At 56.8% G+C, this 136,518-nt stretch overlaps 1 protein-coding gene across 4 annotated transcripts; it reads left to right on the forward strand.

The window, feature by feature from the left end:
- On the forward strand, nucleotides 30,891-112,788 carry KIAA1644 (KIAA1644 ortholog). Of its 4 annotated transcripts, none has more exons than XM_013997474.2 (5): nucleotides 30,891-31,184; nucleotides 61,775-61,870; nucleotides 65,111-65,324; nucleotides 75,975-76,292; nucleotides 106,936-112,788. In XM_013997474.2, coding segments are annotated over exons 2-5 (600 nt in total). In that variant the 5' UTR covers nucleotides 30,891-31,184; nucleotides 61,775-61,803; the 3' UTR covers nucleotides 106,937-112,788. The 4 variants fall into 4 exon arrangements, with proteins under 4 accessions (XP_013852928.1, XP_005663800.1, XP_020947059.1 ...); XM_005663743.3 differs by lacking the exon at nucleotides 30,891-31,184 and adding an exon at nucleotides 33,415-33,517; XM_021091400.1 differs by lacking the exon at nucleotides 30,891-31,184 and adding an exon at nucleotides 34,220-34,376.

Below are 136,518 nucleotides of genomic sequence, written 5' to 3' on the forward strand. Positions count from 1 at the left end.
GAGGTCAGGAGGCATCAATGAGGTCAGAGGTCGGAGTGAATGGGCTGGGGTCTCAGGTGCTGGGTTCTAGTGCTTTCCCGAAGCTCCAATGGCTTCTGGCTCCAGGCTTCTGGCTCCTTACCACTGTCCACTGCCTTCCCCAGACTCTGGCCACCTGAGACTCCTATTCGTGCCTCAAAACTGCAAGGCTGCTTCCTCCGGGGAGCCCTCCCGGAAAAGGGATCATTCTTTCTCTAGAAGGCGTCCCTGGTCTGATTTCATGCTGGGTGGGCTGTCCCCGCATGTGTCTCTCCAGCCACTGCCCGGTGTCGGCATCTTGAGGACAGTCTGCCACACCTACCACCGTCCTCCCTCCCCGGCTCCCAGACCCCTGCTTTTCTGGGGCTCAGCCATTCCCCTTAGCTGAGGGGTCACACCACTTTCTCAACAGGCCACGTCCAGGCCTCTGTCCTTGCCGTGTGAGGGCAGAGCTGGCAGGAGTGTGTGACGATCAACAGCTCGTTTTTACAGGCCATGGAGTAGTTGATAGGAAGTATATCTGGGGCTTCTCAGAATCAGAAATTGGAATCGGCCAGGGCGGCCTGGGGGCCGAGGACAGAGGCCGATCTGGCCACGGGGCAGCTCATCACTTCCCCCAAGGCCACACTGCAAGGCCTTGAGCAGGCTGCTGGCCTCACTCGGGCCATGGCAGCCAGCGCCCGGCCCCTGAGCAAAGGAAAATTGATTTCTAAGACTTGAGGCATCAGTAGGTCAGCATCGCAGCCCATGTCTGCAGCATCTGGTTTGGATGTTGCGAGAGAAATGCCCAAAGTGTTTTCATGACCGTGGGGCCTGGGCTGCCAGGACACCAGGGCCAGTGGCCAGAGAGAGTCCCCAGGTCCCAGCTGAGAACCCTCAGGCCTAATGACATCACCCCACATAAAACCTTCAAGGGCTCAGGTAGAGACCCAACATCTCGCAGGCCAGTAAGGCCTTGGGGCTTCTGGCCTGACCCTCGAACCCCCAGCATCCCTCCTCTTGGCTTGGGCCACCCCGAGTCCTTCATTGTTTCAAAGACATCCTGAGGTCCTGCCTCAGGGCCTTGCACAAGCTGTTTCCCAGCCTGAGGATGCTCCTCCCCTCCCTTCCCACGTGACCAGGTGATGCCTCCCCACCTTTGGATCTCAGCTTGAAGGCCTTTTGCTCAGGCCAGGCTCCCCACTCCCAAATTTGCTCCCCAGTTTGCAATGACACAGTTTTTGGTAGTGACCCGTGGGTGTCCCCTCGAGGGATTGCACCTCCACAAAGAGGTGGTTCATCCTTATACCCCTCTGACCAGCCCCGCAGCTGCCGCAGAATTGGTGCTCCACGAACGTTTGTTGAATGACTATGTGAGGGATTGCTGGCCTTGGCAGGCTTGGATCTGGGCTCCTGGTCTGGGCTCCTTATTTCTATGTGCTTTCAGACACATCGCTTTTTTGGAGCGCAGTTTCTCCTACTGGCAGAATGAGGTTATTTATTAATCCTGGCCCTCTGCCGGGCTGAAAAGTCGGTTCAGGGCTCGAAAGCATCTTATTTTATTCTTTCATTTACCCCAAAATTGCAGAGCATATGTGCAAAGTGCCAGGCACTCCTCCAGGCAGTGGGGACCCAGCTGTGGGACAAAATTGACAAAAGTCTCTGACCTTGTGAAGCTGACATCCTTGGGGCTGGGAGTGGAGATCGGGTAATGAAGAGCCAAACAACAGGTGACAGCAGAGCTGTGCGAAGCAATAACTGGAGTCCCTGTCGTGGCGCGGCAGAAACAAAACCTGACGCGCATCCACGAGGAAGCAGGTTTGATCCCTGGGTTAAGGATCCGGCGTTGCCATGAGCTGTGGCGTAGGTCCTGGACGTGGCTCGGATCCCGAGTTGCTGTGGCTGTGGGGTAGGCGGCAGCTGTAGCTCCGATTCGACCCCTAGCCTGGGAACATCCCTATGCTGTGGGTGCGGCCCTAAAAACAAACAAACAAACAAAAAAACCCTACTAACTGTATAGCAGGTGAGGTGGCCCTGGGATGGGGGCACGTGGGGGCAGAGTGGGCTTCCAGCCTATCTGGAAGGTGCCACACGGCTCGCACCTGCAGGGGGCGGTCTTTCCAGCTGCCTACGTCATTGCCTTTGGAAAGAAGATGGAAAAGCTAACTGCACAGCATCCAGGCAGAGGAGACAGGGAGGGCAAAGGCCTGGGGGCAAGTTCAGTGGGGGCAGCAGGCTGCGGGAGGCACTCTGTGCTGGGTGGGAACTGAGGCTGGCTGAGCCTGGAAGGGGCCTGAATGCCCTGCTGACCGCTGGTCCTGCCGAGCGGAGCCACCAAAATTTGCCCAGGTGTCACTTGCAAGCAGGTCAGGGCACAGCAGCCCAGGAAGTCTCCCATCTCGGCCGCCCAGCCTCTCAAGTTTCCTCCTGGGAGACAGTGATTCGCCCTGACCCCAGCATTCCCTGGGCTGCTGTGCACAGACACACATACACACGCATACACACACACACCCCTTCCAGATGCCTCCCCATCTTGCACGCCCGCCTGATGGAGAAGGACCCCAGCCTGGGCCTCCAGGTCCCTCCAAGACTCAGAGGAATTAATCAGTTTGGAAGCAGCTGCCAAATGTACCCACAGGCTAAACTGGCCCAGACCCAATGTGTGAGCCACCCCAACTCCCCAAAAGCCAAGCTGCTCCCACACAGGTTCATCCCGGGAGGCAGGCCAGCCTATGCCCAATCGTCCTGGGCAGGCAGCCCAAGGAACCGCTGGAGGCTGGGTTCTTATAGACAAGCGCCCCAGCCCAGAGGGGTTCCCTGCCCCCTAGTCCCCCGACCCCAGCTGCTGCTCACGCCCTGGGCCGGGGCTGTGGACCCAGGGTCCAGCAGAGTGGGGGGTCTGTCTCTCCGCCAGAGCAGGGAGGGGGTGAGATCAATGCTGCTACACGCGACACTGGGAAACACTCTTGGGTCATGGTCCACGGTGATGGCTGGTTGGAGTCCCAGCCCTGCCATGTACCAGCCGTCATGTGTCCACAGCCAGTCTCATCTTTCTTTTTTTTTTTTTTTTTTTCCCAGTCTCATCTTTCTGAGCCTCGGTTTTCTCACCTGTAAACTGGGCTCCACGGGCCTCACTGTGTGGTCCCGGAGAGTCAGATGAGAGCCAAGGACTTCATTTGGGGGAAGGGCTTCCTGCCTTCTCATTCTCTCAGGAAATCATGATGTGAGGGCATGTAGTGGGCGCCCAGGCCGTGTATCCGTCCGGATCGGCGTCTGAGTGTGCTTGTCAACTCAGGACTTCATGAAGACAATGAAAAATGTGTTGAAGATCCTTGCTCTGGCATAAGGATCATGCATCTGGCGTAGTAGACCAGGAACTGGTCTGTCTCTATAAACACATCCTGTGTCCTTCTGGAAGTCTCACACCACTCATAGGATAAGACAGAGGATAGATCGTGGGGCTCTGCATCCCCCCCAACATAGGGGTTGGGGAACCCCTTAACTAAGAGGATGACCATTGGGCCAAAGTTGAGGCCACACTGTTCTTTGTCCCGAGCTATTTCCTGCACCACTCTTGCCTCTTCCAACCGGCTCCCCACTTCTTGTTCCAAAAAAACTTCACGCGGTTGGTCAATTTTAGTTTAGTCTGTGAGGTCATCATTGGCCACATTTCTAAGACTTGTCTCCCTTAACCGAGTCTGCAAAGTGCCTGCCAACCAATCCAGGCCCTCAGGAATGACTGGGGCTCTGCATCTGGGCAACTTTGCAGATGGGTCAGCTGCTCTTGGAGGCCTGTGCCGGGCAGAAGGGGTTTCAGCAACTTAAGCTTTTGGTGTAACACGTAACTTCCAGGCCAGTCTGCCCTGACAGCCACGTCCCCAATGCATGGAAGTCTGGAATCCCCAGTACCCAATCTTTGAGTCAAATATTAATGCCTGTATCAGTCAGCTTCCGCTGTGTAACAAACAATCCCTGATCTTTGTGGCTTTCACAACTATTCGTTTAGCTTATGATTCCATAGGTTGCCTGAGAAGTTCTGGATCAGCTCATTTCTGCTGGGCCAGCTGTACCTTGTGTTTGTGGTCAGCTGGCGGGGGGTGGGGGGAGGGTGGTAGAAGATCCAGGATGGCCTCACTCACAGTGTGTGTTTGGTGATTGGCAGGCTGCTGGCTAGGGCGTATTCACTTGGTGCTCTCTACCTTCCAAGGGCATCACCAGAGCAAACCCCAAAGCCTACGAGGCTCCCAGCCCTTTGCTTGCATCATGCTAATGTCCCCTTGTCCAGGGCACGTCCAGAGTCATTGCAGGAGGGACAGAGACATTGCAATTTAAGAATGTCTTTTCTGGAGTTTCCGTTGTGGCGCAGTGGTTAACAAATCCAACTAGGAACCATGAGGTTGCGGGTTCTATCCCTGCCCTTGCTCAGTGGGTTAACAATCCGGCGTTGCCCTGAGCTGTGGTGTAGGTTGCAGACGCAGCTCGGATCCCGCGTTGCTGTGGCTCTGGTGTAGGCCGGTGGCTACAGCTCCGATTAGACCTCTAGCCTGGGAACCTCCATATGCCGCGGGAGTGGCCCAAGAAATAGCAACAACAACAACAACAACAACAACAACAACAACAAAAGACAAAAAAAAAAAAAAAAGAAATTAAAAAAAAAGAATGTCTTTTCTGTAATGAAGATGGACTCCACTACAGGGGGTTGGGGAGCTGGTGGCTGTGGGCACCATCTTGCCGGTGGACAGTGTTGGGGGCGAGGACACCTGTTGGCAGGCCCCCAGCTAAGGTGCCATTAAAAGCCAACCAGTGTTACTAAGTGAGAGAAGCCAGTCTGAAAGGGCTACCAATGGCATGGCTCCAAGTGAATGGCATTCTGGAAAAGGTGACACTATGGAGGCAGTAGAAGGTCAGGGGTTGCCAGGGGTTGGTGGGGGGAAGAATGGGGGGGGTGAGGGGGCGGAGAAGAGAGGATGTTAGGGCAGTGACACCATGTATGACAGGTGATGATGGATGTTATACCTTTGTCCAAATCCATGGTCTGTCCAACATCAAGAGTGAACCCTCAGGAGTTCCCGCCATGGCTCAGGGGTAATGAACGGGACTAGTATCCATGAGGACGCAGGTTCGGTCCCTGGCCTCGCTCTGTGAGTTAAGGATCCAGCGTTGCTGTGGCTGTGGTATAGGCCAGCAGGTGCAGCTCCGATTCGGCCCCCTAGCCTGGGAACCTCCATATGCCACGGGTATGGCCCTGAAAAGAAAAAAAAAGAGTGAACTCTAATGACAGTTATGGGCTCGGGCGACTATGATGTGTCAGTGTAGATTCATCAATCATAATCAATACGTCGCTTGGTGGGGGGTGGATAATGGGGGGGGGTGCATGGGGGAGGGGGTATACGGGAAATCCCGGTACACTCTGCTTAATATCACTGTGAACCTAAAATGCTCTAAAAAATTCAATCTATTTAAAAAAAAAAAAAAAAACGACCCACTCCACTTTGAGAGGGGATCCAGTGTAAGGTGAGGACGGCTCTGGGTGAAGCCGAAAATAGGAAGAAGACGGGGGCAGGCTCTCAGGGGCCTGAGAGCAGCGGGCCCTCTGCAGTGGGGAAACGGAGTCACAGATGCACCGGGCGGGAGCAGCCAAAGGGACGGGGGCAGGTGGGCTCTGCCACCTGTCTGGCGGCCTTCCACTCTCTGTGACCTCAGGCAGCGCCCTGACCTCTGGGGCTGAGTCTCCTGTCTGTAAGGGTCCGTCCACTGTCCTTCCATCCACGGCTGTGGGAAGGTTTTAATGAGATAATGTGCATAAAACACTTAAAACCATCCCTGGCTTGCAGAGCGTGTACCCAGCGCAGGCCAGCTGCTCTTATTATTAGCCCAGCCCAGGCCTCCAAGCCGAGCTTCTTCCCAGCGCGTGGGCATGTCGGGACTGAGACGAAATGTCATCCACGTGGGGGCCAACCTCAGCTCTGCTGTGTGACCTCCGGAAGTTCCTTAGCCTCTCTGTGCCTCTGTGCTCCCATCAGGAGAGTGGGCCTGATGATAGGCTCCCCTCAAAGGGCCCCAGTGGGATAAACAAGCAGCTCCTGAGCGCTCAGAGGACCCCCCACCCCCCACTCCCGCAAGGAGTGTGCTTTATTGCTGTTGCCATCACTGCCCTTCGAGAAGCATCCACGGCTTCATCCCTCATCCATCTGGTGTAAAGCCTTTGAGTGGCGGCTTCACAAGCAGATTCAGACCAGCACCTGCCCTGAAAGAGCCCCCAGCCACAGTGCCAGGGCCAAGACCCAGGGAGCCCGGGGCTGGGAGGGGAGCCGGGCGGGGGCCACCCCTTCCTCCTGGGGCTGAGGGAGCTTAGAAACCCAGAGCAGTTGCACGCGTGACCCTGGGCAGCTTCTCCTCCTGAGGCCTCAGCTCCCATCTGTGTCGCAGGAGAGAACAGGGCACCCTTTCCTCTGACCCTCCTGCATCTCATGCCAAGGACACGCCGAGGCCAGAATCGGAGAAAGGGCTGCTGGGAGCCCCGCGGGAGACAGTCACAAAGGCCGGGATCGGAGAACCTTGAGCTGGATCCAGATGCATGAGATGACGCCCCAAGGCCCCTTCCTGCAGGTCTAGGGCCCATGGGGGAGGCTGGATCTACACCTGCCCAGAGCGTGTGGATGCCTGTCCGCTGAGGCCTGGGGACGGCGCCCCCGGTGGCTGTCCGCATGAGCCAAGGCTCCAGGCAGGAGCACGTCTCGCCGGCTTTCCTTAATCTCCACCCAAACTGAGCTTTTTAGGAGCCACTTGGGCCAAACTGCTGAATTTCTTAGAAGGTGTGAAACAGTGAGGCGTGGCGAGTTCTCAGTGCGCCCCTCAAGCGACAGGGAACACGGCTGCCCCCGCCGCAGGAACAGGCTGTGACATGTGTGTCGCCCGCACGTGAGTACGTCTGTCTGTGCCTGTGTGCACACGTACGTGTGTGTTTCAGTCAGTAGCTGGTGTGTGTGGATCCACAGGCTAAAGAACAAAAGTGCAGATTGAAACCCAAAGCATGGAGTTCCCGCTGTGGCTGTGGGTTAAGTACCCACCATAGTGTCCGTGAGGATGTGGGTTCGATCCCTGGCCTCGCTCAGTGCGTTAAGGATCCGGTGTTGCCATGAGCTGTGGTGTAGGTTGCAGACACAGCTCGGATCTGGCATGGCTGTGGCTGTGGCGTAGACCAGCAGCTGCAGCTCCAATTTGACCCCTAGCCTGGGATCTTCCTTCGCTGCAGGTGCAGCCCTAAAAAGAAAAAAAGAAAAGAAACTCAAAGTCCGCCTTCTTTAAACATCAGGATGCCAGGCGAAGATGACTTTGTCTCAAAAGCTGTCTTCCAGATGCTTGCTGACTCAGCTCCAGAGGCCCAGGTTCAGGGCAACTTGGGGCCTTGAGAGGGGCCTAGGAAGGGGGTGCCCCTGGCCCAGATGGGAGCTGGGCAGATGCCGGGGGTCACTGACCTCCAGGCGGGGGTGTTTGCCATGAGTGCAGGGTTACAAACCTGGGGGGCCAGGGCCTTTGGTGACGGCAGCCTTTCGTCCAGGCTCAGCTCACCAGCCCCCGTGCCCAACGTGGGTCTTCTCCCCAAGCCCCCGCTGGTCACTCTTCACCTCTAGCTGGAGACATGCCCACCGTGGGCACAGTGCCTGTGGGAGGCCTCGGGGTGGGGCTGGCTTCCTTCCTTCTGGGCTCCCACCCGGCGCTCCTCCCACCCTTGCGTGAACAACAAGGGCATGGCCTGCGGTTTTTCCAGGCACTTCTGCATAACACAAAGTCCAGACAAATCTCACGTTAAAACTTGAGAGTCTCATGGAATCAGAGTGGTTTCGGGGGCGGGCACAGTCAGTTTCTCCTCTGTCCCCCTCCTCGTCCTTTGCTGGGTGTGGGCCTCACCCCCTGGGGCCTGGGCTCCCGGCAGGGCCACATGGAGACCCTCAACAGGGGCCCCTAAGCATCCAGGATCCAGGACCCATGCTTTCTTCCAGGTCTGATTTGGCCACAAGAATGAGGCCCTTTGTCCCCCAGCTTCTAGCACAGCCCTGCTTCTTGGCGCCACCTCAGAAGCCAGTTGTTCCCAGAAAGAGGTCCCAGGGGACACGGGTTGAGCTTTCAGGGAGGCTTGCCCGGTGCTCCGGCCCATCTTCCTCCAGCAGCTACTAGCACATACCTTTGTATAAAGGATAGACAGGCCCCTTCCTCCAGGCAGACCACCTGGCTTGACTGGCCTGGAGGCGAGGCTGGAGGCCAACCCCCTTCACACCCTGTCACTGTGGTAGCTGTCTTTGGGGACTGTGCCCGGGGGCGGGCTGGCTTGGCTGTGGACCCCCTCCAACAAACACCTCCTCCCCGAGCTTCCTGGTTGCTTTGTGCAGACCAGCTCAGCCCTTTGCCCCCGCCTCCCGGCCTGGAGACCTGCCCCCGCAGAGGGTCCTGAGGCGGACACGGCCTCCTGGACAGGGTCTGGTGCACAGCGGGCTCCAAACACATCAGCTGAATGAATGATTTGGTGAGGAGCCAGCGCTCCATGAAATGGGCCAGGAAGCCGTACCCCGGGGGCCAGGGGGCAGGGGCTGCGCCTCCAGGATTCGTTTCCCCACGAGAAGTCCCCCCACTCCTGCTGGCTGGGGAGGTGGACGTGGGTGGCCCCATCGCTGCCCTCATGGACAGGGACAGGACGTGGGCAGCAGCAGCTGGTGGGGTGGCCGGGGGGGGCAGGGCCCTGCAGAAGCATGGCCAACCCGACTGTTGTCAGGCAGCTGCCTCGGCTGGGCCTCAGTCTCCTCATCTGTGAAATGGAGCATGCAGCCAGCCCATATAACTAAGGAGGCTTCTGGGTCAGGGGACGCCCGGCGCCCGCACGCTGGGCCTCCAGCGACATGTGGTGGCTCTGTCTGTGGGCAGGTGGCTGGCGCCAGCGCTGTCTCAAACAGCATCAGGCGGAGAGGGGAGCCAAGCGGGATTCCGGAACGTGCTGGAAGAATGCTGGGTGGCATCCAGGCAGGGCCACAAACTCGCCCTGCAGGGAACCCTTGTCCCTGCTGGGCAGTGTCCCGGTCCCTGCTGGGCGGCGTCCAGATCCCACGGGCCAGGCCTTCCGGAGGCTGGACCGTCCTGGGCAGAGGTGCCTCACCTCTTGGAGGGGAGCTTGTGTCTGGTCCTTCTTGGAGCCTGGGGCTCACTGGCGTGCAGACTGGAAGCTCCCTAAGGGAACCGCATGCGCCAAGGCAGGATGGGGGGGCCACTCCTGGAGGCTCCCTGTCCCATGGTCACTCACAGAAGGATGCCCACTCGGGGCCAGGCTCAAGGCGGGCTCTGCCCCACACGCCCTCCCCGAAATCCACACAGCCAGAAACCCAGTGTCCAGTACCGACTAGTTCAGGCTGCTCCTCTCCCTGCTGCCTCCACGGCCGCCCAAGGGGCTCCGGGAGGAGAGGAGAGGAGCCCGGCCAGGCCCAGGGACTCTCCAGACCCCGCAGCCACTCGCTCCAGTCATCCCTCACCCGTGCGCGGAGAGGCAGGGTGGCCCGGTGATCACACACTCCGCCAGGGGGACCAAAGTGCCGGGATGGATCCTGGTGTCCCCACCTCTGGGCGTTTACCTTGAGCAAGTGGCTTAGTCTCCCTGGGCCTCTGTCTCTCGGTCTGTGAGATGGGCCTGATCGCAGCACTGGGTACTGGGCGTGAAGTGGGGGCACAGAGCAGGGCAGCGTGTTCCCTGTCACAGTCGCCTACTGTGCAGAGCCTGTGCTGGGAGCTGGGAGGGGAGAGGGAGGGACAGCATCTGTCTTCAAGACACTGGGACAGAAACCAGTGGGGACCCAGAGAAGGGGACGCGGACCAGGCCTCGGTGACCAGACAGACACACAGACCGTTCCTCCCTCTCTAAGCTGAACAGAAAGGAGCATTGAGGCAGCAGAAGAACTTTCATATCCCTCCATCTCTGCCCCCCCTGCCCCCCCAGTGCAGCAGGGACACCCTCTGGACGCCTCCCTCTCCAGCCACTGTCCCTGGCTCGTTCACTTCCTGGCTCCTTTTCAAACTCGTCTCCCATTCTCAGGGGCTTAACCCCCGCTCTGCTACTCACTGGCCATGTGGTCCTGGGCATATGCTTTTTTAGCCTCATAAAATGCAATGACAATACCCTTCTTACTTCGGATGCCAGGGAAAAATCAAGAAGGTGACCTATGAAGAGCGTTTCCCGGAGCCAGGTCTCCCGGAGCCATTCAAAACCCATCAATTCCCCCCTCCCGTCTCCTTCTGTAATTTGCAGAGAGATTGAGTTTAAGTGAATTTAAACTCTATCGAATGGACCCGCATGGCTCACTTAACTGCTTTTCAGAATGATTTGCTGCCGTGATAACTGCAGCAAACCTCGCTGTGCCCGGAGCCTCCTCACAAATGGTCTCCGAGGGGGGGCCGGGGCCTGGTTGTGACAAACTCCAGCTTTGCTCCAGCCTGGGGTGGTAGGAGGCATTTCCTGCGTTAAAGGCATTTGGGGAGTTGCCGTTGTGGCTCAGCGGTAACGAACCGGACTAGTATCCACGAGGTTGCGTGTTCGATCCCTGGCCCTGCTCAGTGGGTTAAGGATCTGGCATCTCTGTGAGCAGCGGTGCAGCTTGCAGATGCAGCTGGGATTTGGCATGGCTGTGGCTGTGGCGTAGGCTGGCAGCTGAAGATCTGACTTGACCCCCAGCCTAGGAACTTCCGTATGCCATGGGTGCGGCCCTAAATTGGAGGAATAAAAAAAGCATTTGGGATGCTCTGAGTGACAAATGTTTGGGACCAGCTCAGGTTGGCCCTGAGGAGCAGGGAGGGTTGCAGGTGGATTCAAGCCCCAGAGGGTCTGGTCATCATTTCACCCTGAGAGCATCAGCAGGGGTTGTCATTGTTTCTTGGGCCACCGCAGACCGGGTGGCCTGAACCACGGCATGTATTCCCCCGCAATCCCAGAGGCCTGAAGTTCAAGGTCAAAGTTACCAGCAGAGTTGGTTTCTTCCGCGCTTCTCTCTGTCCCTGCGCCTTCACGGGGTTGTCCCTCCGTGTGGATCTTTGTCCTCATCTTATAAGGATGCCAGTCCTGCTGCCCTAATGACCTCACCTTTGTCACCGCCTCAAAGGCCCTCTCTCCAAATACAGCGCGGGGGTGAGCACCTCAATATGTGGACTTGGGGCGTTCCCACTGCGGCTCAGGGTCTGCCTCCATATCGAGGCAGTAGAGAGGATAAAGCAAATATGGCAAAATGCTAATATTAAGCGGTTCAGGGTAAATACAAGAACTCTCTATACTATTTTAGCAGCTTCTCTCTCCGTCGGAAGTTACATAAATGTAAAAGGTTAAAAGAAAAAGGAGGAGTTCCCGTTGTGGCTCAGCGGGTTAAGAACTCGACATAATGTCCGTGGGGATGTGGGTTCGATCCCTGGCCTCGCTCAGTGGGTTAAGGATCCGGTGTTGCCACAAGCTGTGGTGTAGGTCACAGAGGCGGCTTGGATCCTGAGTGGCTGTGGCTGTGACATAGGCTGGTAGCTGTAGCTCCAATTCGACCCCCCTCGCTTGGAACTTCCATGTGCCGAGGGTGCGGCCCCCCAAAAAAGCAAAAAAAAAAATGTTTGGATCTGGGAGGGGACACAAGTCAGCCGATAACATTGGTGATTCATCATAATTCTAGAATTTATGAGCCTCTACACTGGTCACCCCTGTAAAGACGGCCCCCAACACCACTAAGGGTTCTGCCTCTGGCGGGGGAACCCCAAGGCTGAAGAGATGGGCTTATCCATGGTCACACAGCCATCCAGGGGCTGAGGCAGGACCTGGACCCAGGCCTGGCTCATTCTGGAGCCCGTCAGCTTTCCACGGGCAGCCACAACCCCCTAAGATGGTTGGGGAAACTTCCAGACTCCCCAGAAGCTGGCTTCACGGGCGGTGACAAGGTCCATTGCTTTATACCAGGTTCCCTGTGCCAGCTAGGGCCCCGGTCCCAAGAGGGGCTTGAGGGACTTGAGACCTGTGGATCTTGGCATCACCACACCCCACTCCTGCCAGCAGGCCGCTGCTGTGCAGAAACTGATGGACGACCCAGGCTCAGTGGCAGCCCTGGAGGAAGGCGCTCACCCTGCAAGAGGGAGGGGAGCCAGCCACATGTCCCAACACTGGGACACACAGCCAAGAGCTGGGGGCCACTTCTCCCTTTGGTCTGGGCCTCGCAACCTCCATGCAATGACCATGAGGGGCTGACCTTGGCAGGTTGCTCACCACGCCCATGCTCATTCCAAAGCCCCAGCTGTCGCCGAACCGAGTCATGATGGGGTTGGTGGGATTCCTGGGGGAGAATCTGGAGCCCGCATGTTTCTGCCCCACTGTCCTTGGTGCCAGAGGCTCAGCCCGCCACCACGTGCCCCAGAAATACCCAGAGGGGACACGTCCTCGTGGGCTGCAAAGCCCCGCTGGCCCCAGCTCTAAATTCCTCACCCCTTGTGGTCCCAGCCGGTTGCCAGCTGTAAACAGCCTGACACGACGGCCCCGCAGGGCTGGGAGCTGCAGTAGCAGAGAACATGTGTCTTTGGTCCCAGTTGGAATTTTTTCCCCAAATAATATCGGATGCGCTGCGGCTCCTGGGTGTTCCCGGTCAGCGCACAGGCCCACCTACCAGATGCAGGAAGAGTCAGCAGGTCAAACACGGCTCCAACCACTTTCCTTTTTCTTTTTACAGCCGCACCTGCGGCCTATGGAGGTTCCCAGGCTAGGGGTCGAATCCGAACTGCAGTTGCTGCCCTACACCGCAGCCACAGCAACGCCGGATCCAAGCCATGTCTGCCATCTACACTATAGCTCACGGTAATGCCAGATCCTTAACCCACTGAGAAAAGCCAGACATCACACCTGCATTCTTGGAGTTCCCTGTGGCTCAGCGGTAACACATCCAACTAGAATCCATGAGGATGCGGGTTCGATCCCTGGCCTTGCTCAGTGGGTTAAGGATCCAGTATTGCCATGTGCTGTGATGGGAATTTCTGTGAGGTAGGCCGGCAGCTGCAGCTCCAATGGGACCCCTAGTCTGGGAATTTCCATATGCCGAGGGTGTGGCCCTAAAAAGACAAACAAAAACCCGGGCAACTTCATGGATGCTGGGGGGTTCTTAACCCACTGAGCCACACCAGGAACTCCTCAAACTCCTTTCTTCCCAGCCCCAGACATTGACTCCCCATGGCCACATCCTGGGACATCTCTGAGCCCAGCCAAGGCCCCAGAGAGGCCTGGATAGTCACGCTACGGGGCTCAACCCCTCCTCCTGAGGGCCCTCCCCCAACCCCACGTGGACGAAACTTCCGTCAGGCTTTCTGAGCCCTCTTCTCCTTGACCTTGACCTGCCAGACCCAGGTGCAGCGAAGACTCCTCCTAAGCCAGTTCGCGAAGCATCCCCTCCACCGGAGCGTCGTTCCCCGACCCTTGGCCAGCGTCCTTTGGGGCCCATTTAGCAGGAATTCCCCTCTCCTTGATACCGAATCAACTTCCTCTTCTTAATTGTCCATCTGCTGACCCCTCACCCTGCTCTTTGGCTCCGAGTCCCTCACCGACCTTGCTGTGCTCGGAACCTGAGCTCCATCTCTCACCCCTATCGCGGTAGCCTTGAATAAACTCTTCTTTGCCATTTTTAGCAAGCTCCCCGTGCAGTTTTTCCCTTGATCACAAGCCTCTAAGCCCTGTCCAGCCCGGCCGTCCTTCGGAAGCTGCTCACCTGAAAATCTTTTTTTTTTTTTTTTTGCTTTTTAGGGCCGCACCCATGGCATATGGAGGTTCCCAGGCTAGGGATCGAATTGGAGCTACAGCTGCCGGCCTACACGAGAGCCACAGCCATGCCAGATCCAAGCCGCGTCTGCCTACACCACAGCTCATGGCAACGCCGGATCCTTATCCCACGGAGTGAGGTCAGGGATCAAACCCGCATCCTCATGGTTCTTAGTCGGATTTGTTACCGCTGTCCACGACGAGAACTCTTCACCCTGGAAATCTTACTCTGGGTCTTGGTGGACAGCAAGATGGGCAGTCAGAACCCTGACTTCACCCCCTGGCTCCCCCGCCCCCGGGCGGGCCTCTCGCCCGGAGCACCGCGGTTCACACCTGCAACAGAGGAGCCGGGGAGAGAAGAAGCCGCATGCGCCGGGCAGAAGGCAGCTCTCCGAGCAGAACAGGTGCTCGGCAAACGGGGAGTTTCTTTCTCCTTCTCTGGCTCCTGTTTACACGCGGCCTTAAGTCTGCCAGCAAAGAAAGACTCCACGTGGCCAGCAGGTTCTGTCTTCCAACCGGGAAAACAAAATGCCAGGTGGCGGACAAGGGGCAACTCTCAGACACGGCGACATCTGCCTAGCGCCGGCTTCCCCATTTAGCGCTCTATTTCGGTGCTCAAAAGGACAGGCAGGTGGCCAGGCACGGAGCTGAAGTTGAATAAAAGACCCGGGAATTCATCGGAGCGGCCAGGCGCGGCCCGGCGGGGGGCGGGGGGCGGGGTGGTCTTTCGTGAGATGGCTTTGGCTCTTTGTTTTCTCCTCGACTAGAACAGCGGGCCAGGGAGTCGGGAAACGTTTTAGAGGTTTGTCCGAAGGGTCTTTTCTTATCCTCAGGCATGCAGCGCTCAGAACTGGCTGAAATGTTGGCCATGAGCCTGCCCCACGCCCATGCCTTTCGGATCTGAGTCCTTACCTTGGCTGGCTTCGAGGCTGGGGGGCTGGGTATAGGGAGACCTCGCAGGAGCGACCACCCCAAGCTCCTCTGAGCACTTGATGGCCCGTGTTTTTCATGCAGGGAGACAGAGGCCCAGAGAAGGTGAGGGATCAGCCCAAGGTCACACAGCATGTGCGTGCAGGAGCTGGGAGCCTGGACACCCAGATTCCCTTCCTTTGATGCCCTTTTCAAAAGTCACCTCAGAGTTCCCACTGTGGCACAGTGGGTTAAGGTGACTGCTGAGGCGTGGGTTTAATCCCTGGCCTGGCGCAACAGGTTAAGGATCTGGCGTTGTTGCCACAGGGGTGTAGGTTGCAGATGAGACTCGGATACGCTCCCTGGCTGGGGACCTTCCAGGTGTTGTGGGCATAGCCAAAAAAAAGTCACCTCCTCTGTGAAGCCTTCCCTGCATCCACCACCCTCTCCAGGTTGGATCAGGTGCCCTCTGGGCCCCTGCAGTCCCTCAGGGTCCTATCATCAGAGTCCAGCTCATGCTGCATGGCAGTCACCACCGAGGCCCTGCCCTTCTTGGGGGCACAGAGGTGGCAACAGTCCCTGAATGAATGAGTGCACGCAGACCTGGGCCTCTCCTGCAAGCAGCCTCCTCTCCTGCACACGGCCGCGGGCAGAGGCCCCACCAGAGGCTCTCTGATCTCCACCACAGCCAGCTCCGACGCGGCAACTGACAGCTAATTACAATCCTACTATTAATAAAAACAATAAAAATAAGCACGGCACAACTGTCACCGCCAATTCCTGAGCCTTACTACGAACCAGGTGCTCTGCCAGCGACTTTAAACTGAAGGCTCGTGACAGCCGTGGGAGGTGGGTGTTATTATCCTAATTTTTGAAACGAGGAACCAGGGACTCGGAGCTGCCTCCGCGTTTGCGGAGCGAGGGCGTCACTCCCAGACAGGTGGTTGCCGGCGGGGTGCGGCTGGAAGCGGGGCCACGGGGCCGGGGCCGGGGCGGCCTGTTGGAGCTGGGCTGTGGCATGTGTGTCCCAGCCTGCTGTTAACAAAGCACCGTGCCCTGTGGGACTGAAAACCGCAGACCTCTACGTGGTCACACACGGTCTGGAGGTCAGGGTGTCGGCGGGGAAGGGTTCCCCCAGGGCAGGTTCCCCGGGGGGTTTGAACGGGCTCTGTTCCAAGCCGCTCCCCTGGCTTCTGGGGGTTTGCTGGCCATCCTTGCGGTAGACACCTCGCCCCTTCTCTGCCACCACCCTCACACGAACTCCTCCCCGCGCGTGTCTGTGTCTACAGGTCCCCCCCTTCCACTTTTTAGGGCCACACCTGCAGCCTGTAGGAGTTCCCAGACTAGGGTTGAATCAGAGCTGCAGCTGCCGGCCTACACCACAGCCACAGCAACGCTGGATCTGAGCCGCATCTGCAACGTACACCACAGCTTGTGGCAATGCCGGACCCTTAACCCGCTGAGTGAGGCCAGGAATCAAGCCGGCATCCTCGTGGATACGCTGTTGCGTTCCTAACCCTCTGGGCCGCAGCGGGAACTCCCACGTCCTGTTTTTATGAGGACATTGAGACCCACCCTCCTCCCGTGTGGCCTTATCTTGGCTTAAGTATGTCTGCGCCATCCTGATCCCTAGTGAGTATCCCATTCGGAGGTGCAGGGGTGGGATCTCGGCAGGTTGGGGGCGACGCAGTTCGAGCCATCACAGCTGCCCATGGGCACCCGAGAGGGAACGGCAGGTAATTGGGGAGGGAGGCTGAGTGTCAGGTGGGCGCTGGGGAAAGGCCACCTGCAGGAGGGGCCCCATGAGGGGGTGGCTCTGGGGGCACCAGTGTCCATGGGAGCCCAACAGCTGGGCAGGGAAGTGTCTTGGCTCCCCGCCATCCTTCTCCCTGTAACTCAAACCAGAAGTGGGGGGTGGTCTCTGCCCCTCCCTCGACTTCAGCCCCCAGGTATGACCCCACCCCCACCACCTAAGAACTCCGAGTCTCTTGCTTACAAATAAGGAGGTGCCTGTATAATAGAGCAGATGATGATGAATGCGGGGGGTGGGGGGCAAGAAGACGGGCTGGGGGAACTGCCAGGAGGTGAGGGGGCACTAAGAGAGACCCTCTGAGTAAATGACCTGACGTATCAGCCAAGGCAGGCAGGAAGAAGCCAGCCTCCGGGATGCCTGGGGCCAGCAGAACTCCCTGGGAACAGGGTGGGGGCAGCCGGTGCAAAGGCCCTGAGGCAGGAGCAGGTTTGCTGGTTGGGGCGGGGGGATGGGGCAGCGAAGGGGAGGAGGAGGCCTCAGAGGTGAGCCTCTGACCAGGCCTGGGCCTCCCCATCTGGGGGCAAGAGAAGCCTCAATATTCGAATTGCAATCGTGTCACCTCCCAGCTGCCAGGCCAGCCCTGTCTTCACAGCACACCTGGCTCCCAAAGCGGCGAGAACGAAGAGTGTGTGATTTTCATCACTGCAATCACTTTCTATAACAATATCATGAAACGCTGGGGAAGAGAGCAGTGCGGAAAACCCCCAGAAATAATGAAATAAAGTCCATGACGTTCTCGCTATGAATAGAAACCCCGTTTGCAAAAGTCGCACAAGGGATCACAATATTTCTAAATCTCCCCGTGGCTGCTGTCTAATTGCCACGGGGCACCGTTTTCCTCCTTAGGCTTTCATCAACCAATTTAGATGTATTACCGTGCTTGACGCTGCCTTGATTTCTGAGAAATGAAACAAAAATATTTAAAAAACACTTGCGGAGTTGAGAGCAGCAGGCCCAGCTCCCAGCCTGCGTTTTGTCCAAAGTCTCCACAGAAGCTGATTTGGTTCATTCGCTCTGTAAATTTTGCTGAGGGCCTACTATGTGCCAGGCCCCGGGGGGCAGAGCAGAAGGCAAGTGGATACGGAGCCCAGCGGTGGTGTGGTGGACCCTCCAGATCCGAGGGGTATTTGCAAGAGCGGAAGGAAGGATAAAGTGCCCAAGGGAGGCCTGACTGGGGCGGGGGGCGGGGAGGGACAGAAACCGAATCTAGAAGGGGAATGTTAACAGGAGCGGGGAGACCCCTGCGGCCTTGCTGAAGAGCTGATGTTTTAGAGAAGATTTGACGGAGGTGAGATGAGCCAAGGAGCCGGGCGGGTCCCGGGGTACATTTCGGGGAAGGGCGCTCTTAGGCGGGCTGGGCTCCGGGTGCCAGGGTGAGTTCTCAGAAGGATCAGATGGACCCCCACCCACAGAACACCTGCCACCTACCTGAGAGAGGCATAAGGAGCGGGGGTGGGGCCCACCTGGGCTCTCCGTAAACGGGGATTTAGCTTCTCGTAGCTCAACTCCTCCTCCCCCTGCCTCAGACACCGGGGGCCAGACTCTGGGCTGGAAAGAGACCCTGCCCAGGCCCTGCCCACAGTCTAGAAACCTCCATGGTCTGCTCATGCTTGTCCACGTTGACACAGGCACCTCCAAGCCCCCAAGCCCCAGAACACAGGTCCAGACGGGAAGAAGGCCCAGGGCGTCCATTCATTCCACCGGAAGGGCAGGGCAGTGAGCCCCGCCAGCCTGGCCACAGGGCTGCTGGTCGGGGCAGGAGCAGGGCCGCCCAGCCTGCGGAGGGAGGGATGGAGGGAGGGACAGAGCCCTGGGCAGTCAGGGCTCTGCTGTGCTTCCCCCACCCCCACCCCCAGCTCCTAACGCCAGCCCCACCCCTGCTGCCACCAGCCTCACATCCTTGTGAACCCGGGGGCCTTCCCAAATAGTGGTCCCCCAGGCCCAGCTTCTCTGACGTCCACACCTGAAGAGTCCCTGTCAAGGTCCCTGATTCTCCCAGGTGGGCTCTGGGCCCCATGCCTGGTCCACAGGACTCAGGTGGGCACCTGTGCCAGGACGATCATGGGGGCACTGCCGTGCCCAGCCCAGCCTTCTCCCCTGGTCTCTCCTGGAGGGGACCCTTGGATGCCAGTCTCTCCAAGCGGTCCCATCAGGCTGGAGGTGAAGGAGACAGGAGCTCCCTCCCCCTTGGGGACCGGAAGGAGGACAGAGGTCCCTCAGGTTCCTCCTCTGCCCTGACCTGGCTGGGGAGCACGACGTGGGGAAGGGTCCCTGCTCGTTTTCTGCACCAGGCGGGGTGGGTGGGTGGTTGAGGGGACCTGCCTCACTGACGCCTCATGGATGTGCCAGTTAGAACTTCAGCTTTGTCCACAGAAGGTGCCGGATGGACACCAGCCTATTGCACTTGGCCGGAAGGAGGGGTGGGGGCTGGGGGGGGAGAGGATGCTCTCGAGCAGCAGCTGCTATTGTGCAGGTGAGGGTCACGGTGGCCCCCATGGGGCTGCTGTGGACGGACGTGGACAGACTCCAGTAGTGGCTACTGGCAGAGGCCACAGAGCCTGGAGACGGGGAGAGAGGCGCCTGACGGCAGGGAGGAGCCGAGGCCTGGAGGAGGGGGCGGGCAGGGGCAGGAGGACACATGCTTCCAACCTGGACTTGCCCTCGGACCCAGGGCCTGAGCGGCTGGCCATGGCAATTTGGCCCTCAGGGGAGCGATCGGACCCAGAGATTTGGGACTTGGCGGTTCATGGATGGACAGGAGACGGAAACGAGGGAGTGGCAAGGTTACCATATATAAAGACAAATAATAAATATAAATATGACCCAGAGTTTCCCCCTGCCACCTTCTCTCCAGGTGGAGCAATTCCTGGTACCTTTGTTGAATGAGCAGATTCTTATTCCCAGCTGCGGTGGGAGAGCTTTAAGCTGAGACCTTCGAGCAGAAACCAGCCCTCAGGACGTTGATTGTATAAAATACCCCTGAGGCTGCTGAGCATCGGATTATCAGGGGGAGGACAGAGGAGCACATGGGCAGCAGCCTTGGGAAAGTGCCTGGACCTGCAGGACAAGGACACAGTGGGGGGTACGGGGGCAGACACCTGTGCCCTCACCACCCGCTGGTCCCTTACCTCCCGCTGGTCCACGGGAGGAGGGAGAACGAAACGGTCTGCGCATGTGCCAGCCGCTCAGGACAGTGTGGCTGCAGGGCTGGGAGGCGGCCGGGCCAGAGAGCTGGTGCCCGGCAGCTGCGGGCAGAGCACCTTCTTTTCCTGGGGCTGCAGGCTTGGGACCCAGGAGGCCAGTCCGGCCCAGTGGGGAGTCGCCTCTGTGCCCAAGGCCAGCAGTGCAAGGAGCACACTGGCAGGAGGACGGGACCTGTGCTGGTCAGCAAGCCAGATGATGACAGCTGGGTCGCAGTGCTTGGAGCCAGCCTCAGGGTCCCACCCGCAGCTGAGGGTCACCTAAGCTCCCATGAAACAGGAGAGGAAAGGGCATGAGTTTGATCCCGGTTGGGGTTTGCCATGGCGTGTCGGTTGCAGGGTCGGAGCTCCGGGCCGTATGACATGAACCAGGCTTATGTGTTACAATCGTGGCCCCTTTCTCATCCTCTCGGGCCCCTAAACAGAAGCCCACAGCCCTCTGGCCATATTCAGGGACCAAGTCCCCCAACCCGGTCCACCCCCCATCTGCATTCACCCAGCTGTAGCCCGGGCCTCCTGTCCATCCCCCCCCCAGCTCTGGTGGCCGGGACCGGGACTGTGAGGGGCCACCAGGACACCGTCCTTCCTCCTCCCCTGCCTCGCCCTCCCGGCCAGGGAACACGACAGGCTCCAAAGCAGGGGCCTGGCAGGGTCAGGTCTGATTTTTAGACCACGGTCTACCCAGTATGCGTCTCCGGGCCAGCTCCGGATAAACCCCAGGGTGGACACGGATCCACGCGTGTGTGAACCGCTACGGCAACACCCCCAGAAAGCAGAGGACCGATTACACTGGAAGGCCCCCTGGAGCAGGGAGCGCCCTACCTGAGGACAGCCTCTTCTCTCTCCTCTCTGATAGGTGGGGCTCCTCCTCCATCCTTACCTGCTCAAATGCTCTCCCCGCTGGCCCCAGGCCGGCCCCCTCAGAGTCACAAAGAGCAGCCTGGCCCCGCAGAGGTCATCCACTGTGCCACACCCAGCCCAGCCCACAGGGAGCACGACACCCACACCGAGCACCTACTAGATGCTTCAGAAGCACCTACTATGTGCCATTTTGTATGCATATCTCCCACCACAGCACCACGCCCGCTGGATGGGCCATAATCCCCATTTCGCAGAGCAGGAAATGGGCTGGGAGAGGTCAGGTGACTGGTCTGAGCCTGTGTGTGGCTGATCTGAGTTTGTCCTGGGCTATCAGACTCTAGAGCGATGCTCTGAGCTGCTGGACCCTCCTGCCGGTTCACACGGAAACAGAGGAGGCCAAGGTGGGAGTGTGCTCTTTTGGCAAAGATGGAAAGTGGAGTCAGAGGCCTGGGACGAGGGCTTCTACCCTCCAAGTTCACTGGCAAGGGGGCAGGATGGGGGCGAGGAGAGGGGAGACACCTGATCTGCAGCAAGGCGTGGCAATTCCCTCACCGGGGAACCAGAGACCAGAGGGCGGAGACTTGCCTAAGGTCGCCCACTAGCAAGTGGCCAAACCAGGATTCAGACACCACCCCGGGCTCCAGGCGGGACCCCGGGGATACAGCCAAGTGCAGGTTCAGCCCTTTTGGGGACGGAAACTCTCCCCTCCCTCCTGTTCCTCCTTCTCTCAAACAGCTGGTAAGGCTCAGCCATGCCCCAAAGATGCCAGCAGCAGCTGGCCGCACCACAGGGGGCAGGACGTGTCCCCCCTCTGCAGACACACAGGGGCAGGAAGGCGGCAGCAGGCTCAGCTGCCCAGGCTATTCTTAGCTCTTCAGGGCCCACAAGCAAGGTCACCCTCTTGTCCCCGAGAGAGAAGTGACTCAGGCGGATGGAGGGCCTATCCTGCTCCTGGTCCCAAGAATGGGCCAGGGTGAGCAACCAGGCCACGAGGCCCCTTCACTGGTCCTGTTTGCTGTCATTTAGGCAGACCCATGATGCCACCACTGATCACCCTTCTGTAGGTGCCAAGGGCCTGAGCCCCAGGGTGCCCATTGTCATCGTATATCCCTACTAGCGCCCAGGACAGCGCCTGGCACATAGGCGAGGCTCCCTGAATGTTTGTGGAGTGAACTGGTTAACCTGTGCACTAGCCCCGATCCTATAGCAGACACGTTATTAATAGTAATCATAGCCCCCCATTCCTGGGCATGCTACGTGCCAGCTGCTGCGGTAAGCACTCTCATGCCCCATCAGTCCTGGTGACGACCACAAGGAGAGAAGTCTCGCTTGTCCTCGTTTCACAGGCCATGACGCTGGCCATGGCGAAGCCAAGGGTCACCTCCTGCAGGGACTCCAGAGCCCAGGCCAGACGCCCCCACCCCCACCCCCCCACCTTAAGATGCAGGCTGTGATGACAGCCCTTGGAGAAAGATGTTTCACTGGGGCAGATGGCAGGGACTGGCTCAGAGGGGGCACTGTCGCCGTGTAAGCAATGACCCAGGAGCCTGAAGGAACCTGTCACAGGAGGAAGCCAGGTGCCTTTGGTGTGTCCACAGTTGCTGGCTGTGGAACGCTGGGCGCACCAAGAAGGCTGGGAGTCTGTGGGTGTTGGGGGCCAAGGGAGGACCCGGGCTGTGTTTTGGGAAGACCCCCTTAGCTGCCACATGGAGGGGACCTGGGAGGGCCCAGGACAGCTAAGGGGGTGGCTAGGGGCCAAATCCAGCCAGAGTTGTCCGGGGTGTAGACAGTTGGAGCTCTGAGGGGAGGTGGGGTGGGACGGGAGATGGTGGCCAAGGATGGTGCCAGGTTCCTGACTCAGGTGTCTAGGGAATGGGATGTCCTTCCCTGAGGTGGGGACAGACAGGATATGTCCAGGTCCTTGCCCTTCTCTTTGTCCTCTTGTCCACTGCCCCCTCCACCTGCTGCCTAGACCGCCCAGCAGTCTGTTTGACCAAGCTCCTGCCCACCTCTCCATCACAAAATGCACACCCTGCTGGGCACCTGCTTGCTTGCATATCCACCAAACCCACACCCAAGCGTCCCTCACCTCCCAGTGCAGCAGGCATTCTCCGCTAGCAATAGTTACAAGCACTAAATGAGTTAATGAATGTACTTGGAACAAATGCTTGGAACAGTGCCTGGAACCTCAATAAATATTAGCTACAGCAGAATATTATCACAATTGTTATTGTCCACCCAAGGACCCATCCACCCATCATTCATCTATTAATTATCTAGCTACACATCTCTCACTCTGCCACCATCACCCACTAATCCATCCATCATCCCTTCATTCATCTCTCCATGAAGCTCTCCAAGGACCAAACTATTCATCTTTCCATGAACCCATTCGCCCATCATCCCCCCACCTACCTGCTCATCCATCCATCATCCATTGATCTCTCATCCATCCCTCATCCATCCATCCTTCATCATTCATCTCGATCCATCCATCCATTCCTCATCCACCCATCATCCATCTATTCATCTATCCATCCATCCATCCATCCCTCATCCATCCTTCCCTCATCCGTCCATCCCTCATCCGTCCATTCTTCATCTGTCCATGCATCCAGTTTTCCCATCCATCCCTCATTCATCATCCATCCACCCATCATGTATTCATCTACCCACCCACCAACTCATCATCTACCCACCTATCTACCCATCTATCTGTCCATCCACACACCATCTTTTCACTCATTTTCACATTCCTCCACACATTCACAAGTACTTGTCTCAGAATGCCCAGTCCTCCGCTCATTTCCCAGGATGCAAAGACTTGGAAACTTGAGTCCAACACGAGGACTCTCAGTGTCATGGGGAAGGACAAGCCAACACAGCAGTCACCTATGAGAACAAGGGTCTCTGCTCTAAAGGCCAGAGGGAAGTAGAAAAGTCCCCTCTGAGTTGGCCTGATCAGGGGAGTCTTCCTGGAGGAAGGAGAGTCGCCTAAGACTGTGATGTTCCAGGGTCCCTCCAACACGAGTTCACCCGGCTAGCTCGCCCAAACCAGGCTCCAGCACCGTTCCACTCCCCCCGCTCCCTCCAGTTGCCTCTCGCCTCTGCAAAATTTATCTTTTTTTTTTCTCCGATGACAAAACCAAGTTGTTGAGACAGCAAGCTCTTGCATGGTGTTATAATAACCATCATAAATTAACAGTCCATGCTGAAGCTTCCAAGTCCACCTGGCAGCTCAGGGGAGGGAGGAGCAGAGCGGGGGGGCGGGGTGGGGGAAGGACCCAGGAGACAGAGAAGAGGAGATGCTAATTACACTGTGGAATGAGTCACAGCACCTCTACAGAAGGGACTTCGCACCTCATTACAGGCCACAGGAAGAGCAGCTTATTTGGGGTGCGGGGAGAATTAATTAAAGTTGGGGATGCACTCGGAGAGCCGAGGAGGGAAGGTGTGAGGCAAATGCCAGAACTGCTTATTAATAAAATAGCGGTGCCAAGGAGCAGACGTGGCCAGACCGGGCTGGCCGTCCCAGGGGCTCTGAGAGACGTCAGGCTCCTGGCCTCCTGGGCCAGGCCTCTGAGAAGCCCTTATGCAACTTCGCACACCGAGGCCCGCTCTGGGCTGGGCCCTGTGAGGGGCAGTGTTCGGGACACCGAGCCGGTTGGGCCCAGGCCAGCTCTCAGGGAGCTCCTGGTGGTGACAAAAGCACAGAGTCACACAGTGTGACCAGGACTGTGATGGGCGGAGAAGCCTGGGGGAAGCAGCAACCCAGCCTGGTTCAGAGAAGGATGAACCCAGAGACAGATGACCTGGGCCCCTGAAGAGAAAGAGGCGGGAGAGTCCAGGAGGAGAAAACGGAGAGCTGGGGCCTGGTGACATCAGGGCACGTCTGTTCCTCCTTCTGAGAAGCGGGGAGGCAGAGCGCGCCTCGGGTGGCCCTGTGGCCGGAGATAGAACTGGTGGCAGGTGGAATGCAGACTTTATCCTGAAGGAAGCAGGGAGCCGTAGAAGGGCTTTGAGCAGGAGAGTGATGCTGTGAGGTTTGGGTTCCACACGCATCCTCCTGGCCCCCACGGGGGGAAGGCCCCATGGGTGGCAGAAAGGAGGCAGGTGGGCAGCTGGCTACTGCATGCGTCCAGGCAGGAGACAGTGAGGCTTAAACTGGCAGCCCCAGTGGACACCAGGAGGAGCGCTGAGGGGCTGGACGAGGAGGGTCCTGGGGGCTCTGCAGATGAAGCCATGACATCTGGCGACGGATAAAGGTGTGAGTCCCATCATCAAGGGCAGGGTTCCCACACAGATGGGCCCCTTGGTTCACAGCACCGACCCCCTGCTGTAGATCTGGGGGCAGGACCAGCAGCTCTGCGAGCGCCACCTCTGGGTGGTACCCAGCAGCTCTTGCCCATCTACATCCAGCCCACTTCCCCTGCGTTTGTCAATGACCCGCCTTCCTCCTTCCTCCCCAGGTGGGCTCAGAGGTGGGGAGGGGGGCTTATGGGTGGAGGAGAGCCCTCAGCTTTTCTGACAGAGGTTCTGGCCCAGGTTTGAGAGCTGGGCTCCAGGGTTAGGCAGACCTGTTCGAGGAGCCTCAGGAAAGTGACTTCCCAGCCCCGGTTTCTTTGGCTGTGAAACGGACGTGAGGGCTGCCCCATCACGTTAACAGGCACGATGCTTGTCAGATGCATAGAACCCAGGGCTCCAAGACCTTGGCCGTATTGCTTTTATGATGCTGATGACGTCAAGGGCCCAGTGTATCGCCTCACACACAGCAGGTGCTCGAGACCTAGTATCTGTTCTTATGCTCGGTAAACACCAGACTCTAGGTACCCACGGGGGGGAGGGAGAGCCGAGTAGAGGCCTGTGGGCTAAGGCCCTTAGTCATATGGCCTCAGCCAACCACTTATCAGGGTCCCTGAGAGGTAGGAATGGTTGTCCCCATTTCAAAGATGAGGAAATCAAGACTCAGAAAGGAAACAAGTTCTGATGCAAGAAAGACCGAGAGCCTGACGCTGAAGCTGGGGCATCGTTTGTAATTTTCACATAAGATAGGACATTAAGGTGGCAAGAAGGCTTAATGTGTAGGTGACCTTGGGCAAGTCACTGGACCTTTCAGTTTCCTCATCTGCAATGACGGCTCACAGCTGCTGACCTTGGAAGGTCATTCTGCCGGGGTTCTAGGTTTTTTTTCAGGGCCGCACTTGCAGCACATGGAAGTTTCCAGGCCAGGGGCCAAACTGGAGTTGCAGCTGGGGGCTATGCTGCAGCCACACCAGATCCGAGCTTCATCTGTGAACTATGCCACAGCTTATGGCAACGCCAGATCCTTAACTCCCCAGGCATGGCCAGGGATGGAACCTATGCCCTCACAGAGACTGTGTCGAGTTCTTAACCCGCTGAGTCACAATGGGAACTACAGTTCTGGGGTTCTGTCTCTGTAGGTGATATCCCCGGATATTCCCATGGTGCTCTGGGGCAGAAAGCAGCCCATCCTCTCTTTGGCTGAGCTCCAGTACCAGGCATCCTGTTCTGGGGAGGCCTTAGAGCAAAACTGACGGCAGAGGGCTTGGCCTCTCAGGTGGTCTGGGTCTGGGGGCAGCGCTGAGACAAAGGTACCTGCTAGACACCAAAGTGGGGCCATATTTTCTCTGATCAAACACATGACGTAAATGGTATAAACGGTGCTGAACTTGGAAAGCTAATACAGGGCAGGCAGCAGCTTCCACGGAACTGCTGTGTGACCCCGGGCAAAGTACTTAACCTCTCTGATCCTTCCTAGCCACAGCTGAAATGGTGCAAAAATAACATGGCTCGCGGGGCTCATGAGAAAACCTTGGCAAAGCCCCAGGCCTGCATGAAGCACATCAATCCAGTCTCTGGAAGCTGGAGTTCTTTTCCTTTCTCTTCTTTCAAAGGAACCAGGGTTTGCCTGGCCCTGGTCAGCCAGGGGAGCCCTCAGACAGGGCTGCAGGGTGTCCCAGGCTGTGGCTGAAAGCACTCCAGCCGCTTTCCATCAGGCCCCCTGAGCCTTCGGAGGTTCTGACTCATCCCAGATGTTGAGCGGTGAACAGGCTGTGGCTGGCAGGCAGCCAGACAGGCGGGGGCCACCTGGCCAGGGTCACGGGCTCCACCCTGCAACCCAGGCCAGGGCCGGCTCACTCACAGCCGCGCACCTCCCCGGAATAGAATTCAGACAGATGCTGGAACCCACCACCAAAGGCTCCTCTTTGCCTGGACTCCGTGGACGTAGGAGATTTTGCAGTAACAAAGGTCACTCTGTGAGGCCCAGCCAAGCCATCAACAATATTGGGAGAGGCCCCTCAGCAAAATCAAAGAAGCCTGGAATTCCAGCCCTGGCTACGGGGCCCTGATCTGTTAAACTCCAGACAACCTGCCTCCCAACAGCTGGGCTAAACCCACAGGGAGCCAGTGCTGGGCTGCATGCACCAGGGTCTCACACTATCTGAGCCACAGGGGCCTGGCCAGCAGTGAGAAGGAGCAGGTGGGGAAATGGAGGCCCGGGGGAAGCAGAGTCAGGATGCTCTTCTCCTTCCAGGGCCCTCTGCCCTGCTCCTAATTGCATCAAGGTCAAGAGCTCAGGCCCGGGGCGGGGTCAGGGGAGGGACAGGTTCAAATCCTACCTCTACCACTTCCTGGCTGTGTGACTCTAGGGGAGGCACTTAACCTCTCTGGGCCTGTTCACCATCGGTCAATAGGAATGCATAGAAGCAACTCCCAGGATGGTCCTGAGGATTCCAGGGGACCTCCTAAGGAACACCGTGGGGCACGGAGCCCCCAGCAGGGGCAGCCTCGCCTTGGCTTCAGATAAGCACATATTACCTTAGCCTTACTAGGCGCTCACCCAGGTAGAGTGGGGGAAGGTATACTTCCTACCCAAGTGGCTGTCCCCTAATTCGAGAGAAACAGTAGATCCTCATCCCAGAGAGGTTAGGTGACCTGTCCGGGGCCTTGCTGGGCCAAAGCCCGTAGACGAGGGCTTCTGAGAAGGGGCTGTCAGGGCGGTAGAAAGAGTCCCTGCGTTTCTGCCCCAAGCCTGCCTCACACGAGCTGGGTGAGCTCAGGTCCACTCCACGACCTCTCTGGGCCCCGTCCCTGCAGCTCTGAGACGAGGGTGGCTCCCCGGCCCTGCTCCTGCGGGCGTGCCCCCCACCCAGGAGTAAATGAGTGTGGCCAGCGGGTGAAAAGCTCTGCGCGTGCCCATCATCCTGATTATCGTTGTCGTCAGGAGGATTGTTCCCGGGGGGCGGCGCTGTCGTGGGGAGGGCTGGGCTGCATGGAAATGAGGCCTCTAGCTTGGGGTGCTTGGCTCAACCTACCAATTTGCATCATATTAATTCTCATCACCTGCAGGCTGGGTTTGAGATGCTGAGATGCTGCAGCAGCACGGCTGTGAGAGCCGCCAGCTGCGGCCGAACCAAACCCAGGATGGACACAGGGCACAGATGCCGTCACCACTCATAGACGCCGATGCCCAAAGGTTTGGGGTGGGAGTGAGCGCCCCAGAGGTATGCCTTCAGCCATCAGCCTCGGGCTGTGCCCCCTGACCCCCCATGAGGCAGCCGGCCCTCATCCCTTTGGCAGGTGAATCAATCCCCCCAAGGCCACCAGCTGGCATGCGGGGAGCCCTGGATTTGAGCCCAGGGACCGGGATGCAGGGGTTCTCCCCTTCTCCAGCTCCTCCTGCCACCTGTGAGCCGGTGTCACGGCGCCTCACCTGTGTCCCTGGCTCCTCACCTTGGAAGCTGTGACAATGACAGTGAGCCTTCGGAGGTTCTGATTCATCACAGATGTTGACAGGTGAACAGGCTGTGGCTGGCAGGCAGCCAGACAGGTGGGGGCTGCCTAACCAGGGTCACGGGCTCTGCCCTGCGACCCAGGTCCCAAAAGCCAGTCGTGACTGAGCACAGAGTCTAGTGCCAGCTGAATGAGCTGTGGCTGTGGTGTAGGCTGGCAGCTGCAGCTCCAATTTGACCCCTAGCCTGGGAACTTCCATATACCGCAGGTATGGCTCTAAAAAGAAAAAGAAACATCCATTTATTATCTCACAGTTCTAGTGGGTTCCTAGTGGGTCAGAGCCAGGGAAGCTTTGCGAGTCTTCTGCTTAGGGTCTCACAAGGTAGAAATCAAGGCATCGGCTGAGCTGGGCTCCTAAGGGGAGAGTCTGAGGAGACTCCAGGCTCCAGGGTGCTGGCAGAACGCAGCTCCTGATGGCTGCAGGACTGAGTACCCCCCTTTCCTCCCGAGTGTTGGCTGGGACAGGCTCTCACCTCTTTGCCCTGAGCCCCTCCCATCTCAGAGCCTCCCTGAAGTCCAATCCCTCCTTGTGCTGGCATGTCTTGGGCTTCCTCTTCTGTTGCCAGCTGGAGAAAATTCTGCTTTTAAAGAGCTTGAGGGAGTTCCCAGTGTGGCTCCGTGGGTTAAGGACCTGACATAGTGTCCATGAGGATGCGGGTTTGATCCCTGGCCTTGCTCAGTGGGTTGAGGATCTGGTGTTGCCACAAGCTACAGTGTAGGTCCCAGATGCAGCTCGGATCCGGTGTTGCTACGGCTGTGGTGTAGGCAGGCAGCAGCAGCTCTGATTTGACTCAGCCTGGGAACCTTCATATGCCACAGATGTGGCCCTAAAAAGACAAAAGAAGTTGGAGGGTAGGGGCATGCACGGAGGGTTTGGGGTGGAAATGTTATAAAATTTGCTTGTGATGATTGTTGTACAACTATAAATGTCATAAAATTCATTGAGTAATTTTTTTAAAAAACTGGTTATAAAAAAAAGAGCTCGAGCAACTGGCACACCAGATAATCTCCTAATCTCCTGATCTTACTCATCAAGTGATTAATAACCTTAATTAGATCTGTGAAACCTCTTTGGCCACAGCAGAGTAACAAGTGCCCGGGGAAGGCGATGGGGCCCTCCTGGGTCTGGGTCTGCCAAGTGCCATTTTGATGCAGACAGAAGCCCTGTCTCTGGGCTCTGAGGGCTGTGAATGGTTCTGCCAGACCTCCTGCCAGGGCCAGGGTGGAAACCGTGTCACGTCTTGTGGCCAGGCGGGAGGCAGGCAGGAGCAGGGAGCTCCCCACCATCGTGAGTTGATAGCCCCTTGCTTGGCCCAAGTTGGTGTCAGTGTGGTGTGTCTGGCCTTGGGGAGGTTTCTGGGCCAGAGCATATGCTTGTCCCGTCTGGTTTCCTGAATCTCCAGGACAACAGCAGTTGCTTCCACACACTGATCACCTACTACGTGCCTGGCCTGGAGCAGACAAGACTCACTTCTTACAGAAGAGCACCTGGAGGCTGAGAGCACGGCCCAGGCCACCGCAGGGTGCCAGCTCAGTGCTCAGGCTCCAAAGCCACGCTTCCTCCACGTGACCCGGCCCTGCAGCCACTGGGAGGCCGTGGCTTTGCTTCTCCATGTGGCTCCCACGGCTAGTGGGGAGAACGGGAGCAGCAAGGGCACAGGGGTGGCTGGGACCTAACAGGCCTCAGGGGGTGGGACGGGGCCCTGGGCCCAGTCTCCCCTGCTCAGGACCTGTCTGCTCCCAGGAAGACAGGGCAGGCAGGCTGCAGCCTGGGGACTTGAGCCCCTTGGGATTGAGAAGGAAACTGGCTCAGGAAAGAGGTGAGCGGCTCGTCCACCCCCTCCATCCACCTCCTTGAGCGTCCGTTTGGCCCAGAACACGAGCCCCAAGCCAGGCCAGCAGTTCAAAGCCCAGCCTGGCCACATCCTCTGTGGATGATCTGGTGGGAGGGGGACTTGAGCTCCAGTTCCTGACGTCTTGCATTTGGGAACTGGGGACTTGGAACCCTGCGATCTTGGGGTGCAGAGGGAGAAGGATGGATGGGAGGGGGTCTTTGGGCGGGCGGGACCTGCTCCCCAAGGGAGGTGGGGATGACGATGCAGGGGCTGGGGGCCCCCGCTGGTCGAGGCTCCGCCCCCGCCCCCCCAGAGTCTCAGCCACACGCGTCCCCCGTCCCCCTTCCCAAAGGGGCTTGCGATGTGGACCTCGGCAGCCCCCACCTTCTAATTAAATGACAGCAATTTTGACGTGGCAGGTGATCTTCTCGGGAAGCCTGGCTTTAAATTTAGCTCCCTCCCCAGCCAGCCCTTTGAAAAGGCTGCCCTCCGCGGAGAAGCGGAGGGAGAGAGAGGTGAGTCATCCGCCAGGCCGCCCGCCCGCCCGCCCGGGTGAGCAGCGCGATTGCGGGGGAGCAGGCCTCCCGCACGAAGGCAGAGACATAGTAAATAGGGAAGGGATTAAAGGCGACGCCAAGCGCGGAGCCCCCAGCGCGGCTCACAGTAGGTGCTCAGAAACGAGAGCTCACGTTTCCCAGGCGGGCTGGGTAGTTATCTGCGCCCCGGGGGTGGGGGGGGGGGGGCCTGCCTTCACCTCTCCGCCAGTGGGGCCCGCGGTGGAGACACAAAAACGTTTGCCAAATGGATCCAGGATGCTGGCCTTCACGCCAGTCTCACCTAATTCCCAGGGGCCCTAAGTGCCCGGATCCCACAGATGCGCAGCGCCTGGGAGCCTAACCCTGGGAGCCTAACCCTGGGAGTGAGCATCTTACCTTCATGCCTATAGGAGAAAGGTAAGGACGGTAAGAATCTTGAGATGCACAGTCGTCCTGAATTATCTGCAGGCCCCAAGGCCATCACAAGTGTGTTTCTGAGGGAGCAGGGGGGTCCAGACACACACAGGAGCAGACCATGTGAAGATGGGGCAGAGAGCGGTGCAGAGATGCTGGCCTTGAAGGTTGGCGTGACGCAGCCACAAGCCAAGGATGCTGGCAGCCGCCAGGAGCTGGAAAAATTCTCCCCTAGAACCTCCGAGGGGGGCCACCCTACCCACATCTTCAGCCCCGTGAAACCGATTTGGGCATTTCTGGCCTCCAGAACTGTAAGAAAATACCTATGAGTTGTTTGCAGCCCCCGAGTTTGTGCGTGTTGGTTGTGGCAGCCTCAGGAGTTGAGAGGTGCAAACTTGCCCACGGTCACACTGCTGGTGAGTGGCCAAGCTGAGATGCAACCCCAGAGCCGACCAGGTCCAAAGCCCACGCATTTTCCTGCCCCCTCTGCGATCTGCTGGAAGGACACAAGGGACAGCGAGGCAGATCAAAGGTCTCACTTATTGGGATGATGGACAGGACTCTTCCCTGTTTGATACAGCCTCTCATTTGATACAGACCCTCTGCAGTGATGGAATCATCCCATTTTGCAGATGAGGAAACTGAGGCTCAGGGAGGCAAAGTGGCTCTGTCCCACGTAGGAGAGCCTGACTGTGGGGAAGGGAAGGTGCTCGGAGCCGGAGCACAGGGAGGGCAGCCCCGCTCAGCACATGCAGGCAAGTGATGGAGATTTCATGAGTTCATTTAGGGACCACCAAGGGGAACCCCAGTGACCAGCAGGCTCGATGTGGCTGCAGAAGGGGCTGGAAAGGGGGGCTGAGCCTCAGGGGGACAGGGCTTTGAATGCCAGGAAGGGGCGATTGGGTTCTGGCCTGCAGAAAATCAGGGTTCATGGAGGTTTAACATCTCTTGTGGTCACCCAGCCCTAGCCCCAGCCCTGGGACAGACCCAGGGCCCTGCTCATTCATGGGACAGATGGGGGCGGTGGGGGGGACCCTCCTGAACCGGAGGCTTTTCAACAGGTCCTGAAAGTGCCACACAGGCACACAGCTCCCTCCCAGATGAACACACACCGCATACACACATCCACACCCCCCACATACCATCTGGCCTCCAAGACACCCCAGACACAGCCTCTGCCTGCTGGGAGCTCAGAGGATGGTCCCCTCTCAACCCGAGCCCCACGCACCTCCATCGCAGGGCCCTTCACGTGTTTCTTCCCCTCTCTGGTCCTCGGCTGCCATCATCCCACAGAATGATCATGGATCCCTTTCTTCGGAGCATTTGTAGGATCTGCGGGACGTGCTTCAAGTACCCCGCCTCATTTAATCTTCGAAACAGCTCCGGGGGGAGATGCTGCTGTGCCCTCTTTAGGGAGGCAGGGAGCCTGGGCTAGGAAGTTGGCCAGAGGGTGGGCATCTTCTGGGCTGGCGCCCCGCTCCGGTGCCTGGGCTGCTGTGTGGCTCAGGGCAGGTGCCCTAACCTCTCTGAGCCTCGGTGGCCTCAGCTGTGAAACAGGGAAGCCACTACTGGACGCCATGGTGAGGAAGAAGTAAATTAAGCGTAGGAAGGGCTCGGCCCGGTGTGTGGGGCGATTTAATCAAGGTTTGTGAAAGTGGAGCCAGATCCAGGGATGTGGGAGACTGATGGAGTTTGCACCGGAGGAATCGACTCCCCCTGAATGACCAGATGATAAACCGTCCTCAGTGCCATTCCCTCTGCGGGGCCTTTGAAGAGGGTGCAGGGCCCCCCCTCCCCCCATGATCTACTTTATCACCAGAGGTCACCGGGGCCAGGGACAGGTAGGGGCGGAAAGTGGGGAAACACGCTTCCTGCGCCTGGCTCCCTAGCTGGAAGCCACACGGAGGCTGGTACAGCTGGCAGATGAGAGGTGAAATGGGGGAGGGGGGCTGGGGAGGAGGGGTGGAGAGAAGGGGGCCAGAACGCGAGAGGGGAGCCCACCCACGCAGTCACGGGGGTGGGGGGCGTCGAGGCTTTCCGGTTGGAAACCGGACAAAGGATCTTGTCTGGTGTGATGGATCCCCCACCGCAGCCTGACCCTGACCCTGACCACCCCCACCCCCACCAGGGGCGGGTGAGAAGGAATGTCTTGCTCGGCGGGCGCCCCGGGGGAGGCGCGCGGCAGGTGGGGCCCCCCAGCGGCAGGCAGGCGGCGCGAGGGGCTGCGAGGACAGCGGCCACCTGGCAGGAGGGGTCTGCGTTCCCGCGGGGAGGGGCTGGGGGCGCCCCGCAGCCGGCCTGGCGGACGGAGGGCTGGGGAGCCGCCAGGGAGGCAGGTGAGTGTGTGCGGGGGAGCCGGGGGGCCCGCGAATCCGAGATGGAGGAGGAGAGAAAGAGGAAGGGACGGAGAGAGGGAGGAACCGGAGGAAGAAAGGGGAAAAGGGAGGAGGGCGGAAAAGGGAAGAAGCGAAGGGGTGAGGGAGGAAGGAAAGAAAAAGGGGAGAAAGTGAGAAGAAAGAATGAGGCACCAAAGGGAGGAGGGAAGAGAATGCAAAAGGGAAACACGGGGAGCGAGCGCGCGAGAGGGGAGGAAAAGAGATTGCGAAAGAAAAAAATGAGGAGGGGAGAGAGAGAGGGAGCGAGAGGGAAGAGAGAGGGAGCGAGAGGAGGGCGCCGCGGGCGCTGGGGAGGGAGCGCGGCGCGGCGGCGGCGGCGGCGGCGGCGGCGAGGGCAGGACGGCTGGGCGCCGCGAGCGGGGAGAGGGGGCAGCAGAGGGCGAGCGGCGAGCGGCAAAGAGTGAAGTGGGCACCGCGGCGGCGGCGGCGGCGAGCATGAGCGCGGCGGCGGCGGCGGCGGCGGCAGCGGCGGGCGCGGCGCGGGGCTCGGGGCCGGCGGGCCGGCGGGCGGCGCGGGCCGCCCAGTAGCGGCGGGCGCGCGGCGGGGCGGCCGGCGGGGCAGGCGGCCGGCGGCCGGTCCGCGAGCCGGAGCCCCAGCCCCAGCCCGAACCCGCGCCCCGCGCGCCTAGAAGCGGGCGCCCCGAGTCCCCGCGGTCCCCGGAGCCGGGACAACTGTTGCGGCGGCGGCGGCGGGGGCACCGCGGGGGCGTGGGCGCCCCCCCGGCCCGGCCGGCGGCTCAGCCCCGCGGGCGCCGGTTCCCGGCGGCGGAACGAGGAGCGAGCGGGCGGCGGGCACGAGGTGAGTGGCGCGCGGGGGCCGCGCGGGGGAGGGGCGCGCCGGGCCGGGGTCCGAGCGCTGGGGAAGCGGGGGAAGGGGTCGGGGCGGAGCTCCGGGCGGAGGAAGGTCTCGCAAGTGGGGGGCGGGTCTTTGGCGCCCGGGCTCCGGAGAAGGGGTGAGGGCGCCCCGGGCGGGGAGGAGTGGGCTCCCCGGGAGAGGCGGGTTCGGTGCATCGGGGGTCCGGGGTGCCGTGGAAAGGGACTCCGAGGGGAAAGCCTTGGAGCCAGGAGCCGTGTCGGACAGCTGGTGCCCTGGTGTTGGAGTCCGCGACAGGGCTTAGCAAGGTTGGGCTCGCTGAACCTTGGAGAGTACTGGGCCCGGGTCCGAGGAGCGGTCCAGGGCTCGTCGTGCAGGGACGCGGCGGCTGGAACCTGCATCCGCGTCCAAGGTGGGGACCGGCGTCCGAGGACCCGTCAGGGAGCGGAGCTAGCCGGGAGCCCCGTGCGCTCCGGGCAGGGTTTCAGAGCCACGCTGGGGACCTGGCCGGTTCCGGGGGTCCCGGCTGCGCGGCGCCGGCAACCAAGAAGGCCCCTCCAAGTGCGTGCCCCTCGTCCCCCACCCGCCGCGTGGCCCCAGTGGAACCGCCACCGCCTCCTGGGGCCGAATCAGTATTGATCCCGTGCCTGGGGAGGGGGGCCCGGCGGCGGCCTCCGAAGCGCCTTAGCGCCAGCGGTTGCCATGGCAACGAGACCCCACGCGTCTTCAGGTTATATTTATTATAATTATTATTATCATTATTAGCATTAGTATTTGTTACTCAGCCAGGGGAAACCAAAAAGGAGAAAAAAAGCCAGCGCGTCCTGGCGCCTCCAACTGTCATCTCTTTAGAGAGCGGGGATGCCTGCTGGTGGGCCAGGCCCTCTGCCTGGGTCTGGTGCCCTGTGTGGGTTGCCTGGTGGCGCCCCTGGCGGGGAGGGGGCTTATATAATCTGCCCGGGAGTGTGTCTGTGGGCCTCTTTATGTCTGGCCTGCCTCTGTTATCCCTTGGCTTAGTGGCTGCTCCTCCTGCCCAAGAAAGCCCAGACCAGGATGGCAAGAGCAGAAAGTGCATTGTGCCAGGACTCACAGCTGGGCCTCCAGCCCTCTCTTTCCTGGCTGTGTGACCTTGAGCAAGGCGCTTGACCCCTCTGAGCCTGTGTTTCTCCATCTGTAAAGTAGCATGGGTGCCATTCCCACCTCTGAAGGTTGCTGCGAGGTCACATGGAGAAAGCCTCATGACTCCTGACTGTGTGACCCGAGGCAGCTGCCTGCCCTTCTCTGGGCCTGTTTCCTAGTCTGTAGAATAAGGGCCTGGACCCCAGTGTGTCTTTATCACTGGAGTCCCCTGAATCTCACTCTGGGCTGCAATTGAAATACTGTTAAGGCAGCAGGTTGGGTTCAGACCAGGTGAAGGGGAGCTCCCCCCACCCCCGTCACCTCTTGTTCCGTCACCTGTCGGGTGGTCTGCAGGTGGCAGGGAAGCAGGCAGCCCAGCCTCTGTCTCTGGTGTCAGCCAGGACAGTCCCCATGCCGGTCAGGGTTGCCCAGGGTTGGGAGTTCCCCCAGGTCGGGGACCGCTCAGGGCAGGACACCTCCCTGCACGCGTCCATCTTTCCAGAGACACGGTTCGCTGTGCCTGTCCTGGCTGGGGGTGAATGTGGAGCAGAAGCAGGAGCAGGAGGGGGCCAGAAAGTTCGCTGCAGCCAGGCAGCCCCTGCCCCTCGGGGCTCAAGTTGAAAGCGCCAGGGAGGGGTCGCTGCCCCTCTCTTTACTGTCACCATCACCCTGAATTCCCGACTCTGTCTCAGGCATCTGGAGGTATTGCATTGCGGGGCAGGGGGAGGTGGGGGAACAGGTGGGCTTGGAGCCGTGTGTGCACGTGTCCCCTATCCCCACTCTCCCCAGGCCACCAGCCGGAGCTCATGGACAGGACAGCGGGGATGGGGGCAGGGCCCGTGCTGCTGAGATCTTTGAGTGAAGGAGGAAGGGAGTGAGGCCTGTCCCGAGAGAGAGATCAGGGCGAGCCAGACACGGGCCGAGAGCCGCTCCCTCGGTCCCTGTCATCTACCCATGTGTTTATTCATTCCTTCACTCTCTTCTCTTCTTCCTGCGCTGCGAGACCCCATGTCTGCTGCTGAAGGGCACCTGCTCTGCCCTTGGCAGCTCTTAAGGAAAACAGCCCTGGACAAGCCCTGTCTGGGGGAAGCAGAGCTTGGGGGCGCGCACAGGTGGGGAGCCTCTGCCCAGAGAGCCCGAGGCGGGTTCCGGGCTGGGGAAGCCTGGTCCGGAGGGCAGGCATGAATCAGCCAGAGAAAGGGAGAAGCAGAGGTGTCCTGGGCGAAGAGGCAGACACGCAGCGGGAGGGAGGGAGGCATCTCGTGGATGGGGGGGCCTGGAGGGGGCCGGCAGGGGGAGATGGCGCAGCTGGAGCCGGGCCGGGGCAAGGGGGGCAGGTGTGGGTTCACAGCAGGGTTGGGGCAGGGCAGAGGGGAAGATGGCCAGCTTCGGAGCTTGGATGCTCCCGTGGCCGTGGGTGGGAGCCCATGATGGGGGTGGGCAGAGGGAGGTTTGGAAGAAAGGACAGCACACGTCCAGTTTCCAGCTCTCTGGGACCTTGGCGTCTAGGAGGGGAAAGTGGAAGCCAGATCTGGCTGCCTCAACTGTCCAAATCTATTAAATGACTTCGCCGACACAAGCGTAAGGATCGCACTTGACAGTGAAAGTCCAGAAGCCTACTGTGCGCCAGGCACCGTGCTGAGCACGCCCCGAGCCCATCATCTCATTTAGTCCACACACCAGCCCCTGTGAGCTGGTGACTATGTCATACTGCTGAGAAAACAGGTGCAGAGAGGTTAGGAATAACCCAGTTCCTCACCACTGCACGCTGCCACCTGGGGCCCGGCTGCTGCCTGCCTGCCGGCGACCACAGTGGCTCTTTAGACGCCGGTGCAGTGAGCCCATGCAGGTCAGGGTCTTTTGAGTCTCACACCCCAGTCCTTGTTCTCTTTATTCTCTTCTGGGCGGACACAGGGTGTGGCCAGTTTTATGCTCAGATGAAAGACATCACCTCCCTTCTTGGGGAGGCTCTACCTCTGTTAACTCGGCCTCTTGCTTTAAGCTTCTCCCCTGAGTCATGCAACAGATTTATATTGATCTTAGAATGAACTCAGAGTCCATCCCCAGCTCTCCCAGAGCCACTGAGCCACTCTTTCTAGAAGTTACTGAAGCAGGAGTCAACCACTAAGAACCATGGGGCTTTATTTCCTAAACGCTCTTCTGTAAGGTGGGGTCCTGAACATCTGGAGCCAGTGAAAGTGAGGAGGGTGACCAGAGGCCCTGCCCACTCTGGGCCACGCTGTCCTGGGGACACCAGGTGCCACCCAGCCTGCTGGTGTCGGCCTCGCCCTGCACAGAGCCTGGCAGGGGAGAGGTACCATCTCTCCTCCCTCCTCCCCCTCCCTTTCTTCCTTCCCTGCTTCTGTTCTCCAGCGCACCCACTCCCTGACCCCCTTCTCTGGTGTTTGAGCCTCCGCCTCCCCCAGGAAGGTAAAGAAGCCTCCTCAGACCTGCCCTCAGGGAGCTCCCTGCCTAGACATGACCAGGGCTGAGGATCTGTTTGATGACTGACTCTATGACTAAGTAGCTGCTTAGCTGAGACAGTGGCCGTCCTGGTACCACCAGTGTACCCCCTCCCGTGCTGCAGGTGGGCCCACTTGGGGCAAGCTGCTCCTTCCTTTCCCCCTTAGCTGTGACCAGGTTGGGAATTGTCCAGAGGGCCTTCTCTGGGCATCTGGATGTCACCATCACCCGCCAAGCCCTTGCCTCTGAGTCTGGCTTTTCCTCAGCCAGCAATGCAGAGGCCTGGTGCCTGTCTGCTGGTTGTGCTGGAGCAGGGCGCTGTAGCTGGGGGGAGGGGCAGATAAAGGCGGGGACCCCAGCAGCCCCAAGGCCCACGTGCGGCGCTGTCTTACGAAGGCAGGACGTCCTATGGGCCTGAGAGGGAGCTTGAAGCTTGTCCACCTACCCGTGTGCGGATGGGAACACTGAGGCCCAGAGCAGGCTGGTGGTGGGCTCAAGGCCACGGGGAACTGAGCGGCCTTGAAGGCCAAGGACGTTGGTGATATGATGCGGACCTGGGGGGGCCTCTGTGGCCGCTGCCCGGGGCGAGGGAGGGGGCACACACTCCTGGGATGGTGCAATTTGCCCTAAAAGCTGCCAGTCTCGCCCATCAGGAAAAGGCTTCAGACTCTCTCCCTCCCCGGCCATCCAAGCGGAAGAGCAGAAGCTGAGAGATGAGATGCAAATGCCTCCTGTCCCATATTTCCGGCCATCAGACATGAATGGAGCGTTGGCTCTGCGTGTTCTCCACAGGCTGCCCCGTCCTGCCGTGTCTGGGGCACACCCAGTCCCATCACCGCCCATCAGTCCGCACGCACCCCTACCCCAGCAGATGCGTGCTAACGCGCCTGCCAGAAATTAAGAAATAATACATGAGTTTCCCAAATTACACCCATTTAACACTGAATTAAGTTCTGGAAGCTCTTAACAGAGCCCTGGGAGGAAAAAAAAATTTTTTTTTTTTTTTTTTTTTTTTGATTCACACTTCCCTGGAAAATGAGACAAACCGTGATCTTTTAAAACCCAGCTACATAATCTGATTATTCCTTCCTGGCAAGCCTCAGAGAGATGCCGGGCGGAGGGTGGAGACGGCCGCTCTGCCGTGGCCGGGAGATTTGCACGGGGAAATTGGGCTGGGAAAGTTGGTCTCCTGCGCCAGATTCGAAGCTCCTCGGCGCATGATGGGCTGAAAATAAAGTGCCGCTGTCTTCGATATTGCCACAAATTAAAAATAAAGGCAAATTCCTTCCATAACCCAGCGTGAGAACATCCGCCACGGCTCCCTGAGCAGGTTCCTGAAGGCTGGTTTTGCTTTTCACTTTGGGCTCCTTTCCTTTGTCGGCAGCATCGTCCCCACGCAGCTGGATTTGCAGACCCACAGAAAACGCATTTAAGCGTTTGCTCATTCTGCGTTTCTGGGGCACCTACCCTGTGCTGGACACCGTGCCAGGCCCAGGGGGGACAAGAGACGATTAAAACAGCACCTTGCCCTGATGGGCTTTTCTGTGTGTTCGTTGGGGCCAGGAGAACAGAGGGGAAACAGACATCTGCAAGGTCCTGCCCTGCCTGCGGGGTCAGGAAGGGCTGGCTTCCTGGAGGAGGTACCTTTTGGCCTTTTGGCTCGGGTCTTGAAGGGTGGATAGGAGTCTGCCAGGCAGAAGGGGGCAGGGGGCATTCAGGCAGAGGAGCAGCCTGAGGAAAGTCTTCAAGTGGGTGTCAGACAGGCACGGCCTCCCAGTGGCATCTTTGGATTTTAACGCTTGCAGTTTCCTTTGGTGCAGAGCCTGTTGGAGCCCCGAGGCCAGCCCTTGAGTCTCCTAAGGAGAACAAGAGTCCAGAGAGAGGGTCCTGGTCGGAGCCCTGACGCCCGAAGCTCTGAATCAGATGGGCTCTGATGGGCTAGCAGGCTGCTAAATGGAAAGTCTAGAAATTAAGTCAAAGGATTACAGGCACTACCACCAAAGTCTGGAAGGTCCCCTCTCTCCCTCCACCTGAGCCCTGCTCCTCCGCCGCCGCCACAGCACGGGCTGGGCCTCAGGTCAGCGGTCCCAGGGTGCCTAGGCTAGAATTGCTGGCCCTGAGCCTCAGTCTCTGCATCCAGAGAATGGGAGGATGGAGCCTCTCCCTGCTCCTTTGCAGGAAGCTTGTCATCGTCACTGAGCCCTGGAGGCCGGGACAGTGCAGTCCAGCCTCCACTCGGCGGGAGTCGGGCACGCCACTGCCCCCGACTCCCCGTCCCCACAGGCTTGCTCCCTCAGGGCTTGGTTGTTTAGATTTTTCAGGGAGCAGATCGGGAATATGGCGTCATCTGAGTGTAGCTGCCCGGAATCTGATCCCTGGGACCGTGAGGCCTTTGGGGAATGAGCCATGCCCGTCACCAGGGCAACAGGCCCAGCTGCAGGGAAGCTCCTGGCCCAGATCCCTCAGGAGCAGCCTGGGATCACGGAGGCTGCGCTCCGGGCTCCGCCCAGGACACGTCTTCCCTCTTCTTGTTCCTAACTCTGTGGCCCTGGGCAAGTTACCGACCCTCTGAGCCTCAGTTGCCTCATCTGTGAAATGGGTTATTGTGCAAACAGATAAGGTGAATTGGCAGCTTAGGTAGCACAGGGTGTGTATTCCCAAACACATCCGCTGGCTGTCTTATTGCTGCATCAGAAAGAACTTTGCTGTTCCTTGGTTGCTATGGCTCCAGCCCTTCCAAGAAGTAGCCAGGCAGGAGCCAAACCTCATCAGCCCAGAACCCCCAGCGCAGAGGATTCCAGGGCCGTGGATGTTGACCGGGTGAGGAAACGGATCAGGTGTGCCATTGGACTGCTCTGGCGCCTGCTCGGTGCCATGGCAACCCCAAGGGAGCCAGCTCTGGAGCTCACCTGCCTCGGTCCACACCCCAGCTCCACCCTCTCCCTGTGGTCAGTGTTGGGCTGTTTGACTTCACTGTCTGAACCGTAGTGTCCTCATTTTCAAAATAAGCTTGGTGATATTAATGATGATGATAATAATAATAGTACCTTATAAAGGCGGTTACGAGGATTAAAGGTATGGGTCGTAACCCTCCAGGGTCCTGGATTAACTACAGCAATAACCATCATTTATCATCCCCGAGCTCCTCCGGAGGGGCTGTCGGGATTTGAATCCCAGCCTCCACCCCTAATAGCTGTGTGACCTCGGGCAAGTTACATCCCTTCTCTGAGCGCCAGTTTCTTCATCTAAAAATGCCTCACAGGGTTCTTGCAAGAAGTGAAAGAGTTGTTTCAAGGAACATGTTTGCTGCCGAGCCTGGCACATCGTATGTGCTCAGCAAATAAAACGTCATCCCTGTCCCTATGACCACATTCGTGGCAGGAACACCCAGGGGCCGCGGAAGCAGCGGAGCGTCTCTCTGCCTTGTTCCTGGTTTAGCTCTGTCGTCAGCTTCTGGCTCAGACCTGCCTTGGACAGGTTATGAATGAGGGCGTGATGGATGCGTGGGTGGATGGATAGACTCGTGGGTGGTTGGGTTGAACTGACGGATGTAGATGAGTAGATGGATGGATGGATGGGTGGGGTGGGTGGATGGGTGAGTGAGTGAATGAATGAGTGAGTGACAGCTGTCAGGAAACATCGAAAGCCTAAGATCAGAGAAGCTCAGGAAGGGGCCCGAGGATGGGGGTGGAGGCTTCTCCTGGAGCGCCATGAACCATGAGGTCAATTGAGTTTTGTAGCCAGATGTGGTCTCTTCTCTGCACGAACACTTGTCCCCCTTCCAGATGGCCCAAGTCTGGGGACCCAGGTTGCTTGGTGGCCCCAACAGTTGGGTTTGGGAGCTGGACAGAGTTGAGCTCAGTCTGGGGCTGCCTCCTCTTTGGGGCAGGCAAGTTCCCGTGAGTCTCTGGCCCTCTGTTTCCTCCTCCAAGACACAGGAGAACGCTCTCTTCCCCTGGGGGCGTGGTGACGTGCAGAGATGGTGCGTGGAGCGTGGTCTGTGGTTTATAAAGTGCACGGGAAATCGGACGAGGTGTTTCGTGGTCTGTGGTTTATAAAGTGCACGGGAAATCGGACGAGGTGTTTGGGCCCCACATGGTGGATGGTGCATGGCAGGTTGCAGGGAGGCTTTCGAGCCGGGGGAGGCCAGGTGCAGGCAGAATGAAGCCCCCACCTGTGAGCCACCCGACTCCTTCCCGAGGCGGGGGCCGGGCACAGGGTCAGGGAAGGGCACATCCAACGTGCCCAAGGCCCCCAGAGCCCTGACCTGCTGGCCCTCTTGTCCTCACCCAGCCCTGTCCTGGGTACTTTGCACAACCCACCTGGTTTAATCCTTGGAACACGCCTGAGCAGGGATGGGTTACCGTTGCCACCTGAGGCTCAGAGTGGGGACGTGCCCTACCCCCCTGGGGGGGGGCGCACAGCCACTAGGAAGCAAAGCCGGGATTTGGATCTTCCCACGGTGGGTGGAGGAAGGCAGAATACCCTCCTTGGTCAGGAGGGGGCGCTGGCGTGGGGGCACGGGTCACCACACTCCTGTGCCCACCCCTCCTCTCTGTGTGGCGTGTGCAGCCACCTCCAGCCTCTCTGCCTCCGCTTCTTCCTCTGCAACAGGGGTCCACAGCAGCCCCCCTACCGTGCGTCCGGGTGAGGGTCACGGAGGCAGTCACCACTCACTGGTCGCTGTTGTTTGCATGCCTTCTCTTTGCTGGAGAGGGGGGAGGGGTGGGAGGCAAGCCCCCTGGGTGCTGGTGAGACTCTGCACCAGGGCTGCCCCCTCGTCGTCTGGCCCTGGGGCTGGAAGGCAGTGGGGTCTTTAAGATCTGGAGTCTGGTTTCTGCTGTCGCCTGCGGCCGCCTCCAAGGGCAAACAGGAGCGGGCCAGCCGTTGACCTGGGTGTGTGGCCTGTGGTCCTTCTCTCCCGAGACCGCACCCGGGGCCTGCCCTTGTGGGGCTCCCGGGTCTGCAGGGACCCTGGGACTACTCACCTCTCTGCCTGGGGTCCGAGTCCCACGTAAGGGACCACATGGAACAGAGGACAGGGGAGCACTTCCGCCCGGGGCGGGGACAGGGCCGCAGATCAAGGAGGCCTTCCCAGAGGAGGTGGCACCCATGGAGGGTGAGTTGACCGGGTCAAGGAGTAAGGGGTGGGGGAGATCGAGGCAGAGGGAGCAATGCAGATGGAGCCTAGAGGAAGACGTTTGAGAAACTTCTGGACAGCATGGCTGTCCTGTGCTGTTTGTGGAAAGCTGTGCCAGTGAGCCTTTAGAAGTGAGCAGTGGCTTGATCTCCAAGGCCACTGGCTGGCTAAGGAGCTGGGACTTTGTAGGCTCAGGGTGGTAGGCACGGGGCTTAAGGACCACCAGCAGCCAGTGCTGTGCCTGGGGCAGACATTACTAATCGATTCACCACGGCCTGGAGTCAGGATGTGCCCCAGCCCAGCCCCCCTGGCAGGCCCAACCAGCCAATCCTATAGGTGCCCCAGATGACACCTGTTTGCCCTACAACTGTGGTCCGCAGGGAGAATGACAGTACATCACAGTGACCGGGGCTGTGTGGCTCATCCGGCACCCAGAGTACTTTCCCGACCGGAGAGGGAGGCAGCTCGTAGCCTCCAGTTCCACCCAGGCTCCCAGGCTGCCGCAGTGCTGGGCGAGTTTGGTCCTTTCTGGGAAAGCCTTTCTTCCGGTGTGTCTGGGCATATGCAGATCCACCGCTCCTGGGCGAGCCCCTGCCTGTCACCTGTAGGTCCAGCTGGGGCCTGGCTGAGAAGTGGGGTCTCCAGGAGGAGACCTGGCAGAATTCTGGGCAGGACCAGGGGAAGATTAGAAGACTTTCCTCCTGAAATTCAAACAATTGGACAATCTGTTCTGGATCGATTTAGCAGCAGTGAAGTGAAAAAAAAAATCAGAAAATATAGTGTGAAAGCTATTTTCTCTCTCAGTTGGGAAGAGGGATGAGCTGGAGTTTATTTGTGGACTGTCCGAGGCCGTGGCCAGGGCCTCTCCCCTCCTCGCTGCCCGCTCTGCCACGGCCCCGGCCCACTCGTACCCCCACGCCTGGCCACCTGCTCCTCAGCGCTTGGTGCCAGCTGGGCAACCAGGGCTCTCAGAGGGGCGGCCCCATGGTTTCAGCCTCCAGGAGCCAACATTCTGCAGGGGCCCCAGACCAGGGCATATAAGATGGGCCGCGGGGCGGGGGGGAGTCTCTTTTGCAGACAGTGGGTGGGGTGGCACAGAGAGGCCCCCACCCCCTGCCCTGCAGACCAAGGCGCCTCCATGCCAAGGACCAGGTGTGCCTGCCTTTCACTCCTGTATCCTCAGGGCCTAGAGTTGGCACCTAGTAGGTGCCTGTATGTTTCCTGCCTGAAGATGGGTGGGAGGGAGGGAGGGAGGGAGTCAGGATGGAACAGAGGCTTGGAATGAAGTGACCTACTCATGGTCACGTGTTTGTTGCGGTGGAGCTGGGATTGGAACCAGAGCGGTGACCCCAAGACCTGGATTTCTCCCACACCCGTGCCGGGGGCCAGGAGCCAGGAGCCAGGTCTGAGACCCGGGGCGGGGTGGGGAGGGGTCCCACGCCTGAGATGCTTTCTGTTACCCCCGACACAAGTCCTGCGCGGGGTCTTTCACCACCGGAGCCAAATGCTGATTGTTGTAAACCAAGCTTATTCAGTGTGGGGCCAGACCCGGGGGGCGGGGGCGGGGACGAGGGAGGCAGGAGTGAGGATTCCCCCCCCCCCACCAGCTTCCCCAGGGGAGGGGGTTGTGGGAAATGGAGTTCCGAGTTCACCCAGGGGCTGGATCATCTGCCAGGAAGTCCTGTGCGTGGGAGACGGGGCAGGCTCCAGCTGATGCCCAGAGCATCTTCTGTTTCCCCCAGGCTTTGGGAGAGGGGGAGATTCCCAGTGGTTTGGTTTGGGGGCGTGGCAGCCCCCCCCAACCGCTTCCTCCCCAAATACCCAGAAAGAACCTTGACTTGGAAACTGGACCAGCTTGGGCCCAAATCCTGTTAGCTCAGCACCTGTGTGACCTTGGGCAGGTGACAACTCCTCTGAGTCTTGGAGCAGTAGTCCCCACCCCCCGCCCCCGCTCCGCGTTTTTTTTGTGTGGTTTTTTTTTTTTTTAATTAAAGGAGATGATATTTGGCGTTCCCAGTGGGGTTACAGATTCCACTGCAGCGGCTTGGGTTGCTGCTGGGATGCAGGTTCGATCCCCGGTCTGGGAACTTCCACGTGCCGTGGGCCTGGCCAAAAATAAGGAAAAAAATAAAGGCGGTGAGATTTGTCAAATGCCCATCCTGGGGTCGGGCACACAGTAAGTGCTCAAGAATCGCCTCTTTCTCCCGTTTCCGGGGTGTGGAAGGCCAGGTATTAGATACCCTTTCACTCTTGCTTGGTTTCTGCATCTGCGCCTTGGAGCCCCTGGGCTCCCATCCAGGGCACCAAGGCAGGTCCCCCTGCTGAGAAGGGGGGTGATGCCACAGCCCGGAGGGCCCTGTGAGCCCAGCATGCCCTCATGCCTCCCCTTAGCCACGCCGGGGGTGGGGGTGCGGAGGGTGCCGGGCGAGGCCAGCTTGGCCTCGTAGAAGGAGCTCTGTGCTGAGATTCTAGCCACCCGGCTGCTAGTCCAAAGTCAGCTGTGTATGAGCTGTGTGGACCCCCCCCCGCCCCCCCGCAAACAACACCCTCTCTGGGCCTTCATGGCCTCATCTGAGGCTCATCACCTCCCCCACCACTGCTCAGCATCATGGGTGACTCAGCTAAAGGAACATACGTGACAGCTCCAAGCAGACCCCCGGCCAGGTAGAGGCTGACCGCTGTTTACTGACCATCCACGTGAGGCCGGGGTTAGCACCCCGCTTGATGGGGAGGGGCCCAGAGAGGCTAAGTGGCGGGTCCAGGGTCTCAGGGCAACGGTGTCCCCTCCCCCAGGCCTGCTTGCCCACTGTCCTCCACTGTGGTGCCTTCTGCCCGGCCCGGGCCCAGCACCCACCTCCCTGCCAGGTCGCGTCCTCACATCCGAGTTCTGAGCCGGTTTTCTGTCGACAGGGCTCTTTCACAAAGGCTTTTTCATGTTCCCTCTCTATTCCCCAGAAATTTTGGAGCCCGCATCCCCCAGAGCGGCCCACTAATTAGACCTCCATAATACTGTTTACCTAGATGTCAGCTGAGAATGTAAAATTTAGCAATTTTCTCTGCATCATAAGCAGTGCTCATTTTTGAGAAGGAGGAAGTCTGCTATGATGGGCCCCAGGGTCCGGTGTGATAAAGGCTCAGCCCCCTGGCACCTGCTCTGCCCCAGGGTAGGCAGGGCCCTCCCCTGCTGGGCGGGGCGGGGTCAGCCTATGGGCGGAGCTTTCCCTCCAGCAGGGGCCTGCGCCCTGCCCGTTGCTCCCTGCTTCCTCTAAAGCACCTTCAACGTCAGGGGGGCGGTGTCGCCCCCCCACATGCAGGACCGTTGAGGGCTCCGGCCACTCGGCCACTCTTGCCCGCCTGCAGACGCGTTTATTCGCGATTCTTTTGTTTCCAGAAGCACTGTGGGTCACCAGTTGGGGGAGGACAGCACAAAAGTGGGATTAAACGGGAGGATGGGCTGGCGGGCGTCCCCCAGGCTGGGGAGAGGGGGGATCTGACCGGAAGAGAAAGGTGCCCGTGAGATGGCTCAGGGCCCAGCCTCTAACCAGACACCTGACAGCAGGGCCTGGCCATGGGGGCCTCCCCTCCGGGTGGGCAGAGAGCAGGGCTTCCCACGCATCTCCTGAGACGTGTGACACCGCCGTCCTCTGAGACCAGGGACAGGCGTGAGAGGGGTCTTCCCCTTCTCCCAGCAACTGCCACTCACGCCAAGGCAGGGGCTGACCCCCCATGCTTCCTGGGACATCGGCATGGGAGGGGGCCGCAGAGAGAGGCAGCAAAGCTGAAGGGGTGAGGATGACTGAAGAGCTGAGTTCGAGGTGCGGATGTGGGGTGCTGGCGCCCCAGGAGGGGAAGTGAGCAGGAGGTCACTGGTCACGGCGGAGCCTGCAAGAGCTGGCGGGTGTCCTCTTCAGCTATTGCCACCGGGGAGGCCCAGCCCACTGAAGGCCAGGGTGGCTGACTATTGGCATAACTACTGCGTATCAAGAAGGGGTCGGGGGGGCCCGGCCTGGCTCTGGGTAGCTCCTGGTTCACCTCCCGCTCCGCTCAGCGGCTTTGGTGCCAATTACAGAGAGTGTGGGCCGGGGGCTGGTTAACCTGCAGAAGCGGAGCCGGGTCCAGGGGAGACGTGTGGCTGTGGGCCCTCCAGGCCAGCCATCGGGGGTGGGGGGGTAAGAGTGCCAGGCTGGGGGCGGGGATGGGGGGGAGCCGTCTCCTCGCTGTCCCTGTGGTCTCTGCTGCGGCCCTATTTGCATAATTTTGAAGTTGATTGGCCTAAAGGCAACTTCGCTTAATCACAGCTGACAAGTCTCTGGTTGCAACAGCAGCTGCTTCCAATTAGCCGCGTTGGTGCCATGGTTTGTTAGGCTGGCTCGGCAGCCCCTCTCCCGGCTCCCCCACCGCCCCAGCCCCCCTTTTCAGGCCCAGAGGAAGCTGCAGGGCTTGCGAGCTGCTTGGAGCACTTACTCCCTGCTCCCTGAGCGTGGACAGGTTAGCACGTGGCCTGGGCGGCAGCAGGCAAGGCCCTGTGGGCTCCCAGGAGATGCCGCCACACAGGCTGCGGACTGACTGTACTTTGGGTCCCAAAGCTCTATCTCAGGGCTTAGAAAACTGGGTTGCCTGGTTTTGTGAATAAAGTTTTATTGGGACACAGCCTCCACCTTGCAGTCCATATGCAGTGTCGAGGGCTGCTTTCCTGCTGTAACGGCGGAGTGGAATCAGTGCCACGAGACCTCTGGGCCCACGAAGCCCGTGATGTTGACTGTCTGGCCCTTCCTGGAAACATTTTCCAATCCCTGACCTCTCTCAGGGGCGCTCATTCTTTTTTTTTTTTTTTTTTTTTTTTTTTTTTTTTTTTGTCTTTTTGCTATTTCTTGGGCCGCTCCCGCGGCATATGGAGGTTCCCAGGCTAGGGGTCAAATCGGAGCTGTAGCCACCGGCCTACGCCAGAGCCACAGCAACTCGGGATCCGAGCCGCGTCTGCAACCTACACCACAGCTCACGGCAACGCCGGACCCTTAACCCACTGAGCAAGGGCAGGGACCGAACCCGCAACCTCATGGTTCCTAGTCGGATTCGTTAACCACTGCGCCACGAAGGGAACTCCAGGGGCGCTCATTCTTGCGCGTGCGTCAGAATCCCCTGGAAGGCTGGTACAATGCAAATTCCTCGCCCCCACTCTGGTTCTGATGCAACAGATCCCAGGGGGCCAAGATCTCGCATCTCTAAGCAGCTCCATCTCTAAGCAGCTCCTGAGTGGGGGGTGGGCGGCAGCCAGGCAGCCCCGGCCCAGCCCCTCCAGGGCTCTCCTGACAGGGTCCGTTCATCTCATCCTACTCTGAACACCTCCCCGCTTAGGAGAGAAAACCGAGGGTCGGAGCGTCCCTTGCTTCTCGAAGGTCTGAGCTGATAAACTCGGGTTCTTTCCTTCTTCCTCTGGTGCATGCTGCACCCTTGACCCAGGCACCTCACCCCAGGAACACGTCCCAGGGGACACCCTGCCCCAGCTGGGTTACTTGGCTTGGTCTGTTGGTATCTGGGTTCCACACCCGGGTCCGCCGTTAGCGCCAGCGATGCCTCGGCAAGTCGGCGTGCCGTCGCCCTCGGGCTCGGGGCACGTGATCACAGGAGGTCAGGGTGTCCAGGGCACGGCTGAGAGCACCTGGCACCTGGCAGGGGGTCTGCTCCCCCCACATCTGCAGTCGGTGGTGTGTTCCATTACCAGCATCTGTTTGGTGTCATCTCCCCCTCGGGGCAGAGATCCATGCTGCCACCCCCAAATCACTGGACATCACCCTGGGCACGATCTGGGGTACCCCCCTGCCCTGGCACACCTTTTCATTCTCTCATCTTCCTGTGACCTGGGAGAGGGGGAGGGGCGGGAACCCACTTAGAGGCTGGAAGCTGAGCCTCCTCGAGGCCAGGCGACCTGCCCCGGTGTGCGTCCACCTGGCCAGGCACACTGCTGACACAGGAGGACCTTTCATGACCAGTTTATGTGGATGGTGAATCACCCAGAGCTTATGAGCACACGTACTGGAAGGGCTGGCGTGGCTGGGGCTCCCCGGGGGAGGCTGGGGCTCCGCCCGGAGACAGATCCTGGCTGAGAGCGGAAAATCCCAGCACCGGGCATGAACATTCCTGAACCCACCAGCCAGCGGCCACATGTGCCCTCCCCCTGCCCTGCCCCCGCAGGCCCCGCGCCCCGTGCCCTTGTCACACCTATATGCATTCTTCAAAAGTACATCTTCCACAGCACCTTTGTGGCTTTTCCCAAAGTGGATCATGCCCAGGTTGGTCTGGGGATGCAGCGTCTCCCTCGACCCTGGGCCGCTGGAACACCCGTGATGTTTGGCGTGACCGTGCTTGGGTTTGGCGGCATTCGCTGTTTGGATGTCCTGCCGTGCGACCTTGCTCTGTCCAGCGGGGCTGCCCCCCAGGGTCGTCTCTCATCAACAGTGCGTCGGAGAACCTTCTCATACCTCGGGCCTGAAGGGCAGCGGGGCTTTCACTGAGCCCGGGAAGCGTGTTAGTGCCACTGAGGACCCACCGTGTGTGAGAGGGCACTGGGAAATCAGCCTCTCCGGGGCTCCCGGGCTTGCTGTGGGGCCGGGCTCCCCCCCCAACCCCAGGAGGCAGGGCGGCTGCTCTGTCTGGGATGGCAGCCTCCCCTAAAGCGGGATCAAGGAATTCCTCCTTCCTGGGGTCCTGGCCAGCAGCAAACTCAGTGACATCACAGGATGTGGGCATCCGGGATCTGGCGCACAGGAGGTGCCAGAACGGTAGCTTAGAAACAGCATGTCAGCTCAGTTCAGAGAGGTAAAGGCACTTGCCTGGGGTCACACAGCTGAGATGTGGCAGGATGTTTGGACCCCAAGCCGGAACCCTTCCTTCCAGGTCCCTGCTGCTGTGCTGAACCTCAGACCAGAGGCAGGAGGTCCCCTATTCACTGTGTCGAACAAACCCCTGCCTCAGAGATGGTCACGTGTGTGCCCTGGGCCCTCTGCCAGGAACACCCCCCCCATTGGTCCTTCAGGGGTTCACTGCCAGAACCGCCCACCCCCCCGCCACCGCCCGGTGTGACTTGGATCCCAGCTCCACCACGAACTAGCTGGGTGACCCAGGACAAGTTGCTTAACCTCTCTGTGCCTCAGTTTCCTCCTCCGTAGGTTGAGGAGAAACATGAGGATTAAATAAATGTCCCCACCCCCACCCCACAGGCTGGGTCAGGCACTTCTCCTGGGCTCCCCGTCACAGCACCGGTCCCTCTGGGCTGCCACTGTCCCTCTGGATGGTGATGAGATTAGAGGTACCCAGGCCAGTCTGGAAGAGGTGCTCTGTCTGCTATAAGCTGAGCACCTGCGACTTCAGTGGACAAGAAGGGAGGTTCCTCTCTGGCCCAGGTCAGGACAGACAGGATTCCAGCAGTGGGAGGGAGGCAGAAGGAGCCCGCTTCCTTTGTGGCTTGGCTTTAAATGCCCCCAGGCTCTGGCCACAACAGAAGTGGCAGCTAAGGGCGAGGCAGAGGGACAAGACTTGAAGAGCCCTGAGGAGTTCCCGTCATGGCGCAGTGGTTATAGAATCCGACCAGGAAACGTGAAGTTGCGGGTTCGATCCCTGGCCTCGCTCAGTGGGTTAAGGATCCGGCGTTGCTGTGGCCCTGGCGTAGGCCGGCGGCTACAGCTCTGATTAGACCCTAGCCTGGGAACCTCCATATGCCGCTGCAGTGGCCCTAGAAAAGACAAAAAGAAAAAAAAAAGAAAAAGCCCTGAGTGTGGTGATGGTGGGGGCCTGGGGCGGTGCCCGGGGCGGGGGACCTGCAGGCCCTTTGTGTCCAGATGGCCACGTGATGTGCTTCCAGCAGCAACCGGAGTGGACAGCCCTCCCTGGCAGGGAGGCCTCTGCTGCCAGCCGGGGATGCTGGCAGGTGTGGGGTGCGTGGAAGGGGGCAGCCAGGATGGTCGCCCTGCCTTGGAGTAAGGTGGAGGCACCCCTCTCGTGGGCTCTGTGTGCCTCAGTTTCCTTCTTTCCGGGGCAGAGGGTCGTGTCTGGGACCAAGGACCTTGAGGGCCTCAAGGGGTTCACACCCGCGGGGTGTCATCCTCTGCCACGTTAGCCCAGAGACGCCCCTGTGACCCCGCTTGGCTGCTTCCGAGCTGTGAGACCTCCCAGGGAACAGCCTCAGTTTGCTCACCTGCAAAATGGGATCTTAATGGGTGTTGTGCAGACACAAAGGCAGGGAGACCTGAGCCTGGCCCCCAGGACCGTCCCCTGGCAGTGGCCCCGGGACCCGGGCCTGAGCTGGGCCCCCACCGCTGACCGGTGGCTCTCTTCAGCTGCCAGCGTCCTCCCTGCCCCAGAAGAACCAGCTGACCGGCAGCCCTCTGCTCCTTTGCCTACACGAGGCCTGACCGAGTCGCTCCCGTTTTATTGGGGTTTCGGGTTGGTCGTGATGTAGAGTGAGGAAGGCCAGGGACTGGCTGCAAGGGACAAGGTTACTGGTCCCTGCCTCCCAGAGCTGGCAGATAAGGATTCCCAGATCCACGCTGTGCACACACAGGAATTTCTTCAGGTGCAAACCCTCGCTGAGCCCGGCCCCGAGCCAGGGTCTCTGCCCTGGACAAGCACCCAGCCCGAGGGAGGAGCCAGGCAGGGCTGCAGAGTGACCCTCAGTCCCAGAAGGCTATGAGGGTCCCCCGTGAAGCCTGGGCTGGGAGGTGGGGGGAAGGGCAGTCTCTGGACAGAGAGGCTGGGACCCCGTGTGGGGCCCTCAGACGCTGTCCGCGGACCACCTGCCCACGTACCGGCTCCTCTGTCTGCAGGCTGTGTGACCTCGGGCAAGTTACAGACCATCTCTGTGCCTTGGTGTCTTCATGTCAGGAGCCTAGCACAGAGGGTGGCTGAATAGAGAGTCAAATGCTTGGACAGGCTCCATGCTTTATGGACCGGCGAGGAAGCCGGGATGGGAGGGAGAACAGAGGGAGTGGGGGAGGCGGCGAGGGTCCAACTCCCGCCCCCTCCTCCAAAGCTCCCATTCTCCCTTCAAGCTCACTTCCAAACTCAGCCGCCCTGGTGCCTTGGTGATCTTGCCCAGCTCCCCTTCCCACCCAGCTCCCCTTCAAAGGCCTCTTCCTGTGCGCGCACCCGGCTGGCAGGCGGCCAGGCAGAGGACAGGGTGGACAGACCCCGGGGCCCCCCTCGGGGTCATGGCTGGCCCGTGTGAGTATGGACCAGCACCCCCGCCCACCTGTCAGGCTCAGGCCTGAACCTGCGTGCATAGTAGGTGCTCAGATGGCTTTGCCCTCCCCCCACTTTGCTTTACTGGTCCTGGGCTCTGCTCCTGCCCCCTCCTCACCTGAGAGGGCCCAGCCCTCCCTGTTCTCGGAGGTCCTCCTGCCTCCAGGGTGGCCCCGCAGAAGCCTCTCAGTGCTTGGTATGAGCCAGGAGGGGGCCGGGCCCTGCCTGCTGCTCTGCTGCATCCCCCCTCACCCCCCCCCACCCCTGCTCCGCTGCACCAGCCCCTCCCCGAGCTTTGTCTCCCACCTCCTGGCCTTTGCAGGCGCCCTGCTCAGGGCTGGCACCCCCCTCCCCAGACCCACCTGGATGAACCTGCTGGCCTGTCATGTCAGATCTGGGTTCTTTGGGGGCACCCCCAACCCAGAGCAGGTCAGAGCCCTCCTCTGTGCTCAGATGCCCGGAGTCGCTGGGTGTGGGGATGAATGAATGACGAATGAATGCCTCCATCCCCTCCTGGCCCCCCAACACCCCTTCAAGGTGGACGTTTTATCCCCACTCAGATGGGAAACTGAGGCTGGGCTTTGGCTTCTGTTCTCCCCAGGGAAGGAGGGTCTGTTGGAATGGGGCCCTAGCGGGTCGGGGAGAAACCCAGGGCTGCCCTCTGACCATCTGTGGGCCTGCTTTCCTCTTCCTGCCCTGACACGTTAAATGATTCATTCTTCATGTGATATTTTTGTGTTGCTCCAGTGGGGAAAAAATGCCGCTGGGATTTCCAGGGGTGGTTTTATCTCCATGGTGTAGTCAAATAATTCAGGAGAACAGATGGCGGCAGAGGGCCTCACAAGCGCTCAGCTAAGCCCGCCCCTGAACGAGGGAGCCTCGTGCCCTGGGACCTGGCGCAGCCCCCCGCCCCTCCCGGGGAGAACAGAGCCCTTGGGTCTTCAGCAGGCCTGGGACTTCCAGCCCGTCTCTCCGCTGCGTGCCCTCAGGCAGACCGCTCCCCTCCCTGGGCCTCCGTTTCCTCACCTGTGAAATGGGAGAGCAGCCATGCCCACCTCGGACATTCAGGAAAGGGACACGCACAGAGGGCAGAGAAATACGCCAGGTGTAGAGCTTGAACCCAGAGCCTGGTTGGTGGAGGTGGGGGTGGGAATGTCCCTTTGGGGGATCAACTAGAATGTTCTCTTGAGGGAGGGGCTTGGGGGGCAGGAGTGGTTTCCGAGTTGGAGGTGACCTGCACGCCATCCCGTGGTCACTTTCGCGATGACGCCCCGCGCCGCGGTTTGCAGAGCTGGCCTCACCCCTCCCGAGGGGACCCTCCGTTTCACGTGGAGGAAGTGGGGGGCAGAGGATGTGCATCCAGGACTGAGCCGTCCCACCGGGCTCCCCTGGACTGAGGGGGCTTCCCCCACTGGAACCCTGGACATGGGGTTTCTTGGCTCAGGTGAGCGGCATTCACCCCGAGGCTGGTGCCCAAGATCACTTGCCCCTGGGGTTGACATAAAGCTTGACCCCTCGTCTCCGGGGAGCCACACTGTGGCCTCTGCCTGCATCTCCGCTGTTCCCATCGCAAGGTCTGCTCTTTGCAGTAAAGTGAACCTGGCCTCCAGGTCCATGAGTGTGGACAGAATTCCTGCTCTTTGGGCAGCAAACCTGTATTCAGCACCTACTGTGTGCAAAGCATCCTGGAGGGGGGAGCACAGAGGCACAGAAGGCCCCCCCCCAAATCAGGGAGCTCGTGCCCAGCAGGCAGGGAAGCAATTAACAAGCAGGCCGGGCAGAAGGAAATCAGTGCTAACTAAAGGCCAGAGCGAAACAGGAAGAACTGGAGAAATTCAGCCGTAGGCATGGTGTTCTGACACGCTTTGCTTTGCCTGGTGGCACACAGCAACCTCCCAGGTACCTAAACACCTGCTTTGGAAATACCAATGGGCAGAGCAGAGAAGAGCCATTTATGGAGCATTTGCTAGACGGCCGGGTGCCCTGTTGGCACATCTGGTTCTTTCCATCTTTCTTCAGGACCCCAGCAAGGGGCGGGACTCATGGTTCCCATTTTACAGATGAGGGAGCTGAGGCCAATGAACTGACTTGCCTAGAATACTCAGCAACTTAGCAGCAGAACTCAATTCCCAGCCGGCGGAGACTGACTCCAAAACCTGTGCCGTCACCGTCACCCCCACACGCACTGTGAGCCCCTGCTTGGGGTCAGACAGACCTGCGTTCAGATCCCAGCCCTGCCACCCTCTCATTCTAAGCAAATCCCTTAGGCTCTCCGAGCTACAATTTATTTATTTATCTGAAAAAGGGAGGTGATCTTGCCAGCATTCATTCAACCAGCCCGTCAAGTGTTTATAAAGCGCCTACTGTGTGCCAGGCCCGATACTGTTTCGAGATGTGCCAAAACCAAGTGAGGTCAGCCGGGCTGGCTTCATGGCGCGTGGTCCCTGCCGTCACACGGGGCCCACGTCACAAGGGCCCGCGCTGAGTTTGCCATGTCACTGTCTAGGAATGCTCCGTGATTTTGGAGCAATGGTTCCCGCATTTCTCATTTTGCCCTGGGCCCTGCAAATTGTGCCTCTGGTCCTGGCTCCCAGCGCACGTCCAGCTTCCAGTCCAGTGGAGCAGACCAATGCAGCTCTGAGAAAGCCACTGCCAAGTACGTGGCTCTGAAGTGCCATCCGTGCTCAGAGGAGTGGCAGACGGGCTGTGGGCACACAGACCAGGGTCCCTGACTTCAGGCAGGGGTTGGGGAGGCCTCTTAAAGACACAGGCTCTGGGGGATTCTGAATCTGCCGGTTGAGGTGAAGCCACAAGATGGGGTGCAGGCCCTGGTGAAGGGGCTGAAAGATGGCCACTGTGACTCCAGGGCGGGCCACCCTGGCGGGAATCTGCGCTTCACCCCGTGCCGTGGGAGGCCCTTCGAGGGGGTGACGCGCTGGGATGCGAGGTGAGGGTGGGTTTCGGGGACGGGAAAGCACGGGGAGGCTCCACGTGCTGATTGTCACAAGGAGGGAGACACGGAGGCATCTGAGGGGGTCAGGCTCTGGCTCGCAGGTCTGCATGGAGAGGGGTACAGGCCATCACAAGGGGGGCAGCATGGACCTCAGGGGCCCATGTGAGGTTGAGAAGCTGCGGGAAAGGAAAGGGGATGGACCCGATGCAGGCTGGGCTCCAGCCGGGCTGCCCTGCGTGGTGGCCGTGACAGCTGGCCGTGCAGCCCGGAGCCCAGCTCCGGCTGCCTGGCCGGGCCAGCGCAGCAGGGAGCATCTTCTGCTTCCCTCCCGCCCGCTGGCCCTCTGCCCCCTCCGCAGGCGCCAGGGGTCAGGAGGACACGCTTTGATCCGCCTTCACACGAGGGTCTATTCCTGGACTTTGAGACCAAAGATCTCGTAATATCTAAGTGGGTGTTGGCCTAAAAAGAGAAGTTCGCAAACTTAAGACTCGGTCTCCGCTGCCAAGGAAAGGCCCTGGAGACTCGAGGTCTTGCTGCAGGGTGAACATCACCGCGGATATCGCGTGCGTCTGCGCGTGCCGCGGGCTGGCGGGGTGTGCACGTGTGCGCATGTGTGTGCTGCTGCAGACACGGGGGTGGGTGTGCACGCGTGTGCCGCCTGGGCTGTGAAGACACTCGCTCATCTGTCCATGTAGACAGGGCACGGGAGCATGGGATTCGAATCCCGGGTCTGCCCGGCCCCTCTACCCATGCCCTGGGGCGGGCAGGGTACAGCCCGAAGGTGTCAGGAAGTAAGTGACCTCATCGAAGTCAAGTGCTCAGCAGCCTCCAGCCCAGGGCAGACGTCCAGTGGCGGTCAGTGGCTGTCCCAAGGGTTTGTTGCAGTGCCCTCTCTTGGGCACCTGCTGCCCGCGGGACTGTTGCTGAGGCCCCGAAGGGTTCTGTCCATGTTTAATGACTAATTCGTAGCACTCGTACTCCTACGGATGATTAGAACGCCCAGGCTTAATTACTAATTCATCGCGGAATCTGTTGCTTCCTGACTGTTGCATGGCAGCCAGACCTGGTCCATCTTCTTTGTGGCTGGACCACACCCTCGCTCCACACTGGGCGTGGCCCCCAGTAGAGGCGCTTACTGGCTGCTGGGCATCCAGAAGAGGGCCTGCTTCCTGGACAGCGGGGGTGGGGAGAGTGAGTAGCTGAGGCGGCTTCATGGACCAGGGGGCACTTGAGCCGGGCCTCGGGGTAGGTCTGATGTGGCCATCTGATGGGGGAAGGAGATGCCCAGGGGAGGGCCAGCCAGAGCAGAGGGCCTACTCCTGTGCCCTATCAGGAGGCCGGGACAGGGCCCGTCCTCAACTGCCAGAGGACTGACCATAGAGCTGCACCCCCGCCGGGCCACACCCGTGGCACCTGGAGGTTCCCAGGCTAGGGGTCCAATCAGAGTTATAGCTTCTGGCCTACACCACAGCTCACAGCAACGCTGGATTCCCACGACGGGAACTCTCCCTTCTTTGTTCTTGATATCGGATGATTCAGGGCTCTGGTGGCCAGGTCTAAAGAGGCCAGGCCCCCTCGGCCGGGGTCTGGATTCTCCATGCTTCCCCCTCTCTGCCACCTGTTTGCTCTAACCCCAGTTTGCTCTCAGGTTGGGACACACACTAAGCAGGCAGCATGCTTCTGTGCAGGGGAGGGAGGGAATCAGAGGGAGAAAAGCCTCTGCACCCCATCTGAACCTCAAAAGCTGGGTCCAGGCTGCCCGCCTGCCCGAGACGGGAAGGGTGTCCCAAGCATGAGGAACAGCGTGTGCAAAGGCCCAGAGGAGAGGCGGATCCTGGAGGGCTGAATTTGAGGAGCAGAGAGAGTAAGAGTCAGCAGCAAGGGCCAGACCCCCCTGGGGCCTCGGGAGTGAGCAAGGACTTGAAGCTGGAGCTGCCAAGATACCTACGAAGGTCCAGTGGGTACTTCAGGCAGCGGGCTCGGGCCGCTAGGACCTGGATCGGTGGGCGAGGCTGGGGCTGGGGCAGGGGTCGCCCGTGGCAGGGGACCCTCTACACTGGCACTTTTGGAACACCAGCCCCGTTCCAAGCACGTTGATGCAGCACTTTGTTTGTCATCACCGGGACTCTGTGAATGAGATCCTATTTTTATCCCCGTTTGAAGGGGGAGAAAACTTGTCCCAGGTCCCATGGGGGTGTGGTTCAAAAGGTGGGGCCGGGCGGGGTGGCCCCAACCCGAGGCCCCCCTGCAGGCCTCGATACCTTTGACCTGGTTCAGGCAGGAGACGATGCTCTTGGGAAGCCAGTGGGGTGGGGATGGCGTCGTGGTGGGCTGGGAGGGGTCCAGCCGGAGCCCAGAGCAGGTGAGGAATCCCCAGGCGTTGGGGAGGGGGCGCGTGGAGGGTCCCTGGAGGGACCCCCTGCAGGGCACCGGGGGCCTCTCCTCTCCCCCCCTCCCCCTCCCCCTGGCCGACTGGAAAACGGATCTGCTGTTTTTGCTGGTGGGGTTTAATTCCTTCCCCGGCTCTGTTTCTCTTCACATGCCCTCCTTCCTCTCCTCTCGGGCCTCGCCAAATTCGGTGTTTAAAAATAATCCTCAAATCTGGGAACAGCAGTCCCCGGCTGACCCAAGGGGTGGACGCAGAAATGCGTGCCTGACTCGTGATTCTGGAGGCAGTCAGCCTGGGGAGTCCTGCTCGTCCAGAATGTTCTCCCTGTTATTGGGGTTTTTGCCATTGGCCACAAGCTACCACTGTGGGCAGTTGACCATTTTTCAAAGACAGAGTGAATCGCGCCTGTCTGTGGTAAATGGGCTGGCGGGGCGAGGGGGAGGGTTTGGGAGACCCTGAAGTCTCCTATGGTGCCAGGAGGGAGAGCAAGTTTGGAGGTTGGCCTTGCTTCCTGCCTGAGCCACTGCATGGCTGTGTGACCTCGGGCAAGGCACTTGCCATCTCTGAGCCTCCACGGCCTTCTTTACCAGGCGGGAGTCTGAGGTCTCCCTTGTCAGGCTGTCGGGGTTAATCTGAGATTACATGGTGAAAAGCCAGCTTCCAGCCCCTGCAAATAGCTCCGCTGGTGTCCGCTGGCCCCAGGACAGCAGCCCCACGGCGGCAGCGCCAGAAGCAGGGCCGGGCCCTGTAGCACAGGAGGAGGGGTGCTCACTCCTTGCCCCATCGCCCGCCTCTGCTGGAGGGGCCTCCCCAAAATGTCATCCGCAGGGGGGATCCCAGGGGATGGTACCTGGCGGTGTGCCATGCCCAGGTCCCCTCCTGGCAGACCCCACGCAGGGGCTGACGGGAATATCCGTGTTGTTGATGGTGTGACCTCTGAGGCTGGCCCTCTCGTGGAGACCTCCCAGGGACAGCGGCCCTGGCGTTTCCAGAACAGCTCTCCCCCACCCCCCCTCGGCCAGGCATAGAGACAAGGGCTTCTCGCTTTGCTGTCTCGGCTCGTTAGACGTGGAATTTTTATGTGACTTCCAGTGACATAAGCATAAGCACCGTGGGGCTTGCCTTCCACCGCGGGCTTCAGCCTTCAGCGCTGGCACCCGAGCTGCCCTAGGGCCTGGGGACCTAGGGCCGCCCGCACCCCACCCTTTGTCCCTCAGACAGGGCCGAGGTATCTGTCACCTGTGACTCATCCCCAGGCAGCCTTGGATGGGGGAGGGGTGGGGGACGCAGCCAGGCGGAGGGGGCTGAGCAGACCACGAGGAGGGGACAAGCGGGACAGATGTGCATCCTCGTGGCAAGATACACCCGTGCTGTGGCTTCAGCGCCCCCTGTAGGCCCGAGGGCCCCAGGCCAGTGCGGGCCAGGCTAGGAGTCCCACCCAGTCTGCGGGGCTCTGGAGGGGAGCCAGATGTCGATCCCCTGCAGCCCTGGCCTAGGACTCTCAGGGTTGGATAGAGGAGGGCGTGAAGACTAGTCCCATGAGAGCTGGGGGGCGCCCTCACCCCGTACAGCCTGAGTCCCTAGAACCCAGCCCGGGCCCTGGCCTGGAGTGAGAGTCAGCGGGTAGATGGTGAGAGAATACATGCATTAACGCATTCACGAGAGAAGAGATGGGATACGATGAGCCTCAGTGGAGGGACAAACTTTCTTCCAGTCAAGGCAATCAAGGCAGGCTTCCTGGAGGAGGTGGTGTTAGCATAGCTTCTAAGGTGGTATAGGATTTGGACTCACGGGGGGGGATCCCCCCATATCTGCAGTGCCTTGTAGGGAGCGGGAGCAGCAGGAGGGAGGGCTGGGTGCGTGGCAGACGTGGATTCCCGCCTTCATCCCAGCATTTGCTCAGTGAAGCCACCAGTTCTCAGACTGGAGCCCCAGCTCCAAAAGTGGGCAGCCCCGCCCTGCAGGGGCTAGAAGGGCCCAGAGTCTGGAGACCTGTCTTAGCCCCCAGGGAGCCCTCGGCTTCCCCACCTGTGGAATGGGGCCACCTTGCAGCGGGCTCCTCTCAGAGGACCTGGCACGCCCCATCCCCCACCGCGGGTCTCGCGGTGTTGCTCCTTCGGTCTCCCCAGTTCCAAATCCTTTCCTAAGCACTTTCAAATGCTTTAATCTCCTTCATCCTCCCAGGAGGGCCCTGGGGGAGGCGAAGAGGAGGCCCAGGCTCAGAGCAATTAAGCAGCTCGCAGCCCGTGGGGGCAGAGCTGCTCCTGGGGGCAGCACTGCTTGTGGTGGCAGCAGAGGCGCCTTCGTGGCAGGTAGGAGGGGGCCTCCTGGGGAGCCGACATCGTCATTGCTGCTGGGTGAGCTCCGTCTCACGGCCCTGCCAGCCCCTTGGCTGATTCTGGCTTACCCACCTTCAGAGCAGCACCAGGCACCTGGTGCCTCCCTGCTGCCAGTGCTGCAGGTGAGAAACCGAGGCCCCAGGGCAGGGGCAGGGCCTGGGCGGGAGCGCCTGTGTTTGGCCTGCCTCCTCGGGAAGCTCTTGGCCTCTGGGCTGCCCCTGCCCGCTGCGGCTTCCTGCTCTGCCAGCCTGAGCAGGATTCAGAGCCTCCTTGGACCCAAGCTCTTCCTGATCAGGAGTGCTGTGCAGGGAGAGGGTGGTGTGCGGGACCCCATCTGGCCCCTAGCCTGGCGCATAGTAGGTGCTCAGCAAACTTGGGTCCGTGCCTGGCACACAGTGGGTCCTCAGCAAACTCCCCCCGAGCCACATGCAGCTGCAACCCAGCTGGGGCTCTAGGAAGGACGTGCAAAGCATGCAGAGGACACCTGGACCCCAACCCTTCTCCCCAGTCTCCAGTCCCAACCCCCTGCGGGGAGGGGGTGATGATAGGGAGGTAAGCCGTCCCTCAGGTTTGCTCCCAGGCTTCCACAGCCTGATGCAAAGTGAGGGTCAAGGCCTGCCTTGGGTGGCCCGCTGCTACCCGCCTCTCCCCCGTCCTCCACTGGGCTCCCCAGGGCACCAACCTCAGGGCCTTTGCACGTGCTGCTCCCTCCCTCTGCAACACTTCCTCTAGCCACCACCACCCATCTCCAGAACTTTGTCATCTTTCCCAACTGAAACTCTGTCCCCGGGAAACACTCAGCACCACCCCCCACCGCCCCATTCCCCCACCCCCAGCCCCCAGCTCTCACGATCCTACCTCCTGTCTCTATGGGCTTGGCTGCTCTAGGGACCTCCTAGGACTGGGATCGCACAGTGTTTGTCTTCTCGTGCCTGGCTTACTTCACTGAGCATAGTGTCCTCAAGGCTCCTCTGTGTTGTCACCTGGGACAGAATCTCCTTCCTTTTTAAGGCTGAGTAAGGTTTCACTGTCGCACGAGCCGCCCTGGGCTTCGCCATCAACCCCGTGGGCGCCTCGGCCGTCTCCACCTTTCGCTGTTGCGCATCATGCTGCTGTGGACACGGGTGGACAAGTATCTGAGCCTCTGCTCTCGGTCTTTGGGGTGTAACTCCGGGGACCTCGTCGCCCTTGAACCACTCACCTGCTGTGTGCCACCAGCCGCCCTCCCCGCAATGCAAGCCAGGGCAGAGACAGCTTCCATTGTGTTCCATTTCGAGTCTGATTGGTTCATTGCTGTGTCCCTAACACTTGGAAGGTGCCGGCTGGATGCGTGCTTTGTGGGGGGTTAATGGAAGTCACCGTTGGCCACACGGCGGGGAGACCTAGGTCTCTCAAGCCCCACAGGTACCCAAGCTCCCCTCCAATCACAGCACGCACTCGGGCACCTGCCCACCGGCTGCAGCCCGCTGGTTATGTCCACCCCCTAAACCATCCGTCCTCCTTTGATTAAGTTTCATTTGGCCGTGAAAAGAAAGGGAGGTGACAGTTGACTTCTGGGGGAAGGTCATTCATTCCGGAAAGAAAATTGGATGGTGGCATTTCCGTCATCTGTGGCCTGGCCCCTGTTCCCGGCAAACTCGCTTCCCTGCCTGCGCCCGCCTGTTCCCCACCGTGGGCAGCAAAGCCGGTGTCTGCACAGCAGACGAGGCGGCCCACACCCGGCCTCTCCCGGCTCTCGTTCAACAGGCAGCTCTCGACGGATCGATGCAAGCCAAATGATGACCAGTTGTGGCCAGCAGCCCTTGAACGTGCTTGCAGTCCTCTTGTTGCTGATTTCTGCAGGTAGACCCTTCGTGATGCTTGGCGGAAGGGGGGAGGGGGCAGGTGGTCTCCTCCTGGGGTCGGCGCGGGCCCAGCTGGGGTTCTGGGTGCCAATGGGGGTGCCTCGAGTCCCCTGCCCTGTGGCGTGCCCCTCGTGAGGAGCTGGCATTTGGTGCTGCTTGGGTACAAGCCTACATGTGCTATGCCCCACGTGTCGCCTCTGGGAGCTCAGCTGGAAGGTTCTCGAGGGCGCTGTGGGGTTCACGGTGGCTGCCAACAAGCCCTCATGTGCAGTGAATGCTGTCCTGACCCCGGCAAGTCAAAAGTCAGGCGGTGTCCTAGTCATCCCATTGTACAGATGAGGAAACTGAGGCCTGGAGAGGGACCTAACACAGCTGGGGGGGGGGGGCTGGATTCTAACCCAGGCAGCGTGATGCCGGGGCCCACCTCCCAGCATCTGACCAGTCCCCTAGCTGATCCCCTGATCCCAGCAGGCAGGCTCGCACTCTCTGGTCACAAGATGAACTGCAGCTGGTCTTAGTAAGGTGCCCGCTCTCCCTCTGTCTCCCTCTGTCTCCGTCTCTGTCTCTCTCTCATGCAGGTGTGCACATACCCTCTCGTGCCCTGTTGCTCTGGCTGCGGACACCAGGCTGCAGCTTCAGGTCCTTGCCCCTTTGCTGGGAGATGTGGCCATGAAGGGCCCTGGGACAGCAAGGCCAAAGCCAGGCCGAGGCTGGGGTCTAGGGGCCACATGCACTGAATGCCAACCCCGCTGTTCTCCCATGCGCTGCCCAAGGCCACACAGTCACCTGGCTGTTGAATGGTGGCCATCAGACGTGGAGCCTTGCAGCTGGGGGCAGGGTTCATGGTCCTCTCTCAGACCCCGAGATTCCAGTACCCAAGAGAGTGGCCCCCCTCTTCGGTGTGCCTTCTCAGCTTGGGCCAGTTTTCCTGGTGACTCAGACGTGCTGGCCTCCTGATGACTGTCCCTGTACCCGCGAGCCCCAGGCATGGCCCTAGAGCCAGACTGTGCCTGTGACGGAGGCCCGAAGTGCACCCTTTATCCTCCACTCTCTGCCTTACACCCTCCCTCTTCCAAGGGGGCCCTAGGCTTTGCTGCTCACAGATGCTCCTGGGAGCCCCCAGCCCCGGGGATGCCACCATGACCTGCCATCCGTGAGGACACTGCGGCACAGAGAGGCTGTGATGGCCGGGCGACCCACGCGTGCCAGGGTTCAGACCAGTTGTCCTGGCTCCTGCCCCGGTCCCCTTGGGAAGCAGCTGGGGCCTCCTTGTCTTTGCCAAGCAGTTAAAGCAAGTTGTGCTGGCCGTTCAGGGGTGGCCGGGTGAGCCCCAGGGGACCTGTCCATACCCCTTCCCTGGCTCGGCCTCCCTCCCACCTTCCATCTCTGCACATCTGGCTCCTCCAGACCCCAGCTCAAGGGCCCCCTCCCCGCACCCCTTGGTCCCGAGGTTGCAGCCTCTCAGCTCAAGTTGCAGGTGCGCCGAGTCTCAGGGCCCGGCTCATCTTCCTGATGGGCCGCTGGGTGCTGCTGACCCAGCCCGCTCCCTGGAGCTGCGAGCACACCCACGGCAGGGCTTTCTCACCAACCTGCACAGGGGCCCCCGGTGGCCGGAATTCGCTTCCTGCTTCTGCCCCCACCTCCAGCCTCCGGGGCGTAGTTCCTCCAGGCCAGTGGGTCCCAAACCAAGCCTCTCAGCACCTCCTGCAGAGCTTGCTAAGACTCAGAGTGCACCCCCCACCCCCAGCGCTTCTGATTCAGAATGTCTACAGAAGGGCTGGCGAAACCGCATTTGTGCCAAGTCCCGCTGGGAGGCTGATGCCAGGCAGGTCAGGGGCCGGTGTTCTCAGCCTGTCTTCTCCTCTGTGTGTGAATACAGTTAATCTCGTGAATACCTGAGATTAAATAAAATGGTACATCCACCTGGCGCTTACTCAGTGACCTCTGCCTCCGTAAGGGGGTCTTCTTTTCCCCAAGTTCAAGGCTAAGAAGGGGGCCTGAAGAGCACCCTCGACCCCAACTCCTGAAAGGCTGGGCCCCTTCTCTCGTAGTGATGCTGCCCTGCCCCACAAAAGAAGGTGCTCTGTTTGGGGGAAGGGACCCGGGGTTTCATGAGGCCACCCAGGCCAGCCTCGCTGCTCCAGCACGAGGCCCACCCGCCCACCAGCCAGCCCGGCCCAGCTGGGACTCCCCTCGGCAGCCCCGGGGCGCTGGGAGCTGTGTGGGCTGGAGTCTAATAACCTCTCCGCACAGACGGAGGCTCTCAACTAACTGAGGCGCTTCTGCAGAACCCGAGCCTTTGTGGTTGGAGAAATATATTCAGCCTACGGAGCCCCTTTTGAGCGATACAAATTAGATACAGCAGTCCCTTTTATGAAGATACTAATTAAGCCGGAGACAGCGGGCTCCAGGTTTTTTTCCATTGTTAACATTTGTTCAGGCTTCGCTCCTGTTTATCACCATCAGCACGGCTAGTAAATACTGTCCTGGGTTTTCCGCGCCATCGGTGGCTGAACGGGGGCCTCTGGCCATGAGCCAGGGGGATGAGAGTCCCAGGCCAGGGCTGCTTTGTCACTGTGAGTTGGGGCCACCCCCGAGGGGGGCCCCAGTTGAGTAGAAACCAAGCAGGGATGGGGTCTTGCACCCATGCCCCTCACCACCCAGGCCGCCTGGACTGGTTAGCGAGGCCGCCCAGGGAAGGAGGAGTGGAGAGGGTTCTGAACTTTGGATCCAGGCCAGCCTGGGCTCTTGCTCCAACTCCACTCACCAGCTCAGGCAGGTTGCTGTGGGCCTCCCAGCCTCGGTTTCTCCATCTGTAAAGTGGGATCCCAGACTTGCCTGCTCGGACAGCCAAGTGGATTAAATCTGATAGAGCCTGGGAAGCACAGAGTAGGCACTCCGTTAATGATGTTTCCTAATCTGCCTACTGTGTGCAGAGCCCATGGAGGGGATCCAGGTGAGGCTTGAGAAGCAGCCCTGCCTGCAAGGAGCTCCCAGTCCGGGCCACACTGTCTAAGCAGGACTGTAGTCAAGGGACACTTGGGTGGGGACCGGAGCCAAAGCAGGCTTCCTGGCAGAGCTCAGGCTCACACTGGACTGCGAAGGCTTCCCGGTAAGGGGACAGGTGAGCAAGACCCTAGCATAGGCCGACCCGGCTCTGCCTGTGGTCCTCACGGACGGGCGAGGGTCCTGGGTCAGCTGGTCCTGGTGACCCAAGCCTGGTGGTTCTGTTTTCCAGTCTTGTCCGCGCATTTCCGGGTCTGTGAGCCATACACGGACCACAAAGGCCGCTACCACTTCGGCTTCCACTGTCCCCGGCTCTCGGACAACAAAACCTTCATCCTCTGCTGTCACCATAACAACACGGTCTTCAAATACTGCTGCAACGAGACAGAGTTCCAGGCGGTGATGCAGGCGAACCTCACGGCCGGCTCCGAGGGCTACATGCACAAGTAGGTATCACTCGGGGGCCGCTCCCCCGCTGCCTTGGGCCCCCGTGGAGCCAGGGTGCTGCCCAAACACCCCAGCCTCCGGGCCAGCCTTTGGGTAATCCGTGCGAGGATGGGTGGAGCTGGAAGGAGTCTGGCAAAGGCTTCAGGTGACAGGCTTTCTGGCCTGTTCCACCCTCTGGACTTTAGCCTTCTTATCTGAGAAATGGGCACGTGATACCTACCTCTCAGGGCTGCTGCAGAAGTTAAATGAGATCAAGCCTGTGGACGGCTTTCAGGTATGGAAGGTGCCTGGCGCTGGAATTCACGGGGCCCGAGTATCGTTTCCATTCATTATTGGTGGAACACATAGTGGTGGACATTCCTGACCCAGAGATCAATCCCACGCAGGCCTTTTCCTTAAGATGATTAAAACACGGTTTGGACGGGGGCTATGAGTGTACAGATGGGGGCGGGGGGTTGCTGGCAGAAAAGCAGTGGGAATGTACGCAATGTAAAGCCATGTAGGATCAAAACAGCATCCACCTATTTTTCTTATTATAAGTGAAACTGAGCATATGTCCTATGTTTGAGAACCATTGTATGTCTTTCACTGTGAGCTAGCTCTTTTTGTCCTTTGCCATTTGCTACTGAATTTTTGGCCTTTTTCTTATTTATTTACAGGAACTCTTTATATATGAAGGAGATAGGATGCATTGTAGATACTTTCTCAGTGTGTCTTTGAATTTGTGATGCTTTTTTCCTCATGCTTAATTTTTCATTGTTGTATGATCCAATTGTACCCCCCCCTTTTTTTCTTTCATGTCTTGTGAGCTTTGTATCATGCTGAGAAAGGCTTTCCCTACTCTGAGATCATTCAAAATTCTCTCGTGTTTTCTTTTACTTCTTTTGTGTTTTAATTTTTTGCCATCAAATCTTTGATCTGTCAGTAATTTATTTGGATGTAAGGGTTTTTTTTTTTAGATCCGAATGTAAGTAATTTATTAATTTACTTGGATATAAAGTAGGTATCCAACTTTTTTTTTTCCCGAATGGATAGTTACCCCAACACCAATCATTAAATTGTCCAGCTTTTCCTCACTGATGTGAAATGCAATCTTACCACATACTGTAATGTTCTGAATCTGAGTATCCGGGTCGCTTGTGATGGGTTTCATTGGTCTGTTTATAAGTACGCTAGTACCACGTTGTATTAGCTGCTGTGGCTTTTGATATGTTTTCGTGTCTTCTTTGTCTATCTGCCAACTCTTTTGTCATATGAACTTTAGAATTAGTTTGCATAGTCTCCTTGTCAAAAAAAAAAAATCAAATTAGTATTTTTTACTGAGATTGTGTTGAATTCCTCGATTTAATTCAAGGAAAATGGACTTTTCATGTTGTCGAGTATTCCTATCCAGAAACACAGTATGTCTTTCCTTTTGTTCAAATTTTCTTTCATGGTGTTTTAGAGTTTTCTTCATATAGATATTGTACATATCTTTTGCATTTTATTCAAATTTATTTCTTTTCATCCTTCTTTTTTTTTTTTTTTGCCATACCCGTGGCATGTGGAAATTCCCAGGCCAGGGATTGAACCCATGCTACAGTTACCACTTGTGCCACAGTTCAGCAAATGCTGGATCCTTACCCCAATACGCCACAAGGGAACTTCTTATTCATGTTTCTATTTTTATAGTAGAGTCTTTTCTTCTACTGTGTTTTCTAACCAACTGTTGTTTACATAATAAAACCTAACGATTTCTCAATGTGAAATTTTTTACTTAGCCACCTTACTGAAATGTCATATCTTTGTGATACTGTTTCACTCGATTCTCTTAGGTGTCCAATTATGCCATTTGCAAACAATGATAATTTCATCTCCTTCTTTTCAATCTTGGGGCCTCACTTCTTTTTCTTGTCTAATTCTGTTGGCTAGTACCTCTAAAACCATCTTTAAAATTGTCAGGCAATCTTATCTTCTTCCTGACTTTAATGGGGATGATTCAGATATTTTCCCAATTAGCCCGAGGCTGACTCTTCAGGTGGCTGTGTTCCTTTCATGGTAAGGAAAAACCCACTTGGAAGAAGTGTTTGTTGAGTGACTGTTGAAGGGATTCGTGACAGCATGGGGAGTGGTGGGCTGGTGGGGGGCGGTCACAGCCTCAATCTCTCTGTCTGATGTTGGGCTGGAATGTTTTGCCACCCTGCCATGCTTACTTGGGGGAAGTTGCCTCTTCCCTTTGGTCGGGCAGGAGATGCCCATCCCTTGGCTGCCATCCAGCTCTCTCCTCCTCCCACCAAGGCCTTCCTCCCAGCCTTCCTTCCTCCAATGCTTCCCCTGAATATCCTGCCATCTGCTCAGACCTTAGAATAATTCTGTGTGAGGTAGTTCAGCAGGCCTTGTCTGTCACGAGGGCTGGCATCAAGCCTGGAACTTGACCCAAGCCTTTTATAAGACCAAAGACTAATTCCCCGAGCAAGGAGAGCAGTGCCAGGACTGGGGTTAGGACCCTGAAGTGCTGTAGTTGCCGGCTGAAAGCCAGATGGAGGGCAGAGGCTTGGCAAGATGGCCAGGCTTCTCCAAGGCTCTGGCGACCTGTGTCTGGGACCCACGTTTTGAAGCCCCCAGGTTTCTGTGTTCTGCACGTTTACACAGGCTTCACACCGAAAACTCTGTCATTTCAGCACAGTGGGTCCTGGCTACAGATAATGAAGAATCAGAACATCAAACAAAGCCCTTTCCTGGGGAGGCATGGACACCCTGAGGCAGTTTGGCTGGGTTTTTATTCTGGAACCTCGGCAAGCATTTAGGGAGCATGTGGCATGGGGCCAGCCCTGCGTTCAAACCCTTGAAGTCACCTGGCAGCCCACCCCTAGCCCCTGTCACACACACAAGGAAGGTGAGGCTGGAAAGGCTGATAACTTGCTGACTAAGGTTGCCAGTCGGGGTGGAGAGGAGAGCCAGCCTGGGTCCAGAGGCCTCTTTCATAAATCTGGGACTTCTACTGATGGAGGGCCTAGAGCGGGGACCCCTCCCCCCACAGCATCATGCACGTGTGGGGCCTGATTCTCCCTCGTGGGGGCCACTCTGGGCATCATGGGATGCTGGCCACCACCCACTAGCACCTGCTCCCCACTGCCTGGCTGTGACAACCAGCCGTGTCTCCTGTCGTGGCCAAGCGTGGGATCGGGGGGCCTTCCTGGCTCGTGGTTGAGAGCGATGCTCTGGAGGGGCCCCTCCTTGTTACTCTCCACCGAGCTCCCCACCACCTCCCTTCCCACACACATGGACGGGGGCCCAGAGCGGGCTGGCTGCGTGCTCTCCCGGGCCGTGCCACTCTCGTGGGCTCCCTGAGGGCGGTGTGGTGCTTGGTCTCCAGCATCCGAAAGTCTTTAGGAAGCTGGGAGCCACACAGTTGGGAGAGATGAGCATCCCTGGGCAGAGCTCCCTGCAGCCTGAGTGTGAAATGCCAGGGCGAGGCGGGGGAGGGGGGAGAGGGGGGAGCAGGGGGAGAGCTGGGGGAAGGGCAGGGTCGGGGGGGGGAGCAGGGGGAGAGGTGGGGGGGCGGGGTGGGACGGGCCTCCTGGGCTGGGGACGGAGGGGGAAGTGCTTGGGCTTCCTCTTAAGGGCAAGGGGCCCTGAGGGTTTAGGTTGGACTTGTGCTCCTGGGTGGCACACAGGACAAAGACCGGGGACACTGCAGAAGCCATGATGATGACCTGGGCAAGACTGGGGCCCCATTGATGGGAGGCGCTGGAGTCACCTGGGAGCTGCCCAGTCCAGAGCTTAGATCAGAGGCCCTGGAAGCCCCCGCTTAGCTGCCTGAGCTGCAGACCGTGGGGAGAGGGCCTGAGCCCAGGGAGCTGCACCTGACCTCGCATCCCACAGAGCTGGCGGCAGAGCGGAGACAGCTGGAGGATGGGCCACAGGGCTGGAATGATAGGCCAGTGACTGGGGTGCGACAGGCCTGCATGGCCTGAGATCCTGAGGGCCCCGGGTGTGTGAAGAGAGCCAGGTGGGGTCTGCCTCTGGGAGTGTCTTGCCCTTTGGGGCTCTGACCCCTGTGGGTGGGACGCCCGTGTTGTCTCGTTAGTCCTCACAGCGACTCAGGGAAGGAAGAAGGGGCTGGGCCCAGGCTGGTGCAGTCACCTGTTTCAGCCACCGTCAAGGCCAAGGGGTGTCAGGGCCCTGGTTCCAGCCAGTGGGCTCAGCACCCCCGGGTGCATCTAGACAGCCAGGACTTGCTGGGACCTGTGCCAGACTCAGCCAGGAGGCCAGATGATCGAATATCCCAGAAGGTTGGCGCCCACTGGCAGCCCATTTAGATGGACTAGCACAGCTGCGACCCCCGGTGGGGCTTTTTGAAGATGCCCGGGGCCCGTCAGCAGCAAGGGCTGCCTGGCACACGGCCGCCCCGCCAGTGAATCAGCTGGAAGGCGGGGCTGGTGGCAGAGAAGAGAAGAGTGCTTCTGATGACTTATTTATTTGTGTTTTTTCTGGAGGAACAGAAGAGTCTGTTTGGGTTCTGGCTGCCTGGCAGGGAGGCGGGCAGAGCGAGGGAAGCCCAAGCCCACCGCTATGGTGAGATGCCACTTGCAGCCACTCGGGCGGAGGCCCTGGTGTTCAGGATGGCCCCTCGCACCTTCCCACACCAGGTTCTGGCCAGGACACTAGCAGCAGTGACCACCCGGGGCCCCGAACAAGCAGCAGCAGCATCTGTCCAGGGCACGGGGTGGGACATGGGGGACGTGGGGCAGTGGTCAGCTCTCTCTGGGGGGGGGGGACATGTCTCTGGCAGAGGTGGCATGGACCAGAGTCTTGAGCAGTGCGTGGGCGTCCCTTCTCCAGGGAGATGGGCTGAGGCAGGAATTCTCAGAAGACAGAGGAGTCCTCAGGCCTCAAAGTGGTCGGTTTTTTAAAAAAATTTTTATTCTTTCACTTTTTAGGGCCACACCCGCGGCATATGGAGGTTCCCAGGCTAGGGGTCCAATCGGAGCTACAGCTGCCGGCCTACACCCCAGCCACAGCAACGGGGGATCCAAGCCACATCTGTGATGTACACCACAGCCCATAGCAATGTCAGATCCTTAACCCACTGAGCGAGGCCAGAGATCGAACCCACATCCTCTTGGATACTAGTCAGGTTCATTACCGCTGAGCCACAGAGGGAACTCTAAGACCTAAAAGTAGAAAGTGCTCGGAGGTCCCATCGTGACTCAGCAGGTTAAGAACCCGACTAGTATCCATGAGGATTCGGGTTCGATCCCTGGCCTCCCTCAGTGGGTACAATATCCCACGTTGCCGTGGCTGGGGTGTAAGCTGGCAGCTGCAGCTCCAATTTGACCCTTAGCCCGGGAACTGCCATATGCCATGGGTGTGGCCCTAAAAAGACAAAAAAACAAAAACAAAAACAAAAACAAACGTGAAAGGGCTGGATTGTCATATTCTTGCCCACAGTGAAACCGCTTTCCTCCAAAGGTGCGTTCCCTCCAGGCTTGGGGACTTGAGAATCCCAGTGCCGGGGTCTCCGCCACCTGGCCCCGTCCTGTGGGCCTTACTTCACCAGCAAGCACATTTCGGGGTCTGAATTGGGCCCGAAGTTTCTGGATGTTCTTGCTGCCCTGTTAGGCATACAACCTACCTCCCCACGGTCAGCCTGGTGAAGCTAAAGAGGCTAGAATCCATGAGGTTTCCTAATCTGAATACAGCCACCAAGCCAGGGAAGGGACACATGAACACTGAGCATTTTCTGGAACACAAGGGGCCTGTGTTGTACTAACGCCCTTGACCTGAGCAGAGGTGTTATCTTTGAAGACGCTCCTGCTGTGGCCTCTTCGCACCAGGGCTGAAGCTGAGAGACGGGGGGCGCGTGCCCTAAGTCACACAGTTTGTGTCACCCCAACTCCTAGCAACACCAGAATGTTCATCCACTGAGTGAAGCCAGGGATGGAACCCGCATCCTCATGGATGCTCGTCAGGTTCATTACCACTGAGCCACAGTGGGAACTCCCACAGAGAGGGAATTTGCCCGCCTAGGACTTGAATCCACACAGGCCTGACCTCTTGGGGCAGGAATTTCGTCACCAGGCTTATCAGCTTGTCACAGTGACCCATGGCCCGCCCCTTGAGCGGGCTCCGTGCTCAGCTATTTTAGGTGATGTCGGCTGAGGGGCCTTGAACTCTGCCGCCAGGGTTCTGACACAGCGGCCTCACCTCCCCCATCCTCATTGCAACTGCCCCTGGGTGGTGACGGGACTTGCACACAGCCTCCGCCAGCTCACAGACCTGCTCCTGTCCCCGAAAGGTGTTCAGCGAGGTTTTGCCAAAAGAGAAGGTTTTGTTCCTCGCTTGGGAAGCTCCAAAAAGAATCTGAATCAGTAAATATTTTGGAAGATACTGAGAAATTGCTATCTGTGGCTTTGGCTGGCTTCACATCGTGCCCCATAGCACAGCCTGTTTTATCTTCTGCCCTTTGTAAAACACACACACACACACACACACACACACACACTCTCTCTCAGCAAAACGCCCCTGCGTCTGGATGAAATTAATTTCCAGATAACATTTTTCAATTAAATTAAAAAAATCCGGAATGCTTCCAGCCAGCCAACCATGGAGAGCACGCCCTGAAGGGCCCGGGCGCTGCCTGGGGACCGCATCCGTGGCCCAGGCGTCCTAGCCGGCCGCCACCTCCAGGATGGCCTCCTTCGCAAGGGAGAGAGTCTGCGAAGGTGGCACCTCCTGCGGGTGTGCCCCTCCCTTCCCCGAGCTGGGTGGGTGTCGGGGGGCAATGCGATCATGCTACCCTCCCCCTATGCCAGTTAGAGCCAGGTGGCTGCAGAGGCACACGTGATGACAATGACACATGCGTGGGATGCTCTTGGTGAGGGGTGGGGAGGTTGGGACCCGATGTCCGTTCCTGGTACAGGGTGAGCCAGGGCCAGGGCAGCCACGCATATGTGGGGAATCCCCACCCAGACAGCTGTCTTAGACTTGACCTTGAGATTCCACCGCCCCCCACCCCGTTCAGCAGATGCTGAGGTCAGATGGCCCTGCCGTTTAATCCCAGTGTGGCCACTCCCCAGCTCTGTAGCCTTTGGCCAGTGACTTTGCCTCTCTGGGCCTCATTTCATCATCTGTAAGTGAGGAAAACTGGCCCCTAATACACAGTGTTGTTGCAAAAATTTTGAAATGCAGGGCAGTGGTGTGTTGTGGTTGCTCGTATCACCGTGAACTCTGAGTGTGTGCCTAGTGAAGATAAAATCTAGGGAAAAAGTTGTTAACATCAAGGCTGCCATTGTCACCAGCTCTGAATAAGCACTCAGTATCTGTTAGCATAAGGGACACAGGGAGTAGCTTGGCACACAAAGATAAGTTGAGCCGGGACCCTAGCTTCAAGGAGCTCTGATCTCAAGATGCACACAGTCCTGCAAGACAGCAAAGACAACACAGTGTGTTCTGGGAAGCCCAATGGCGTTGGGAGCCCACTGGAGGGATTGGACTTAACACAGGACATCCAGGAAGGCTTCCTGGAGGAGGTGATAGCTACACTAAGACATGGAGGCAGGGCCGGCTGTGAGCACAGGAGGGAGGGAGCAGCTTCCAGGCAGAGGAGAAGCATAGGCAGAAGCCTGGAGGTGGCTTATCTGCCCAGAGAACATGACACCTGCCTTAGGCAGTGTGGTGCAGGGGTTAGGATTGGGGGCTCTGGGGCTGGACTGCAGAGTTCGAATCCTGGCTCTGCCGCCTGATGACTAGACGCTCTTAATTCTTCTGAGCCTTGGATTCCATCTCTGGAATGGGGATGAAAGCAGTAATACTTGCTTCCCGGTCTATTTCTCGAGTGTGGAACGGGCTGAGATGTGTAAAGCGTTTAGAGCGATGCCCAGCAGCTGTGTCTTTGTTGCTGTTATTTCTCAGTCCTGGTGGTTTAGTCCAGCTCCCCACCCCCACCCCCGCCAGCATCGCAGACTCTCTCTCTCTGTGGGGCAGCTTCTGCAAACAGCTGCCCCTGCCTCTCCCTCCCTGCCCCCCTCCCTCAGCCCCCGCGGCTGCTGCCATGGAAACCACCCAGGAAAAGCTGGATGCTTGGAGCAGCTCTGTGGGGGCTACAGGGGAGGCTGGAGAGAGGGTGCTGGGGGAGCAGGCGTGCCGGTGGCTGGAGCCAGGGCCTCCTCCTCTGTCCACGTGGACTCCTGCCTCGGCATGCCAGACGGGGCTGCCGGCCTCTGGTCCCTGGCAGGAATTCTTATCCAGATTGTCCAGGCAGAGCTAGCTTCCCCTAAAGCAGCTGGCTATCAGTCCTCCACACCTTAGTATGAACGAGCCCCTGGGATGGCTGTGGGCCCCATGGAGGTAGTGGCTAGAGATGGAGCTGCAGGAGGGATCAAAGATGCCTTGATGCAGAATTGCTGGGCTACTCATTCCATGAGCAGATACTGAGCCCCAAGCACCTGCCAGTGTCTGCTCCATACAAGGTGCCCCAGCCTTCACGTAAGGAGGGAAGGTATCCAGGCAGAGGGCAGGGTGAGCGAATGTCAGCAGCTCTGCCTGGGCCCAGCCCTGGTAGGGGGCGGGAGGACCCCGAGGGGAGCAGCCCCCTCCCCCACCACGGCAGAGGTCAAGGTCAGGCAGTGCTCAGGGGTGAACCAAGCTGGGAAGATCCAGAGTCTGGAAACTGAACCCAAGTGGGACCTCACATCATCTCTTCCAGGCCCAGAGACACACAGGGGGCCTCCCAGGCCACACAGCCGAGTTGGGCCCAGGACAAACCAGAGCCAGGCCTCCCGGCTCGGGCCCATGCTCCCTGGCTTCAGACAGCAGACAGAGGGGCCCGCGGTGGGGACCCAGGACACCAAAGGACCCCTGTCTGGTGGCAGCCAGGGCGGGCCCCTCCCAGTGGGATGTAGGGCTGTGCCGCTGGGTAGAGCCTCCCTCTGGCCACCCGCCAGCGCACACGCCCCTGAGCAGATGCCCGCAGTGGGGCGCAGATGGAGGCGGCATTTGTGGGATTAATAAATCGGTCCCCTTAAACTGCCGCAGTCCTGGGCAAGCACTGTTGGGGGCTCAGCGGCCCCAGCGGCAATGGCAAAGCGGGGGAAACGGCCCTTCCTGGGCCCCGGGGGAGACTCAGACCCTGGCCTGGGCGGGAAGATGAACATGGGCCCTGACAGCTTGGCCCCGGGGGGGCAGGGTGGGTTTGGGCCTGACCCAGCCATATGGAGGGCAGTGTGCCTGGAGGGCTTCCTGGAGGAGGCAGTCTCCGAGAGGTGGTGGTAGGACTCAGGTGGGGAGGAAGGCGGCAGGGAACAGAAAAGGCTGGCCTGGCCGGCAGCACAGCCTGTGCAAAGGCCGGGGGTCCGAGCGAGCTCCTTAGGGGCCATGGGCCTTCGCAGCTCTAGACCTGCCATCACCTCTACTTCTGGAGGGTGGCTAGTCCCCCGCGGAAGTGCAGGGTGAGGGAGAAAGAGAATCGACATCAGGGGTCCCCGAGACCCCCAGCCGCGCAGTCTGGTGGTGCTTGGTGAAGAGGCCTGAGTTGGGGAGCGATGGGGGGGGCTCTGAAGGCATGTGGCTGGTGGAGCAGAAGGGACCAGAGTCAGGGGCGTGGGGAGGGCAGCGGAGCCGATGCTGAGTGTCCTGGGCTTCTGAGAGAGGAGGCGAGATGAAGCAGGCTGGAAGGGAGCCGGCCGCAGGTGGGGAGCACACCAGCTGGGTTCCCGCAGAACTCGGGGGTGTGAGGTGGCCTGGTGTGGGTGCTGATGGGTGGGGGTTTACCGCTCTGGAGCGTGGGTCAGTTTATCTTAAGACGACAGACTTCCAGCATTTGCTCTGGGTCCAGGAAGATGGGGGCGGGGGAGCTGATGGGGGAGGGGAGGAGGTGATGAGGGGTGCCTCCTGGGTGGCAGGAACAGCATAGCAAAGGGCAGGAGGGTGGACCGACCTGGGGCACCCACGGGAGACAGCTGGGAGGAGGACCATGTGGGAGGGGGCAGGAGGGTGAGAGTAGGGGCTGCTACTTCCTGAGCCAAGCCAAAAATTCCTTCCAAAGAGTTGTTTTTGTTGTTGTCTTTTTAGGGCCGCACCTGCAGCATATGGAAATTCCCAGGCTCGGGGTCCAATCAGAGCTGTAGCTGCTGGTCTACACCACAGCCACAGCAACACCAGATCTGAGCCGCCTCTGCGACCTACACCACAGCTCACGGCAATGCCGGATCCTTAACCCGCTGAGCGAGGCCAGGGATCGAACCCTCAACCTCATGGTTCCTAGTCGGATTTGCTTCCCCTGCACCACAAAGGGAACTCCCCCTTCCAAAGGGTTTAACAGTGTATGTGGTGGGGGGGGCGCCGAGGGGAGGGAAGCCCCCCGGGAGCCCCACCCAAGGACCTGGGGTCCTGGAGGGGTAGTCAGGTGGGATGGGCTCAGGGCCATGGGTTCCAGGGATCTAGGGGGAGGCCGAGAGGCAGGTGGGACAGAGGCAGTGGGGGTGGGGAGCGAGCATGAGGAGAGGGAACCCAGACTCCTTGCCCGGGGCGGGGGGGGGCTCGCCACCCCTCCCCTCTGAGACCCCGAAATGGCTCCCGTGTTCCGTTTTCTAATCCACCCCACTGGTTAACTCGGGCCCAGCGGAGTCACTGTCGCGGCCTCTCAGCCTCTCTCTGTTTTCCCCCAGCAACTACACCGCCTTGCTGGGAGTGTGGATCTACGGCTTTTTTGTGCTGATGCTGCTGGTTCTGGATCTTTTGTATTACTCGGCCATGAACTACGACATTTGCAAGGTCTACCTGGCACGGTGGGGCATCCATGGACGGTGGATGAAACAGGACCCCCGGCGATGGGGGAACCCGGCCCGGGCCCCTCGGCCAGGACAGCCGGCCCCGCAGCCCCAACCTCCTCCGGGCCCCCTGCCGCAAGCGCCCCAGGCCGTGCACACGCTCCAGAGAGACAGCCACAGCCCACCGCTGATGGCCTTCCAGAGTTCCTCTGCCTGGTGAGTGGCTGCGATCGCTTGTCTTTGGTGAGCTTGGAAAATACCAGGTCATTATTGCTGCTCGGTTTGGCTCATCAATTACCGGATTATGTGCTTATCTCATTTGCCGGGAAAAATTTCAAGTTGCATATGGTAACAACAGCGTGTGCCTGGACAGCAGAGTCTAAATGAAAGGTTGAAATGGAGCTTTAGAAACAAAAGCTTGCCAGTTTTTATTTTCCTTAGAATTCTGGTGTGAGTGAACTGTTGCCACTGAGCGTGAAATGGCATTGTGAGTTTCCTGGCTGCCAAGGCAAAAAGGGAAATTGGATGGCTTTCCAGGTTTTCACAGTCTGGTCAGAGGAAGCGAACTGGTCTGTCAGGGGCTGGGAGGGAAGCTTTTTTCCACATGAAGTTAGGAAATAAGCATATTACTGGGTCCCACTGAGCACAGAAGTGAGGCGATGCAGGCAGGCTGCTCAGTGGTGGCTCATGGGAGGGAAGGAAGCTGGCAAGGAAGGTGGGATCTCAGTTGGCCTTATAGGGTGGCCACTCCGGCAGAGCCAGTTACCCTGCCCCAGGGGCGAGTTTATGGCTTCCTCTACGGTGCCTCTCCAGTCTGTCCGTCTCTAGTCTGATGGGAGCTGGGGAATAACCTGACCTGGGGGTCCCGGGACAGTGCGGGCTCTGTGCATTTTGGAGCAGGAGCCACTGCGCAGCTGGCCCACACTAAGGACAGGCTTCAGCCCCTGGCAGGTGCAAGGCTGAGCACAGATGCCCACATCCAGGGCTCGGTGTGGGGTCCAGGTGCCCTGTGGGGGCTGAGCTGCCGCCCTGGGCACACAAGACATGGGGCACGTCAGCCCGGGGCATCACCCTACCGAGCCCAGCCTGCAAGATCCAGGTGCAAAAACCTGCAGCAGGGATCACTGCCAAGTCCATGAGCTCTGCAGGCAACCCAACCCAGGTTCAAGTCCCAGCTTGGCCAGTTACCAGCTCCGTCACTTCAAGCAAGTTCCTTCACCCGCTCAACCTCCATCCTTGTGAGGGAGTGGAGAGTCTGCATGTCCACTCCCCCTGCCCCGGTTATCCTGGGGATCAAATGCAATTCCCGGCACATAGTAGGTGCTCAGTTGACCGCTGCTACCTCCTTGCTGGAGATGCAGCCAAGCTAGTTCCTGATCATTTAAGTAGCTCATGCAGGGTGACCTTTTCCATAATGAATAACTTAAATAATTAATAAGAGACACTTAAATCAGCCTGTGCTTACTGGTCCAATAAGTGCCCCGTCCGTCACGCAGGGGACAAAGACAAAGCCTTGTTCAGCTCAGCTCTGTTTGCCAAACGTGCGCGAGCAGGTCCTCTCGCGGGGGCGGGGTGGCGAGCCAGGCTCCTGGTGGCGTGGAGGTGATGGCTGCAGAAGAGGCGGGTCTCCATCCAGAGGCGTGGGAGGTGACACACAAGCCCACCCAAAGCGTCAGCCCCAAAGTGAAACAGCTGCTGGTCCAGCCCCAAAGCTGGGGTTTCCCAAAGAGCGCGGCTCTTGGAGCAGACACCCCTGGGCCGGTTGTCAGCCTCAATGCCCGGGTCTCAGCCAGGAAGCTCTGAGGGTAATACTGTAGGCACCAAACTTTGAGAACCACTGGAAAAATGTCTCTCGCAGATGCCACGTGCTTTGAGAGCTGAAGCTACCATGTCAACAGAGGTGTCCCTCTCCACCCCCCTTGCTGTGTCCTTGGCAGTGATTCGAGCCAGCCTCTCTGGGGTGTTTGCCTTCCTGCCTGCAGAATCCAGGGCGGTGAGGTTTGTTCCGAGTCGCTGGGTCCAGTCCCTTGCTGTTAACCCTCACCTGCCTCTGCCGTCTCCCCCTTTCCACACTGCACAATTGTGCACCTACTGTGTGCCAGGCGCCGTGCTGTGCACTCCAGGTGGGGTTCAAAGACATCTGCCGTGGAGCAGAAAGGGCGCGCCAAGCTTGATGGGCTGGTCCCTGCAGCCTGGGTTCATGGCTTCGGGAGAGGCTGAGCTCCCAGGCGTCTGCGTCGTGTTGGAGCGCAGCGCCTGCTGGTTCCCCTCTCTGCACGACCAAGTGAGCGTTCCCTGGAGACCTGCGGGGATGGGACGTGTGCTGGGGGTTCCCAGGGTGCCGCCCAGCTCCGTTCTGCCTTCCACTGGCGGTGACCTTGGGTCGGGGGCTTCCTGCTTGGGCTTCCGTGTACGCCCGAGGGGAGAAGGGATGGACTTTGGGAATACGGTCAGGCGGGCGGCCGACCTTCCTGGTGCTGGCCTCCTGCTGGGTGCCCTGCTCCCAGCAGCGCCTACTGAGCACTTGTTGTGTCCTGAGTGGCGTTTGCACCCTGCCAAGAAGCTTTCCCGAGGTGACAAGCCAGTATGGTCAGGATGTGATGGGGGCTCCAGCCCCCCTACCCACTGGCCCTAGCATCCGCCCCCTCCCCCAGGCTCGCAGGAATCCCTGCGCCTCCCGTGTGCTGTCTTCTGTTACATTGTTCAACTGGGCTAAAGTTTCCCCGAGCAGCCCCCACCCCTCCTGGCTCTGTGCTGGGGGTGAGGGACACAGCGACCGTGGGGCCCAGGAAGACGTGGGCAATTTCATCCAATGAAGGGACACAGCCCGAGGGAGGCACCGGCGGGTGAGGGGCACAGCCGGACGGTGCGGGGCAGTCTGAGGTCACACAAGCCTTGCCTTGGGGACAGAAGGGGAGAGGGTGGCAGAAAGCCACCCAGCCAGGCAGGTGGATGGCCTCCCCACGGGGCGGGGGGTGTGGTCACGGGGTGGCGTTGAAGTGGGGGGAGGGGGGCTGGAAATCTGGCAATCGAGGAGCAGGAGGGGCTGGAATCACTGTTTCTCCCCGAAGAAGCACTGGAGTCTGGGCTGCTTTGTGGGTCTTCTGAACCCCCACGTTTGGGCATGTGTCAGCACTTTGCTAGGGCATCACTGAGATGCCACCTCTCCAGCGGATGGCATCAGCTGCATCCCAGGCGTGCATGTGTGTGTGTCCCCTTTCATCTCCAGAAGTCCTCAGCCTTTGTGGCCTCTGTGGCTTTCTCCCCACCCCCATCCCGCCTCAGAATCACGTGGGTGACCCCAGCCTCTCCAGCTCCCAGGGGCTTCTCCAGCCCTGACCCACAGCCCAGCCTCTCCGCCCCCAGGGAGCAGGACCGGAGCGCTTCATCTGGGAAGAGGGGCCGAGGGGGAAGCAGGTTGCAGGTGCACTCGACACCGGGGTCCCCAAAGTCCCCACCACGAGGTCACTCCTCTTCTAGGCCCCACACACATGCCTGTTCTGAGCCCTCATTTGGGGGTGGGGGACTCTCAAGGCACAATCCAGCCCTGGACGACTCCTGGGGACACTGAGGCAGGAAGCTTATCCCAGGTGCCCCAAGGGGAGGCCCATAGGTGCTGCAGCTGCCTGGTTGGTGGCCGGGAGCAGGCGCTGGACCTGGAGGCAGGGTCGTGGACCAGGCTGAGCCTCGGTGCTGACAGCTGAGTCCCTGCAGAGCTGGGCACCTGGCAGGGCTCAGCGAACACTCAGAAACCCACCGAGGAGGCTGTGAGAGCTGCTCCCCCCAGCTCCCCAGACAGCGGGCATCCACTCAGTGTCAGGTGCTCAGGGCACAGTGGCACAAAGAGGAACAGGATGGGGTGACAGGGTGGAGAAGGGGGTCACAGTCGCTGAGTGCTGGCTGCGTACCGGGCACCTGCCACGGGCTGCGTCAGTGGAGTCAGCACCAATCCGGCCCTAAAGTCATGACTCTTAGTTGGTTATTTTTCGTGTTCGCATTACCATCGTGCCATAGGAAGCACAACCGTTTGGGGAGGAATCCGATGGCTCAGGTTCAAAGCCCACCTGGGACACGTGCAGGCCCTGTGACCTCGGACAAGCCATTCCACCGGCCCGTGCCTCCGTTTCCCCACGTACCTAGCAGGGGTTGTTGTCATCCTGAGAATTAAGTGGGCCAGTCCTTGTCAAGGTCCTGGCTGGCACCTAGCCCCCGAGTGGTGGTGACTCTTAAGGTCATTTCACCTATAGCTCTTCCAGAGTTGACAGGGCGAGCAGAAGCAGCATGTCCCTGCACGGGCCACCCCACGTGCTGCGCAGACCAGCCACACACCCTGGTTCATCTCCCATCTGCCCTGTGGGGTTGGGGTGTGGAGCCCCATTTTCAGATGTGGAAAGAGGGGGGCTCAGGGGAATTTGTTGACTCGCCCATGTCAGCCAGCAAAGGGAAGACCAAGGCAGGGCCCCACCCCAGGGCCAGCAGCCCCTCTGCTGGAGGGGGCGCTCATAGGGCTGCTGGAGAGGTGGCCTTGTCCACGGGAGGAGGGAGCAGCCTCTTGGTCAGAATCTCTGAGGCAGCCCCCAAGCTGCCACTAAAAAAGCAATATTGGAGGCCGAGCATCAGTGGTGCCGCATTTCAGGGCAGCCCTGCCTCTGTGGTCCCCGCAGACACAGCTCCATCCGTCTCCATCCCCAGAAATGCCATTTCCTTGCTGCCTGGCGAGGCCCCAGTTGCATCACCACGTGGGCTGGCACTAGGGTGCCCCCGCCTTGGACCCCCACAGTCACTGCGTCACAGACTCGGCCTGGATCCGGTGGGGGGGGGGCAGTGTCCTTTGGGCACAGCAGGTGCACAGCCCCCCTTCAATCACCTTCGCAGGGAAGCTGGCTTTCCCTTCCTCGGACTGCAAAGTTTTCTGCTAAAATCCCACTGCTGGCTCAGTCTCCCCTAGTGGCCCCATGCCCCCAGCTTGTTTCCTTCTGAAAAGCGGTGACACGTGCCCTGGTTTTTTACCCATAATGTCTCCCCTGCCCACCTGCCACGCTCTGTTTTTCTCCCGAGCGAGCGTTTCACCTTGACCTTTCTCGCATGCGTGCAGGCTCACAGGCGGCAGGGGGGCAATTCCGGGCTGAGTGCCTCCTTCCTGCCGCCCTCCCCTGGCCCTCCCCCCCGCATCCGTTCCCACATTCAGCCAACACTCCCCCAGCCCCTGCCCTCACCCACGGCCCGCACACCACTCCACCTGGCTCTTTTTGCCCCAGCTCGGGGTCTACCTCCTAACAAATCACATCCTTATTATTGTGCGATGGTTGCTGGCCTCCCTCCGGCTGAAACCTACCCCCACCCCCCCGCAGGTGTCTGGTCTCTGGTGTTCAGGGCACTTAGCAGGTGCTCAGCAGATGCTGTTTGGTTGACGCAGCAGCAGAACTGGAGCTGCCCCTGAGGCATCACCCTAACCTGTGTGCTTTGTTGCCAGTGCCCTCCCCGGGGATGTAGCGGGGCTAAAGGAGGAAAGGGGGGCAGCTAGGGAGGCTGCAGGCACCACCCAGGCTCCTCGCTGCAGCTGTGGAGAGCAGGGTCCCTGAAATGCGGTATCACCCCTACTGCCCTGTCATTATCCTGCACATGTGCGTCGCTGTCACTGTTACAGGCCCAGAGAGCAAGCAGGGGCTCAAGGTCAGCCACACCAGGCTTTGAATCCCATCTTGGCTCCCGAAGACCTCTCCGAGCCTCAGTTTCCTCATCTGTAAAATGGGTACAGTTGCAACCTGACCTCACAGTGCAGTCATGAGGACGAGAGGAGGTTCATGGCTGCCCTCCCAGGACCCCAGTCTCCTATTGTCCCTGCCTCGCTCCCTCTGGTTCATCCCACCTCCCCAACCCCTTGGAGGACTTCAGTTCCTGGCCTGGCTCCCACAGCCCTCCCCAGCCACCCCGCTGTCTCTGAAGCCTCAGGCTACCTCTCACCTCCTTCTAAGAGGCGCAGGAGCAAGTGGAGCGCTGGGGCCATAGCTAAACACTTACTGGACACCCCCCTCATCATTATTTTCCTTGGCCCTTGTAACTCCCACCCTGGGAACTGAGTACCACAGCTTCTACCGTCTCCTTTAACAGATGAGCAAACACAGGCCCAGAGAGGCTAAGTGACTTGCCCGCAGCCGCACAGTAAGTCCATGAACTTGAGCAGGGGTCTCCCTGGTGCAGGGTCTCTCAGAACCAAGTCCGACCCCGAGCCAGCCGCCAAGCCCCTGCTAACCTCGGAGCGCCTCCCGCCTCCCTCCTGCCTCGCACCTTCCACTTGAGGCCGGGCTTCCCTCCATCTCTGGCCAATTCACGCCTCCCTGCTTTTGCACACAGTCCTCTTCCCAGAATGCTCCTCTTCCACATCTCCCTGGGGAACTCCTATTCATCCTTCAAAACCTTCCCTGAGGTCAGGGGCCCTAGTCAGATCTAGAGGCCTGGTGGGGGGTGAGGGATGGGGTGGTGAATAGAGGAGAGGGCAGAGGCTGCTCACCCCCAGGCCTTCCCAAGGGAAATTCCTGACTTGGCCTGGAAAGAGGGGTGTTTGTGTATTTCAAACTGTAATGGGCATTCAATCCCCCCCGGGGCCTGATAAATTTGCGAATTCAAATGTGCATGGGCTGGGGTGGGCCTGGGACTCTGCATTTGTAGACCAGCTCCCGGGAGATGCTGGTGCTCCCCCAGATGCTGGTCTGGGAACCAGCCGTTGACTGGAGGACAGTGCCTGGGCCTTTCGAGTGGGAGCTTCTTTCTCCAGGACAGGCTGCCTGCCTTCAGGGCTCAGATTGGCAGAAGGAGCCCAGGGGCCTGGGGGGCTGGCTCTGGAGTCCAGGGGGGACAGTGAATATCCTGACCCCATGGCAAGAGGGGAGAAGCTTCCCCTCCCCTCCCCTGTCCACCTGGCCAGCCAAGAAAGCCTCTAGTTCAGGAGGGGCTCGGGTTTGCACGGAAAGCATCCCAGCACATGGGGAACAACCACAGTAGCACGAAGGGCGCAGGGGACCCAGGAGAGCCCTCAGGGAACTGCAGGGGAGGGCGGCATCCGGGCAGGCTTCCCGGAGGAGGAGGCAACAGCGTTGCGCAGGCCTGGGGAGGTGCGGGGAGGTCACCTGATTGGAACAAGGTGGAAGAGTCTCTCCAGACAGAGGGAGAGGCCTGGAAAAGGCCACGGCGAACCTTGAAGTCAGGCGACATTTACAGATTTCGTGGGGGCCAAGGAAGAGCCAGCCCCTCTTTCCTGACATTCGCTCTGGGTCCTCTCTCAGCCCATTGCCCCTCCCACTCACCTAGAACCCTCTCTAGCTCATTGGAGAACCCATTCATGCTTCCCCCTCCCCACAGGGTCCCCAGAGCTCCCTGGACCCCAGAACCTCCCCGCTGGTAGAGCTCGGATGTCCCTTTTTGCCTGGCTCTGTGGTCAGAGCCTCCGCTGTGTGGCTTCTGGAGGGAGGACTCCAGCCAACAGCAAAGAAATGCCAGGATATTAGGAGATAAAGGGAGAGGACCAGGTGTCTTCATTCCTTGGCGACACATCAGACACCGAGGAGGCCCCGTGATGGAATTGAGAAGGCACTGAGTGTCCTGAGTGGAGTTGGAGTTTCAGATGCTCGGGGCCTCCAGCTGGATCAGGACACTCTAGCCCCGTCCATCTCATCTCTGTCCTTCCCGCTGGGCCCTGGCTTCCTCCCACCCGGCCTAGTTTACGCGGGGAGACACCCCCAGTCCCCCACCAGTTCTTCCCGTTTTCATCACGTTCACGCAGCTTTGGTGAGGGTGTTTGCTCCTTAGCGCTGCCCCATGACCGGGGAGTACTGGGAGGGAGGAGGAATGACGAGCCCGGAGCAGAGGCCTCACCTGCTGTGTGTCCTCAGATGAGCTGCAGACCCTCTCGGAGTCTCAGCACCTCCTCTGGGCATTGGTGATGAGAGGTACAGGAGAGCACACAGAAGGGCCTGGCCTGGGGCTGAGCACACAGTAGGGCTTCAGGAGAGAGCGATGATCGAATTCCTGGGGGACATGCTCCCTCCCCTCCCAGCTGGCCCCTCCTTACCCCGGGGAGGGCACTCAGAGAGCCGGGCTTCTCAGTGGACCAGGGCTCAGGTGCTTGGCCAAGAGGGAACACGTAGGTTTGGTGCTGGGGAGCAAATCTAAAATAACAGCTACCCGAGTTCCTGCTGTGGCTCAGCAGGTGAAGCCCCAGTGCTGTCTCCCTGAGGATGTGGGTTCTATCCCCGGCCTAACTCAGTGGGTTCAGGATCTGGCGTTGCCACAAGCAGCCACGTAGGTCACAGATGCAGCTCGGATCCAGCTGCAGCTCCAACTGGATCCCTAGCCTGGGAACTTCCATATGCTGTAGGCATGGCCATAAAAATTAAATTAATTAATTTAATTAAATAATAGCAACCCTTGAGCACAGGTGCAGCCGGGCACCATGCCAGCGCTCAGGCAGGGCGCCCTGTGGTCCTGCCCCATCCCTGCTAGAACTAAGAACGAGGGTTTTCTCTGCTGGTTCAGTACCTCGCTCCCAAATCCTCATTTCGTGGATGAGGAAAGCAAGGCACAGAGAGGTTAGGTAACTGGTCCAAGGTCACCCAGCGGATCCCCCCGTAGACTCAGCATTTGAACCCAGGCAGTCTGCTCCAGCTGAGGCTGTCAGGGCGGGGTCTCCAGCCTGTCCTCAGCCGGGGAGCTGGACAGGAAAATCGGGGGAGGCAGGGGACAGAGATCGAGGGCTTCCGCATGGCCCTGAAGTCTTGGGCAGGAACCGGCTCCCTGCTGAAGGCTCCAGCCAGGGCAGGACTGAGGGCAGCGGGCAGGAGTCCAGTTCTGGTCCAGAGAGAAGGATGGGAGCCCACCTCCCCACTCCTGTCCTGGGCCAGGCCCTGCCTCGGGCACCTGGTCACACAGTCAGACTGACTCGAGGGCAGACAGTAGCCATGAGTGAGCAGGTCTGATGGAAGGGAGCCCAGAGGAGACACTGGCCCACGCTGGGCATCCAGGAGAGCTTCCTGGAGGAGGCGATGGCCAGAGTGATCTTCAAGGATGAGTAGGCGTTAGGTGAAGAAAGAAAGAAGAAAGAGAGAGAGAAAGAAAGAGAGAGGGAGGGAGGGAAGGAGAGAGAGAGAAAGAAAGGAGGAAAGGAAGAAAGAAGGAAGGAAAGAGGGAGGGTGGAAGGGTGTTGTTGGTAGGAGGAACCGCATATGCAAAGACCCGGAGGAGGGGTCAGGCCCTAGGGATCTCCATGGGGAGCGGTGTCCGGGAACAGAGAGCATCTCAGGCTTCTTTTCTCTGAGAGAATAATCAGGTTCTTTTTCTGGTGATATTACCCCCTTTACTGATAATATTCCACCAGAGGTCAGAAATGCTGCCCAGAAACTCCCTCAGGGCTCAGGGGGCCATAAACCCCAACAGGGACCCCCAGCCCGGCTCTCGATGGAAACAGCGTGGGGGCTCAGGACGCACCAGCCCCCAGGGTCCAGAAGAAGGGACCCGGCCACGTCCAAAGGGACCTGGGGCTGTGCCAGTGAATTTCCCACTCGTACCAAGGAGCAAATTGGGATCTTAGAGCAGAAGGGAAGGGGCGGGTGCTGTGGTCTGGAGGGGACGCCACGAGTCCAGAGTTCAAGTCCCATGTCTGCCCTCCGGGTCCTGCAGCCTGGGCAGTTGCTGCAGCATCTCGCCCTCTCCCCGCCCCCCCAAGGCCCCAGGTCATTGGAAAGGGGGGATGGGAGGCAGGGCCATTGGAGCCAGAGCCTCGGGGGTCCTTGTTGCTGGTCTTAATGGTAATTTCCCTGATTCACTACTCCGCCCGCCTCAGCCCTGCACCGAGGAGCTGTCACAGATTCCTTTCTTTTGAGGACGAATTTCCCATCGTAAGGTTGCCCTGCCCACTGGAGAACGTGCAAAGAGTGGACCAGGGGCACCAAACGCAGCCCATTCTCCCCCCCCCCCCACACACACACTCCCCCAGCAGCCTTCTCTTGTCATCAGCGCACGGTTCACTTTACAGTTGTTGCTTGGCACCTAAGATTGCGTGTCTTGGGTTTTAATTCAACGTTATGTCACGGCGAGCTGCCCGCATCATGAGGGGCTTTCGTAACCGCGCTGTAACGGCGGCGCTGATTGTCCGTGGAGACACGATGGTCCGTCATCATCCATGACCCACTTCTGTGTCTCGGGCCACCGGGGGGCTCCTGACCTCCCACCGGCACGGCTTCTCCTCCACCCTCAGAGCATCACTCTGGCTCATGCCCCAGGTCCCTCGGCCTCCAGGGCAGGAGGGTTTCCAGGTGTTGGTACGGAGGCCCCCTCCGTATCCCCACGCAGCTGAGTGCTGCCCAGTGATGGAGCCCGCGCTCCCTCTGGGGGCTGCTGCCCGCATTTGAACAACCCCACTTGCTCTGAAGCTCTCTGTTCTTTTCTGTTGTGTTTGGCTTCTGGTCTGCTGTCTCTTCTGCTGTAAGGAATCCTGAGAGAGTGGGGATCGGTCTGTCCTGTGCCCAGCCATGCCGCCAGCACTTAGTAGTGGGCACCCAACAGATAAGCATTGAGCAAATGTACCTTCCCCTGCCCGGAGCCTGCTAAGGGTCAGGCCAGTGGATGACCGGCATTATTATTATTAATAATAACATTTACTGAGGAACCATCGAGATAAGCAGCTGCTGCAGAGCTGTCTGCTCACGTCCCTGGCAGCACTGTGGCCTGGCCGCCCCCAGCTCCAGGCACGGAGGCAGAAATGGAGGCTCAGAGAGAGTTAGCAGCTTTCGCAGAGCTGCACAGCAGCCGAGCCAGAATTCACAGCCAGGTCTAGCGGACTCCCACGGCCACGCTCTTGGAATGGGGAGCAGGTGCTTCTGCTGCTTCTGCTGTGAGAGTCCCACCCTGGAGTGGTGGTCACCAAGCACCTAGGCCCGTGCCGGCCGCGATGACAAGGCTCCTTGCGCCAGTCAGGCCTTCCCCACCCCAAGTGTCCCCCCCAAAGGGCATGAGGTCTGGGGCTCTGGGCACCAGCACCCCAAGCCCTCTCTGGCCTGGACCCAGCATGGACCAGAAGCCATGTGGCTTCAGATCCTGCACTGGCTCCATCAAGGTTGGCACATGGGCATGGTCAGATCCCACACTGGCTCCGTCAAGGTTGGCGCGTGGGCATGGTCGGGTGTGTGGATTGGCTTCTGGATCATCATCCTTTTCCTCGAACTGTCTGTAAAGATCTTTCCCAGGCCTCAGAATCTTTCTGGAGACCCAAGGAGGGGCTGAGGCAGCCATGGGTCCCCGCCTGTCCACAGCCACCTGCCTCCTTCTGCTGGAAACCTTCCCCACTGGGGGAGCCATCCAGCCCCGTGGCACAGAACCAAAAAGAGCACCGGCTGGTTTCTATACAGTGTCGCCTCCAAAGCCTCACGGCCACACTCCAGCAAACGCGCAGCGAGGCCAACTGCAGGGTCCAAGAGTCAGAGCTGGGTTCAGGTCCTGCCTCCGCGTGCGAGTGGGGAAGCTTGGGCAAATTATTTAATTCTGGGAGCCTCGGTTCGCCCATCCGTAAAATGGACCCAGTAGATGGACCTTGTGGGATGACTATGAGGATTAGAACAGGACCCGGCATGTGACAGGTGCCTCAGTCAGTGCCGATGGGGGCAGCGCGAGTGCAAGAGCAAAGGAGAGAAGCAAACCACAGAACCCCACACCCAAGCACAGGTGTTTTGCATTTTCTGCATTCTTGCAATAATGAGGTACAGTGGTTCCCCCCCCTTCTCCGAGGTTTCACTTTATCCGGTTTCAGTTGCCTGCGGTCAGCTGCGGCTTGAAAATATCAAATGGAAAATTCCAGAAATAAACAATTCATACGTTTTCAATTGTGCACCACTCTGAGGCGCGTGATAAAAGGCTCACCCCATCCCACCCCGGATGTGAACCATCCGTTTGTCCAGGGTGTCCCCTGCCACTGGTCACTGCGTAGCCATCTCGGTGATCAGATCAACTGTCGCAGTATCACAGGGCTCGTGTTCAGGTGACCCTTACCCACCTCATCATGGCCCCAGCGAACAAAAGCGGTGATGCCGGCAAGTCGGCTGTGCCAGAGGGAAGCCAGGAAGTGGCTCCTTTAAGTGAGAGGAGGAACGTTCTCAATGAGGAAAGAAACAAATCTAAGATCCTCCTAAGATCCACGGGAAGGACGAATCTTCGACCCATGAAATCGGGAAGAAGGAAAAAGAAATTTGTGCTCGTTTTGCTGTCACACCTGAAACTGCAAAAGTAGCAGCCGTAGTGCAGATGCTAAGTGCTTAGCAAAGATGGAAAAAGTGCTATGTTTGGGCAATGAGATATTTCGAGACGGAGCGAGGGACCACACTCGCATAATTTTTCTTATAGTATGTTGTTATCATTGTTCTGTTTTATTATGCGTTACCATTGTTAAGCTCTTGTTGTGCCTAATTTATAAATTAAGCTGTATCACAGGCATGTGCATATAGGAAAAAGCTTAGTATCCGGAGGATTTGGCACTTTCTTCCGTTTCAAGGACCCCTGGGGGTCTTGGAGTGGATCCCCCGCGGTCATAGAGGGACAACTGTACACACAGATTTGCATTCTAGCTTTATTCCCTAACATGAAAATTAGCCATTGTCAGAGGTTCCCTCATGGCACAGAGGGTTCGGGATCGGGCGTTGCCAAAGCGGTGGCGCAGGTTGCACCTGCAGCTCGGGTTCGATCTCTGGCCCAGGAACTTCCACCTGCAGCAGGTGCAGCCAAAAAATAAATAAATGCAAATAAAAATGACGGTTTAAACATTAGCCGTTATCTTCTGGTTTTGACTTAATTTTCCTAAATCTCACATTAGCAGCTCCGCAGTTGTCCAGATTCCATGTGCTGGCATTAATTTAGCCATTCTACAGCAAGGCGTTTGCACAGCTTTTTTTAAAAAACTAGGACAAAGAACATTGCAAGCGGGAGGAACATACACTCTAGAAAATCGGGGGTGGCAACCAACGCGTGTAAGTGTTTCTCGTTTTCCTTCTTTGAATAATTTCCTCCAGATAGAGTCCAGGCTGGCAAGTGATTGAGTCTAGGTGGTGACAGTTTTGTGGGTCTTTATATCAGTGCCAACCTCGTTCCCGAAGGGACTGTCACCCACCGGCAGCTTCTGAGGAGGCTCACTTCCCAGCCACCTCCCCCTCCTCCCCGCACAGGGCACCCTCCTTTCATCTGGTAATTAATTGTATTTCAAGGGGCACCCTCCTTTCATCTGGTAATTAATTGTATCTCCTCTCCCTTGAGTTGCCAGCTTATTTTAATGTGTCCCCAAGACAGGTGAGAATGGAAGCCATTTGCATCAGCAACATTTATTTCCCAAACTTCAGCTCCCGGGTCTTCCTCCTGCTGTGTACCGCCCTCCCTTGTATTATTTACTTACTACATTTTAAATTGACCTTAAATCAAGCCATTTTTTAAAAAAAGAAAACTCAGACTTGCTCTAAGCTATCATATCTTTAAGAGTTACATTTTTTTCCAGAGAACCCTCCTACACTGTTGGTGGGAATGTAAATTGGTGCAGCTACTCTAGGAAAATAATGCTACCCTGTGATCTAGCGGTCCTCGTTCTGGGCGTCTCTCCGGAGAAAACGCTAATTCAAAAAGACACCTGCACCCCAGGGTTCGTAGTGGCACTGTTTACAGTAGCCAAGGCACAGAAGCAACCTCAGCGCCGATCAACAGATGAATGGATAAAAGAAGATGTGAGAGATACATACATAGAGTGCATATATACATATATATATACGATGGAATATTACTCAGCCATAAAAAAGAACCAAATCATGCCATTTGTAGCAACGTGGATGGACCTAGAGACGATCACACTAAGTGAAGTCAGCCAAAACCCAATATCATATGAGATCACTTATATGTGGAATCTAAAATACGATACAATGAACTTAGGTCTAAAAGAGAAAAAGACTCACAGACGTAGAAAACACACTTGCAATTACCAAATGGGAAAGTGGGGGGAGAGAGAAACTAGGAGTTTGGGATGAGCAGATACACGCTACCGTATAATAAACTACGTAAACCACAGGACATCCTGGATATAGCACAGGGAACTAGAGTCCATATCTTGTAATAAACTGTAATGGAAAAGAATATGAGGACATATATATTAATAATATACGTCGAACTGAGTCACTTTGCTGTACACCAGGAACTAACACAACACTGTAAATCAACTATGTTTCAATTAAAAAGAAACGAGTGAAGTGTTCCTAATGCATACACATCAAACGCATCCATACACATGGCCCAGAGTGGCGGGGCCACCTCATCCTGGCTCTGCTGAACTGGTAGTTAAATTTTGAGAAATGTTAGGAGCCTGTTATGAAACACACCCAGGGTAAAAATTCAATGATATGAGCTTCCAGTTAAATAAACTCCATTAAATACAAAGGTAGTGGATACAAGCCAATTACCCAGTTGTTTCTGTACATCCGCTGCTCTCCCTGCTCTTCCGTTTCTACGTCTGTGGTCTCTGTGCAGTGGTGGCTGCTACCCGTCTCTCACCAACGCTGGGGTCAGTGATACCATGTTGACGGTCTTTGCACCACGGAAATGGGCAGCAGATATTACAGATCCAGCACCTCTGATGAGCTGCCTGCCCCTGCGGTCTGTGCCCCTGACTGTGGAGACGCAAATGTGTTTCTGCATGCTTGGGAAACCTCGGTCCCTGCGTTCCCGGGGACACCCAGGGGCAGGCATCCGGGCAGTGGTAGGCAGGACAAGAAGCAAGATCGTTCTGGAGGGAGCCTCAGCCACGCTTCCCGGATCCTGGTCTTTCCCAGCCCAGGAAAACAGGGGGACCAGAAGCCGGAGAGCCTGGTCAGACCTCCCTGTTACACATCTGGCTCTCGGTCCCCGAGGAAACATCTTGGGTGTCCCTTTGCAAACTCTCCAGCTCCATCCTGCCCTTCCTTCTCTGGAACAGTCTGCATCGCTGTGTGGCTGCAGCCCGGGCACCCGTAACTCACTCACTTATTCAATAAGTGCTTTATTCAAGGTCGACACTAGCCCACGGCCAGTGCTCAGTGCAGGAGGTTGAAAGAGGAGACAGGATCAGCCCCGCCCGCAAGGAATGCCAGCCAGTGAAGGGCAGAGAATCAATCCCGACCCCCCGCTTGCTTTGCCTGGGAAATCAAGGTATTCAGCCACAGGGCAAATATACCCCAGAGAAGGTCTTAGAAAAATCGCTGAAGATGCACTTTCGGATAAGCGAGATCCACTGTCTCCAGGCCCAGGATGAGCTCAGCTGGAGGGTGGGGCAGGGAGTGAGGGGCTTGGGTCCGGCCAACCAGGTGGGCGGACGCTGTGACCCTGGGCCAGTCACTGGCTTCTCCCAAGCCTGTTTGCTTGTCTGGGCAACGGGGCCATCAGGAGGACAGAGATGGTGCCTGCTAGGAGCTGGCACAGAGCAGGCACTCAGCCCTGTTGCCAGGCATGCTCTGCCAGGTGGTGACTCAAAGCCTGCCTCATCCTGGGTGGGGTTCCTGCAATCCCACCCCAACCCCACCCCACCTTCTGGCCTGGGGGAGAGCTATGCTGCCCACCCAGCCCCCTAGTTTGGAATCTTAATTAAAACACCCTAACCTGGAGTTCCCATTGTGGTTCAGCAGGTTAAGGACGAGTGTAGTCTCTGAGGACACAAGTTCGATCCCTGGCCCCGCTCAGTTGGTTAAGGATCCGGTGTTGCCATGAGCTGTGGTGTAGGTCAGAGATGTGGCTTGGATCTGGTGTGGCTGTGGCTTGTGGTGTAGGCCGGCAGCTGTAGCTCTGACTGGACCCCTAGCCTGGGAACCTCCAAGTGCCGTGGGTGCAGCCCTTCCCTCCCCAAAATTCCCTCACCCAATAACTATGTTGGAACAAAGACGCCAGCTCGCCTCAGTAATTAACAAAGAGATGTTTCCACGAAGGTTTGGGTGAATCTGGGCAGTGGCGGGGGCGGGGGGTCATTACCAAAAGAAGGGAGGGTGTTCCTTTACGTGAACTTGACGGGACCGCCATGTAATCGCCCCCTGGGCTGCAGTGGGGTAACTGGAAAAAGGGTGTTCGCCAGCGCGGGACATCATGGTTGGGCTGATGGCTGTTGTGTTCCCCCCACCCACTCAGTTCGGGGGTCGTCCTGGGCCCAGCTCCCAGATCAGAAGCTTGCGAGCAGGGGAAGGAGGACTGTAACGCCTTCGACATGGGTCGGGAGGGACCACAGAAGCCTTTCTTCTTTATTCCACCCCTACCCCCTGCCATTAAAACTCTCCTTAACTGCTAAGATATTTGCTTCCAAGAAGAGATGCTCGTTGTGGGCGTTCCAGCCCCGATGGAACACAGAAACCAGCACTTGCCTCCAGGGCACCTGCCCCGCTCCTCATCAGCGCCCTCCAGCGGTCATCCTCTTGTTTCTAAGCTGCCCCCAGGCTGAGGGGGAGACCACGCGGCCAGATCTTGGCCACGGGCTCGGGAGGGCTCCCATCCTGCCCTGAGTCCCAGGAATCCCTGCATCCTCAGCCTGAGTCCCCTGGCACCAGCCTCTGGGCTGCCCAGCTGTGTGTCCTTGGGCAAGTTGCTTTACCTCTCTGAGCTACAGGGTAGACAATGGCAGGGGAGTAAGTAATGCCCACCTGGCAGGGGGATGGTGGGGACGGAATCTGAGAGGGTGGGCAGGGGACCTAACCCAACACCCCATCCACAGGAAGGACCCCAGCTGCAAGCGACTTGGTCTGATGGGCCTTTGGGTGAGAGCCCCCCGCCCTGCCCCTCCCTGGCAGGCAGGGCTGATAGCGGGAGGCAGGATTGGAGGCAGGGAGGCCGAGGGGAGGCCGCCGCTGGGCCCCGGGGAAGAGACCATGGTGGTTCAGGCTGGAGGCAGTGATGGGGAGGAATGGACTGATTTGAAAGTGTGTTGGAAGCAGACGACGGAGGGGGTGGATGTGGGGGCGGGGGGGGGGCGCCAAGGACCACTGTGGGGTGGGACGTGAGTGACCAACGTGCCTTGTGGCCAGGTCAGGGGAAGGACAGCGCAGGAGGAGGGCTGGGCGGGGCTTGTGGTGGGGGCGGGGCTGACCGCAGGGAGCGGGGGAGGGGGTTATAAAGGGCGAACATGCATCCCCAGGGCGGGGGCAGGTCACAGGTGAGCGGGAGATGGAGGCGCCACGAGGATCAGATGTGTCCCAGGTGGGTGGAGGGAGGCCCCAGGAGGGACAGTGGACTCAGGACCTACAGCCGTGACAGACGGGCCTCCTGCCTGGCTGAGGGGCTGGCCAGGAAGTACCAAGCCCAGGGGTGTGTGTGTACAGTGTGTGTGTGTGGGGGGGGGGTGCAGTCTGTGTGTGTGGTTTGTGTGAGCAGTGTGGGTGTCGTGCCCGTGGGTAGCACATGGTGTTGGGGGGTGCACGTGTGGGTATCATGCATGGGCATGCATGTGTGGGTTGTGTGCCCACCATGCTCGTCTATGACCCTGGCCCAAGCCTTTGCCCCCTCCTGCCCCCTCTGTCCTGAGCCAAGGGCAGGAGGAGGGTGTGGGGAGGGGAGCAGGGCATCTGAGCCTGCCAGGGATGCAGTAAAATAGGAACGGGACCAGGTCAGCACCCAGGCTGGAGGGCGCATAGAGTGAGTGGTGCCACAGGCGTCCAGGAGCCACAGGAGGCCAAGGACAAGGTACAGACATCCCCAGAGCAAGGAGGCACGGTCGTTTCCCAAGGATTTACAAAACGCAGACCAAAGTGGGGCCCCAGGCCAGGGCTGGGGACACAGAATGGATCAGACCTCATCTCTGCCCATGAGACGCTCACCCAAGCCTGGCCTCCCTGAGCTCCCTACCCCAGCTCCCTCACGAGCTCCTATTCACCCCTCAAAACCTCACTCAGGTCACGCTCCTCCCCCAGGCCTCCCTCCCTCCTCTAGAGGACTTGTCTCCCTGCTCCCCCCCGGTCCCATCACACCACGCAGTCTGTTGTCACATCTCTGCCCCAGGACTGGGCAAAGGCAAGAACAGCCTGAGTCCTCATGGGGATGCCCACGCCCAGGGCTTGTTCAGCCCCCTCCGTCACTGGCTCGCTGTTAACCCTGGGCAGCCTCGTCCCTCCCCGGCTTCATCTCTCCTCATGTCAGAGGAGGGAAGGGACAGAATGTGCCTCTGTGGTGCCTTTCAACTGGAAACTTCTCTGACCTTCTCCCGGCTGATGGAGACGCCGATCGGGGTCAAGAATGGATGCGGGAAAGCGCTTTGAAAAATTCATAGCAGGAAGCCAAGGGAGAGAGGCTTTCTTCTTGAGGGCGGGCGGAGGCGGGAGTCGTGGACCGAGGCTGCGGATGAAAAGGACTGCGTCTCAAGCACTTTGTGGCATTTAATGTAGAATTCAGAGTGCCCGTGAAAGCCACAGCATCAAATATTTACCAAGGCAGCATTCAAAATGAACCTTTAGGATGTTGGGGTGGAAAGGCCCCGGAGCTCCCTGAGAAATGCCACAAGGCGGGAGGCTGCGGTGACAAGAAGGAAGGTCCATGTAGGACGTGAACCGTGATGTCCCCAGAGCCAGGCACAGCTTCCCCCAGATCCCTCCTAACCCCACCAGAGCCAGAGCCAGAGATGCCCCCAGCGCCACCTCTGCAAAAGCACCTGGCTGTCCTCCTCGGCCAGAAGCCCCTCGGAGGCTCCCGTGACCCGTAGATAAGGACAGGCCCTTGGCTCAGCATTCACGGCCCTTTGTGGCCTGGTCCCTGCCTCTCTGGGCACCTGAGACCTGTAGGTGGCAAAGAGCGAGCTGCCGAGGTTGAGGGGATTGAGGTGGGAGCAGGGGATCGGTCTAGGCACTGGGCGTGGTATGTGCAAAGGCACTGGGGCCGAGAGTGCCAGTGCGTTCACGCATCAGAAGGAAAGTCAGGGTGCAGAAGTGTGGGGAGAGGGGAGATGGCCGGGGTGGGAGAGGGGTAGGAGGTGCAGGGGGTCTGACGTGCAGGGCCGCAGGGAGGAGTGGGCTTCCTGATCCGGGCACGGGGGAAGACCTCAAGGAGAGAGACATGGCCCGGAGTGCCTTTTTTAAAAGCTCCCTCTGGCAGTGCATGTGGAAGGGTGCTGACAGTCCAGCAAGGTGGCTGTCACCATCCCGAGGGCTGCGCTGTTGCAGGAGCAGAGGTGGGGGAAGCCAAGAGCCTCCAGGACCAGCTGGTGGGTTGGGTGGGGGATGATGGGGAAATGAGGGGCTCCAAAGAGGAGGTCCCAGCCCCGGATGGAGCCCCTGGGGAGATGCTGGTGGGATTTTCCAAGATGAGGACCCTGTGCTCTGTGGCCCTGAGTCTCACCTTTACCCCAAATGGGTCATCGTCTCTGCAGTCCCCCCCTTGCAGGAATCAAGCACTCACACTGGTCCACCAGGGCTTTGACCAGGCAGGCGCTAGAGCAGAGGGTGATCTGACCAGGAAGCCAGAGATAAAGGTGCAGACCCGAGCTGCAGCCTGGATGTGTACCTGGTGATGGCCATCAATTAGAATGCTCTTGCTTTGTGGCAACAGCAAACCTCACTCAGACTGGTGGACACAATAAAGAGAATGTTTGGCTCATGCAACTGAACAGGCTAGAGAGAAACATGGACTGCAGGAGAGGCTTTATCCAGCAGCCCCAGCCATCTGATAAAGACCTAGTCTCCCGTCTCTTACCTCCACTTCCCTGAGGTTAGGCCCAGCTCTCCCACCAGGTCACACATCAGCTGCCACCATCTCCCAGTGCATCAATCCAAATCCAGCAGCAAAGGCAAGGGCAGCATCCCCGCTGGCTCAGTCAGAGGCTCCAGAAACATGTCCTGCTGGCACTGATGGCCCTGATGTGGCTCAAGTGCCCGTCTCCGGGTCAGTCAGTCCTGCAGGAAGAGAGATGGCGATGGGTTCACCCACTCGGCGCTGCCTCCAAAGCTGGGGTCAGTGTCAGGCCTGAGGGGTCCAGAGACCAGTTCAGAAGGGGGAGGGGAATGGAAGTGGGGCGTCTGCCATCAAGATCCCCCTGCCCTCCAAACCTCAGGTTCTTCTTCTGTGAAGTGGGGGCGCCCTAGCTGCCCTTGGGGTTGCATGCACGTGACAAGGTGTCAGTGTGCGTTATTTGTAAACAGGCAAAGCTGCACCGACAGAGGGTTTATTTTCACCCAGGTGGAGCAGCAGACCGGAGCTGCCCTGTGTTTTACAGTGGTGAGGGTGTTGGGAGGCAGCTGCTTTCATTGGTTCCCATGGACAATATCTGCTGAGCACTACCGCACACCAGGCAGCTTCCTGGTGAGGGGTTGGTGGCTCGTGTCCCACTTTCCATGTTAAAGTGCCTTGAGTGTTCCTGTGGGTGGTACAGCTCGGTGAATTTCAGGCAGAGATGGCGACTTTTCCAACACCCAGCAGGCTTCCTCGAGTCCGCTCAACACCACCCCTGATGTCCAGCCTCTGAGTTCATTTTGCCTCACTGACCGAACACAGGCTCTTAGACTGGGATTGGATGGTATGGGGCCTTGGGGAAGTGTCTCATGCAGCATTTTGTCTATGAGATGAATTCCTTCGTGCTGGTGGGTGTATGGAGAGTCATCCTTTTTCACTGCTGTGTAGTATTCCATTGCATGGACATACCACACTGTTTATCCCTTCACCCATTAAGGACATTTGGGTTGTTTCCACTTGGGGGCCATTATCCATAAAGCTGCTCTGAACATTCACGGCCAAGTCCTCCGTGGACACATCTCTCCTGGGTGCTGTAGGGAGGTCCTGTGGCCACTGCCACCAAGTCGGTGGCTTAAAACAACACAAACGTGTTCTCTTAAGGTTCTGAAGTTCAAAATATGTGATATCCAGGCCTTGGCAGAGCTGGGTCCTTGGAGGCTCGGGAGAATCTGTGTCCCAGCCTTTGCCTCTTTCTAGATGTGGCCTGTGTCCCATGGCTGTGGGCCCTCCCAGCGATGGCGTCACTCTGACCTCTTCCTCCGTCTTCCCCTCTCCTTCTCTGGCTCTGACCGTCCTGCCACTCTCTTTTAAGGCCCCTGGTGATGACCCCGGCCCCCCTGGGTAGCCCAGGACAGTCTCTCCCTCTCAAGCCCAGCAACTAAGGGATAGATGTTTATTTAACTTCAGCATGTTCTGCCCCCTCCCCCCCACGAGGTTCCCAAAGTGGCCGAGCCAGGTTGCTCTCCCCCCGCAAGGGTGAGCATTCCTGCTTCCCTTCCTCCTCCCATCCTTTTCATCTCAGCCCTTTATTCCACTGGGCATGTAGGGCACTCCCCGTAGTTGTACATGGCATTTTTCTCCATGCTCTGTTTCTGTCATCGTTATAAGAGCACACCTCCCCCATGCAGCCCTCCGTGACTACACCTTTCGCAGCTGGGGAACTCTCTCACCCCGTGCGAGTGCCACCTTACCCCCACAGTGGTCCCGCACGCTTCGCTCCCTTGTAAGATGAGGTGACAGCATTTTCACCCTCAGGTTGCTGTGAGGATGTAATAGAAATTGAGCCGAAAGCTCCTGTCCCCATGCCTGGCTTATCATCCGCACTAAATCCGGGGAGCTGTTATCAGTGCCGGGGGCACATCATCTGCAGTTCACCTGCAATTAGTCATGTTGTGCCTTGTGACTCCTCTGCTTTTATCATGAGTGGTTATTGTTACAGACGCTCTCAGCGTTCTGGAAGCATTCATTGTTATTCAAATTGCCAGGTGTTCTGTCTTATCTCCCCAATTAAGCTGCAGATGCCAGCTGGAGACCCTGACACCCCGCTTCCAGCCCGGCACCTCTCTCTCCAGGGCAGCAGTACCCACACTGCCTGGCCAGCCTCCGTGCCCCTAGCCCACCCAGGCCACTACCCCGTACCCGAGGGGTGGCTATGCAGCCCAGCCGTGGGCAGCGCGGGCGGGATCCCGGCTCCACCACTAGTTACATCATGACCCTGGGCAGGGCGCCTTACCTCCCTGAGCCTCGATTTCCCCCTCTGTACGTGGGGGAAATAAGGACCCCTCCTCCTAAGCCTGTCGGGAGAGCAGAGGGAGACTGCAAGTGCCTGCGCTGTGCCTGGCCCGGAAGAAATACCCCATCACAGCAACCCCCACCTCTGGCCTTTCTTGGAATTGGGAAGGATCAGGGCCGGTGCCTTCGCCCGGCAGTTGAAGTGCTCCGTGGCTGCCACTCCCGCCAGGAACATCCTCTGCTGTCCACTCTGACCCTCCGATTGGCGTGGCTCAGGATGTGCCCTCCTGTGGGCGTGCCTTCCGCTCCTTCCAGAACTAGCTCCTGTGTGCATTTTATTCCCCCAAGGGCCCCGCCCACCAAAGCCACGCCCCCACTGAAACCACGCCCCTCCCTGCCACGCCCCCAGGGACTCCGCGCTGACACAGCTCGGATCTGGCACTCTTGTTTGGGGGTCTGATGTGGCTCTGCTCCTAAGCTCAGCGTCCTGGAGGCCTGGGCCCACACCCGAGAGGTCTGTGCCCCAGCGCCCAGGCCTGGAAGAAGATACCACCAGCGAGGGCTTCCACAAGGCCCGATGGGAGGCGCCTTTCACGATTGCTTGAAAGGAGCGTGGGTGGCATGGGGCCTGGTTTTCATGGGGCTGTTTGGCAGGAGGGGGCCAGGACTCCAACAAAGTGCCCAGGAGGACAGGTGTCCTGGGAGGCCCAGGGCAGGTGGGCTTTCAGGGATAGAGACGGGTGGTCTCCAGTTCCCTGCATGGCAGAGATGTGGTTGCCAAGAAAGCAGAACAAAAGCTGACATTCACTGGAGCTTTGCTCCCGAAGGCAGCACAGAGGCAAAGTGTTGCCAAGATGCATGGGCTGTGGTGGGGCTGATGGGCTCGGCTGTGTCCAGAGGTGTGTCCACCAGCTGTGTCCACCAGCTGTTGTGGGGGGCAGTCTACAGCAGTGAAAGTCCCACTCGCCAGCAGTGAGGATGGTCTCACATGCCTGGAGTGGCATCGGGGGGTTTGGAGGCCCAAAGAGGTTTAGCGACTTGCCCAAGGGCACACAGGTTGTGAGGGCAGAGATGGGAGTTGAACCCAGGCCTGACTCCAAGACCACTGGTGATGGCAGCCCTCAGCCCCCTGCAGTGCCATGTGGTACTGACCATCACAAAGGCCCATGGGTGGAGTTCCCCGGTGGCCTAGCGGGTTAAGGATCAGCATTGTCACTGTTGTGGTTCGGGTCACTGCTCTGGCGCAAGTTTGATCCTAGGAACTTTTCCCCAGACATGGGGAAAAGAAAAGAAAAGAAAAACAATGTGTAAAACACATCCAGCCACAAACAGGCAAATCCACGCTGTGCTCAACCTTACTGCGGCCCTCGGAAAGGCAAAAAGACAAAAAAAAAAAAAAAAATAGTAATAATAAAAACAGAGAACTCTGGCTTCTTTGTTGTGAACAGCCCGTAGAGAGGTGACGGCAGAGAAACCAGTACTAAATAACACAAGCAAGAGAGGCTGCTGGTTTGGACCAGGGTCCTGATGGGGGTGTGGGCACGAGGTGGTTAGATTCTGTATCTAATGTGAATAAGTGAGCTTGGCTAACGGATTGAAGCTGGGTGTAAGGGAAAGGTGTCAAGGACAGCGCCACGTCTTTTTTTGTTTGTTTGTTTTTTGTTTTTTTTTTTTTTTTTTTTTTTTTTTGCTCCGAGTAGGCCTGGGTAAGGGTGAGCCGGCTCAGACCAAGCGGATCCGCCCCCCCCCCCCCCCCCCCCCCCCCCCCCCCCCCCCCCCCCCCCGCCACGTCTTTTGATCCGAGTGCCTGGAAGGGTGGAGCCAGCTCAGCCAAGATGGGGAGGACCGGGGAGGAAGGGGTTTCATAGGAAGCGCAGGAGTTCGGTTCTGGATGAGTTAGGGACCAGAAGCCTGCTGGACGTGCGAGGGGGCTATCGAGGAGGGGGCTGAATACGGAAGACTAAAGTTCCCGGGCGAGGCCTCAGCATGTAGACGGTCCTGTAGCCACAGATCCCAATGACAGCACTCGGGGCCGGAGATCAGAGGACGAGGCGTGTCTGCGGCTGGCTTCCTGGGGCAGCCCGTGGACTGAGCTCCGTCCTGAAGGGCTGCCTGGGTCTCTCTGCTCTGGCCCGGCTTGCGCTGCTCTCCCCGCCTGGGGAGCCGTTGTGTTTGAACCAGTGTCCCACTGAGGACACTTCTGTCACCCTCATCTTCCCCCTTTCCCCAGGTCGCTGCAGTAAGTGAGCTGCTACGAATGCTGCCCTTGTGAGCCCGTTGGTGGGATAACGGTTAAGGGGAATCGCTGTGTCGGAGGGCGCGTGGGAAGGCTCCCGGGTTCTTCTCTTGTTGTTTGTCTGTTCCCCCAGCTTTTCCAAGTGCCTGCTCTGTGCCAGGCATCGTTATCGGCCCTGGGGGTCTAGTTGTGAGCCAGAACCAATGAAAAGCCCTCCTTCTATGGAGCCTGCAGACAATTTAAAACACAGACATAAAATGGATGGACTGTTTGATGGTGATAAGAGCTATAGGGAGAAGGACTCTTTGAGAGGCGTTGATGAGGAAATGCAAATTCCAATAGGTTGGCCGGAGAGGGTCTCAGGAAGAGGTGACTTGAAAAGACCTAAGGGAATAGCCCTGCGTTTATCCGCGAGAAGAGGTGGAAGCAGGCTGGTTGCTGGCGCTGTGTTAGTCTGAGCTCTTGGAGAAATAGAAGCAATAGGATAGACAGAGAGATATCGATATATAAATCTAGATATAAATAGATATCTCTATATAATATATATAGAATCTATAAAATCTGCATAGACAGAACTATACATATAAAGAGATTTACTACAAGGAATTGGCTCGTGCAGATTTGGAGCCTGTGAAGTCCCGAGATCTATAACTGGCGAGCCGGAGACCCAGCAGCACAGACCGTCCCGTCCAAGTCCGAAGGCAGGAAGAGGCCGATGACCCAGCTTGGGGGCAGTCAGGCAGGGGGAACTCCCCACCCTCCCCCTCTTTGTCCTGCCCAGGCCCTCAGTGGATGGGAGGAGGCTGACCCACCCTGGGGACAGTGACCCACTGGACTCGGTCAGCTGATTCACATGGGCATCTCATCCAGAAGCAGGTTTGATCCAATACCTGGGTACTACCCCCGTGGCCCAGTCAAGATGGCACGTAAAATGAGCCATCACGGCTGGAGCTGGAGTGGGGTGAACAAAAGAGAGAGGATAAAGGGTGTGGCGGGAGAGGATGGAGAGAAAGCTTTGGCTTCACATTGAGTGAGATGGGAGCCAGCGAGGGTTTGGAGCAGAGGAATGTCATGATATGATGTAGATTTTCACAGGATCCCTCTGACGCTGGGTGGAGAAGGGCCACAAGGGGTTGACCAGTGAGGAGGCCACAGCAGGGGCAACGGAGGTGGCAGGAAGGGCAAGGTTGATGGGTACATCTGCAGGGGCCAAAACCACTCTGGGTCTCTGATGGAGTCGTATTTGCTGAGGTCAGGAAGACTGTGGGGGACGCTGATTTGGGAAGGAAGATGTGGGGTTTTAGTTTTAAGCCCATCAAGTTTGAAATGTCTCTTAAATATCCCATTGGTGATGTCAAGGAGACAGTTTGTCTTTTTTTTTTTTGTCTTTTCTTGGGCCGCTCCCGCGGCATATGGAGGTTCCCAGGCTAGGGGCCGAATTGGAGCTGTAGCCACCGGCCTATGCCAGAGACACAGCAACGCCAGATCTGAGCCGCATCTGCAACCTACACCACAGCTCACGGCAACGCCGGATCGTTAACCCACTGAGCAAGGGCAGGGACCGAACCCGCAACCTCATGGTTCCTAGTCGGATTCGTTAACCACTGCGCCACGACGGGAACTCCAAGGAGACAGTTTGGAGCGATGGTGGGAGCTTGCGGCTAGAGCGACATTAATGTGTAGAGAATGTTTATATATACAGGAGTGAGTAGCGATGGGGAGGCGACGAGGAGGCCAGGAAGATGGGGAAAGACTCCAGAGCCTGAGAAGCAGTAGCCGCAGAGGCAGGAGAGGGGCCTGGAGCCTCCTGGAAGCAGGAGAAATGATCACCTGTGTCAGTGCTGCCAAGAGAGCAAGTGAGAGGAGGACCAAGGATTGACCACCGGATTTGGCGACACGGAGGGCTTCGGTGACCTGAACAAGGGCAAAATCTGCAGAAGCGTTGGGCAAAAGCCTATCTAGAGGGGTTGAGAAATACTGGCATTGGAAAGCAAAAGCCCAGATAACTTTCAAATGGTCACTTCCTCTATCTGCTCTATAAGATTCACCAGCAGTTACTATTTTCTTGTTTTTCAAAAGGAGCCAGAAATTGGATTTGTTTATTCGTTCCTTTCCTTTATGTTTTTAACTTCATTTCCATTTTAATTTATCGGTTGCTCTCCTGTGCCTTCCTTTGGTATTTTGCCTTTTTTTTTCTAACTTCAGAGCTGGATAGCTAATTCGTCTTTTCTTAGTTATTTGTATCCATATGTATAGCTATAAATTTTCCTCTGAGCATTGCCTTGGCTGCATTGTGCAGGTTCTGAAATGTAACCTTTTTATTTTTCATTATTGTCTAGGTATTCTACAACTTGGATTTTTTTCTCTCTCTTTGAAACAAGAATTTATTTTAAAGAATTTTTAGGAGTTCCCATCGTGGCGCAGTGGTTAACGAATCCGACTAGGAACCATGAGGTTGCAGGTTTGGTCCCTGCCCTTGCTCAGTGGGTTAATGATCCAGCGTTGCCGTGAGCTGTGGTGTAGGTTGCAGATGCGGCTCGGATCCTGCGTTGCTGTGGCTCTGGCGTAGGCCGGTGGCTACAGCTCCGATTTGACCCCTAGCCTGGGAACCTCCATATGCCGCAGGAGCGGCCCAAGAAATGGCAAAAAGACAAAAAAAAAAAAAAAAAAAAAAAAAAAGAATTTTTTAAACTTCTCGATAGTAGAGTTTTTTGTGGTTTTGTTATTAATGTTTTCAAACTCTAGTGTATTGTGGTCAGAGAATGTTATCTTGTATCTACTTTTTGGAATTTACCTTCTCTGTGGCCTGATAATCATTTTTTGTGTATGCATTTTCAAGAGTATATGAACAGAAGGTAGATTCTGTTTGATATACACACACATGCACACAAATATATTATGTTATTCATTAAGTTATTTGGCTCTCTATATACCTTATTTATGTTTTTCTCAACTAATCTGTAATGTATTATGAGAAATGAATTAAAATGCACCAGTACTAGCATATTGTGTGTTTTTCTTCCTGTATTTCCAAGAGCTCTTACTCTGTGAATGTTGAGACTATGTTATTTGGTGCAAAGATGCTCATTATGTTTAGGTCTTCATGGCGACTCTTATCTTTGATCTCCACCCCACAGTGTCTTCTTCCTTTTTTTTTTGCTTTTTAGGGCCACACCCGTGGCATATGGAGGTTCCCAGGCTAGGGGTCCAATCGGAGCTACAGCTGCTGGCCTACACCAGGGCCACAGCAATGCCAGATCTGAGCCGCGTCTGCGACCCACACCACAGCTCACAGCAATGCCAGATCCTTAACCCACTGAGCGAGGCCAGGGATCTGACCCACAACCTCATGGTTCCTAGTCGGATTCGCTTCCACTGTGCCACGACGGGAACTCCTTCTTTCTCTCATTGACTGTTTCTTGCCTTGATTTCAGCTTTGTTGAATATTCAGATAAAGAACTCTGGTTTCTCTTGGTTTGCATCTGTTATATTTCTGCTCATCCTTTTTTTTTTTGTGGGATTGTAGTAAAACACGTAACATAATTTTTACCATTTTAACGTCTATACCATTCAGCGGCATTAAGTCCATTCGCATTGTTGTACAACCATCACTACCATCCATTTCCAGAACTTTTTCCTCATCTACCCATCCTACTCTGTGACACCTTTCTGAATCATTCTACCTTCAGTGGATTTTGCTTGTCATCTAACCTGAGAGTCTTTTTTTCCCAGCAAGTGTGTATGGCTCATTAATGTTTACTAAGATGGCGGCTGCATTTAGTCTTCATCCTGTCATCATAGTTTATGATACACTTTCTGCTTTTATAGCTTTTGTGGGGGTTGTCAATTTTCACCATATGGTCTCTGTTTCCTTTGTTTTATTTTTTGTATCTACGTCTTCTGACAATTTGGAAAGCTGTGTTTTTCATGGTTATCTTCATAATTATACGGTGATATGACACCCGTAATCCCCTCTTTCTTTAGGCAATGTTTGTTTTCTCCCTAGTGTGAATGATACCCAAATTAGGATATTCTCCTTTCCTTCCCCTTCTCTCCCTTCCACCAAGTGATCTTAATTGACTATATTATATTAGTTTTTCCATTTAGCTTTGTACCTTTATAATGTGATTTCCATCTCTAAACAATTTTTGGACTACCGACTATAAATGAATAAGCCATAATTTACATACATCACCTCCTTCCTTCTGACCTCCATCCCTCCTACCCCAGTGTATAATTTACATCAGTTCTGTTTCCTCTGAAGTTCTTTCCTATAGCAGTCATGGTTCATTTGTTTCTGACATAGGCCTACAGTTAAATAGATTTTCATCACCAGTGCTCTGGCCAGAGTTATTCCATTTACCATTGGTTGTCCCGAGTGTGTCCTCTTCATTTATACAAGAAGGGCTCATGGGAACTATAATTCAAAAATGTGTTTAAAAAGTTTTTCTGTTGACTTTAGACTTAAAAGATGGTTTATCTGGGCTTTAAATTCTTGGTTCCTTTATTCACTCAACAAAGATTTATTAAGTCCCTGTGGTATGCCAGTTACTGCCCCAGACACTGGCATATAAAAATGAACACAACACACAAATATCTTGGCTCTCGTGTGGCTTGATTTATAGCTGGGAGGGACAAACAATAAACTAGACCAAGAAGTGAAATATTTGGTGTGCTGGATAGAGATAAGTCTATAGAGAAAGATAAAGCAGATGATGGGAACCTGGCTTTGTTCTGTGAAGCAGAGGAGACAGCCCCATGGACTGTCTCCCCTGGAGCCCAGTGATGCAAAGTGGCTCTGCCCTTTGGAGTATCACTCCCTCTGGAAAAGTGGGCTTTGCTGGATTAGACAAAGCCCCTCCCTCAACTTCCCCTCTTGCCTCTGGAACACACCCTGGAGCTTGGGTGAAGATGGTTTATTAGTTAATAGCTATGATCAGGTGTAAGTAGCAGAAACTCACAGCAGTACTGTGGAGGCAGAGAGTCTGGGGCTGCCACCAAACCAGATTTCTCTTTGATTTCCACTCCATCCACATTGGTGAAGGTCCTTCATTCTCATGCTCTTCCTCTGGATCCATGTCCCCTTCCCAGTAGACTTCCACTTACATGGCATTGGTCAGAGTGGGTCATGTGACGACTCCTGTCTGCAAGGGAGTGTGGGAAGGTGCATATTTGTGGCAGGTAATTGCCCCTATAAATGGATATGGGGCAGGGTATTCACTGCGGCTGCTGCTGTTGGAGTTTGTGTTTCACCATCTTTGTTTGGAGGTGATCTCAAGAGGAGAAAGGACAAAGACAAGTCGACTCTGCTAGTCAAAGCTGTTAAGTGTCCCACGGGCTGGGGTTTCCACTCCTAATTTTACCCACTGATCTCCTGGCCTGCTTTCCTCTCCATGGCTTTGTATGATATGGTCCTATCCAGTGGTGAGATTCCAACATTCATAATGGGTTTTATTATTATTATGAGGGGGTATCTGTATCTGTTCTTAATATATCTCATTTGTTATAGCAAGGATGACCACATGGTTTATCATCCAACTTGGAATACTTTTGAAGGTGAAAGGGGAAACAATGCAAAAACTGTGTCAGAACACGGAGTTCCTCTTGTGGCTCAGCAGTTAACAACCTGACTAGGATCCATGAGTATGTGGGTTCGATCCCTGGCCTCGCTCAGGAGGTTAAGGATCCAGCATTGCCGTGAGCTGTGGTGTAATTTGCAGACATGGCTCTGATCCCACATTGCTATGTCTGTGGTGTAGGCCAGCAACTGTAGCTCCGATTTGACCCCTAGCCTGAGAACCTCCATATGCTGCCAGTGCGACCCTAAAAAGGCAAAAAAATAAATAAATAAAAGATAAAAAAGTAAAAATTATGTCAGAACATAAGTATCAGTGTATTATAAGTATTAACTGTGACCGTGTCAAGTCAAGACATATAATCACCCTGGTAATTGCACCCTGGTAAAAGAACACTGTTGGTTTTTTTTTTTTTTTTTTTTTTTTTTTTTTTTTTTTTTTGTCTTTTGCATTTCTTGGCGCTCTCACGGCATATGGAGGTTCCAGGCTAGGGTCTAATCGGAGCTGTAGCACTGGCTACACCATAGCCACAGCAACTCGGATCCGAGCCGCGTCTGCGACCTACACCACAGCTCACGGCAACGCCGATCTTTAACCCACTGAGCAAGGGCAGGGATCGAACCCGCAACCTCATGTTTCCTAGTCGGATTCGTTAACCACTGCGCCACCACGGGAACTCCCACTGTTGGTTTTTGTAGGTTGATCTGATGTTTCATAGGTTGAAAATTCCATCTTTATGTATGCACTCTCTGTTCTAATAATTAACCTGTGGATTCTCTTGAGTTTTCTATGTCCATCATCTGCCAATAATGGTAATTAAGCTTTTTCCATTGCGCTCCTGACACCCTATGCTTTTTTCTTGTCTTATTCCATGGGCAGGGGCACTAGTGCTGTGTGGAACCATAGTAATAGCAGACCTGCCTGTCTTGCTTCCAGCCTTAAAGTCAGACAGCTCTAAAAGACAAAGATGTCATGTGCTCAGAGAAAGCTTGGCTTCTCCTGGCACCGAGGCCCAAGAGAAATGTCCCCTCGGAGGAGATGCCATGTGATATTTTGTTTCCTTCTGCTTCCCTAGAAATCCCTTTTGCCGTGCCTCAGGAGGGGGGAGGCGAGACCTGGAGCACCTGGCTCAGCCTCCAAGAACAACTTCAACAAGACGCCAAGGAGAGCCGAGGCGGCCGCGGCGGTGGCAGTGGCAGAGGAAGAAGTGCTGCCGGTGCCCAAACCCCCTTCCGTGGACGTCTAAGACCAGGAGCAAACTCAGGGGTGGGGGGCCGGGGGTGCAGGGAGGGGCTTCTGAGCCACCCGTCCGCAAGCAATAGTCCCATTTTGGGCTGGTGGCTTCCGAAAGGTGGCACCATTGTGGACTCAGGATGACTGACACAGCTGCTCTGGCCGAGTCAAGCCAGAAGGATTTTGGCCTTTGCTGTACCCATGGTTCCCTAGCCTCCGCCCCCTCCAGTAGTGGCCTGAGGGCCTATCCGTGTCAGAATATTGAATGTGAGTGTGTGTGTGTGTGTGTGTGTGCACGCACACGTGCGTGTGTGTGTGTGTGTGTGTGTGTACGATTTGGGGTGTCCTTTCTGTTTGATTGATTGGTTTTTATTGGGGTCCCCTCAAGTTTTCTGATGGGCATGGGTCGCCTTGCAGTGGGGGTCCTGGCCGGTGTCTGGGCTCCAGCTCCTTGCTGCAGCTGTGAGCCAGATAGAGTGGCAAGCTTGGGGCATGGCCCCATCCTGTCTCAGGGGGTGCTGGGGATTTGAACATGCCAGTGGGAGTTCGTTCTTGCGGAATTTGTTCCCATAATGACGGTGATAATGGGAGACGCGTCTCAGGCTGTCTGCCTCTACAGGGCAGGCTCCAGGTTGAGCGTCTTCACACACAGCCTCTCTCGCCACCTGGGAAGTGGGTGGGATGAACTCCCTGCAGAGACAGCCCGGGTCTCACAGCCGGGAGGAGACCCGGCCCTCCGTTTGACCTCAGAGGTGTTAGAACCCAAAGTTCAAGCTCCCCAACCCAGGGTACCCCAAGGACCCTTCCTGCAGGATCTTCCCAGTGGCTTCTCATTGGACGGGCCATCGCCCCACACTCTCCACCATCGCTGCCCTGGGACCCTCAGACACATGGCGTGTTCTGACTAAGCACCTACTGTGTGCAAGGCCCCTACCTGGCAGTGATGGGGATGAGAGATGGTCAGGCAGGCCCTGTCTCGGCCTCGGTGGGAGAGACAGACACACAGATCTTTGCTGGACAGAGTGATGAGCACTATGGAAAGGCAGAGGGGAAGGTTCTAGAAGCCCTTCCCAGTTAAGGCGGGACTTCCACATAAACCTGGAGGCCCATAACATCCATCCGCAGAGCTCATGGCCACCACCTCCCACCTCGCTGCCCCAGGACACGCAGAAGGGGAAGGATCACATAAATCCCTGAGGGCTAAGCTGGCGGTGTAGACACCTGAATTCTGCTGGTGTCAGTGATGCCAAAATGGAGCTCCATGGGCCCTGCTCCCTAAACTGTGTCTCCTTGGTTTGAGGATGGTCACTTAGCCACAGCCTGCCAGACCATCTGCCCATCAGGCACGCACTGAGCAGGCAGGTCCTTGCTCACGGTGCTGGTGTCCTAGCTGGGGGAGAGGACAGGGAAGGGCAAGGCGGCGGACAAGGAACATAGCAATAGCAGTGAACCCTAAGCTGAGAATTCGGTCAGAACGATGTTCGTGACGGTCCTGCTGGGGCTGGGGTGGTCTGGGGAGGCCTTTCTGAGCAGGTTAAGCCCACATCTAGATGATAAGTAAGAGCCAGCCACGCACATCAGAGATAGGAGAGTGTTCCAGGCAGCGGGAACAGCGAGTGCAAAGGCCCTGAGGCAGCACCAGGCTTGACTGTTTCAAGGAACCCAAAGAATTCCAGGTTGGCTGGGATGCAGATGAAGGGCAGAAAGAGAGGAGAATGAGAGCCCATGTGCTGTGGTTTGCTGTGAGTCACCAGAGGCTGGACAGACATGATGCGCAGCCGTTGATAGAGCAGAAAGAAATTTCCAGAGCGTCAAGCATTTTCCATCCAGCCTGGCTCTTCGTCCTCTCAGAGCCCCATAAAGAAGGGACTGTCCCCATTTCACAGGCTAGGACACTGAGGCTCAGATGCATCAAGTGGCTTAACCAAGGGGCGCATGGAAGACCCAGGCCCGTGCTTCAGTCCCTTCTCCTCCAGGCAGTGCTGCCAGGGCCCAGGTGTACAGCCTGGCAGAGGCAAAGCCAGAGGAATTTTGCTTGGGGTCTTGATTAGAGATAGGCACAACTTCCTTTCCCCCAGCTGCTGAGTCGTCAGAACCTGCCCCAGGGCCTTGTCCATGCAGAGCAGCAGTTGCCATGGAGGGGTACTCAGCAGCTGTTAGCTCAGCTGGATCAGCCCATACCTGCACCCCATGTGCAGAGCCTCTGGAGTCAGAGGGGCCTGAGCCTTGAGGACAGGCGTTTGGGCACAGACCCAGATTCCAACATCAGCTCTGCACGGAGAGCCTCAGGCAAGTCCTGCGCCTTCTCAGCCCTCGGTTGCCCCACATCACTAAAAGGAAGGGGTCAGACCAGGTATTTGGGGGCCTTGCATCCCTGACTTCCTGCAGTTCTGGGCGGCGCTTGTGCAGTTGCTCACACAGAGGCGCTTCCTCTGGTGAGGAGCAGCTGGTGGCCTTGCCTCCCTGGCCCGAACACTGGAGCCAGAGGTCACTGTCACAGAGACCAGTAAGGGCTACCCCAGTTTGCATCCCTGAGCTGGAGAGCTTGCAAGACGCTGCTCCGGGGCCCTACCAGAGGTCTTTCTGGGGGTGACTGATGCGTCCATGGAGGTTGCCTGTGGCAGCCAGGCTGGGGATCTGAACATTCCGCTCTAAGCCGCCAGCCTCTCGTCGTGTAGCTCAGCAGACATCACAGGCTGGGGCAGCCTGGGGTCCAGGGGACAGAGTGCAGGGAGCCACAGCGCTGCTGATTCCCAGCTGGGTGGTCTTGGGCAAATGGCTTCACATCCCTGAGCCTCACCTGTCAGGTGTGCGAGGCGGGGGCAGGGGAGGGAGGGAGCAATATTTGCCACCCCTCTGAAGTGGTCGCGAGTGTGAGAGCGATGCGTCTGGAAGGCACATGGGTGCCGTTCAGTTCCTCCCAGTGTCAAGGGCTCCTCAAAGCCCCCGAGACACAGGCCATCCCAGCGAAAATTCTGCCCCATCCCACCGTGGCAGGCAGACGTGCCAACGAGCAGAGTGTCCTTGACAATAAGATGCAGGGTAGTGACAAGTTCAAGTAGAGATTTTTTTAGTTAGTGTTTTTAGTGACTCCAGACCTGGTTCTTCAAGCTGCCTACTTTTATTTTTTACTGTGAGCTCTGGATACGTCCACGTAATTCGTTAAAAAAAAAAAAAAAAAAAAAAAAAAAAAAAAAAAACAGTAGGAAAAGAAAAAGAGAAGATGGCAGTATATCCACCGAGAAACTCGACTTCCACTTTGGTTCGTGGCACTCACTGCCCGTATTTGTAAGGACTTCTTCCCACTGGGAACTGCGTGTTATAATGAGCAGTTTTATGCTTTCCTTCTTGTTTGCGTACAGTGTGGTTGTGTGTTTTGGCATCTCTACGCAGAAGCGATACCCGCTAGCACCCATGGGCCTCTCTCTGCCCTCACCTGAACCGCTGGACTCCCCCTGCCGCTCGAGGAGCAGCCTGCGAGGGCAGAAGGGCCCCGGGGCCGCCAGCTGCCGGTCAGACCTCTGAGCTGACCAGGACCAAGAGGAAACAGGCCTTAAGTGCAAACACGGCACACGCACGCACGTCCACAAATGCACACACGTGGTTCTGCAGGTAGATCCCGCCTCTCTGATGAGCCAGTGTCTGAGGCTTTAGAAAAAGAGCAGGCAGCCAGCCGGGGGCCCTGGGCTGGTGGCACTTTCCCTCTCTCTCCAGCAAAGCCTTTAAGCAAATTCAGTCCCAAAGCTGGAAGAAAGGACTTGGGGGAATCCGGGAAAATATGGCCAGAATAGGGGTGAACAGGCTTCTTCTGCCAAGAGACTTTCCCGGCTCACCGTCTAATCAGAAGCTCCCCTTAGGTCGTTCCAGGCACATGGAGACTGGGTGGCCCAGTCGGTGTCTCCCAGCACCCAGCAGACCCCCGGGGCGTCTGCTGTCCCCCCACACCACTGTCCCAGCCCAGGTCCTGTCCTCTGGCTCTGCTGATACTCCTTTCACTGTGTCTCCTCGAAGTTCCCAGAACCACAGACTTTGAAAAGATTGTTTCGTGGTTTGTTTTAATTTTTTCAGCTTGGCTGATTCGTCCCCACCAACAGGGGGAGTCATGCTGGGAGAGGGGCTGTCAGAGGTGAATTTGCAGATTCCGCAATGATCTAGGTTGACGGAACAGCCCCTGAGCGGAGATGCTGGGTCATTTCTTGCCAAGCTGGAGGGGCAGCCACATCATTGCAGAGATTCTGTGGGGACCCCCCCTTCTCTGTGGCTGGACTAGGAGAGGCCACCTTGCAGGGTTCTTATGCTTCACCTGGTGAGCATGAGACACCCACAGACCATCAGAAAGGTCAGCGAGGCAGCCACCACCCCGTGAGTGGGTGACACTCTGGTCACTACCACCTGCAGCCCCAGAACACCTCACCAGGCTGGGTGATGCCCTGTGCCCTCCAGAAAACACAGGGCACACCTACCATGTGACTGACGCCACACCAAGACCCCCCAGCCCCTCCTTATAGCACAAATGCAGCCCCAGATGGTAATTAAGTGAATGTAGGCAGCTTGGGGACCTGTGGTCTAAAAATTCACATGTTGAGTTGAGCAGTCAGGTGAGATAGAAAATTCTAGAAAATCCATGTGTTCATGCCTGCATGCATTCATCTCGTCCACAAATATTCACCCAGTGCCCATTCGGGAGCAGTTCCTGCTGTAGATAGAGATGTCGGGGGGCCCAGGCTGTGTCCGAGGGAGAGGCTGGGGTCACCTGTGAAATGACTCGTTGTGCCTAACAGTTAGGAATGCTCAAATCCACAAGAGAATAAGTGACCTTGGAGGTGGCATTGACCCCCCCTGCCCCCAAATTCCCAGTCCGAGACGCTGCTAGACAGTTGGTGCTAGATAGATGCCTGGTGAGTGAGCGGCTTTGACTCTTAGTCACACTGTCCCTAAAACTCCTATCTTTGCGTCAAAGCCCTGACCCATTTGCCCCTGACGGACTAAAATCCAGGACTGCTGCAGTGCCCTGCTCCAGCGGGCACTGTTTCTACAGGCTGCATCGTGCACAGCAACCTTGGGTTTGTGCAGTGAGGTGCCCCGTGAATTGCCCCCTAAAATATGCAGGATCCCATCAAAGTCAGCAAATCCCCAGGGAGGGTCTCCACGCCCGTGATGGAAAGTTACAGATGACATGGCCTCCGTGGGCATCCAGTGTGGCCCCAACTGAAACCAAACTGGTGCCTGGAGAGACTCTCTTCTTGGAACCTCACCTCGACTCCTTCCTGCCTCTTCTCCATCTCCCAGGTGAAAGCTAGTGGGATAGTCAGTCCGATGACGGAACCGCCAGAGTCTGGGTGACGGGCAGTCACGGAGCGGGGACGGCGAGGCTGAGGGGCTCAGTCACCTGCCAAAGCAGGACCCCCAAGGTCAGTACGACCTCCCCAGGCGTAGCTGGACAGGGGTGCAGCCGCCGTGGGACAGCCTCGTCTCCTGCTTACCCCCACTTCACGTGAGCGGCATGGGTCTCTCTGAGAGCTGATAACCGGGAAAACCAAAAACCAATATTATTCCTAATAATAATAATATAATGTAATAATAAGAAGAATAATGTGTTTTACACGGACCGCTGTTGCACTGCTTTTGTCTTTCTATACGGTAGTTTTTATAAAGATGTCCTTAGGTTTTAATAAAGGAGTGTCACATCACCTGTCCTCTGTGTTCACATGTGCTTTAATGGTTCAGGATGTGCTCGCAAGAACTGTGCTCGCCGTTGGAGTCACTCTGTTGGGGCCAGTGGACACCCAGGGCCTGGGGTCTCAGCTAAGGATCTGTTCAGTGTGGGATTAGGGGCAGCTCGTCACCCGGGGCCACCCAGCAAGTCCCAGTGCCGAGGGCAGATGGAGAGTCCAGGCGGGCACCCCTCGCAAGGGGCAAAAACCAGGTGGGAATGGAGACGGAGCCACAAGAGGGGCGCTGGCAGGAAGGGCTGCGAGCCTGAGAGCAGACTGGTGACAACTGCTGTGGACGCGCACACGTGGGCAGTGGCCCGGCTTCCATTCCCTCCGTCCTCCCGGTGCCTGGGGCTGGGGCAGTGTGGCAGCTGCTCATCCTGGGTCAGTGTATTTCCAGGCCTGGCTTAGAAGTTAACCCCGACAACCGAGCCCCGCTCCAGCCAGTGGGCTGGAGCAGGACCAGACCCCCTGTGCCCCAGTAGGACAGACACACTTATTGGGCGAATAGGGGTTTGGGGTCTCCAACAACTGCCACCCAAGGGGGCCACACTGGAGCCATTTCCCACCCAGTTCTCAACCCCATTCACAAATTGGCCGGAGTAGGGTAGAAATCTGGGGGGGGGGGGGAACAACTAGAAAGTTCCCACTTTTTGGAAAATAAATAGCCTGAGGTCAAAAAAGAACTCACAATGGAAATTAGAAAATACTTGAGCAGAGGAGCCCCCATGGTGGCTCAGTGGGAACAAACCCAGCAAGTATCCATGAGGACATGGGTTCGATCCCAGGCCTCACTCAGTGAGGGGGGATCTGGGTTAAGGATCCGGTGTTGCTGTGCCTGCGGTGCAGGCCAGTGGCTACAGCTCCAATTCGACCCCTCGCCTGGGAACTCACATATGCCATGGGTGTGGCCCTAAAAAAGACAAAAAAGAAAGAAAAGAAAGAAAATACTTGAGCATAAAAGAAACGATACATGGAGTTCCCGTCGTGGCGCAGTGGTTAACGAATCCGACTAGGAACCATGAGGTTGCGGGTTCGATCCCTGCCCTTGCTCAGTGGGTTAACGATCCAGCGTTGCCGTGAGCTGTGGTGTAGATTGCAGACGCGGTTCGGATCCCGCGTTGCTGTGGCTCTGGCGTAGGCCGGTGGCTACAGCTCCGATTCAACCCCTAGCCTGGGAACCTCCATATGCCGCGGGAGCGGCCCAAGAGATAACAACAACAACAACAACAACAAAAAGACAAAAAAAAAAAAAAAAAAAAAAAGAAACGATACATAATAAAACTTGTGTGATGCAATTAAATTGTGCTTAAAGGGAAATTTACACTTGAGAGCATATATTGGCAAAGAAACCAAAGAAGATCTAAATAAATGAAGAGACATATTATTTTCATGGATTAGACAACAACATGGCAAAGTATAAATTCTCCTCCAAATGATACACGTGTTTAACTCACTGAAAACTAATGACTTAGCTGTACTTCTCACAAATTAAAAATAGGATAATCAAATAAACACAAAGAAAAAGAAAAAGAACAGTGAAGATAAATACAAAACTAATGAAAGAAGTTCCTATTGTGGCGCAGCAGAAACAAATCCAATGAGGAACCATGAGGTTGCAGGTTCGATCCCTGGCCTTGCTCAGTGGGTTAAGGATCCAGCATAGCCGTGAGCTGTGCCGTTGCTGTGGCTCTGGCGTAGGCCAGCGGCTGCAGCTCCGATTCGACCTCTAGCCTGGGAACCTCCATGTGCCGCAGGTGCAGCCCTAAAAAGAAAGACAAAAAACGAAAAACAAAAAGAAAAACCTTAACGAAAAAGAAGATGAACATAATAAAGAATCAGCAAGGCCAAGCACTCATTCCTTGGGGGAGGGGAAATGAATTAAATTGATAACTTCTTGGCCAAACTTATCAAGGAAAAAAAGGCATAAATCCCCAGCAGCAGGAATTAAAAAGAAGATACTACAACACATTCAGAAAACATAAAAAAGATAAGAGGTGGCTGTGAAAAATTGTACCTGAAACATTTGAAGATTGAAAAGAAATAGTTAATTTTCTTTTAAAAAATTCTAAGTTCCCCAAACTGACACTAGAAAAACAGAAATCTGAAGAATGCTATAATTATTAAATAAATTGAATTTTTCCAACAAAGAAAACCCTAGGCCCTGCCAATTCAATGAAACATTTAAAGGAGAAATAATGCCCATGTCACACCAGCTCTTCTAGAGAATGGAAAAGCAAGTGTAAAATGAATATAAGAGAGTATAAAGCGGCTTCGGCTCGTGACATGAGGCCAGAATTACCCCAATAATAAAACCTGACCGTGTCAGTCTCAGTCATCAGCACAGATGCGAAAAGTTCAATCAGAAGATGGCAAATGAAATCCAGCACAACCTAATCAGGTGTATCCCAGAAGTGTCAGGCTGGGTTAACATCAGAAAACAATAACGATAATCCACAGCATTAGCATATTACAGAGGAAAATTTATGATCACGCCAATAGACACAGAGGAAACTAAAATTAAAGTCAACACCCATTCACGTTTGAAAATGCCAAACAAGCTGAGAGGACAAGGGACCTTTCTTAAAACAGACAACAGACACCCATGAAAAACTTAGAAGAAACATCTTACAAGTCTTAATGCTTGTAATGTTGAAAGCTTTCCATTCAGATCAGAAATAAGCCTAGGAGACCTGCCAGCGCCACTTGAAGCCAGCCAGCGTTGACTGTGAAACCCTGGCAGCACTCTAAGGCAAAGACAAGGAATAAAAGGTATAAGGATGGAAATGAAAGAAATGAAAACGTCTCCTTTCAAGATGATATGATTGTACAGTTAGAAAATCCAAAATAATCTAAAATAACCCAGTAGCTAAACATAAAAAAAAAAAAATTGTATCTCTTATTCCAGTAAAGTCTAATATGGGTTGGTGAGAACTCCCTTCCACACGACCACTCAGGGATCTAGGCATCCTCCTGTCCACCATCCTCTCCTCTCGTGGTCTCCAGGGTCACCATGGCAAAGAAAGAGTGGAAGGGAAACTCATCAGCCAGCCCTTCGGTGCTTTGGCTTGGAAGTAGTAGGTGTCAATTCCACTCACATTTTTCACTGGTTGGAATCAGCCACCCACCTAACGACCGGGGAACTGGGAAGAGCTGTCTTCCGTGGTCCCCAAATATTCAAGTCACACACTCGCATCTTCCCCAGCTGCCATGGGTCCCTGAATGCAGCTTGCAATCTCGGATCTTTGAGCAGGTAGCCTGCAGGATGCTCTCCGGAGGGTTTGTACCTTCCTCCTCTTGGTCTGGAGATCCATGAACTGAAAGACATTATCGGCTTCCTCTACAGACCCAGCGTCCACGGATGGAGCAGCTCAGGACAACGGCGGTCAACTCTGCCACGTGGAAATGGAAAGAACAGAGGTAGGGTCACTGCTCCGTAGCAGTTCCGAAACCCTGCTGAGGGGACACTGCAAAGGCCTCCACCACAGGGACACAGCTCTTTTGATTAAGCCCCTCTGGGAGGAAGCCCTTTATTCATCGTTCTCCCTGGCCCTCGACTATGTCACCCCATCATCCTTGTTGGCCACCCAGAAATGGACACGAGAAAAGAGAGTGTCCTTGGGGGCTGTGAAGCTCTCAGGTGCGGTCTGCCCATCAGCCACTGGGGACCCGAGGCTTGTTTCAAGTCATGAATAGTCCAAGCCTTATTTCAGTTCGGGCTTTGGCTTTCACAGCACAATTTCCTTACAAATTTAATAAGCTTCTAATTTATTTGTCTCCACTGGGTCCTGTGTCCCCTAGCTCCACCCCAAAGCGCCCTCTGAGATATTGATCTTGCTTATCTGCCTTTTTGCCCCCAAGGCTCACTCGCAGTATAAATGGCAGCTACCTGGAGTCCATTGGAACCTTTTTCATCTGCTTTTTGCCCTGAGCTCGTTTGCACCTTTGCTGTTCAATAGTGTTATCAATCCTCTATCAAGTTATTTTGGGCTTTCCAATTTTTACTAAGCCTCTAATTTCTGGAATTTCTTTATTCCCTTCATTTCTGGTTACAAACAAGCCACTTCCTTCTTGAATCCATGTTTTTCTTGCAAAATCTTGTCGAGGGTAGTCAGCAGCCAAGACACACTTCTAATACACTGCTTTCTTACCTTGCGTTTTCCATTGCAAGTTCCATTGGCTATAAATTAATGCAGGCTGAACTAAATGTGTTAGCACGTATAACCTGCACTGCCAACCCCCAGTCTCCAGCATTAGTTTCCTTGGCACCAGCCACCAGCCGCTAAGCTAACGCTGGGTATTTTAGCTTTTAAATGCAGCAACATCAATTATTAATCAGGACAGGAGAGACTGGGCTGAGTTCAAAACAAAGAGTTATTCACCCCTCAAGCAAAGATGATGCAGTCAGGCAATGCTCCAGGGAAACCTTCCTCCATACAGTGACTCAGGATCCAACCGCTTTCATCTGTGTCTCCATGATTTCAGAGCTTCCCTGTGGTAAATGCCACTGAAAGAGACATAGCAAGATAAAGGAGGCATTCTTAATGACCTCATCCCAGAAATATCGTTGTCTATAGTCTTCCTAAAACCCCCCAGATGACCAGGAATTATAAAGACGCCAGGATCAAATCAATACGCCGTTGGCATGAGAAGAGATGGACTCAAATACAGAAATGCATGTGAGTATACATGATAGCCTCACCAAAGTTACATTTCAATATAATGGGGAATTATTAATATATAACTATGGTTATTAGTTCACTAAACCAAAAATATTTCCCAATAATCCTTACATGACTACCCATCAGGAAAAAATAAAACTGGGAGTTCCCTCTGTGGCACGGGAGGTTAAGAACCTGGCTGCAGCGGCTTGGGTCACTGCAGGGGTGCAGGTTGGATCCCAAGCCCAGCGCAGTGGATTAAAAGATCTGGTGTTGCCGCAGCTGTGGCTGGGATTCAGTCCCTGGCCTGGGAAATTCCATATGTCTCGGGTGTGGCCATTAGAAAGAAAATAAAAGATACAATTGGACTCCTATTTCAGCCATGTGTAAAAATAAACTGCATATTAAAGACTTGCCAGCTAGCGTTTTGCACTTGCCATCTGCTTCTAGAAGATTGAGTCATGAGCTGGTGCAGCTGCTGACCCTCAGCAGCCTCTGGAAGGAGCTCAGGGTGGAGAGCACGAGTGAGGCGCTCTCTGCTCTAGGAAAACTGGCAGAACAGGCCTTCGGATGGTTATTTTCAGATTTTAGGAGCCCCCTTCTTGCATCACCAAAGAGCTAGGAAAGCAGAGAAATCCTTCCTGGTGATGTCTGGGCCTCGCGGCTAGAGCTAACTTTCTGCAGAATGAATGCTCCTTGCACGGCCCTCTCGCTTTACCACAATCACGTCTATACTGACCGCCCCCCCCAACTCCCCACCAAACCCCACCACCCGCTCTTTGGAGCAGTTTCTTTCCCAGAGCTATCTGAAATGTTGCCTCCCAGGCTCTAGAACCTCATTTTGCCCCAAAGAAAACTTAACTCACAACTCTCAGGTCGTGCTTTTTTTTTTTTTTTTTTCCCACCCTGCAGACTTAAACCGCAAACATTCAGCAAGAAAGTCAAAAGGGTTGTGTGAACACGCTCGATGGAGAGAAATGTACCCAACCCACACCCGATCCCCGGCCGCTGCATAAGGAAGGACAAGCCTGTACGAAGACAAAAACTCATTATTCTGTGACCAAAAAATAACACCAAGTCAACAGGTGAACGAGAGATTTAAACACGGAGAGCACACACAAGGCGTGCGTTTACATTTGCAGAAAGCAGGCAGAAAACGACAGAAAGAGAGTAAACAAGCCAATGGGGGGGGGGAAAGACCCCCAAGAGGCAATTCACAGAAGGGGTCCAATAGCAACAAGCGTGGGAAAAGAGCGTCACACATAGTGGTGGGGGGAGGGGAGCCGATGAAATCATGACGTCAGACTGGCAAAAAATCAGTCCATGACTCTCCGGGTAGCAGCTGTCCCGAGAAAGGTCCTCACGCAGTGATGCTAGAAAGGAGGGTGATTAAGACGGGCCTTGAAAGCACCCTGAAAATATCAGCACTAGAAATACACACACCCCTTGACGTGGCGTGGAGGGAATGGCATTCCTCAGGGGAATGGAAATGACGTGAGGCTGAGCAACAAGAGGACAGCCTCAGTGCGGTGCCACCGAGGGAGAAAACACCCACTCCCCAGGAAAGAAGTGCACGCGTCTGTGTCCACACCTATATTTCTTATAAACTGTGATAACATAGTTATCATTATTGCAAATAATAGTATGTTATGTTATCACATTTGTCATCATATTATTACAAAAAATATAATAGTATTATTTGTAATACTAACAAAATACGCAACACCCTTTATGATAAATTTTATGTAGTCAACCGATTCTCACAGAATTTGTTTTTAATGGCCACACCCACAGCTTATGGATTCAAGCCCAGGGTTGAGTACAAGCCGCAGCTTCGACCTACACCACAGCTGCGGAAGCACTGGATCCTTTAACCCACGACGGCGCCAGGGCCAGGGATCAAACCTGCACCTCCATGGCCCCCTGAAGTCACCACGGTGGGATGCTTAAGCCCCTGCGCTACCGGGGAACTCCTCTCCCAGAAGGTTTTTGTAGATTTTTGCCAAACTCTTGTACCAGCAGCCAAACCATAGTGGAACCCACGAACAAGGAAGGGTCCAACACGGATATTTACCAAGATTTTATCTTTTCAGAGAGTCAGATGAAGGGAAACAACAGCAGCCTATGTTGAAGCATCACTCATCCGTCACTGGCCTGAGTGCCTTCGGTGAATTGAGTTAACAGATTTCCGATCCTAGTGCCTCACTTTTTCTCTGCCCGTCACACGGCAATAGCTGCAGACACGACCCGCTTTGAAGCTGAGTTTGTATTATCAGTGTCAGGGTTTCTTCAGCCTCGTCCACCACCGGAACAATCCATCCAGCTCTGAGCTGTGATGTGCGCCGCTTTGTCTGTGTGCTTTCCCCACGGCCAGCTCTAAACCCCCCCGGATCACAGCCTCGAGAAAAGATGCGCAGATGTTGTGCTGTTCTTTACAGCAGCTGTAAATTACCTGGCGCCTTGGTACGAGTGAAATAATTAGGGAGTGCTTCGTTAGGAGTATTGATTACCTTTGTTTTCAGTATAATGTAGGTACTTAATTATACGTTTTGAGAATTTAATTTTTTTAATGGCTGTGTTTAGTCCCTGACTCACAAAATTCCTGAAATATCAACAATAGGCTTTCGTGAACCAGTCTGAGCTGGCTTCAACACACCCCTGGGGACAGCCGACTGGCAGGCAAGGGCCACCCAGTGCAATTTGATGCAACTATTTCAAAGAATGAATTGGAGTTTTGCAGGGGATTTGGAGGGATTTTCGCAAAGAATTGTCCAATAGAAAAGCCAAATATGGACAAGAGAGTATAATATTGATCACCACCCCCCCCAGCAAAAGCCTCTCTAGAGGTGTCTGCATAGGCTAATAAATGATCACGTGACTATTCCGGGGACTAAAGCAGCACCATTTGGGGCACAGAGAGTGAAGTGTAGGAAGGAGAAAAGGGAGCCAAACAAAATAGGCAAACAGAACACAAAGACTGCCAATAAAACAAACCACGCATATGTTAGCACATTTCGGCATTTGTGTATAATACATGCATGTATGGGTTCATGTCATTAAAATACATTTTTAAACCCAGGCCTCGGCTGGACCGATATTTAGGTTGTTTGTTGGATAACAGGCCACCCCAAAAGTGAGTGGCTGAAAATACCAGCAACCATTTACTACGACAGTCCCGTGGGCTGAGCGGGGGCGTTTCTGCTTCAAGAGGCATCGGCGTGGGGCGCTGGGATGGCTGGGGGTTCCACTCGGCCTCCCTCGTGTGGCTGGCAGATGACGCTGCTGGGAGCTCAGCTGGAGCGGCCAGGCGGGGACTTCAGGTCTCCTCCATACCAGCCTCACCGCACGGGCTGCTCGGGCCTCCACACAGCGTGGTGGATGGGCGCTAAGAAGCGGGGAGGGGGCGCTGAGTGGAGGCCGTGCTGTCAGAGGAGGTACAGGGGCTCAAATTAAAACAGGGCCTTGTAGATACAGGAGGAGCTGGGCTTGCATTTCGGGTGAAAAGTGGGAGCCTTTGCAAAGTTTTAAACAGAGGTTCTGGCTTAATGTTTTTTTGTTTTGTTTTGTTTTTTGACCTTTTAGGGCCACACCTGCAGCATGTGGAGGTTCCCAGGCTAGGGGTCTAATGGGAGCTATTGCTTCCAGCCTACGCCACAGCCACCTCAACGCCAGATCCGAGCTGCGCGTCTGTGACCACCACAGCTCACGGCCACGCCGGATCCTTAACCCACTGAGCAAGGCCAGGAATCGAACCCGCAACCTCATGGTTCCTGGTCGGATTCGTTTCCACTGCGCCACAAGAGGAACTCTGTGGCTTAATGTTTTTAAAGGAGTCTCCCGACTGCTGTGCTGAGAACAGACTGCCGGGGGCAAGGATGGAGGTGGCTTGTACCAGGCAGAAGCAGTGGGGTTGTGAGGAGTGGTCAGATTCGGGAGTCATTTTGGAGGTGGAGCCAATATCATGTCCTGACAGTTGGAGGTGGGGTGTGAGAGAGAGGGGGGCCCAGGAATGAACACAAGACTCGGCCTGAGCCACTGAAGGACGAGGCTGCCGCCAACCGACAAGGAGCCGGAAGATATCCGGCGTCCAGTGGTGGCGGGCCGAACTTGAGAAGAGGTCGCTTTGACCTCCAAGTGGAACCATCATGGAGGCAGTGGGAAGCGGGTTAAGGTCCAACAGAGGAGGCCGGGGGAGGCCTGTCATCTCCGGGCTTTGAAAGTTACCCAACAGGATCCCTGAGGCAGCAAGACGTTAATAAAAGGAGACATGGTCCCAGGACCGAACGCTGGACACGTTCAAGGTCAAGGAGACAGGAAGACCCAGCCAAGAGGGAGGAGGCAGTGTCAGAGGTGGCACAGGGCCCTGGGAGCCAGACGAGGAGGGGCAGCCAGGAGGAGAAAGAGACCCACCACAGAGCCCGACGCAGCTGACAGGTCGGGAAGCTGAGGTCTGACGGCTGACCTTGGATTTCAGCTTTCAGGAGGTGGGTCACGGCCAGCTTAGAGCAGTGTCAGGGAATTCATGGTGTGAGGAGCCTGCTTGGAGGGGGTTGGGGGTGGGTTGGAGAAAGATGGGGAGGACTTCCGCTCTTTCAAGGAGGTTTGCTTTCAAGAGGAGGAAAGGGGGAGTTCCCACCGTAGCACAATGGTTAATGAATCCGACCAGGAACCACGAGGTTGTGGGTTCGATCCCTGGTCTCGCTCAGTGGGTTAAGAATCCGGCATTGCTGTGTGAGCTGTGGTGTAGGTCACAGACGCAGCTCGGATCCCGCGTTACTATGGCTCTGGTGTAGGCCGGCGGCTATAGCTCTGATTAGACCCTAGCCTGGGAACCTCCATATGTCGCAAGAGCGGCCCAAGAAATAGCAAAAGGACGGAAAAAAAAAAAAAAAAAAAAAGACGGGGAGGAAAGGGGCAGCAGTGGGAGATGAAGACTTTTTTTTTTTGCCTTTTTTAGGGCCGCACCTGCAGCATATGGAAGTTCCCGGGCCAAGGGTCTAATTAGAGCTACAGCTGCCAGCCTACACCACAGCCACAGCATCGTGGGATCCAAGCCACATCTGCAGCCTACACCACAGCTCATGGGAATGCCGGATCCTTAACCCACTGAGCGAGGCCAGGGATTGGAACCTGTATCCTCATGGATCCTAGTTGGGTTCATTAACCACTGAGCCGCGAAGGGAACTCCTGAAGACTTTTGTGAAGGTGGCAGAAACTGCGGGGTGCATGAATGTGGATGCTAAGAGTTAAGGAAACGCACGGGCTGAGCCCTGCTCCTGAGCCCAGCACAAGGGGCCGGGACAAGCGCACGTCGGGGATGGAGTAGCTGTGCTTGTCCCCTGCAGCCTCAGCTTTGATGCATCTTTCCAGCTGGACGGAACTGCCCCCGCACACACACCTCCCCCCCCCGCCCGCTCCGATTGCCCCAGCTCTTCATCTCCAAGAGTGGGGTGAGCCCCTGAACAACCAGAGGCTTGGTGCTCAGATGGGTCCTTGTCTGGAACAGCAGGTGTCCTTTTTAAAAGCCCATCCCCCTTGCTGCTCCAGCCCCACCTCCCCATTAAACACCAAACGGCTGGCAAACATTCGAGCCAAACCCCAGTGCGGGAGGCGGCAAGACGTGACATGAAGAGGAAGCTGCAGCAGGAGCCCAAGAGGCAGGGCCAGACAGGCTCCCGTTAGAAACGTCTATTTGTGGCTCTCCCAGTCTAATTTCTGGATATGATAATGAATAAATATTGGTCTTTCCTTCTGCAGCCTTTTCCATCTGGGTGGTTCAACCAAATGGATGCTGCCGCTTCCTGTTGTTTTCTAGAACTGGGGCCGGGGGGGGGGGGGGCTTCACAGCAGGATGGTGGCTGGACAGGCAGGAGCCCTGGAAAGTCAGATCCCCTTGGACGGGAGTGCAGCTGCCCTAAACTGAAGCTCTACCTCTTCCTTTTGCCCCTCTGATGCACACTGACAAGTGTTCATTTAACTGTTGTTTGCATACCACTAATGACGGGGAGCTTACTACCACCGAGCGGTTTGTTCCACTGTCAGATGGTACAGTACTTTAGGAAGATTTTTTTTTTTTCCTTTGCAAAACTTCTTTTTTGAACTCCTGTAATACGCTGGGCCCTTTTCTAGACTCAGGATGCAGTGACTAAGACCTACAGAGTCCCTGCCCTCCGCGGAGGGATAAACGGGAACCCACACAGACAGCAAAAGGAAGGTGGGGAGGCGGTGCCCGTTAGTGCTGAGCAGTGCGGAGACTCTGGGATGGCACGAACTAGTGACAAATGCAGAGAGTCAGCAGTGGGGCTGCCCCACATTGGAGACCAGGAGCCGTGACAGCTGAGCTGAGAACTGGGTCAGGAAGGAGCCGCGCCTGCCGATACCAGCAAGGACCGCATTCTGAACAGAGGGGCGTCGCGTGGGGATCCAGGTGGCCTCCGAGGATGGGAGGGACTGCCCCCAAGGCGGGCAGCTGTCCCCGCTGTCCTCCCTGGGAGAGGCTCGGTCCCTGGGGCGGAAACTGGAGGGGAGGGTCGGGCATCTGGCAGCCGGGTGCTGTTCCTCCTCCCCAAGCCTCTGGTGGGCTGTCTGGGTGTATGTCACCTGCGGGAGTTCCCTCCCCCGCTGTCCCCGCCCCCGCCCACTCTAGGTCTCTGTAGCCTCTCCCCTGCTCTGAGCGCACGGGAGGAAGCTGGCAGTGGGCTCAGAGCAGAGGGTCTGGCTGTCCCCAACCCCAAGATGCCCCCTCCTGCCAGCCGGGGAGGCCCCAGGCAGATTTTGCTGACTGGACTGCATGGCAGCTCCTCCTGGCACCGAACCCCACTCCAGCTGCTCCCACGTACCCTCCCACGTACCCTCCCCCAGCTGACCCCGTGTCACCCCTGCCCAGTCCTGCCCTCCAGGGCCCCCTACTTCCTCCCCCTGCCTGGGACAGCTCCACAGACCTGGTGAAGGCCAACCCCACCCCTCCTGGGCCTTCTGCAAGATGGCGGTGGGCTGAAGAGAGCCCCCTCCTCAAAAGATACGTCCACATCCTAACCCCCCACCACCCTGATGGTCACCTGATCTTTGCAGATGGAATTAAGATGCGGTCGCCCTGGATTTAGGGTGGGCTCTCGACCCAGCAGCTGGGCCCTGCAAAGAGGAAAAGAGGGGAGTTCCTGTCGTGGCGCAGTGGTTAACGAATCCGCCTAGGAACCATGAGGTTGCGGGTTCGGTCCCTGCCCTTGCTCATTGGGTTAACAATCCGGCGTTGCCATGAGCTGTGGTGTAGGTTGCAGACGCGGCTCGGATCCCGCGTTGCTGTGGCTCTGGCGTAGGCTGGTGGCTGCAGCTCCGATTCGACCCCTAGCCTGGGAACCTCCATATGCCGTGGGAACGGCCCAAGAAATAGCAAAAAAGACAAAATAAATAAATAAATAAATAAATAAATAAATAAAATAAAATAAAAAAAGAGGAAAAGAGGGAGTTTGCGACATGGACACAGACGGGCCCCGAAGAAATGCCTCTGTGGCACCAGAGACAGAATCGGACCGAGGGGGCCTCAGGCCAGGGACCCTCAGAAGCCGGGAGAGGGGCAGGGAAGGGCCCCCCGGCAGAGCCTCCAGAAGGAACCAGCCCCACCCACACCGTGGTCACCATGTCTGCCTCCCGACTGCGAGACAGTCCATATCTGATGTACAAAGCCCCCAGCTGGTTTACAACGGCCCCAGGGGACTCCCTCAAGGATGGACAACCATTCAGGCAGCAAGCACCACGGACACTAGTGAGAGTGAATAAGGGGCTGGTCCAGGGCAGGGTCGCCCAGCCCTCCCCCAGGGCCTTCTTTTGCTGTTAACACCACAAGGTCACCTCCACTGGTAGCACTGGTCCCAGCCCCTGGGCCCACCCTGGGTCACCCGGAGCTGTCACACTTGAGTCGCCTGGCTCAGTCATGCTGTGGCTGTGTGGCCTGGGGCGAATTATCACCCTCTCTGAGCTCCTGCCAACTCCGGTCTCAGGTTATCATGACGATTCCAAGAGATACTTGCAGAATTCCCATCATGGCTCAGTGGTAACAAACCCGACTAGTATCCCTAAGGATGTGGGTTCAATCCCTGGCCCTGCTCAGTGGGTTAAGGATCTGGCGTTGCTGTGGCTCTGGTGTAGGCCAGCGGCTACAGCTCCGATTCGACCCCTAGCCTGGGAACCTTCATGAGCCGCGGGTGCGGCCCTAAAAAGCAAAGAAAAAAGATACTTGCAAGCCACACAGCTGGGAGCTGACACACAGTAGGTGCTCAGGGAGCAGACACGAGGTACAGACCCCTCAATGCACCTTGGGTCTCAACAGCAAGTGACCCCAATGACGTATGCCAACGGGAGGGTATTTTTGCCTGAAGCTGATGTTTCTTTCTTTTTTTTTTTCTTTTTGCCTTTTCTTGAGCCACTCCCGCAGCATATGGAGGTTCCCAGGCTAGGGGTCAAATCAGAGCTGTAGCCACCAGCCTACACCAGAGCCACAGCAACAGGGGATCCAAGCCGCATCTGCAACCCACACCACAGCTCACGGCAACGCCAGATCCTTAACCCACTGAGCAAGGCCAGGGATCGAACCCGCAACCTCACAGTTCCTAGTCGGATTCATTAACCACTGCGCCATGACGGGAACTCCAGAAGCTGATGTTTCTTATATGTCATTTTATTCTTATCAACAGGCAGCTTGGAAAATGTGTAGCTAATTTTGTTTAAAGGATTTTACACGTGTTAAAGATTTTTCCTAAAAACACATTCACACATCAAAGTGGAGCCAGGGGTGGGGGTGGCAGTTCCTGAGGCTCAGCTTGCTCAGTGCACCCCTATTTCAGCAATGTTGGGTCCTGGTGTCACGGGGCCCACAGCTTCTACAGCTCGGGGTGGGGTGGACACTTTTTAACCAAAGGAACACAAAAATATTTTCCTCTTGTGCAGAGACATAGCGCCACGTGAGCAGGTGCACACACTTGTCCACACTCAGAAAGACGCACTTGTTTCCCACGGTTACCTACGAGTGTGTGGCTGAGGATCGGGGTGACCAGCACGCCCCCCCACCCCTGTGACCTGTTCCACAGGGTCCCTGTCACTCGCCCTGTCTGCAGGTGCTCACAAGCCCCTTCCCACACCCCCTGTGCGGGGCACGCGGCGCTCAGCCAGGAGGCAGACCCAGCCGTGCACACGACACTTGCAGAGCTGGGACTCCGGCTGCAATCAGAGGTCAAGGTGCAGAGCAGGTCAAGGCAGCGTGAGTTCAAGGCCGAAGTGGAAATTGAGGGCCGTGGCCCAGAGGTGGTAGGACAAGAACAGAGATGAGTCAGGGCACCTAGAACAGGCAACAGGGAAGTAACTAAAGCTGTCCCTTCCTATATCCTGCCGGCAGCTGCAGTGGCCATTCAAGGTCCTGGGGTGGGGGGCCTTCCTGCATCTCCACGTCTCACCGGCCTCCTGTCCTGGGCCAGCCGGTCACTGCTTGGCACCACATGGGCAGGTTTTGTTTTGGGGTTTTTTTTTTTAGAAAAGGATGGCCCGGGAGTGGCGGTGCACTCCCACTTCTTTGTCTGGAGCCATGGCTCTGAAACTACGTGCAGGCTCTACTCTCTCAGTGTCGAAACCGTACCTGAACTAGGGACCGGAAACACACACAGAGGGGCCCCCAAACCCGGCGAGCCCCACGGAATCTCCCAGAGCTTGTCAGCCACGCAGAGTCTGCATTAACCCCCAGGTGGCTCATGCACATGTAAGGTTTGAGCATCAGGAACAGGGTGCCTGGCGTGTAATCTGCACCCCAGGGGCTCTGGGCCCGACCTGTGGTCACCTACCATGATGTTCTTCCTGTCCCCATGGGCCCTGAGTGGTAGATGGACATTGGCTGGTGGGCCTTCCTCACCTCCGCTGCCCAGAGCTTGACGACCAGGACAGACACGGCAGGACATTGGGTTCTGGGTCCAGGGGGTCTGAGCAAGCCACCCAGTCCAGGAGGCTGCACCCAGCCCATTAGGTATACGTCATTCAGGTTAAAGAAAATGTGGCACATATATGCAATGGAATACTACTCAGCCATAAAAAAGAACAAAACAATGCCATTCAGAGCCACATGGATAGACCTAGAGACAATCGTACCAAGTGAAATAAGTCAGGCAGAGAAAGACAAATATCCTGTGCCATCCCTTATATGTGGACTCCAAAATATGACATAAACTGGGGTTCTCTGGTGGCTCCGGGGGCTAGGGCTCCAGGGTTATCCTGCTGTGGCATAGATTTGATCCCTGGCTCAGGAACTTTTGTATACTGCGGGCATGGCCAAAAGAAAAAAAAAACGACACAAATGAACTTGTGTATGAAACAGAAACAGACTCACAGACACAGAAAACAAACTTGCATTTGCCAAAGGGGAAATGTGTTGTGGGAGTGATAAATTAGGAGCTTGGGATTAACAGATACATACAACTAAACATAAGTAATAAGCAACAAGATCCTACTGTAGAGGGCGGGGAACTACACTCAATATGCTGTAATAAGCCATAATGGAAAAGAGTATGAAAAAGTATCTATATATGAAAAAAAACATTATCTATATATATAACTGAATCACTTTGCTGTATAGCAAAAACTCACACAGCATTGCAAATCAACTGCCCTTCAATAAAAAAGGAATACCCGGAGTTCCCATCGTGGCTCAGCAGAAACAAATCTGACCAGCATCCCTGAGGACGCAGGTTTGAGCCCCGGCCTCGCTCAGTGGGCTAAGGATCCAGCATTGCCACGAGCTGTGGTGCAGGTGCTTGGAATCAGCGTTGCTGTGACTGTGGTGTAGGCCAGCAGTTGTAACTCCACAACCCCTAGCCTGGGAATCTCCATATGCTGCAGGTGCATCCCTTAAAAAATAAAGACAAAAAATAAAAAAAGGAGTACCCCACCCCATCTTGCCCATGGGTGCTGGAACCCTGTGCAGATCTCCCAAAAGGGGGGGTACCTTCCCTCTGCTCACGCATCTCTTCAGCAGCCCAGCCAGCCTTGCATGGTCTTGCCTTCAGTAAGCTCTGCTTGATACTGATACCGAATTTGCCTGCGGGGCCCTGGCCAGTGACACCTGGGGGCTCTGCCTCCCCCAGGTGAGCGTGTGGGCCTCACCTGAGGCTCTCGGCTCCTCTGCACCTGTTTCTTGCCTCCTGCCGCCTGGGACCTCAGGGCCTATTCCTCCCCTCCAGAATCACCGCCTTGGCCCAATCCGTCCCCCAGGCAGGGTCTGTGCCCCCAGAACAGCCAGGGCTGACTGTTCCAGAAGATTCTATCTGTCCTGTGCCCTTCACACCACACTAATTTTGTCCTCGAGAAGCGTTTCGTTGGCAGCATACGTGACGTGCTGGGGAAGATTATCTGTAGGAAAAAGCAGCCCCTCCCTGTTATCTGGCTGGGTCCGGGTCCAGGGTGGGAGGCAGATTGGGGTGAGGGGGGAGGAGAGAATGGAGGAGGATGGAGGGGAAGAGATACCCACCTGCGCTTGGAGACTTGGGGTGGACGGAGATGGAGAGAGAATTTTAAAGATATTTTGCTACTTTTTAAAAATCTACAGTGAGCAGCCAGAGAATGACTTCCGTTTTCCACACTGTGGAAAATATATGCCTGTACATATCTGGGAATTAAAATGCCTCACACTCAACAAGGAAGATCCTCGCAGGCCAGGGAACTAGGAGGGAAAGCGCAAGTCCCCAGAGGGGACAGTCCCCGAAGCTGGCTGTACCCCAAGGCATTCGCCAGGGCTGGTCACCGATCGTTCTTTTCAGGACCACTCATGGCTCTGGGGCGGGAGGAAAGCCTGTGTCACCCAGCACGAGTCAGATAGGGACCCCGAGTCGAGCTGGGCCCTCCAAAGGGCCACGCATCCCCTGTTGGGATAAGCTAGTAGGAAAAATCCCGAAGACAGAAGAAACAAGGACAGTTGCCTGCATCAAGCGTGGTGCTGGGGGCAAGGCCACCAGAATCTCCCTGAAGGCCTGACCCCCAGCCAGCCCTCATGTGGGTTTTCCACCAGCCCTACAGACCACATTTTGCAAAGGAGGCAGAGAAAACGTCTAGAAACTACAACAGTCAGACGAATACTCGGATTTAAAGGGAGGCAACTCAGGAGTTCCTGGTGGCACAGTGAGTTAAGGATCTGGCACTGTCACTGCGTGGCATGGATTTGATCCCTAGCCCTAGAAGTTCCACGTGCCACGGAAGCAGCCAAAAATAAATAAAGACATAAAAGGAGGCAACTCTGAGTGACCCTGAATGTGAGGCTAAAGCAGATGTGAATTATCTCTGGAGGTTCCCGCTTTCAGGGCAGGCCTTGAAGACTCACCAGGGAATGAGTAAAAAGGACACAGGCAGCGCTCACAGAAGATACACAGGGGAGACCACCATGAGCGAGAGTCAGTGCAAACAACGGACAGCAGGATCTGACCATGGACACTGGCCTAGGGCATTAGCTCCTCAGAGAAGCACATAAAATAAAGACACCTGTGTGTAGGATGAATGAAAAGAAGGCATCGAAAATATGAATAAGGAGGAGTTCCCTGGTAGCTCTGTAGGTTAAGTATCTGCTACGGCACAGGTTTGATCCCAGGCCCAGGAACATATGGAACAAGAGACTATAAAATGGCCAAGAAGAGTTCCCGCTGTGGTGCAGTGGGTTAAGAGTCCAACTGCAGAGATCCTGCTGTATAGCACAGGGAACAATATCCAGTCACTTGTAGTGGAACATGATGGAGGATAATGTGAGAAAAAGAATGTATATGACTGGGTCACTTTGCTGTACAGCAGAAATGGACAGAACACTGTACCACTGTAATGGAAAAAAATTTTTTAAAAATTAAAAAAAAAGATTCAACGGCTTTGGTTCAGGTCGCTGAGGAGGTGCAGGTTTGATCCCCGCCCTGGCTCAGTGGGTTAAAGCCTCGGGCCTTGCCGCAGCTGTGGCATAGTTTGCAGCTGCAGCTCGGATTCCATCCTTGGTCTGGAAGCTCCATATCCGCAGGTGCAGCAGTAAAAATTAAATAAATAAACAAGCAAACAAATAATTTTTTTAAATGGCCAAGAATTTTGAAAAGGAGGCAAAGAAAACGTCTAGAAACAACAAAAAACGATAGAATTGAAAGAAACAGATTAAACAGCAGAGGTGACACAGCTGTTTTAGTCAAGGGAACACCAGCTGCTGCAGCCAACACCAAGTAGAGGCGACTTCGAAATATTTCTAGCTTGTCCACAGTTCAAAGCAGGTGCTCCCGAGGGCAGGCGGCTCTCCTCCCAGGGCAACTCTACCTGTGGCTCCAGCACTTGGTCCTGAGATCACCACACTTGTCTGCATCAGCTGGCATCACCCGGGCATCAGTGAGAGCCAAGGGGGATGCTGGGGACCAGCCATGCTGCATCTTATTTCATCCGCATTTCATTGACTAGGACTCAGCTACGCAAATTGCAAAGGGAGGCTGGGAAATGTAGTCCAGCCGCGTGCCCAGCAGGAAGAAGTGGGTTTGGTGAGCAGCCAGGCCATCTGGACCGCAGCAGCTAGAGAAAGGTGAGGTTCACTAAATGTTCGCCACAGCAGTTATTTAGCTGGTAGCCCTCTTCAAACCCCTGTCCCTGATTATTTCTGTAAAACCGTTATGATTCCCACCCCGGGATTGAACGAAGCCGGGACCATCATTCCCATTTTATGGATAAGGAAACTCACACTCAGAGAGGGGCAGTGATGTGCCCAAGACCACACAGCAGCTAAGTGGCCCAGGACTTCCCAAGATTACACAGCGCCGCCTCTCACGCCAACAAGGGGCAGGGAGAAAGATCCTGGCGCCCGAGGTCCTGTATTTCCCTCTGGGTTCTCAGCTGAGCTGGTGAACCCACTGGCCTAGCCCAGGGGCTGAGGGGACCCGCCGGAGGTCAGAGCAGCAAATCTAGTGTTGAACTCAGCTTGAATGCTGGTCTTCCGGGGTATCGGGGAGGCCAGCTGGGTGGGCTCAAGGCAAAGGGGCAGTTCTGGCTCTGCCTGAGCCCAGGGGAGCTAAGAGGTCACTGTCAGTGGGTCAGTCAACAAATATTTACCCAGGGCCTTGATGAGCTGGGTGTTGTGGGTTCCAACAAGCAGAGCCTGGGGCAGGGCATATACAAAGCCCAGGAGGGGTCTACCTGCTGAGCTAGCTCTTCAGTGCCTGGCCGTGAGCTCCACCTATGCCAGGACTCTGACCCCCTCATCATGACATCCACACGAGGACCCACAGAGGGACAGGTTTTCAGCTCTGTTTTTACTAGTGTGGTGATGATGGTAAAGCTGATGGCAGCGGTGGTATGATGGTGTTGGTGACGGTGATGATGAAGATGGTACTGGGGTTGGTGATGGTGGTGATGGTGAGGATAACGATGATGGTATTGGTGTTGGTGATGATGAGGGCGATGGTGGTGATGGTGGTGGTGGTGATGGTGATGATCATGATGGTACTGGGGTTGGTGATGATGGTGGTGGTGAAGATGGTGGTGATATTGTTGATGATGGTGGTGATGGTGATGATGGTGTTGGTAACGGTGATGATGAGGGTGGTGGTGATGATGGCGATGGCATGGTGATCATGATGGTGATGGTAGTGATGATGGTGGTGATGGTACTGGTGTTGGTGATGATGGTGATGGTGATGAGGATGGTGGTGATGATGGTGATGGTGGTGGTGGTGATGGTGTTGGTGGTGGTGATAGTGGTAGTGGTGATGGTGTTGGTGGTGGTGATAGTGGTAGTGGTGATGGTGTTGGTGGTGGTGATGAGGGTGATGGCATGGTGATCATGATGGTGATGGTGGTAGTGATGGTGGTGATGGTATTGGTGTTGGTGATGATGGTGATGGTGATGATAATGATGATGGTGTTGGTGATGAGGATGGTGGTGGTGATGGTGGTGGTGGTGATGGTGTTGGTAACGGTGATGATGAGGGTGGTGGTGACAATGGTGGTGATGGTGGTGATGGTACTGGTGTTGGTGATGATGGTGATGGTGATGATAATGATGATGGTGGTGATGATGGTGGTGATGGTGGTGGTGGTGGCGGTGACGGTGTTGGTAATGGTGATGGTGTTGGTGGTGGTGATGATGGTGATGGCATGGTGATCATGATGGTGATGGTGGTGACGATGGTGGTGATGGTACTGGTGTTGGTGATGAGGATGGTGGTGATGATGGTGATGGCATGGCGACCGTGACGGGGATGGGGATGTCATCTGACATTACCGAATGCTATGTGCCGCAATAGTTCAAGCTCTTTAGATGGATTCTCAAGAAATTTCATAACAACCCTACGAAGAGTGAGTAGGGTCCGTATTGCTTTGATTTGACAAAGAAGGAAACGGAGGCTCCGGGAGGTAAGTGATTCACCTGGCATCGCAGAGCAAGTCGAGGATGGACCCAGGATTCACGCCTCAGGGTCTGACGCGTCTCACTCTAACCACTGCACTTCCCTGCCGCGTCCACAGGGGGCCGTGAGCACCCGCAGGACAGAGCCTCCATCAGAGCCGTCCCTGTGTCCCCAGCACAGAGTCGGGACTCAGGAAGGCACTTTTAGGAGCGGCTCGTGCACGACGATTTGTACAGAAGCAATATCCGGCTGTGTGTTAATTCATCACATTTACAGGCAATAAGCATATGCCAATCAACTTGAAACCACGGTGGATCAATGACTAAATCATGCCATTGTTGGCCAGCCCAGGTGTCTTGGCTGGCTCCTCCTGAAAGAATCATTGCTGGACAGCCCTTTGTCCGCTGTCCAACCAGCCAGGCCTCCCAGGATCTGCTGCCCCAGCTCCACCGGGTCTTTTTACCAGGAAGAAGGCCCGTGGGGGCAGGGACCGGGGGAGGGGAGTGGCAGCTTTGATCTGTTGCCAAAAGAGAGGGGGGAGGCAAACTTTTCTCCAGTCAAGCTGTTGGCTTACCAGCTGACTTTGGTGAAAGAAAAAAATATTCCCAGTACCATCTGTTCCCAGAGTGAGGCTGGTGTGGGGCCTGGGGCTTCCTGCAGCTCAGGCAGCCAGACCCAGTTTCAGAATCCGAGACAGCTGCCCCCTGGATTATTTCGGGAAGCAGCTCAGCTCCGAGGCACCCCGGCCTTCGAGGCATTTCCCGTCACTCCGAAGCTGTTTGCAACCAGTCCGAGACTGCCAGCTCCTTCTCGGGCCCTGGAGGCTTTCCAGCTCAGCCCACGATGGCTATCTTGCTTCCAGCTCCTGCTGCAACTCCAGCGGGGGTCGGATTTCTTGAGCTGGAGGAGCGAGGGAGGCGAGGGTGGTGGGATCCCCAGCCCCCCTTCTCAGCCTCCTTTGCTGGAGCTGCTCCCTCCACCCCCTCCCAAGCCCGGGGACCCCCCAGCAACCCAGGCGTCCACCCAGTCCCAGAGTTTCTCGCTCCTCCAGTCTCTCCTCAAGGGTGCCCCTCCTTTGGTGGGGGAGAAGCTCCGGGGCTGGGATGAGGGATCTCAGGCAGGGATGACAGCATCAGAAGGGCCATGGGGCTTCCAGGGATAGCAGTTTGGGAGGAAGGGGGTGGGGCAGGAGATGGAGCCTGGTCAGCAGGAAGGCACAAAGCCAGCAGCACCAGGAGGACCCGGAGCTTCGGGGAGGGGGAGGGATTAGAGCAGGATGGTAATGGGATCAGGCTCCCTGGATGGAATACCTCCCACTGCTGGTGCAGAATTGGGCTCAGACAGGAGCGGGCAGAGCCCAGCTGGAGGGTTACTGTCCCCACCCCGATGGATGGCGAGGTCCTGGACTTCCAGGGACAGAGGGGAGGAGAGGAGGGTGTGAGCTGAGAGGTGAGCAAAGGACAGAAAGACTTGGTGCCCACGTGGGGGAAGGGGAGGCTCCAGGGTGAGCCACAGTTCTCAGGCTTGGGGGCCAAGAAGCTGGGAGAGGCCGGTCAAACAGCTGGGGAACCAGGAGGCAGGACGGCAGAGGGAGCGAGTTCTGACTCGGACCTGGTGAATTCGGGCTGGGAACCCCCAGGGGTCCTGTGCCCTGAGCAGTGAAAATGTGGATCGGGGGTTCTCATTGTCATTCAGTGGTAGGGAAGCCGACTGGTATCCATGAGGATTTGGGTTCGATCCCTGGCCCCACTCAGTGGGTAAAGGATCCAGCGTGGCCGTGAGCTGGGGTGTGGATCACAGAAATAGCTCAGATCTGGCATTGCTGTGGCTGTGGTGTAGGCCGGCAGCTGCAGCTCCAAACTGACCCCTAGCCTGGGAACTTCTATATGCTGTGGGTGCAGCCCTAAAAAGAAAGACTATGTCCAGGCAGGAGCCTGGTTGTTGCCAGGGGCTGGAGGGAGGGGGGAGGGGAGAGTTACCGTCAGTTTCAGTTTTGCAAGATGAAAAGTGTTCTGGAGACGGTGGCGAGGGTCACACACTGTGCAAACCTACTTAATGCCACCGAACTGCACGTTTTAAAGGGGCTAAAATGGAAAATTTCATTATGTGTGTTATTACCACAATTTAAAGAAAAATGTAATGGACGCAACCCTCCTATAAAAATGCAGAGTGTTCAGATCAGATAAAAAGCCACAACTATGTGTGTCTATAAGAAGCCCTCTTTAAATCTAAAGAGATGGATAAAAGGAAAAGAACAGAAAAGATCCCTTGCTAATGGCAAGAGAAAGCTTGAGCAGCTGTATTAAAATCAGACAAAGTGGGTTTCAGAGCTGAGATACCACAAAGGATAAAGAGGACATCAGAAGGCTGGGACAGTCCCCAGGGGGCAGGCACAGCTAGGAGCACGCTCTCGGTCCCCAGATCCGCCCTCTCCCGCCGGCCTCCCATCCCTGCATCTGGAGCCCAGCTCCTCTCACCTGGTACCCCCTCCGCTGAGATGCTCCCTCTCACGGTTCATCTTTTCTCTTCTGGAGCCTTCCGTGGACATTAAACAGGCTCAGACCCCCACCCTCCTAAGCAGTCACGTCCCCCGAGACCCCACTTACATCTTTTTTATAGCTTTATTTTATTTTCCTTTTTACAGCGGCACCTGCGGCACATGGACGTTCCCTGGTCGGGGAATCAGAGCTGCAGCTGCCGGCCTCCACCTCAGCCACAGGAATGCTGGATCCGAGTCACATCTGCAACCTACGCCACAGCTCACGGCCACGCCAGACCCTTAACCCCTAACAAGGCCAGGGATCAAACCCGCATCCTCATGGATACTAATCAGGTTCTTAACCAGCGAAGCCACAACGGGAACTCCTGTAGCTTCACCGAGGACAATTTACAAAAAGTAAACTTTCTCAGTTTTAGGTGTACAATTTGATGAGTTTGGACAAATTGTGGACAATTGTGTAACTACCACCACAATGATCCTTCTCGACGCCCCAAAGTCCCCTCCTGCCTCACGGCTGTGTGTCTCCTTCTGGAACCCATTGATCGGCTTTCTCTACCATGGTTTTGCCTTTTCTACAATTTCTTATCAATGTGTGGCCTTTTGTGTCTTATTTCCTTCACTTAGCGTCATGCTCCTGACAGCATCCATGCTGGGGTTTTTTTCATTGAAATAGAGCTGGTTTACGAAGCTGTGTTACTCTCTGCTATACAGCAAAGTGATTCAGTTGCGTGTGTGTGTGTGTGTTATTTTTCATATTCCATGCTGCTTTGGATCAAACCCTCTCCTGTCTGTCCCTAAGCAGAACCCCACTGTGTGGACACGCTCTGATGTGTGCCCGCCTTTGCCGCCATGGACGGTTGGAGTCGTCCCGGTCTTTGGGTTTTGTGAATAGTATTGCTATTCATGTCTCAGTCTTCGTACAGACATATGTTCTCATTTTTCTTGGATAAATACCTAGCAGTTAAATGGCTGGGTTGTACGGCAAGCGTATACACTGCTTTGCAAGAAATGGCCAGACTGTTTTCCAAAGGAAATGTACCATTTTGCATCCCTGCCAAAAATGTATGAGATTCTAATTGCTCCACATCCTTGTCAACCCTTGTTATTGTCAGTCTTTTCACTGTAGCCATGCATGGAGGCATAGAGTCGGATCTCCTTGTGGTCTTA

This window comes from Sus scrofa, chromosome 5 (assembly GCF_000003025.6).
Source record: "Sus scrofa isolate TJ Tabasco breed Duroc chromosome 5, Sscrofa11.1, whole genome shotgun sequence".
NCBI classification, from domain to species: domain Eukaryota; kingdom Metazoa; phylum Chordata; class Mammalia; order Artiodactyla; family Suidae; genus Sus; species Sus scrofa.

What these genes read in the sequence shown, in the direction of transcription:
- KIAA1644 (XM_013997474.2), top strand. Translation starts at nt 61,804, where the DNA reads ATGATGACCAGTTGTGGCCAGCAGCCCTTGAACGTGCTTGCAGTCCTC. An exon ending in CTTGTTGCTGATTTCTGCAG is followed by an intron (nt 61,871 to 65,110) that starts GTAGACCCTTCG and finishes TCTGTTTTCCAG; the next exon opens with TCTTGTCCGCGCATTTCCGG. An exon ending in TCCGAGGGCTACATGCACAA is followed by an intron (nt 65,325 to 75,974) that starts GTAGGTATCACT and finishes GTTTTCCCCCAG; the next exon opens with CAACTACACCGCCTTGCTGG.